At 47.1% G+C, this 109,885-nt stretch overlaps 5 protein-coding genes and 4 non-coding genes across 10 annotated transcripts; 4 read left to right on the top strand and 5 right to left on the bottom strand.

Moving 5' to 3' along the window:
• Window positions 1-10,688: 10,688 nt before the first annotated feature.
• nat16l (N-acetyltransferase 16, like) lies at window positions 10,689-16,286 on the bottom strand. The gene is made up of 4 exons (XM_006627502.3): window positions 15,572-16,286; window positions 14,605-14,806; window positions 13,261-13,485; window positions 10,689-11,922 (listed from the first exon to the last, which is right to left on the bottom strand). The coding sequence occupies exons 2-4, from the start codon at window positions 14,794-14,796 to the stop codon at window positions 11,362-11,364; spliced, it is 978 nt and encodes a 325-aa protein (XP_006627565.3). The 5' UTR covers window positions 14,797-14,806; window positions 15,572-16,286; the 3' UTR covers window positions 10,689-11,361.
• Window positions 16,287-18,472: 2,186 nt separating this feature from the next.
• On the bottom strand, window positions 18,473-38,310 carry LOC107076616 (uncharacterized). The gene is made up of 5 exons (XM_015340765.2): window positions 29,266-38,310; window positions 26,391-26,729; window positions 24,059-24,188; window positions 23,338-23,386; window positions 18,473-19,987 (listed from the first exon to the last, which is right to left on the bottom strand). The coding sequence occupies exons 1-5, from the start codon at window positions 29,402-29,404 to the stop codon at window positions 19,637-19,639; spliced, it is 1,008 nt and encodes a 335-aa protein (XP_015196251.2). The 5' UTR covers window positions 29,405-38,310; the 3' UTR covers window positions 18,473-19,636.
• Window positions 38,311-39,170: 860 nt separating this feature from the next.
• On the bottom strand, window positions 39,171-64,596 carry nat16 (N-acetyltransferase 16). 2 transcript variants are annotated; one of them, XM_015340763.2, is made up of 5 exons: window positions 64,435-64,525; window positions 54,135-54,227; window positions 53,296-53,518; window positions 51,653-51,877; window positions 39,171-51,094 (listed from the first exon to the last, which is right to left on the bottom strand). In XM_015340763.2, exons 3-5 carry the CDS (start codon window positions 53,509-53,511, stop codon window positions 50,522-50,524), a joined length of 1,014 nt encoding a protein of 337 aa, XP_015196249.2. In that variant the 5' UTR covers window positions 53,512-53,518; window positions 54,135-54,227; window positions 64,435-64,525; the 3' UTR covers window positions 39,171-50,521. The 2 variants fall into 2 exon arrangements, with proteins under 2 accessions (XP_015196249.2, XP_006627566.3); XM_006627503.3 differs by lacking the exon at window positions 54,135-54,227 and having other exon boundaries at window positions 64,435-64,596.
• Window positions 64,597-67,333: 2,737 nt separating this feature from the next.
• trnan-guu (transfer RNA asparagine (anticodon GUU)) lies at window positions 67,334-67,407 on the top strand. Its single transcript has one exon. It is a non-coding gene; the product is annotated as a tRNA-Asn (tRNA).
• Window positions 67,408-73,834: 6,427 nt separating this feature from the next.
• trnan-guu (transfer RNA asparagine (anticodon GUU)) lies at window positions 73,835-73,908 on the bottom strand. The gene has a single exon. It is a non-coding gene; the product is annotated as a tRNA-Asn (tRNA).
• A 375-nt stretch (window positions 73,909-74,283) lies between these two features.
• On the top strand, window positions 74,284-74,357 carry trnat-agu (transfer RNA threonine (anticodon AGU)). Its single transcript has one exon. It is a non-coding gene; the product is annotated as a tRNA-Thr (tRNA).
• A 608-nt stretch (window positions 74,358-74,965) lies between these two features.
• Window positions 74,966-75,047, top strand: trnal-aag (transfer RNA leucine (anticodon AAG)). The gene has a single exon. It is a non-coding gene; the product is annotated as a tRNA-Leu (tRNA).
• A 230-nt stretch (window positions 75,048-75,277) lies between these two features.
• Window positions 75,278-81,616, top strand: snapc2 (small nuclear RNA activating complex, polypeptide 2). The gene is made up of 5 exons (XM_015340620.2): window positions 75,278-75,347; window positions 77,365-77,578; window positions 78,621-78,794; window positions 79,512-80,112; window positions 80,554-81,616. Exons 2-5 carry the CDS (start codon window positions 77,372-77,374, stop codon window positions 81,312-81,314), a joined length of 1,743 nt encoding a protein of 580 aa, XP_015196106.2. The 5' UTR covers window positions 75,278-75,347; window positions 77,365-77,371; the 3' UTR covers window positions 81,315-81,616.
• Window positions 81,617-82,543: 927 nt separating this feature from the next.
• LOC107076613 (mucin-17-like) lies at window positions 82,544-91,468 on the bottom strand. The gene is made up of 10 exons (XM_015340716.2): window positions 91,262-91,468; window positions 89,495-89,610; window positions 89,060-89,118; window positions 88,283-88,422; window positions 87,800-87,874; window positions 86,894-87,056; window positions 85,712-85,873; window positions 85,199-85,290; window positions 84,533-84,747; window positions 82,544-83,851 (listed from the first exon to the last, which is right to left on the bottom strand). The coding sequence occupies exons 2-10, from the start codon at window positions 89,501-89,503 to the stop codon at window positions 83,804-83,806; spliced, it is 963 nt and encodes a 320-aa protein (XP_015196202.2). The 5' UTR covers window positions 89,504-89,610; window positions 91,262-91,468; the 3' UTR covers window positions 82,544-83,803.
• Between the last annotated feature and the right edge of the window lie 18,417 nt (window positions 91,469-109,885).

The raw sequence follows: 109,885 nt of genomic DNA, 5'->3' as shown, positions 1-109,885 counted from the left end.
TGCTGTAAACGATATTTATATTATTTAGCTCAAATGGTACTGTACGTTTAGTCAAATCTTACTGCTATTAACATCGCTCTTCTCTTTTATTGTTTTGTAGACTGCTTAACTACTAGGCCTGTTATTATAGTAATGTCATATTGTCAACAGTTGTAATGAGAGTGATGGTACTCGTCTGACAACGAACGGTATTATTGCGGGTAAGATTTACACCGGACTACGGCTCCATTCAACGTAGTTCTGTTTGCAGCAGACTGGGCATGTGAAGTTACAGTACGGCTCGCCGGCTAGGAAAGGCGTTTTGCCGTCTTTTCCCGGGTAGAAAGCGGTCCTTCCCGAGCCCGTCGGCGACGGGAGCCGGAGTTCGTCATTCACCTCGCTCTCGCGCACACAAAGGGAATGATGACGGAGCGCTAGTTTGGCTCTTTCCGCCGGCGCGCGCGCGGAGAGCGGTAATTCGCGAGCCGCGGGGTGTGTTCGAGAAGCGCGAGACTGAGGCCGGCAATCAGTCACTCCGGCAATTTGACATCAAGACCATTTAAAAAAAATCTAAGGTATCACGCAGAGACAAACGGATCATTTAAGTGAAGTGGCGAGGAGAGAGGAGCGTGTTCAGCTGCTTGTTTCTGTTGTACGAAATTATTCCCCAGAACGGTGTGTCGCAATACTCGCTGCACCTTGGACAGGACGTAAATTCAGTATTCTGTGTACTTCCCTAGCACTACTGTCTCTAAGATTTTACTTTTACAAGAAGTAAAACGACTTCTCTTTCTTCTCTTCCCATTTCCCCTGCTCCTGTCGTTGCTCTGCCGCTGCTGCTACAACAACGTCTACTATGTTTTCCTGCGAAATTAAATGCATGTTATTTCCACAGCAGGTGTATCAACAGATTCCCGCGTCACAGCACACGATCATTCCAGACAGCAGTAGCCGCCCGCTTTGATACTGCACGCAGAACGAATCGCTTTGGAGAAAAATAGGCTTGTCAAATTCCAAACTGTGGCGTGGCTTAAGTCTTAGCGCAGCTACAATCATTACCCTCCTGCACATTGAATTGTCGAGCCCAAATCTTACGCCATGCGATACCGGCAATATCGTACTAGATTTGTAGGTTAGCGTACTGGTTGGGTTTGGACTTGCAAATGGGTGAGCCAGCCGGTCTAAGGATAGACCAAAGACCAAAATGGAACGTGAGATTTCGGGATGAGACTGGCGTGGGAATGCAAGTCTTTCCTAGTGAAATTGGGAGAAGCGTAACTTTGGTGGATCCTGTACATTCTGGGAGGTGGGAGATGTTTCGTTGGGAAGAACAAAAGAAACCGGGAGACGAAATATGAATCTCCGCCTCGTTGTCATCAATATTAACAACAGCTTTATGATGTTGTCAAAATAGCGACTATACCAAGAGGGCGAGTAGGCCCACAGACACGCAGGACTAAACCCGTTCTAGCCCTACGGGATACAAGACGCGACAGCCCATGGCCTTCTAACTGATCAAAGCTCACAGCGCCGACACGGCGAGGAAGATAATAATGACGGTGACAGTGATTAATCCTTTATTCCAAGCGCAACTAGGCTATAATCACTCTCATGGATCTCTGACAGGCTGAACTGCAGCATCGCTGCCGTACGTGGGGACGCTGATGCGGTTTAAGTGAGTGTAACGCACTCTATTACAGAAGTGGTGTCTAATTAATCTCCATCTGTCCCTTCTCCTTTCCTCCGTCCGTTCTCCCTTCCTTGTGCAGTTTCTGTTTCCAGTCAAGCCCCTCGTCAGGTGAAATTGCTGAACGACTCCAGGAAACAATATTACTAAATTAATAATAGCTGAGTTGAGGTAAATGCAGGGGGGGTTGTGTTCCTGGAGGAATAAAAGCAAACAAAAGAGAAATAAACGTCCCTCAGTGATTTATCTTCGGGAAAACCAAAATAATGCAGCCCTCAGTCGGTTCTTTATTTTTTTTTCTTCTGGCAAGCGCGGCTTGGATTTTTTTTTCTTTTTTGATGAAGTCTAGGACCCGCAGTCCGGTTATTTGCTCGCTAGACCGTGAACTGATGGAGGGGGAGACGCGGGAGGGACGCGAGCTGTCAACTTCGCGCGCAGCTCTGCAGAGAAGTGACTCATCTGTTTACATCTGCCGGGCGCGGAAACCGCCACTGCGCCTGTGCGAACCGGCTCTGTGACACCTTTTCTCCCCCCAGCCCTCTCTCCCCCGTTATTTTGTTGTGTTCAGAATCCAATGCGCCGACCGGCCGGCCGGGCGACGAGTTGAAGAAAGAAATTATGAAAACGTTTTTTTTTTAAAGGGGGGGGGGGGGGGGGGAGAGTTGTCTCGTCTCGTGAGCGTGCGCGAGCAGCGCTGGCAAAAGTCCTGTAGTATCGCAAGAGAACCGCTGATATATCAGCACAACGCCTCTTCAGCGGCCTTGGCTTAGTATCACTTTAGAAGGCGGGTGACCGCGACATTTAGAGAAAGACGGGAAAAAAATATTACTCAGCTAGCAAATATTGACCAATTTCTCTGCCAACAGAGTATTGTTCCCAAGTGCGCTGATGTCCCCAGTCCCTACACGGCCCTGGGCGTCATGCAGTCGAGCTGTCTACCCAGATCACATCATCCCTGTAGACCACAGCGGTTTCTCGCTTCGGGTGGCGGCCTGACAGCCTTCCTGCTGTCCCGGACACACACGTCTCCCGGCCCTCTTATTTTCTCTGTTTCTAGCCTTCTGGGGTTGAGCGAACGGGGACACTAGCATCCTCAGGGGGCGGCTGCGATTTCGACACGGGGCTGTCTTTTCCACGCTCTTTCTCGTCGCCCAGGGCTCTCGGACTGCACCACAAATCGCAGTGGAATTAGGAACATTGACGGGACTCGTGCGCGTTCATGGGGAGCGCAGGTTGCACCAGGGCGGCTGCACTCCAGTCAGTGGTACCACCAGACTCCTCCAGGGGTCTGGGACAGCTGTTGTCCTCTGCTGGTAGGCATCTCTGTGGGTGCACTGACATCACCAGCTCTGCAATGTCAATGTTCATGTCCAAAGGCATCACAATCATCTTTAATGCAAGGTGTTCGAAATGAAAATGATTGGGAAGAAACCCTGTAATCGGTATATACTCAGGCCCCGGAGAGCTCAGTTTTGTTGGGATGAGTCAGAGGAGGTGACGGAGACAATCTTGAAATTTACTGGCTTCTTGCTCTCTCCCCCCTCTAGCCGGCTGGGCACCGTTTATGGGTTATTTTTCTAACGGGCGTCTATCGAAAGGAAAGAAATGAAAGGTTCATTTCTCCGCGGCAGGTCGCCAGTTCGCTCTTCCTAGTCCTCTGTGCTCAAAGCCAGCGAGATGATGCTATTGTCTGTTTCGGCACTGGAGTCTGAACAGGGAAGGAAAATAAACGCGCGTGTTCCACTGCAAAACAATAGTCCAGTAATTGGAAGGAGAAAAAAAAAACCCGACTGTGTGTTTGCAGCCCATTAAGATGTGATTATTCCCGGCAGTTCATGTAAAGGTTCTGTTTGTGGGTTTTGTGAAGACTGTTGAACGGAAGTTTTAATCCGTGAGCTGCCGGATTCCAGATCTCATTCTCATGAAATTCTACATTCTATTGCGTTTCGTACTTTCTATAGAATATCGTATGAAGGAAACGTGGAAAATACGAATGTGCTCTTACAGAGAAGCTGAAATATATGATACATATCTACTGTATATGGACCTTGTTTTTCGGTATTAAAAAGTGTGATAAAGCACAATGAAGCTAACCCGTGAAGAAATTTACCCAATATCACAGGAAAGCTAATGCACATGCATTGCACAAGCGTGCTTAAAATGTAGGAAAACGGCCACATCAGCGTACAGCCTTAGCACGGTGAACCCCCGGAGCAAGCTTTCTGCAGACAAAACGCTTCTTGTGGGTTAATAGGAACGCGTCTGGTCACGGCCTGTCACCTGCAGCTTCGGCCTCGGGAGCCTGTTTCTATTTCACAAAAGCTAATTAGACATTTTTAGACGCGTGTAGCATGTCTCAAAAGGAGTGCGCCCTTAAAATGCCCCCTGTTGTGTGTCGTTAACTTTAAATCAATACGGTGATTTAAACACAGTTCACTCCAGTTTAATACGTCGTGACTGTAACTCATGCGATCTTCTCCCTTTAACACGATACTTTCTTTTATCCCTCTTCGGAAATGTACAGTATAAAACGCGTTTCTTTTCCCCGATTTTCCGTAAAATTGTGCCTAAACCGTTTGCCTAGTCCGTTAGAGTTTGCTTAAACGGTGATGTCATTGGCTTCTGTCTTCATGAATTTCAGTCGTGGACAGAGATTTTGAGGTTGCATTTCCTAGAATATATATGTTATTCCTGGTGAAGTTAGCAACATATACATAACTGCATTTATGTTCTTCCGACAATGATTTCCACAGCTTACTGCCGTATGTTTAATATCTGGACGCTTGCTTGCATTTAAAGTCCTCAACACGTCCAGCGCCATAAAGAGTTTAAAAGCTGTCAGATGGCGTATTAAATCCATTACTGGTACAAACCTCTCGACAGCTGCTTCAGCTGTTATAACACAGCAGTGCAGTGGAACCACTTCCCTTCGAAGGTGCTGCTTACAGATATTTTATAAATATTTAACATATGGTTATAAAGTATTTATAAAGAACTGCTGATATGTTATTGCATGTGCTAATAAGACTTTCACACTGACTTCTTATTACTACACAGACCGGAAAAAGACCCCCTTTTGCAACATTTTAGCAACATTTGGGCAATGGTTTTTTAACACCTTATGAGCGGTTTTTAATCATCTCTTAAATACGTGTGAGACAGCTGAAAGTGAAGTACTTGTTCTACATATTTCATTCCTTTTCCCTTCAGCAGTTTGGCAAATCCTGGTCGCCGTGGACAAATGAAAAGACCCAGCAGTGTTTGGACTTTCGGTTGTATACCAGCACACTGTGTGGGTGTGTCTACTGTAGGAGCCTCTCCTTGTAGTCAGACCTACTATCGTGAATATATTATTGAATATTATTAATGTGTTTGACCAACACTGTAACCAATTTGAAATACATTTGTTCCCCGTCATGCAGCAGGGAGCAATCTGAGCGAGGTACCTTTCTCCGTGTCCGATATCTGAATGCGGTGAGTTGTAGGACCCCTGTGCGGAGCCGTGAGGAAGGTGTCACGTCCTCTGCAGCCAGAGGGCGCTCCTTCTCTGTCCTGTCCCTAATTTCCGGTCTGCTGTCCTTCCTGTCCCTCTCTTTCCCTTGGGCTATATATTTCCGGGTCTTGCACTCTGTCCTCGCTCAGCATTGACGTTCGGATGTCCTGAGACCCGCCTAGCACCAGGGCGCCCCACGTCCGCTCCCTGAGGGCATAGGTTTCTATTCGGCATTCCTGAACTCTTTGCACTAATGAGCCCGGGCCTTTTCCCGTCTCGCCGCTACGCATATGGGTCTTTTTCCGCTCTCCTGCTCCCCACGGTTAGTCCCTTTGGACGGCCGTGACAGAAGGGAGTTAGGGGAAAAGAGCAAATCCAATATTCCTGATCCAAGCCGTTAGGCAAGAGTGAAGTCGAAACCAGGAGAACCAGGTTGGGAAGAATATAGCGCGCACAAGGGAGAGCAGTGGAAGACTTCTCACTAGTGAGCGTAGGTGAGCCAGGGAAGAACGTTTACATATTGGAAGAGAGGGCCGTGGTTGGATAATTAGGTCCCGGGTGAGCGTGTGTGGAATCTAGTACGCGTGGGAATGCCAGGGCGTGCACGAGAGAAGATACGGGTCGTGACAGTACCCCCTCCCTCTGGGACGGCTCCTATGGGACGATGTTTAAAAGATTTATCAATGAGGTCTCGGTCCAGGATGTCCTTTTCCGGGAATCCAGGAGCGTTGTGACGCTTAACCTAAGTCCATTTGTCTGGCCCGGTGATGAACCTTTAGGGGTTCTAAGCACTTATATTGTTTCTCGCCTATCTCAGGCGCGAGAGAGTCAGGTGTTTTAACCTCTCTGCGTGGTTTGTAGGGCAGATTCAACTCTCCGGTCTGGGCTTTAGAAGAAATTGCATACGGCCTTCGGTTTGGCAGCTTCCAGTCAAAGTTTGCAAATAAATGGGAAAACCGCCTTCAAAAGGATGAAACTGTCCCAGTTATTAAACCCTGGATGAAACGGTCCTGTGATTATTAACACACATCTCCAGTCCAGAACAGGGCGGGCCTACGTTGTCTTACCCAGTGCCGGAGTGAGAGGAAGGAAGAGAACGAAGATATGGTAATATCTTAATATAATCCGTAATATGATAGGTAATCTTTACACGAGGCTAGTGGTGTTTCTGTTTCCCTCCTTAAAAGATCCAAGGGGTGATCAAGTTGCTTTTTGATTGTGCCTGTGTTGTCGGCAGCTTTAGCCAAACAATCTGGAATGCGCCCAGAGGCCCAGACTGCCCGGTTGTGACGCTACGAGCTCGGGGCAAAACTGAGTCACCGGGCGGGATACAAAATCCATTGAGCGCACCAGCTGGAAGAGAAGACCTTCTTGTCAGGCCTGGCTTTCGTTTTCCTTCACTGGTGTGCATTAGATTTGTTTAAAGCGACTCAACAACTGTTTGAAGAGAAAACAAACATTATGATGTTTTACCACAGGATATTTACCACAGACGTTTTCCTGATGCGAAGGAAAAAAAAACCCCAACACATTTTGTAGAAAAGCATTCGAGATTGCGTCAAGGCCAAGATTTTTACCAGAAATACAATTTTAATCTAATTGTTTGTTGCCGGTGTCGGGTGAATAAGAGACGGCCGAAGTTTGCGCGTGGGGGGTGGGGGGGGGGTAGTCACCTTTAAAAGCGCATGGTTGTCATGGCAACTCGTGTTTGGCAAAATAGCGGGGGAAGGAGAGAGAGAGATAAACACCTTCAAGAGGAGTTTGAAAGAAGTGATTAAAGTTGAGCATATTTCCGTAGCAACCCCACATTGACTCATTCCTCTCTCGAATGCGGTGCGCTCTTCCGCCCTCCACGTTGTCGGATGACAATTAGCGCTTAATTTAATGTTCCTTTAATTCCCCGTTAATGGCTAGTAGGCCTACGAAGGCTGTGTCTAATGGGGCGAACTTGATTCTCCGGGTTATTTCCTGCAATTAACGAAACCGCGTTCGATGGAGCACGGACGCACAAAACCCACATTTTAACAATTAAATCTTTCCTTTTATTGTTTCCTTGTTAATTACATGGAGTTACGCGGGGAGGAGAGCGACGAAGTCTGCGAGCGGAACTAAATTGTTCTGGTTAAAAAGAAAACTCCACTAACGACTCGCCGGTGACACCTAGTGGACAGCACCCACAGATCACCCTACACCAAGCCACAGCGGGGAAGAGGAGGGCGGGACCTTTTCCTAACGAAAGTTTAGTTTTTGCCAGGGTTAAAATGGAAAGACGTTGAGGAGGGCAACGTGAAAAATTGGTAAAGCATTAAGAGTTTCGAACCAGAGAAAAATAAAACTGTAGGCAGTATGCATGCGGCGAAATACAGCGTCCTATATAAACGTAGTTATGCACGCGCGACGAAACCCGTTTCCGTTTCCTGCTTTCTAACGTTGTCAACGACGTCACCGCATCTCCCCGCAACCCCACATCTCCACCCAATCGCCACGTCTTTGGCTTGGAGTATGATTTATGAAGGAACAAGTAATAGGTTTATTCCATGCTGGAAAAAATAAGAAAGAAAACAGCGTTTCGGCCGTGGAGCCTTCTTCAGGTGTGAGCAAGAAGGCTCCACGGCCGAAACGTTGTGTTTTCTTTCTTCTTTTTTTCAGCCTGGAATAAACCTATTACTTGTTCCTTTGCAGCCTACGCATGCTGACGCAGCTCCCCTCCTGACCTACATATGATTTATGAAGCCGAACAACAGATACAGTGGCCCGGCCTCATGGTCACATATGGTCAGAAAACCTTGAACATGTGAAAAATAATCCGAATCAGATGCTTTTGCTCGTCGGCACAAAGCACACGCTTTCTTCAGAGGTGCAGAACGAACGCTTGTTTGGAGCGAGAACTGACCGATACTGTACCGCTCTGCACACAACCCAGCTGAGGTCCTTCGTGGGCGTCGCTGCCCCCTCCGGCTGTTTCCTTAGCCCGAGTGGGGACAGAGAATAAAGCGCTTCTCCACTCACTCACTCTCGCTTAATATTGCAGCGGTCTTCCCGGAATTTCCCTCGGCGGAATGTACAAAAAGATGAGGGGGAGACGGGAGTGCAGCTCATTTATTGCCTTTGATAAAACAGGGGGGCGGAAAAGCTGAGAAGGCAGCGAAGCCGGCCACTCTATCAGGTTCTTGGCGGGAGAGAGATCACGGGGAGAAGCCAGCCCCGCCCCGCCCCGTCTATACGGAAGAGAAGAGGGGAAATGCGTCTGCTGGAAATGGCGGGCTAGGGGCTTAAATCCTCTGACTTAATCCGGCCCGCTTCCGGATTTTCTTAGGTTTGGGGGACTGAGCCAAATACTTTTCGTAGCGCCTGTAGTTCCCTACGCAGGAAACAATGTGTGTACCGCCGGCATCTTTATGTTCTCCGTTGAAGAGCTTCGCAGTATAGAACTGTCGTGCATTTGGGTTCCCTCGTCCTTTATGACGTCATTGTACAGGCCCTGCGGCTGCGGGGTTTCCATCAGTAACGGCTCTTAGCTGTACGCTAAGGAACGAGCCGGACAAGAGCTGTCGGGCAGCCCCTGGGTTCACGAACGGAAACCCCCCCCCCTCCCCGTCCTCCCCCGGGGTCTTGCGGTATTCTGTGCGCGTGTGCGTTGTCGCCAGACCCGCCGGGGGCACGAGGCCTGTCCCAGTTCGGAGAGCGAATCAGCCCCAGTGGGCGCCAACTGGCAAAAGGCAGCCAGTGCTGGAAAATGGAGGTGGCGTGAAAACTCTACCGCGCTGGTGCACTACCTGAAGGAGGTGATCACTGTAATAACCGTGACGAAGCCTAGTAATTACGGCGACCAGCTCCTTCATCACCGAAGCGGAGCGTTTCATGGCAATTTCTGTTTCTATAAGCACTGCGCAAATGGTGTTGACATATGGGGTGGGCTGGGGGCGGCTGTTATCACCCCAAGGCTGGTTGCATTCAGTCTCCGAGATGCGTCATCCTTTCGGGACGATCAACGATGTGTCAGGAAGCGCCAGGCCATGAATATAAAGCGCTGCTGAATCATCCCGGCAGCAGGACTTTATTATAAACCCGGCCGCTTGGACTATTAAACCCCATTATGTGGAAAACCTGCGGAGTCAGTCGCTTATCTCGCTTCATTGAGCCCCTCTGGCAGATGTGACTAAAACTAAAACATTTTTTTTTTTGGTGTCATTATGCCGGGTGCTATGACTCATGCGCCGCTGCGCCTTTCGCAACCCACACACGCGCCGGTTATTTGTTGCCACCTAGTGGTCAAGAGCGGGACTGTTTGACCAAGTTGTATCGTTCGCCTCTCTGCGTACTTTTAATTGCTTACGGTAATTTAAGTATTTCTTAAATGAATCCGTTTGCCGAGTTAAACCTTTTAAATCTGTTTCCGAGATTATAGCTCGGAATGGCTTGGCATATTTTCAAACCTGATACCATCTCTTCCCCTGGATGGATGGCATCCTCAATTCAATTAGCTGCTACAACCCAATCAGGCTAGATGTCTGAGAGGCTTCTTCTCTTCTGAAAACTTAATGTTCAACCATTTTGATCGACTGTTTCACATGAGCGGAGTATGAGGTTCATGACTGATTGGATACCTTCCTTTAGTTTCTGCCTTAAAAATGCTTTAGGAAGGTCAGGTACTGAGCCCAGCAGTTCCACATATAAGAGATAATGCCTCGTATTTAATACTGTCTTTAGTCCACGGCCCCCAGCTAAATTCCCTGGGGATGACTGTCGGCTGTGGTTTTGGCTCCAGACGATGTCCTAATCACAGGCTAATTCATTGATTTCGGATTTCTGTCTGAGGCGTGTTGTTACATTTTCTCTCGAACCGGATTCGTGGGTAATGTCAAGCCTGTACCGCTTGCTTGAGTTTCGAAGCAGCCCCCCTTGCAGGCGTGTCGCTAACTGCCAACCGCAGAGAAGGAGAGAGCCCTCAGCTCTTTGCACTCGTTCAGCATGCATTGCTTTTCCCACCCGCCTCAGTTCGTCCTAGAATCGGCCGCCTTCAGGAGCTGCATGGCTATGAATAAGGGAGAAAAGCTTTAGGAGGGGGGCTTAGGGCTCTGTGTGCGGAGGCTGCTGGAAACTGTACACTGACGTTGGGCCTGCGTATGCAGAAACAAGATAACCAAAAGCCTCAATGAGCAAGCAGGTGGATTAAAGGCTTCTCTCAGCATCACTGATTCAGAACACGACTGGGACAAAAGCCGGTGGAGACGGGTATCCCAAAGGCACGGGTTTTTGGGAACTACTGGCTGAATGCGTATCCATATAGGACAAGGCGACAACCTGAAACTCTGCCGATGGGCACGTCATCCTCATATCCCTGCTTGACGAAGCCGTTTACATGGGCTGCCTCAACAGCTGTGTGTTCACAACAGTGCCATTGGGAGCTCCTGTCCCCGATCAGCAAATGCCTGCCTGCTTCATCGGAAAAACACTGATGAATCATAAGATTTGTGGGTGCTCGAACTGCAACATACCCTAGTATTCAGACATCCAGTCTATCAAGAGTGAGTGTCATAAACTTTATTGTAAAATAATAAAAACGGCTGTAAAACGCGTTACAATTTACAGCTGTACTATGATGAACAGGATTTGGCTATTAGTTATGTTAATGATTTCAACCTTGCACAGCATTGTATACGTCCCATACTATCCATTTATTGATCAGTGAGAAATGCAATCTTTTTTTAAGGGTCAGCATCCCTACAGTGTGGGTGTGTATGTAATGGCGGGTATGTAGAAAGTGGTTAATGTCACATGTGATTTTTGGAAACACCACTTGGCGCAACATAACACCAACACACACTTGGTGTCGCGTTTCACCCAGTGAAAATCAAACTAAATTGGACAGCAGGAGACAGGCAACCTTCAGGCCTCAATTGCTATTTTGTTTTTGGTTTCCATTCCATCTCAGACATTAAGGCCTTAATTGAATTTAATTAGAGGATAAGCGGATGAATCAGCTGTGTTTTCCTGGTCTGGATCGTCTGCAAACCCGAAAGACATCTGGAGAACCTTCAGGAACTGGAGGACTGGAGTTGCCTACCCCTGCCTCACGTGTCTGAAGCAGGATCTTTTCTTTTAGAAGAAGCTCACTAAGGAGTTATGCAAGGAAATTGGTCAGAATGCCAGCATCTCTAAAACATCAGGCTGGCTCCGAGCACGCTGGGCCTGTCTCCTCTTACAGATCCCTCTCCAGGGCCACCTGCTTCCAAAGGGGCCGGAACCTCCCAACTCCTGCCGAGTTTTGGCAGAAGCGTTCCATCGGCTCCCACAGCGTCGGGTGCATGTAGATGTTCAGGATGACGAGCCCCCTAAGAGCCCCCCTCACCCTCTCCAGCTGGGACGTCAGCAGCCTCTGAGCCACCGGGAGGTCGGTCCCATACAGGTCAATATTGAGGCGCAGGGACCCACCCCCATAAGGGATGGGGTAAGGTGCTGTGCAGATGCTCAGTCCAGTGGGACACACCTTCCTGTCCACCAGGCAGGTCAGGCTCCTGCCCGCGAGGACATCCAGGTTACTTGGCAGGGGTTCGAGGGGCTGCCAGTCCTGGATGATGAGCCCCCCCTGCAGCAGGTTCTGGGAGGTGTGGGGGCTCAGCAGCACGGCCCCCAGCTCGTTCCTTCCCTCCAGGGCGACGGGCTGGGGGACGGGCCCCCCTTCCGCGGCGGTCAGCTTGTCCTGTAAGTCGGCAACGAGCCCCTCGAAACAGCCTGCCGCGCCCTTCAGAGACAGCACCGCCTGCCGGGGGGGAGAGGGGGAAAGTTCAACTCTGGGGGAGATGTGTGGGGAACAGCGAGAGGAGAAAGAACGATGAGGGGCCAGGGTATGCATTCAGGCCAAATCAAGGGCATTCACTGCCTGGCAGTTCCGCAGTTTCTGGTGGTGCTCTGCAGGGACACATACAATAATAATAATTCCTTACACTTAGATAGCGCTTTTCTGGACACTCCACTCAAAGTGCTTTACTGGTAATGGGGACTCCCCTCCACCACCACCAGTATGCAGCCCCACCTGGATGATGCACCAGTACACTCCCCACACACCAGCTCTCAGTGGGGAGGAGAGCAGAGTGATGAAGCCAGTTCAGAGAGGGGGATTATTAGGAGGCCATGATTGGTAAAGGCCAGGGGGAAATTTGGCCAGGACACTGGGTAAACAACCCAACTGTTTTGGAGAAAAGCCCTGGGATTTTTAATGACCACAGAGAGCCAGGACCTCAGTTTTCAGTCTCATCTGAAGGATGGTGCCTTTTATACAGTATAGTGTCCCCATTAGGGCCCACACAGAGTGCAGGGTGTGCACCCCCTGGTCCCACTAACACTTCTTACAGCAGCAAGCTTAGTTTCCCAGGAGGAGTTCCATCGAGGTACTGACCAGGCTCACACCTGCAGAGCTTCAGTGGGTTGGCAGTTGTGAATTGCAGGGTGATATACTTGTATGTTCTTAGATGACAGCATGCGTCACTGTATGGAAGTGCATTAAAAAGTGAGACACGTCTTTACAACAAGGGTTATGGGAATCAGGACAAAGCTGTGCAGCTATGTTGTTTTTCATTAAAGCTGGACGAGAGCCTCCGACCAATTAGTTAAATATAACCAAACAAGCTCAATGGCCTAAGAGCCTCCTCTTGTTTGTCACCTTTCTGATGAATTTCGGTTCAACAGGCTATTGGGAGACACAATAGTATTTGCAAAACTGATCCTTAAACTGAAAGAAATTAGCGTTTTAATTGTTGCACCTTTGCTGAGATGAATACTTTTGTCTAATGATCACGTGCATTTAAACTGATCATCTGTTCATTATTCCTGCCATAAACCAGACAGGGCAAACAGCTGCTCTTTGTCACTTGCTTGTTTGGGAAACGCACAGTAAAATCAGTTTTATATTATATGTGCCATCAAAAGCTAAATAGCGACTTGATCATATTACCAGCTTTAAAAATCCAAATTCAAACATGAATCGCGGGTCCATATAAACCACCAGCTCTAACCAAGCCCCGTCACATCAGAGCTCAAAGAACAACCACCTGTTTTACCCCTGACAGCCATCCCCGCCAATCCCAGCTTGTTACTCTACCTGCTGGGACAGCAGGCGGTATTTGGCCAGCTGCTCGGGTCCTGGGTCATCTCCTCGGGTCAGCCTTTTCACCCTGACCTGGGGGAAGTGCCGTCTGACGTACTGGTCAATGAACCTCTGCACGACCCCCGCCACCCCGCGCCCTCTCTCGCTCTGCGCCACCCGCAGCCCCTCCACAAGCACCGTCTTGCCGTCGTCAACCACAAAAGTGGATTCCAGGGCGATCTGTACAATAACCAAAGGTCAAGGGTCAATGGAATCTCCTAATGATCAGTACAACCAGGGGTTTGCATAAGCGGTACAAAGGTACTCCTGAGAGTCTGGACTTTCACAGCTCAAATGCCTCACAGTGCGTCTTATAAACCAGGCATTTACAGTGGAGTCATCCACTGTAACACTGGAACAAGCTTGTTAGCCGGCTGTTTGAGGGTCAAAATTTACTCTCATTTAAGAAAATGACTGGATAATATTTCAGATTCAGATAGATACTAAACTACTGAACAGTGAGGAAGAGCTGAAGGACTTTTTTGGGGAAGCCTGCAGTTCTTGGAGCCCCTTGAACCACACAGAGCACAGGAGAAAGTCACACAACTCGGGGGGCACCAACAGCGGCTCAGGTGGGAAAAGTGCTCACCTGGAGCACGGGCCGCACCTCATAGTTGTGGCAGCACCTGTCTGTTTCAGGGCAGAGGGCCACTGGCAGTGGATGAGTTTGAGTTGGGCACAGCACTGCTTGCATAGCGACAGCACCCCCTGGGCTCCTACAAGCTCACAGTGATGTTGCCTTCAGTCAGTCTAAAGCAGGAGCCCACTGCCGTCAACGAGGAGGGAGCATGCAGGGTGGTGCTCATGTCAAGTTTGATCTGTGTGGCAGTGTAGTTCGGTCCGAACCTAGCTTCCTTCATATTAAAGAAAGATCAAGGCCCTCTGTGTACAGAATCCTCACTTTGCGGACTGAAACAGCGTGTGGCCTTCTTCAGCCGCTGGGTATCTGAATTTACATGCTGTGTGGGTGTTTAAACCATTCTTCTACCAAGCGTGGCCCGTGGGTAAATAGATGTGTCCTTATCTGAAACGTGACATTTACAGTGATGACTCCACTGTAAATGCCTGGTTTATAAGACGCACTGTGAGGCATTTGAGCTGTGAAAGGAGACAGCGTGGTGTCTCTCTCTCTCCTCGCTCTCCAGGGGGGCTGCCTGTAATAATCTTATTTCAACGCTACACTGAGCCGTACTGGGGTGTCAGGCATCACGTCCCCTGGGATCTGTAGACCGCAGACTGGTGGCCTGCCTTCTGCTCTTCTTCCTCAGCCCCTGCCCTCGGTCCCCTGCTTCTCCTTACCAGCTTGCCCTGTCTCCTGGCGAGGAAGATGAGCCTGTTGGGCTCCTTCAGCCAGGCGTGGTAGCGGGCGGGGAGGTAGTCGCTGCCCTGGTAGATGCCCTCCGACATGGACATGACGTCATCGTAGTCCTCCGCGCCCGCCAGACTGAAGTCCAGCCCCTCGCTCGCCCCCAGTGTGGCTGCGGCCGCCATCGCCGTCCACCTGTGTGCCGACACGCGCGCAGGGGTCACAGACGGGCTGCGGGGAGAGTGTGCGCGCTGGGGGCCCTGCGACAGACTGACAGGCTGAGGGCCAGCAAGGAGAAACAAGCTCCTTTACGGAACCAGGTGGTGTTCAGCTACTTTCAGAGCTGGAATCAGAGCACCCACACCACACCACCTGCCATTCCACGAACATTATAAGATAAGATAAGATCACTTTATTGGCCATGTACAATTTCTTGCATTAGGAATTTGTCTTTTTGCATATCCCAGCGTGCTCTCCATGAGACACACAGACAGGGAGAGAAGCTAGGGGTCAGACCGCAGGGTCAGCTATTGTACAGCACTGCTGGAACAGTTGGGGTGAAGGGCCTTGCTCAGGGGCCCAACAGAGTAGGATTCCTCTGCCAGCCGCAGGATTTGAACTGGCAACCTTCCAGCCACAGGCGCAGATCCTGTGCCACAGTGTCACTGCCCAGCCCCTTTAACAGGTTAAAAAGTTCATTCTCTTTGTACACGAGAAGAATTCTGCTGCTTTGAATTACCATTGTTTTTTTACATTCAACAACTTTAACATCTCATTAATGTTGATCATAGCGCATTCAGGAATACAGGGCCAAAAGGTATACGTTTTTTTTTTCTTTTCGCGACGATCCAGAGAAAGTACGGTTATGACAGTACGGTTACGTCATCCCCAGACTATAGCTTTTCTTTTTTTATTATAAGCGGCAACTTTTTCAGATGGTTTCCCCCCCGTGACACTCACCGTTACCGTTCCAGCTCCGTATGAAGGACTCGATGAAATACCGACTTCGTAAACACAGCTGAATAGGAAGAGACGGTCTGATCTAGTTCGGTGACGCCGGGCTCTCCTGGACTCTAACCCCTCTCTCCCAAGTCCTTTCCCCGCCCGCTCCCTCTCCCTCTCCTAAGCTCCCTCACATGGCTCTGACCCTAACTGCGTGCACTTCCTGGCTCCGCAGCAGCACGGGACACTGATCTCAATACCGCAGCGGCCGTCCGCCATGTTTTAGGAGGGCGAGTGATCGTGTAGAGCTGAGACTGCCGCTTGACAGCTGAGCACACAAATAACAGAAGTTTGGGAGGGAATCGCTGGTGTTATGTACGCACTGGGAAAATACATGTATTTTCTGCGTTCCTCCGAGCGATTCTTCCTCGATGGCGTTGTGCGAACACAGTATTTAACACGAATGCTGTAACACAAATGCCATTTAAATGTTAAAAGGGTATTTAAACGATCCTTTAAAAAAAGACCGAGGATTCTAACAGTGGGATGTACGGAGCCCGGGAAGGGCCATCAGTAGGAAAAAAGTTATATCGAGGGAACGATTTACAATTCGTGCCCACGAGATAATCAATTCATTCCTACGATTTACAGTTCGTGCGCACGGAATATCTAAATCGTCCCTTCGCTTTCTTTCATTCGTGCGCACTATAATACCCTTTCCTTCGTTTTCTTTGTGTCACGATAGTCGCGCATAGAAAGTTTCTAAAATGCCCGCATTATCCCCGGCTCCTAGCAAACGCCGCTATCAAACGCTAGTTAACACGTGACCGCATCTTGATCTACATGTTAGTATGTTAGAAACTGTTACTTTTTTTCTATATTGAATTAATGGGTGTTGGGCCCCCTAATAAATAAAATAACACTCTCGACGGGGAGCCCTGGATGAAAAGGAACATTTTCTCATTTTAAAACGAAAACTGCGGATCTCCACCTTAAGCCCTGCCGGACAGCCGCTTATTTTATCTGTTCCTTCTTTCGTTCTTTGTGGGAACCCAGGGACACTCTGATGTGAACCGCCGCTGTAAAGGCAGAGAGCAACACAGGTGTGATTCTGGCGTCTTCCTGTCTGCCGCTTTGGCAGTGTTACAGCACCCTCTGCCGGTCAGACCTTAACACTTGAGACCTGGTAACCTCCTCGCCCAGGTTGAGAGATTCCTGATCGCAAGTACACTGAAGTCGTCTTCCATCCCTGTTCCCCGGGTCTTTGTGTATTTTACAAAAACTTTCAGCAACTGGCTCAAAATTAGATTAATATAGTTGTATTCAGTAGCTGCATAACTGAGTTGGAATGAAAATGCTGTAGTTCTGACTGCTGCCTGGTACCTAGAGGATCTGTGGGCAGTTAGACACAGCATGGAAAAGAGGGCAGTTATGGTTAGTGCTCTGCCTGCTCTGCAAAATCCAGAGCCCTCCCATGTCACACCAGCCCTCTGGCACTGAGAGTGCAGCCTCAGTAAGAACGGAGGGAGACAGCAGCGTCCGCGCTGGCTGAGGAGACGACAGGCTGCGCTGCGTGGAAAGTTCTCTTATCTATGTGGGGCGGAATTTGCATGTCGTCACCTGCGCGCGCTTTTACTAGAAACAAACGGCACCTTCGGTTCCTGAGAGAAAGGAAACCAGCTCGCTTCAAACTGCTTGTGGTGCAGCATGACCTGCTGCGACCGACACACAGCCGGTTCGCTGGAGAGATGCTCCGTTCCCAGGCTGACTGCAGTGCCTGGAGAACACATGCCCCTGCCTGTGCAAGTCTGCTGGTCAGAGTATGAATCAATACAGTGTTACAGCACAGGCACCTGCCACCGTTGTCGGTGCACTCAATGGCAGCACTGAAACCTCCTTCTTTGCTTTGAACTAAATCCCATTTGCTAGGCGTTAGTGCTTTCGCTGCTTCTGCTTTGCATCGGGTCGGGTTTGAACCCAATTCTGTTCTGTTTAAAGAAATGTCTTTCACCGCAAACATCCACGCATAATGCTCTTGGTGCCTGGTTCTGATGTTTGAGAGCCTTGAGCTTGAATTGAGCTGAGCACGTCTCTAATGGAAACCAAGAGAGTCATGTAATAATAATAATAATTGCTTACACTTATATAGCTCTTTTCCGGACACTTCACTCAAAGCGCCTTACAGGTAATGGTGACTCCCCTCCACCACCACCAGTGTGCAGCCCCACCTGGAAGATGCAACAGCAGCCAGAGTGCACCAGTACTCTCCCCATACACCAGCTCTCAGTGAGAGGAGAGCAGAGTGATGAAGCCAGTTCAGAGATGGGGATTATTAGGAGGCCATGATTGGTAAAGGCCAGGGGGAAATTTGGCCAGGACACCGGGGTTACACCCCTACTCTTTTAGAGAAACGCCCTGGGATTTTTAATGACCACAGAGAGTCAGGGCCTCGGTTTTACGTCTCATCCGAAGGACGGCTTCATAGCTAGACGACACTCTGTGAGAGGCCTCAGTAAAGTTTGACTGTCTCATCAGGCAGGGTTCCTAAAGGGGCCGGCACAGCTCTGATCCAGGTCGGGGGCCGTGAGCACTGACTGCCATCATCGGCAACCCCAGCACAAGCTTGTTTGTTCTCCTTTGTCTCACAGTTTGTCTGAAACTCTATAAACCCTGGCTCTCCAGGACCAGGCCTGCAGACTTCACTCAAGATCTACTGCTTGAGCTCATTCTCTTTCTAAAGCGTGGTCTTGGATTTAAACACACCTGTGACTGACCAGTGTGTTCTACAGAAATGTACAGCCTCTCACCTGATCACTACAACACGCACCTGAAGGGTTTGTCCCTGTGGAGCGGTGGTGAAGCCGTTCTGATTGCTTTTCCCCACTCCTCCCCGGTTCATATGGAAATCAGGAGGCTAAGTCATCATTCATTGCCAAATGTATTAATTCCTCATTCAAAGCATTACCGTACATTAGTAAACAGTTTCCATTTAGAGGCAGTGTTAACCTTTTTAGCTGCAGGGACAATCTGCACCTTTTAAAAACAAGTACGGTGAAGACAAATGACTGTGATGGTGATGCAGATATTTATCGGGTTGTGTGCATTACATTCATGTCAAGTTAGCAATTTCTTGTCCTTGATCTGAGACGTAACTGTACTTCCCCCTTCCTTTATGGTTATTTATATTGCATTGACATTTTAATTTTGCTGCATAGAATAATGCAAAATCTTCACACCTCAAACATTGCAACTGTTCCTATACAGATGGAAGAAGATGTATACTGTAGAGACACAAACAACAATATAAACTGTAGATAATAGAGTTATAGATGTAGAGGCAGGTAGAGATGGAGAGAGCAGTTTTAGAGTAGAATATTTTTACTACTGTACATAAACTATTATCTATTATATTAGTATATGAAAGATTCATAACTGCACTATGTTTACATGAAAAAATAATGCAATTCAGCTTTATACAATATCTGTGTTTGTCAATATAAAACTACCATACAAAGGCACACTATCTATCATAGGCTGTTTCTTAATGATCCATCCTCATACAAAGTGTGACTTGGGAAGAAGGCCTTTTTATACTCAAATCAGGGAGTACTGGGGAAAAAGCCACTGAGACCAGGTCCACTCCATTTAAAAACAGCCACAGAAATCCGATAGTTTGCTACAGTCCCAGAGCTGTGTACAGGGGCGTCTTGGTCAATGTAGCTTGGTCAATGGAGGGAGAATTGTTATTACCAAATTCTACATGCCCAATCACTAACCCTCTCAGTTTTTCCAAAAAACCTTTGGCTAGGGATTTTGCTTCCATCCTTTTGAGTTCCCAAATCCCTTGTAAAAACCTCTAAGTCCTGTTACGTGCACAAGGAAGCACAACTGTTTAAAGAACACCAGTCTGTACATGACACCACTCCCAATGGTCACCACAGTCTTGCCACTCTCGGAGAGCCAGGTGCTGGGAAGCCAGCTCTGCTGTGCTAAAAGGCAGGAGGCGGTGCTTCAAGAACTTAAGTGCCTTCTGGAGAAAGCAGCTTCACTTTGTCCCACTCCATCATCTAGCACCCTGACCCATCAACATGCTTTGCCCTGAAGCCCCAGCCCTTCCGTTTCTGGTATGACGCAACTCCCAGGAGCCCCAGGCAACTCCCGCTTGGGTGTGGGCATGGGCAGTGAGGTGGCACCATGCTTCTGGAGGTTGGCCTTGCCCTTTTCTGGCTGCACCTCCCCAAGAAGGTAGTAGGTCTTGTGAAAGGGGTGGGGGCTGCTGAACAGGTGGGACACCGCCGAGAGGTGCCCCTCCTGCTCCCCCTGCCCAGGCCTCCCGTTGTAGTAGTCGGCGTTGATCATGATGTAATAATTGGAGTTGTGGCTGTTGATCGAGGGCTGGCTCTGCAGTGGCAGGTGAAGAGGATCTTCTGAGTCCTGCACAGATACAATATTGAGAAACCATTCCCTGTACACTGTGATTGTAAGACCGTTACACCTCACCCTGACCTCCGCCTCTTTCCCTGCGTTTATCTCTTTACACCCCTCCCTTCTCTCCTGTGGGATGTGCTAGATGAGATGGGCCTGTTTTGCATGTTTTGCCTTTTCCCTGGCAGCTTGATCCACTTAACAGGGGGCTTTAACCTAGACCAGGGCTCATTCAAGCAGTAGTAATCTCTGTTTGCCAAGAATCCTCATCCACGTAACAGCTCCATGTGAGGGTTAAGGAATCATCTGCTGAAGTACTGTACACCATAGGGTAAAGGGCTTCTGCTGTTGAGCTTCTGTTTGTAACCCTGTAGTGTTGCTGCTGTGACATCACCTATTTATAACTCCACCATGCTTGGCCTTGGCCTAATCAAGACCATAGCACAGCCCACGTTCTAATGCTGGAGTCGTGAACACTCCCATCGTTAGCTTTGCAGAGATATCGGTTTTTAATAGAATGGGTTGAGGAAGCTAAAAATAATAATGCATAAATCTATGGCCAGTTCGTGTTGTTTTTAAAAGTGTGGTTAAGTCGATCTGTACTCTACGGTGTATGAGCAGGCATACGCAGACAGCACTGTGCAGGAAACTTCAACCTCAAAAAAACCTTCCTGGTTCTAGAGCAGGTCTGCTGTGCAGTTGAGCCACAAACAGTGTTTCATCAACTGCCTACCTGCAGTTAGCAATGCACAAGAAGCTGATTAACTCCCTTCAGCACGGCATCAAATACAATGTGAAAAATGCATTACCAGCTCTTTCCTATTAATTAACCATTTATGCGAGCATAGATATGCATAAATAGCAACAAAGATGAAGACAGTGATACAGGCCTGATGTGAAATAGCACCTCTGGGGCTTTCCAAAAATGTGCGTATCATGTAAGTGGTAACCAAGGCAATAGAGGGTCAATACAAAGCACCTTGACTCAATGAAAACCACAAGACATCAGCTCCTTTATCTGCTGGCTCCTGGGCTCTCTGGGTTGGGTGATTGAATGTTTATGCATTTGCTTTAGAATTATTACTCAATATTTATATACATCTAAAACAATTTTGGTATAATGTGGCAAAGAACTCAATTGTATGGATAGAAACCCCCTATGTTGGCATAAAGAAAGTCAGCCCCAACTGTAACACAGTGTGATTGGATGTGATTGACCAGGGTATCAGGGATTGTCTCTGTCCCTGTATGCGGACCCATCACCCGGAAGCAGAACTGGCTCAGTCTCACAGCTCTCTGGGTTAACAGGCACGGTTAGGGTGGTCACAGCTCTGAAACTGTGATTTCATTTTTCTTTACACGAGAAACAGGTTAAAAGGTTGTGCTGTGTATCAGAAGGAGGTCTAACCCTGGTCTTCACCAGGTTGTAGGTAAGATATCTGGTGAACTTAAATCATTTTGGACACAGTCTGTGAATACTGACTTCAGTTGTTGTGTAGTCTGCTGTAGAGATGCACAGTGCTGTGCAAGCAGCCGTGAGATATGTAAGTCAATTTCACTTACAATATAAATTTGTGCTGACTGCTGCTGGAGAGGGAGGTGAGAATACTTATGTCTGCGACTCCACAGTAGTTCATTTATGTTGTTTAAAGTACAATTCCGAAAAAGGGCAGCATGTCAACAGAGCCCACATCCATGCTGTCTCACAGCTGTGGGTGCCTGGGTTCGACTGTTTTGTGAAGAGTTTGCTTGTGCTTCCCATGTGCAGGTGGGTTTTCTAGTTTCCCCCACCTTCCAAAGACATGCTAGGTTGATTGCCCTTCATGTGCATGTGCATGTGTCCTGTGACAGACTGATGTCTTGTCCAGGGAATAATCCTGTCTCACAGCCCGTATTCCAGGATAGGCTCCAGATCGCTCCATCGATTACCTCCATGGATTAAGATGGTTTTGATAACGGATGGGCTAAACACTTTTTTCAATATTTAAGTGCTGTTACCCTAAGATGGTTAGGAATGAAACCTACGAAGAATCAATAGCTGTGAATTGGCAATGCTTAATCTGAAGTCACTAGGGAAAAACAAGCTTAGGAAGATTTGGGATCCCTCGGGAAAAAGGCTTGATGAGCTTTTGGGATCAGTAAGTATTAGACAGCCAAATAAGAAAGAGCAGAATGATCTGGAAGCTTCATGTTTACAACTTTAATTTTCTGATACAGAGGAGGTTGTCACTGCCAGTAACCTAACACCTTTTTTTTTTTAGATTTAAAGTGCAAACCAAAGCAGATTCGCAACACCACGCTGGTTTGATCTCTTGCTGCTTGTTTTCTTTATTAGAGTGACTGATCTCAGCGGAAACCAAAAATAACCTTAGAGCTCTGCTAGGGTGAGGCTGTCAGGTACAGCACTGACCCTGCCAGCCACACTCAGGGCCACAATAACAGGAAGTAATCTTTTGTTTTCGCACTCCACTGCTGCCAGATCTTAAGTTTGCGTTCTGGACAAGGTGCTTCAGCTGATACTGATGGAAGCCTTCAGCCAACTGCTGGGGGAGAGATCCTTGTGTCAGTGAGCCACTAGGCATTTCTCTCCTAATGAGTCTTCCTGTTCTTTTCTGTGAGCGGCCTCAGTAAGGCTCGACTGTCTCATCAGGCAGGGTTCCTAAAGGGGCCGGCGCAGCTCTGATCCAGGTCGAAGGGCCGTGAGCACTGACTGCCATCATCGGCAGCCCCAGCACAAGCTTGTTTGTTCTCCTTTGTCTCACAGTTTGTCTGAAACTCTATAAACCCTGGCTCTCCAGGACCAGGCCTGCAGACTTCACTCAAGATCTACTGCTTGAGCTCATTCTCTTTCTAAAGCGTGGTCTTGGCTTTAAACACACCTGTGACTGACCAGTGTGTTCTACAGAAATGTGCAGCCCCTCGCCTGATCACTACAACACACACCTGAAGGGTTTGTCCCTGTGGAGCGGTGGTGAAGCCGTTCTGATTGTGCATGGTTTATCATTATAGCCTTTTCTTAATAATTCAAACCTTTTCCATTAAACCCTTTAACGGCATCTTTTCAGACCTTTCAAAAAGAAGTCATGCAACCTCAGCTACAGAGACAAATCAGTGCAGTTAAATTTAATCTCTTTAACTGAAATCTCACATGCAGCGGATGTTCACACTCTCAGGAGCATGTCTTGTTGTGCTGTGATGAAATGCAGTGCAGAAAATTGCACTTTGCTCTTACTTTTTGAATTACCCCGCATCGCACGATGCAAGATGACAATGTCCTGCACTGTTCTGTGGTGTATTACTGTGCATTATTGCGTTCTGCCTGGATGAGCTGCGGTAGTCTATGCTATCAGATCACTTACCTCTAAGTCCTCTATGCTGATTGACTGCTGGACATTGAATACTCTTCTCCTGAAAGACAGCAACAACAGCAGAGTGTTTGTTTGGGCTAGAAGAAAGCCTGATTTGATCTAATGCTGCATTCTTCAACCATTTTCTCAGGAGATCGTTTAAGAGATATTACAAACTTTCAGCTGCATTTTACTCTCATTCGCCTTATTTTCCATCCAGCTCTGTTGTGGCTTAAACAACTGTGCTTAGCTATACTGCGGCAATAGTAGGTTTTATTACAGTAAGAGCCTGTCAAGTTTGTCCAATAACATTTTTAGAAATTGTAGACTAATTTTAAAATAACGGTCAATGATTATAATTTTGTGCTAGGGTGCCTAATAACACTTTGAATGGTTTATTAGCTGAAAAGTTAAAAAAACACACAAACCCTATCAGCTAGGGTAATCATTTAATTAACCCTGTGGATATTAAAGCCTATTGTGATGGAAATTAAAACAGAAGTCAGAAAAACAGCAACATACCAGGACTGTGTATTAGGTTATGATGGAGGTAAAAGTGGTTTTAAATTGAAAGGATGAGGGCTAAGATACAGTTTGAAAGTTTTGGATTAGCATTAGAATTCTTTACTGTGCTTAAATGAACCTCAGTACATAGCAGTGACACTGGCAGGGACACCACTGGATCACCAATAGGACCCCAAAAGTTTTCTCCTCTGTGTGCACAGGGACCAACCTGGAGTTACAGCTTCTCCTGTAGGCGATGACAGTGATCATCAGTAACGCCACGCAGGGGACCGCGGCAATGCCGGCCAGCACCAGCCACCCTCCCGTCACGTTCTCTTCATCCCCCAGGCGAGCCTCAACTGGGTAGGGAGAGACAGTGCATGTCATCATCAGATCTCAGTACCCATACAGACAGATAGAACATGTCAGATCTCACTACCCATACAGACAGATAGAGCATGCCATTGTCAGATCTCACTACCCATACAGATGGATAGAGCACGCCATCGTCAGATCTCACTACCCATACAGATGGATAGAGCACGCCATCGTCAGATCTCACTACCCATACAGATGGATAGAGCAGGACATCGTCAGATCTCACTACCCATACAGATGGATAGAGCACGCCATCGTCAGATCTCACTACCCATTAAGATGGATAGAGCACGCCATCGTCAGATCTCACTACCCATACAGATGGATAGAGCACGTCAGATCTCACTACCCATACAGACGGATAGAGCACGCCATCGTCAGATCTCACTACCCATACAGACAGATAGAGCACGCCATCGTCAGATCTCACTACCCATACAGACAGATAGAGCACGCCGTCGTCAGATCTCAGTACCCATAGAGACGGATAGAGCACGCCGTCGTCAGATCTCAGTACCCATACAGACAGATAGAGCACGCCATCGTCAGATCTCACTACCCATACAGATGGATAGAGCACGTCAGATCTCACTACCCATACAGACGGATAGAGCACGCCATCATCAGATCTCACTACCCATACAGACAGATAGAGCACGCCATCGTCAGATCTCAGTACCCATACAGACAGATAGAGCACGCCATCGTCAGATCTCACTACCCATACAGACAGATAGAGCACGCCATCGTCAGATCTCACTACCCATACAGACAGATAGAGCACGCCGTCGTCAGATCTCAGTACCCATACAGACAGATAGAGCACGCCGTCGTCAGATCTCACTACCCATACAGACAGATAGAGCACGCCATCGTCAGATCTCAGTACTCTCAGTGCTCTGAGAGACCCGCACTGAAGGATGTGTGCCTGTGAAGCATGTTCACAGGCACACACAGGGCTCGGTATACCACTGGGATCATCAAAGCTGTTATATTGTGTTTTTGTTGGTGCTTAACCCAAAATTAGGACAGGTCTATGATGAGAAATTAATGCCATCCTGCACAGGGCTCTCTCACCGCCTCTGATCGCGGCCCCTCTTTCCCACAATAACTATCTTGTGGCAGAGAAAACAGCTGAGCAAGAGATTTCTAGAGCCGATTGCCAGGAAACAGTCTTAACTGCTGGTTGGCGGGGACCAGGAATGTGGCATTGTGTGGTATTACACCACAGCGTGTGACAAGAGCAGCGGACTGCGGCATGTGCTTGCCAGTCACCTGTGAAACCTGTGGCCAGCCAATCGTGGTGCCATATCCCAGGACAAAAGACAACACTGGGGCAACAGACAGGGACACCTTTGTACAGGATGTCATTTTACCATCTAGGTTTTGACTCCAGAGTTGCTCCTTAGCAAATCTACTCTCACAAACAGTAGTGTCTCTCGCTGTCACTGTTTCAGAGACTCCGGTAAGCACAATTTTATTTCAGCTCTTCCAAAGCTTACAAGCCCGTAAGGTAAGGAAATGAGCCATTTTTTTAACAACATTGCCATACCACGCATAATATTCACAATTCACTTGTCAATGCTGGCAGCGTCAATGCTAAGTTCATTGCAATGCTTTGTGTTTGACACAGAAATTCCCCCACTGCAGAGAATTTACATGGTGCTCCCACATGTTTTCCAGAATTTATGTCATGTGTTCATGTTACAGTTTAGTTTGCTTTACTTTGCCATAGCTCCCTTTTAACCACAATTGTGCTGCAAAGCCTTGTACTTTCATAGAGCTTGAAAAATATGTCTTAAGCCGTGAAATGGACCAGCGAAGGTGATGGAAAGCTCTGGAAACAGAGGTCAAGCCTGTAAAAGAGCATTAGCGCTTTTAACATTTTTAGGATTAGAAAGAATTTGATAGGCAGAAGACAAAAACCGAATTGAAAGTCACCACATGAAACAAATCTGCCTCCCACTCCTGCCTCTCTTTCCCCCTTTGATCAAAATGGAAACTCAGTTTGACGTTGTTGGGGTAAGTCTCCGTGTGACCTTTGACCCCTGGCCTTTTCGTTACCGTGGTTTCATAACGGGAAGTTATGATGGGACAACAGACGTCCTGCTTCAGGGAACCCAGAGTCTACGGGTGAGGGAATCTGGAAGACAGAGGAGCTGAGGACCTGGCTGAAGTGGTACCTGTGGGCGTGGTGACGTCCAGGCACTGCTGCAGGCTGCCGGAGGGAAAGGTGATGAAGGTGCAGCAGTAGGTGTCGTTGGCATCCAGACGCCCCCCCTTCAGGACAAGCACGGAGCGTGTGGACGAGGGGCTGAAGAGCTCCAGGCTCGCCTGGTGCTCAGTGGGGATGTGAGTGCCAAGATCGATGTGGTACACCGCCAACTTGCTGTGATTGGCGCCTTGTACCCTCTCCCAGTTAACCTGGGACACCTTCTCATCCCCAGACAGGGTGCAGGTCACCGTCAGGTCAACCCCAGAACCCCTCTCCTGCCACATCGTGATTCGAGTGTTGGATGTTCCTGGCGAGATAGAAAACGAACGTGGTTATTTTTTCTACAGAAAGCAGCACTTCTGTTTTTTTTTTACTTTGTTACCTATTTAACAGATTTTACTTAGAACTTCTTCCAAACTAAAAGAAAAGTTCAGCGTGTCTTTCCAGCCGTGTCAGTTGACCATCGATTGCGTCAACCTTTTTCACAGCAGGTGACTGAAGCACCGCGGTATTGGCCACAATATCGCTGATAGCACCTGCAGAGTGAAAAAAGCCCCAAACAGAGGTTCCCATTGATGGTTCTGTGTTCCCTTTGGCTTAGCAGCTTCAATGTGTTTCATGTGTGACATGTTAATCGTCAATCCTATCGGTCCACATATCCAGTAAAACCATCCTGTGATCATCACCATCACCACCCCTGGTCTTGGACAGAGGTGATTGTGTTTTCTTGTTAATGAATTTGGTCACTTTAAGGCAGCAAAGTCTGGCCTCGAACGGCTCCAGGAGTCTCGGGGGCCTCAGGAGCCTGCGGTCGGATCTGCTTTGCCACCATGCTCCTCATACCTCCCTGCAGGGCTCAGGAGTTGCCTTTGTGTTGGCGCGTCGCTCGGAGAGCCTGTGTATCGGGAAGAGACACCCTGTCCCGTGCCTGGCCTGCAGGGCCTGGGCTGTGCACGTCCAGCTCAAAAGAACCAAGCTTAAATACAAACCGATGAATAGATGAGATGCTGAATTTTCTTTCTTGTCTCTGTCACAGAAGTGGAAATTCACTGCTGATACGACTTCCTTGCCTCTCCCTCCTTCTCCTCCTCCTCCTCATTTTTCATATTGTAAGTTGCTTAGTTTGTAATGGTTGATAAATGTGACGTGCTTTGGAAACAATTTTAGTTTCACTGATAGGCCTTGAGAAACAGAGATTTCCCGTGCCGATCATTTTGATTGAGGAAGCTGGTCTTTCTGTGTTTATTATGGTGAAGCCCTTATGCTGCTGCTGCGTTTTCACAGTGACTGCCGCGTGTTGTGACGAGCACCTGATTAGCACGACACACCACGCCAGCTGTTGTTTCTCAGTCAGGACCGCCGTGGTGTACGGATTACACTGGGAAAGGCTGTTAAAGCCAGAGGGAAGCAGAGCGGTGGTGAGCTGCTGTAGAAGTGCGAAGACACTTGGATAACCTGGCCCTGTCACCCGCCCGGAAGACGATGACGTCGCTTTCGAGAGGTGCACCCCTCACTGCCGAGACCGTTACACTAGGGCAACCGGCTGAGCCCTCCCCCATCTCCAGCAGACATTTCAGAACCACAAATCAAAGTCGGACGATTTCCGTTTCGTGTCCCGTGCCGTACTATCCATTCGTGGAGCTTGTACAATGTAGTTAGGAAAATCGGGAGCGTATTTCGCCAGGAGCCAAGAAGCTCTGGGATACCCCTTCTTTGTGCTCGGGATCATAACAAACCCGGGTTGGTGGCCAAGGGTTTCTGGGATCAAGGAGTGGGGTCTGGAGTTAGGGAAGGGTTGGGGATTCAATTTTCACATTGAACCGGGCTTCACCTCCTGGGGACCCACCTTTCTCTTGGTCTTTACTTCAACTTAGCCCTGCATCACCTTCATCGAAGCCTTAACTGAACTAACATTTAACTCAAGCAGATGTTTTCTGAAAAATCTTTACTCATTAAGAGGTGTCAAACGTCAAGGTGACACGGGAATTTGTGGCTGTAACTGGAAAATTGCAACTTTTTGTCCTCTGGGAAGCGGGGGGAATTGCCACTTTGTCGGTTTTTCAGGAAGGGGAGAGGTGAGGGTGGAGGGGAAAAGGATAACTGAAAAAAAATCTAATTAACCAATTAATGAGTTCAGTTAAGAGTTTGAGTTACCGGACTCTGTTGGAGCAAAAACCAGGACACAGTCAGCAGTAGCAAAACCTAGTGGTTCAAATCTCACGTGATATAAAGCATGAAGAAACAGCATCTGGAGTATAAGGAGGGTTAAAACATGGAAAATCTTCCAAATCACCCCGACACTTGACATGGTAAACCTTCATTAGAGACCAATGGATGTGTCACAGGCTCAGATTGGGGGGTGAGATGGAAATGATCCTCCGATCTCAATACGACAAGAAGCACTACTAGGCCCAGATACAGCAGGTCACCTTCTCTTTCCAATCTGGATGCTAAAAAGTAGCAGTAGATGTAGTAATGAAAAATGAGCATCGGGTTGCTACAGCATTTTGGACAAAAACTTAGACATATTTTTGCAAATGTCCTTCAGTCCAGTTTCCTTTTCTCTGGCTGAAGATGACAGTGCAATGCTTCATTCATTTGTTTAATTTCCCATAAGTTGTTTTATGTGCAGCCGATCTGTTTGTAAACAGACCAGTGATTGTGCCTTATCAGCCCAGCAGCTACCACCTGGTCCACTCCATGGTCTGATCACAGACAGATCGGGTGAACTGTCAGAAGCCGTATAGTGGTCAACCTATCCAGAGCCCCCCCGAGCGCCCTCTGTTCATATCGCTCGTCCCAGGGATATGTCTAGCCCAGCCTCGGCGTGTGTACGCTCTTACCTGTCTGCAGGCAGGCCAGGATGAGCAGGAGACAGGCCAACTGTGTCCGCATCTTTCCCCTGCCAGGATGGCTCTGCGCTAGACAGGTTGTTTCACAAGAATGTTTCAGTCTCGCTTTCTCTTTGCCCCTCCCACTCATGCTCTGCCTCCTTCCCTCTCACGGTCTCTCTTTCTCACTTTCTCTCACTCCCCACTCTCTCTCTAGCCTATCTTTGCACTATCAGCCCCCCTCAATGCCTCTTCACTCCCTCTGCCTCTGTGTCTCTTTCCCTCAGTCTCTGCTGCTGTCCTTCACTCTCTGCGGTCTGCGTTTGCATGTCTGTCTGCACATTTTCAACCTTGAGCTACTTTCAGTGACTTCCATTGGTCCAATTTACCATCCTGATTCCTCTGATCAAAGATTAATTTATAGTTCAGACTGGTGGTGCATCATGCTCTCTGTGTGTCTACATCAAAGCATTGCTGTTCGTCTGTCTCAGTGCAGTGTTTTCTGTCTTTATGTGTCTCTCCGATTGTATTACTCTCCTCCTTTGCTTTCTCACTCTCTCTTAGGCCCTCCCCCCCATATACAGTATCTTATTGTGAAATAAAGCAGCTGCAGGTTCTGCAGGAAGGAAATGAGAACAAAAGAGGTGCTGGCCTTTTGCTTGCGGTCCGCTCTCTGTGTGTCAGAGACGATTGTTTCCATTGCGATTCCGATCTTATCGGAAAACCGCGCAGTCACAGGCGAGCCACCGCACTCCCCCTTGACAGCAAGGGAGCGCAAATCACACATTTTCCCCAGCTTTCTGGTTCCCTTCAACCTCTTTCCAGGTTGAGAGTTTAGCTCTTCAGAAAACAAACAACAGTGTTCAGAAACCCTATGTTTATTCCCAACATAAGAAAGGTCACAAACAAGCTGAGATTGTTTGGCCCCGTCTAGTTTGTCTGGCTGACGATCACCAATGAATCTGAAGATTTCGCCCAGCCGTGTTTCACCCACCCTCCTGTCTTCAGTCGTTTTCAGCTCAGTTTCGCTGTGGATTCCGAAGACCATTAAGGTGACTCTGTCATTTTGGGTGCTCAGTACTTGAACAAGCTGCCTTTGTACAGTAGTTGTTTCAGGTTCAAAACTAAATTATTTTATCCCGTAGTCTTTAACCCCACTATGTATCTGGTTGCTCTTCTATATATTGATTCCTGAACAGCAATATCATTTTTGTAACATGCTGACCAAAATAGTATACTGTATTTAGCAAATAATGAGGTCTTAAATTAGGTCTTATTTGTGCATTTTTAACAAAGCATCCTTATATAAATCCTAACATTTTTGTTTGCCTTTTAAGTGATTCCCCACTGTGTCTAGAAAATATAAAGGATGTGTCAGCATACAGTATGTGCCTAATTCTTTTTCATAGGCAGGTTCTTCTTATTAAATCTATACATTATGTTCTTGCTACCTGAATGGAATACTCTGCAGGTGTCTACATTAAATGTCATTAGCCAGCTGCTTGCCCATTCTCTAATTGTGTCTAAATCTTTTTGAATTTCTTTTTCAGTTTCTGTAGCATTTTTCCTATTTTGTATTGTTAACGAGCCTGATTAAGTGTACTATAATTAGGAAGAGTGGCACTCCACTAAGGACATCACCCTAGTCTGAGTGCCTGACTTGACTTCTATTAGACCAAAGGATGTATGTTTGGACGTTGCATTACAATGACAGATGCCACTGCACTGTTTAGTGAATCTAGGTGAGGTAGGTGAGGACCACTAAGTAGGCTCCGCACTCCAGGTCAGCTACATGAAATTAATTTTGCCCCAGTTCATCATCTCACTCCCCATGTTCTCTCTCTCTGTCTTTGTGATTGGGATACGATACTGTAAAAAACATGCCGTCCTTCAGATGAGATGTAAAACCGAGGCCCTGCATGTCTGTGGTCATAAACATTCGAAGGGTGTCTCTCAAAAAGAGTTGGGGTGTTACCCCAGTGTTCTGCTTGTCTCCTGTCTCTCCAGCTCTCTTCCTCTTTGTGCATTTGATTTTTCCAATGTTTATTCGATGGGAGGTACTTGCTATGGTGATGCAGCAGCTGTGTAAATATGGACCAGAGTGGACCAGCTTTCAAGTACTGAAAGAGCTGGAGGTTAAACAAGGATGGACAGATGGTGTACATAATGACTCTGTGGTGGCTATACTGAATGAGGGTTTTCAGTGAAGGTTGTTTCAGTACTGTAGAGTTGATGTACTTTCTGCTGTTTGCTTAAAATGGTTGAAATTGCATCACTCTCACCCCATGTACACACCCCTATATAAATTCAGTGACCTGTTTACCTTTTCTTCTCTTCTCTTCTTATTTCTGTAATCAAAGGTCCCGTTCTACAATTTCAAACACTGCGATCATTGGCCCATTAGTTAGAAAAGGGCACAAATTGTTTATTTTCCCTTTCGTCTCTAACTGGAGACCTGCATGACCAGGGTCAATACTATATGTGTTATCCAGAGTTCCTGCTAGATGACACCTGTTCACAGCCATTCTTTTTTGGCAAAGAATGTTTGGGCAATTTGCTCAGAACACATTACGGTGGCCTAGTTATTGTCATGATACAAACCCACAAGCAGTATAGTATATTTAGCTACATTTGAACAACTTTAAACACTTTTAAGTCAAATCCACTTCCCAGCAACTATGATGCAGTAGTGTTTACTGCTGGACACTCAAATGGGGCACTAATAGCATTATATAAACTGGCTGGACTGTAAACTCTGTTCTCTTTGTGCATGTAAACTTAGCCTACATTTTGCAATTTCCCTGCCTATTGCTCTTTCCCAGAGGCAGGGATGGGTTATCTCTTACTGTTCCCTTTTCTCCTTCTCCCTGTGCTTCACACCCCCCATCCTCTGTATCCCCTCTCTTTCTCTGTCTCCCCAACTCCCTGAACCCTCTTACTTCTTCAGCTTGCCTTCCCCCTCCTCCAGTGTTCAATATTGTTGAGAGTATTTTCCATGTCTGTGACCTTTGGGATTGGGACCTGGGGGGAGGGGGGCTCATTTCAATCAGAATATTGACTCCTACACCAGTCGCCACAGGCAGGAAATCCATTTCAATTAACAGCCTCCCATCTTTAATAAACAAATGTCCCTAAGCTGGAGATGTACCGACCTCTGTCTGTGACGGCAGGCCCAGTCCTAGCTGCATAAGCCCCATAGCTGGCATCTGATGAGTGTTGAACTTTTCCAATCAATTTCTATTCTTAGATGGGAGCTATGGGGTTTTTCCAGCTTTCTCTTGGACTCTTGCTGTCTTAGTCTTATTTATTTAACTGGAAGAGTGTAACTCCACTGTCCACGTCTGGATAAGTTCTATAGCTACTGCACCTTGAATCAAATGAGAGCTCAAAATATTAGATCTGTTATGGTTAATTGGCACTGTAAGTCAATGACACTAACCATGGCTTTGCCAAGTATTAATTATACTTTTCCATGGTTTAACACTTTAGTTTATAGTGCATTAACCCTGATTACACTCTACTTGGCACTCCTGTTTCCACAATGATAGGCCATGACAGCTGATAGCCAGGAGCACACAATGCACCTGTGCCATTCTTTGGAGCAGCACACACAGCGCAGCGACACAGTGGCCAGGGTCCCACTCCACTGCGCTGACTCCCACTCACTCTTTCCACACTCACCCCCTTTCTTCCTACAAAACAAGAGAGAGCTATAGACCTCACCAATCTGAGTAAAGGTGGAGTAAAGGAAGGCACGCATTTATCAGTTCTTTTCAACACAAGATGCCCAGCCACTTTCTTCATGTTGAATCCCTAGGAAGACTCAGGGATCAGATCCCTGGGGAGAAAAAACGCTTAGTGAGGAAATGCAAAGACCCATGCTAGGTGGGCCAGATGGACCTCCCTCCATTGTGACCTTCCTCCTGTTCTCCTGCTCTAATTCAGGACATACTCTGGGCGTCTGCTGTGAGAGGGGGGGTAGAAACAGGTGTGTACCATCTTCCCCTTCACTTTCTGCCCGTCCTGTGCTAGTTCTGAAATAGCACACAGAGCTTTTACACCAGCGATGAGGGTACCATTGCCGTTGTGAACCATAGACGTGTGAAACCACCCTAAAGAAGCCCTTGTTGTGGTGGATCATGGAAAGACATTGTCTGATGTAGTTCAGCACAGAGAAGGCATGAAGAAGGAAATTCATATCCAGAGACTGAACAGGTGCATTGTCAGCAGCTTTTTGAAAGTGTTCTAAGAGATCACACCATTTTCTCCTGCTCTCTAGTGATACTTTGATAGCCTGTTATAAATTTCTTCTCCTCCATTCTTCCTTCTCCCTGACTCTCCCCTTCTCTCTCTCAGCTTTGGGGTCCTTCAGGTGTAACCTGTATATGGCTCTTTCTTTGTCTCGTCTCCCAAAGTGCCTCCTTTCTCTCCCTGTCTCCCGTGTCTATACATTCCAACTTGTCTTCCCACCCTCTTCCTCTCTCTGTCCTTCTTTCTTCATCTATAATGTAAGATTTCCCTCGTGGGTCACTCTCAGCCTTTTGTGTGCTTGTGCCTGTCTGCCTCCTGTCTGTGGTTCTTATTCCAGTGCTTGTGAGCCCTGAGCCTCCAGTGCAAAGAGGTGGGGCTGTCTGGGTAACACACCCAGGTGCGCCTTGGGTGATCAGAGAGCACACTGAGGGGAGGTGTGAGTGTGGGGTAAGGAAAGGTGGGGAAAGTTATGTAAGATGCCTGCTGTCAGGTGCCAGTTTCTTCTCTGACAATGGATCCTCCGACATCTCAAGGGCACAGATATTTAGGAAAAAGGACCCGACACGTGCTGCTCCGTATGTGTTAAGCCTTGTGGGCAATTCGCCTAGCAGTCAAGTCACCATGAATCTGATGAAGCCACAGAAAAATGCCTTTGTGCTTTAAGAACAAATAAGGTGGAACTTTAAATATCACAGCAAAAAAAATAATCTTTCCTTACTGGGTGCCAACAAGATATCATTAAAACATTAAATTGTTACTTTCAGTGTATATTTAAATATCTATCGTTCTGCAATAATAGGCCTAGATCTGACAGTCATGCATATCCCCTCTGACAAGGAGATGCCCTGGTTTTCATCAGTAAAAAAATGAGAGATGCACAAAAGAACTTACTGACTTTCACCCAGGCTGTGCTTTAAGGAAGTGCGAGGTGTGTGACTGTCAGTCATCTCTAACTAACTATAACTGTCATCTCTTTCAGCCATTGCCGATTGTCCTTCCTGCTTTGAGCATAAGCCGGCAGTGGCTAGTGTGGCACTACACGCGAGGGGCGTGTTCAGTGTGGAGGCGGAGCCCTGGAGGAAGGGCGACGCCCCGCCTTTTGAGTCACAGCTGCACACACTAATCAAAGATGAGCTGCAGCTGTGAGGGCTCTTTAAAAGCACACTGAGCACCCCCCCCCAAAAGAAGACAAGCAGGGCACACCCCCGGAAGGGGAGGATCGTACACTGGCAGTCCCGGAGGGGGTTGTATCCCAGTGTGAGGCCATTTTTCTTCTTTTTCTTTTCTTTTTCTTTTATCCTGTCCCGTCCTGTGTCTATACCGGGACAGGCTTACCTTTTCCCACAAGTTCAGTTTTTATTTTGGCCTCGTGCTCTCTATCTCGCGGGGTCCAGTCTGGTCCCTGCCACCAAGTGGGGTTCTTTTTCCCCGGGCTGGACCCTGTTAGATAGGGCAAGTCCAGCCTGGGTGCCACTCCACACGACGGCGCAGCGCCACTGTACTCAACAGCACATTTTTGTCTGTTTCGTTTTCTTTCGTTTTTACGTTTCGACTTATACGCTCGCCGCGGCTCCTCCCACTGTCGCGTTGTTACACTCCCTTTCCTCTTCTTGTTTGCTTTGTCGTGATTTGCCGTAGAAACACAACTAGAAAGGAAAGGCGCGTCTCTACGTGAGGAGGGGGATGGAATGGAGGTTAAAGAACAATCAGAATGAATCGGACTGATGGCATCAGGAGAGAGGGATGGGAAGATAGGCTGACCCGAAAACAAGCTGTACGTACGCTTAAAATCACATCAAGAAGATGATCCAGAATATGTAAGGACATCAGAGATGGACAAGCAGCTGGGTAGAGGGACAGATGAGGTTAATGTATTTGCGTCATTTTATTCTTAAAGAGCTAAGAGTGTCAAAAAAAGACCCCAAACACAATCAGGACCACTCCCAGTATGGAATATGAAAGAATACTTTTTTAGATTTTGTTGATGGCATTGTTTTTTTTTTTTGTTGTTGATTTTTTTTTTTTTTTTAGATTTTTTGCTTATTATTTATTTGGGAGGTGCAATACAGGGCACATTGGAAATAGTATCACTGCTATAACTAATTAATTCACAACACAAGATCAGCGCCTTGCTGAGACATTTTGAAGGCAGGATAGCGGCACAGACTACAACACAAAAACACACAATAACACACATGCACACAAGCACTACATACTAGCTAGGCCAGCTATGACAACACCATACAGTGCATATCCCAATGAGAGAGACGTCCATGATCCTGAAAGAACTAGGCATGGTTTAAGAATTAAATATGACACAATTTTTAGTGTCTAAGCTGATTAAGTACAAGGAATGCCAAACAGCTTTGAGCTTAGAGAATTTAAAACTGCTGAGTTTGCCAACATCCTCCGACAGCAATGCTCCGAGGATACAATCTCTTTACCATTATAGTTCATTAACTAATAAACTAATGACCATAGCTGTTTTGGGAGGGAAATGGGCATCACAAGCTGTTTGCATATAGGGGGATGATCTACACAAACCTTGAGCTTCAACTATATTTATTTTTTTACTCAGCACAAAAAAGGGGTGATTTTCAAATCCCACTCTTGTCAGCACAGGGGAATTAGGTTCTCTTTATCCTGATTAGGACCAGCATATCAGTGCCTAGTACTTAGCAGCCAGTCATCCCATTGAGCTTACTGACTATAAGCAGGACTGCAATGATGCTCTTCACTCTAGGGAGTCTGATCAGCCAATCAGTACTGTAAATTAATTCCAACGAGAGTGGTCAGCCTGTTCACTATAACTTTGACTGCCATTCAGCAGCACCAATATAAGCTGTAGATGTAATGGAGGGGATAGGCACTGAGGGCTGGTATAACCAAAAACAAACATCCATCTGAGATATCCTGGACTGAATGTCAAGCCCAGCAGCTACCCATGACATCCTGGGACTCTGCCTCATTCCAACTTCCTGGTTACTTTTTTTTTTCCACGTACGCTAAAGTTCTGCTGGTGTGGACAATAAAACACTTTTCCTCAATGAGCTGCTTCACAACCTCTATAATTTTACCTTCTAATAAGGTATTTGTATTTTGATAAAACAATTCCTATCCTGTTGATAGAATCTACTGGCAATGCTAGGTTAGTGTCACAGCTTTGAGACACTCATCTCCAGGTTTCCTGTGTGTCAAAAGCTCCCTGTGGACAGGCATGCTTCTGCATCTGGGCAACAGGAAGTTACCACAAAGTGTCAAATAGGTGATGTGGGAGAGGCAGCGAGTTCACAAGTGTATGGAGCTGACTTACTGATGGGACCACAGTTAGTGGTCAGACATGACGCTGTTATGGCATAGTTGTGAATTAGGTCCATTACTGAAGGAGCTATGATTTTGCTAGCAGGCGCAGACACCACTCCAGCAATGTTTGCAGGCCCGAATGGATTTTTACATCAATTCCATCACCGTAACTCTGAAAACGTCATTTGGACTGGTTTGGGTAATCTTTTTACATTTTCTCAAAAACCAACACGCAGCTCTCACAATGCTTTCCAGCTCTTTTAAATATGACACTATTTTATACTTAGGCAAAAGTAACTAGGCTCACGACCTATATCATTCTTGGGTGGTGATCAAGAGCGTTCTGGGAATTTCTGGGAATTGTGTGTTTCTGAGATTTCCATAAGAAGTGATTGCAATGCACTGGAATTATTGAAAAATGTCCTGTACCAACCTCTGCAGTCCTCACAAACTGTATCCATAACACAACCGTATGTCTATATACAGTATCTATACGTGTTAAGTATATGTTATGCTTCCAAAACCTTTCAACATTGAGAATTCAAATCTTTTCTGATCCTGTTGTTTTGGAGGAGTGAGAGTGAAGAGAGGATTTCAGGTTCACTTGTTTACAAGCCTCATGGTGTATCAAGGAAAATAAATATTTTTAGTACTTTGGAACAAGCCACATTTAGGATAGACAAGGTTGGAGAAGGGGCAGTAAAGGCTTCAGTGTACAGAGTTCAGTTATGGTAAGGAACATGGTGGGGTTTAGGGCAAGAGTGAAATCCTGGAATTAATTTTGGCTTGTTTGAGTTAGGGTTTGGTTAAAGAATGTAGGTTTTGGGCCAGATTCAGGTTTAGCACCAGATATAGATTTAGTATTAGTTTTAGAACTTAGGGTTTTGTTGTAGAGTTGGGCTGGACCTGACGTTTGGAATTGTGAATTTCAGGATGAGCCGGGCATAGAGTTTAGAAAAAACCTGGGGCAGCATCAGGGGAAAAAGTGAGATTAACAGCTGAGTAGGATTTCTAGTTCTCTTTACATTTCAGATGTTGTACGTCTACCCGAGACATTAACTCCTAAAGGTGTGAAGTGTGTCATTACTGGCCTGACCGACCACCTTAATAAAATATGATTTGGAGTTTGAGAGACTTGACCATAAATAATTCTTGAAAGATCAGCTGGAGAGAGAAGGGTGTCCAGTGGCACCATTGGAAAAACCCGACAATTTCAAGTATGCCTTCACTACTAGTCTAATTGAAAACACTCCAGAAGCAAGCAAGACCTGCCTTTTTTTCTCATTTTGTCAGTTCCACAATAAGAACACAGCTGTGTCGATTGTTCTTTCGTCTAAGGATAAAGACCAGTAAAATATGGTGTCAAACTGGGATCTGTTCATTTGGATGCTGGGAGGCGCTGTCGGAGGGGTTGCAGGATAAATAGGTCTAAGTGGATAAATCTGGAGAGCTTTTCCACAGTCACAATGGAAACATTTCTACGGCATTTATCCGTCGGAACATATGAGGTGACCCCTCCAATTCTGTTTAAGTTCTTGTAGTTTTCTCTTTTGCTTTTTACTGGCACCCAACCACAATGAACCTCTGCATGATGGCCTCAGCTCAAAAGGATCGCATGCATTTTATCGACAGATTTCTCTTTTAACGACACCAACAAAAAACACAAACAAGGGATACAACTCAAAAAGCAAAGCAAAAATAAAGGCCTGAAAAAGACAAGGCGACGCGAGTCCGCAGTGCTGTTTCGACTCTTTGACATTATTTTTTTCTTGTTCACTGCTTTCCTGTCTCAAGACTACTACAGCACACAATGAGCGGGGCTTGTCTTCGAAACACTGCAGCAGCACGATCACCGACTTCAACAAGCTCTACAGTTCACAAACATTGGCTTTTACAATGCAACAGCTTCAACCTTTGCTAACAATTAGGTTTATATTCTATTTATGAAAGAACTAAATATGTATATAGAGAGATTTACACTAAATTACTTATCATTTCTATAGAGTGGTTCTCCTGTTAAAGCACACAAGTACAGTATTGTTACTATTGTTATTACAATGTTATGAAAATGCAAGCAAACAACGAATACCGGTTACTAATAGCGCCAACCCAAAAATAACAAACTAAAAAGTTATTTTATACAAGCTTTAAAATATATATTCATTGAATGGCTAGGTTTACAACGAATTTTTTATATTACTATTATTATAATTAGTTATATTTTTCACTAGACTTTTCTCTAACGTTCTCGTCAGTATCCTGAAAATTAATGAACCAGTGCCCCCATCCCTGTCTCCCATTCTGATGCAGCGTCGAAAGACTGCCTCCCCACCAGAAAAAACGAGGAGAATTAGTACAAAATCAAACGTTAAACGGTTTTTACTCGTTATTGTTGTCACGAGGCTCGTTGTAAACCTATCCTCCTGACACCAACCCTAACATTCACACCCCATTACTGTCACACAGTGCAAAAACCAAGAAACTCCCATAGACCTCTCGCGGTTTGTCATTTAAAAATCTTGTATTTAAAATAGTAATGCATCTTTTTTTAAAACATTGAACATAAAATCGGCGAATTCAAAGGCCCGAAAGGCGCTCTCCATCATAAGCGTCGTCGGTTTGCCCAGAGATTGTAAACAAACATTGTAAGAACTGGAAAATACACACCAAGGAACATTTTGAACACCGAATCATCCTTTTTCTCCCCCCATTTTCAGAGAAAAGATCCTATCACCCGCCTCGGTCTCTGGTGTGTTGATACTTTTTAGACAAATCTTTATTTCCAAGCGTTTGAAACAATCTTTTTCAAAAACTCTAAATCCTAACTGTAGTTAATATAGACAGGAACCGGAAGTTTAAATGGTACCCTGCCCGCCAAATAGACAATGGACTGTTCCACTATTTCATTATCTTAAGGGGAGAACTACATGGAGACTAGTTGAACGCGAGTCATGATAGCATTTCTTGAAAATTTGTGATCGATTTATAATAAACTAAGTCAGTATATGGAATGTCTCGTACTTTTAACCACTGTTAATGTTATATACCACTCATTCTTAGAATATGAACAATTATACATATCCCCCTTTTTTTCAGAATGGGTTTTGTCCTTCCTTTTGTGCTGGCGGGGGTATGTTTTCTGTGCTCTCCGATTTTCCTCACAAAATTAGTTTAATGGAGGAGTAATGGTGTCTGCCTTCAAACATAGAACTTTTGGATTAAACAATTTTACCTCCTCTACATGTTTTGCTATGAGAGCAATAAATGTGACATGAAAGCCGCAGCCCTTCAAATGACTTTTGAAAGACCTCTACAATGACGGTATTTATATTATCCAATGTGCCATACTTTTTGGCCACTAGGTGGGGCAAATGAGAAAATTGAAGACTGGATATAGACGTATTGATTTCAGAAATAAAGAGGTGAAGGGTATTTTAACATCTGGCAACTGTCTTGATTTGAATGAACTATCGTGAGTGAGAGGGTGAGGACAGGTGAGCTCAGTAATTAAGAGCAGGATTTGCTTTAAAAAAACAGACAGCTGACAGACCGGCTAGCAAGAGGAATGTCCTTTCACGGCAAATCCACTCTGTTGTTACTAGATTTTGTTGTTTTAAAATGTTATTTTTTCAGATAATCTCGTCTGGAGTTCAAATCATCATGCAGGATTATAAACCTGCCGGATTAATGAAAGCATTGCCTTTGGCTTTCCCATTCTCAGACCTTGTGCGCAAGAACAAGTGAGGGGATTTACTGAGACCTGGATTTTTGCTTTTTTTGAGTTTGCAGAATTTTCTCAGAAACTTCCTGAAGTACACTTAGTGCAAGGCTGGTCATAATAAAGACAGTTCATTGCCAGCAACTACTGCTGCACGCTGTATTGTTGTGCATTTGATAAATAAACTTTGATTTGATTTGAGAAAATGCATGCATTCCACAGTGGGGTTAAATACCAACTGTGTGCAGTACATGTGGTCATTTGTATTTATAAGAGTACTGCACTATTTCAACTGCAGTGCAAAGGGGTGAATGTTTTAAAATAAAGATGATTCGGTGTGTCTTACATCCAAAAACCAGGAATGGCCACAGGCTCCCAAGACTGAAATAACAGTGCCCTCTGTTGGGTGTTCTCTATATAGTACCTCCGCACATGACTCCAGAACACCTTTCTCTGGGGTCATGCTCTAAAATGTCATAATGGCACACAGCCATACAGCGGAGAGCTATGTGGATGGATTTTCAACTATGGGTGTGACTTCAGCACGTGATGTAAAATGTCTTTACCTAACATTTTGTAAAGTGCAAGTCTGTGTGGCATCAAGCCTCTCTCTAAACGCATTGATTTATGTAACTGTATGAGAGGCCTACACAGACCAGCTGCACTATGTATTGTATGCCCCAAAGAAAACTACTGTTGGATCCCTACTTGCGACTCTAAGAAGAACACCCAACAAGTCTCTCTCAGTGTGCAAACAACACATACCCCCTCCCCCCCACCCCTCCATTAATATTCAAGTTCATTGCTTACAGTTCAAACAGTGTTTTGCATTATGCAATAAGACCAATGAAAAGAGGAAAGCAGAAGAAGAGGAAAAAAAGCAAATGTTCTGAGCTCAGATTGTTTCGCTGGATCAGTGCATTATTCAGTCCGCTGCCACACGGTCTCTTCACTGCGCCTGCTCTTAAATTTCGAGAACAAATTCCTAGGTTTTTCTCCTCACACGTTCAGAGATATGCCAGCTGCTACGTGGAAGCCAGAAAAAAAGATTTTGCAGTCTGGCTTTTGCGTTTTTGGGCCTACAGATTGAGATTACTTATAAATATGCTGTGCACGCGTGTGTGGTTCTGTGATTGGTCAGCATGTGGCTGGCGACAGTGACAGAGGGAAGAGAAGGCTAGCGTACCCTCTGCAATATTGAGATGGTTTAGGAATGTGTAGAACTTGGGTGCACACCTCTTGCATACTCCAGTTCAAAGTCTCGCCATCTATCCCTAATGAAATGAAAGATTTCCCTCTGCGTTGCAGACAGTATAGTGACAGCTCAGATCCTTGCCACCCTTCATACTGAAGAGGACAGTGGTCCACCTTGCTGTTTTTTGTACTCTTCTTTCTTTTCTTCTATTCATTTTCACAGATGTGAACCAGTTAGAAAAATATATATTATATAAAAACATTTGTATTGATCAGAGAACATGGCGGCAAAAATAATAGAATGACAGGGAAGGAGAACAAAAAAAAATATTTAAATCTAAAATGTGACATTGTGTTATTAAACAATTATTTTTCTTTTCTGCTGGGGAAAGAAAAATCCCCAGACACTGGGATTTCAATTTCTGTACTAGTTTTTAAACAATTAGAAGGTACGTATTTTGCTTTCCGAAATTCTAGAAAAATAAGACTCTTTTCATTTGTTGTTCAACAGTAAGTTGCAATTCATTAGCTAAATCACCCTTCGATATGAGACAATAATTTGAAGCAAGAAAGATCTATGTTCTGTTGCTGGAATTGTCACATCTGTCCTAGTCTGGGGTTTTTGTTGTAAATGCTGACTGTAAAGTGGTAAACCAGAATGAAAGGAATATACTCCTTTTTCCATTTTTGCTTCACATACTTTTGTGAGGTGCTTTCCTAAGCCAGCTGTTGGGGCTGATTATGTAGGAGGAACATTGGAAAATAAGGAGCCGTTACCAATAGATCCTCTTTCCTGTGTCCCCCAGGTGCTGTCCTCCTGAATGAATTGGTAATTGAATTGAGGCAGACTTACACTGCCTCTCAGGTAACAGGTCTCCCTGTGCTGACCCTTTGCCTTTGTTTCCATTACTAGGAGCGAAAGTGGAAAACTCACTCCCCTATTACCCCCGACAGAGAATCTCAGTTTACATGTACAACCTATTCAGAATCTCCCCAGTTAAATCCATACCATTGCTCCAATCATAAATTGCACTACAGCTGTTTGTCAGGATGACATTCCAGCCTTTTATATTTGCTCCCCTTTTATGTCTGCATAATATCCAGTTAAAAATCCTAAACCTAGGTCTGAGTAAAAATAAAGGAAATGTGTTCACACCCTATTTTTTCTTCTTTTTTAAGCATGGAATAAACCTTTACTTGTTACTTTGCAGTCTACTCATGCTTATGCAGCTACAAACTTGGACCATAAAGAAAATATGATTTATTTTTCTTTTGCTTCTCTAATGCTCTTGCCACATGATTCTTCCCAAATGTATTTAAAAACTGGCTGTCAGAAAAATGCACCTTGGACCAAATAATCATGGAAGAACCTTGCTTCCTTTTCTCTGGTTATGTAGCTGCCTATTTGGTCTTTTTTCAAGATTTGGATAAAAGTTACAGCTTCCTTTTCAATCATTTGTCTCTAGTTGCACAGTGACTATTTCACTTTATTGTTCTTGAAGAGTGGTCATATTGATAGGCTGTTCACACCAATTGGAGGAGCTTAACTGCTCTCAGTGATGTCACTGCAAGCCTGCAGGTGCATAGCAGGCCACAGGAGGTGCTGTTGAGCTGCCTTTTAAAATAACCTTGACTATGGCATGTCTAATAACCCAGCCTTTGTGGCACTGACCATGTGACTATGATCATTTTCCACTGTATTTCTTCCCTGCTGTTAGTTGGGTGATTGTCCTTGTAAAATGATGTGTAGATCTCAGCTTCGTCACTGACTTCAATTCACAATTGCACAGGTATGTAACAGCTGTGAGCAAAAGTAACAGAAATAGAGTATGTATCACTCAGGAGGCAACCGTGACATAATAAACCTATCTGGTTAGTTCTAGTCAGAACAGGGAAGGAAGTAAATATTTCCTTTCACCAACAGCTTTTACATTAACTTTTCCAATTGCTTGTATTCAAAATACAGCAGTTCCCAACAGGGAAAGCTACAATGCCACGGTTTAAATCCCAGGCTGTGACCAATGGCAAATGTCCAATTTAACATTTTCTGATCTCTCCCTGCTCACCACCTGCTCCTCCACCTCACATCTCTAATCAGAAGAAATGAAAAAAGATCCATCCTTCTTCTAAACTGTGGGTGGGTTGCAGATAGCCTGATTTCAGGGAAAGCAAGCCTGTGGAAACGGAAACAATTCAACTGGAAACAGACTCCCTTTATAGTAGTCAGTTTTCCATTTTTTTGTTTGAATAGATTGAATAGGTTGCTTGAAAGCAGCTCTATCAGAAATGGGCGATTGGACTGAGATTTGAAAGATGTTGTATGGAGAAAATATAGATGAGAGGGGGGGTTGAAATGATCAGGAATTATTTTGCCAGAGAAAATCAGAAACAAACCAAGTTACTAAAACAGAAAGAAATTCTATATATAATGTAGAACAGAACCCAACAAAAAAAAGGGGAATGAGAATTTTTAGGATTTCAGTGTTAACAGTTCTGACAATCCCAGCATGTGAATGCCATGGGGGAGTTAAATTCAGTAGGTGGGTCTACTGTACCTGCAAAGTCGCAGCCATGCGGCTCTGCAGAATAGGAGATACATAACTGTAATTGTGAAGGTCACCAAGTGAAGGTCACCAAGTAATTCATTTTGTTGTTCCTTGCCAAAATACCTTTACCTATACCAAAACAGTGCAGTATGACCTCTTTGCAGTTTCCTGTTTCTAGCTGTGACTCCCTACAGACTCTATCCCCAGCTGCACCTCTGGCAAAAGTGGGAAAAGGCTTCACTTGTCTAACAATCCTCCCACAGTTGTATAAAGTGCTGCAGAGATACTCAAATACTCTGGTGAATAAAAGGGCACGGTAAGTTCACACAGGGACCCATTATTTCATGTCAAACTAGTCTACCTAGCCTTTACTGCCCTTTAATATGATATTACCATGTTTCCATTGTACTTGACCGCACTAGACCAAGCAAATACCACACTTTTCCATGTTAAACATCCAATAATTAACTATACCAGCATTACAAGCTACTACTAGGAAACTAGGACTACATTATTACTACATCATAGTGCAGTCAAACATGGGAAGTAATGGTAAAACCTTTGAAGACCAGTGACAGCCAGGTAAATAGTGTACATCACAGAGGAAATGTATGGTAAATGCAGAAAATCACCTTTCAAGTCTTACAGCGGCACAACCAGAAGGCATGACGCCATTAGATTGCTTCAACATTCGGTCATATGGTTTCATAGTGCCCTCAAAATGCAATTAAATAGAAAAATAAAAACACAAAAGGAGATTATTGATAGCAGTCCCAGCACATGTATATGAAGGATATCCATGTACACACACTGCACAAATGAAAAATGTTTAAAAATATAGGTTTGTAGTTTCCTGGTGTGCTGAAGGGTTTCTGTTAGTGCCCTCAGTGCAGTGTGTGTTACTGGGGTCGTAGTCTAAAACGATCAGAGCGTCTCTAGCAAAGGTCAGCAAAGACAGAGGGAATGGGAGAGAAGGAGCTTTTTTGATGAAAACACTGCTTGTAAGCCCTGTCTTATTCTTTAGTTTTGAGATACACAAAATTCAAACTTTGAATAGAAAGAAGTTGCCTTGGAAAACCTAAAAGCTAAATAATGAATGAAGACCTTTCTGAACAGGGCTAATATATGCCTGTGCAGGACGTCACAGGCAGTGTGAGGACATCTCTCCCTTTCTCTCTGTCAGTTTGCCTGTCTTATCTAAATGCCCTTCAGTTTATTCCTATTTAGTAGGGCTGTGCAATCTGGGTATCAATTAATCTATTGTATGAATATCTCACAGCATTCACAGTGCTCATCCAGATTTTGATATATACTAAGAGGCATTAAAGTGCAACAAAGTATTGGTTCCAATACTCATTTGTTGAGTTGTGACATTTGGCACTGGGTTTGGTGTTGGTCAGGATGAGATGGTGGCTTTGATCATAATGCCCTTCCATTCTCCCAGAGCTTGTAGCAAGCCCAGAAGAGCAGATCAAAGATCAGAAATAGGACAGGGAAACTGCTGTGTAGTACCTCTTCCAAAATATTCAGGGTGAGGGTTACGGATTCCAGCACTGTTGATTTAAAAGTCTAAAATATGAACTTGTCCATTGGAGAGTAAAGATGCAGTTCCACTGCCCACCTTTGGGGGGCAGCAGCTGTTGGCCACATTTGCATGGGATCACAAAGGCCTAGGGTGGGAGAGGCCCAGCCCAGCATAGTATAATATCCCATAACAGAAAATACGGGGGGGGGGGGGGGGTGGGTGCTGGATATCTAGCAATTATAATTTAAACACAATGCAAATGACCTCTTTTGTTATGTTGTCACTTCCAATTTACCTTCTGAAATGCAAACCATGCAGCTCAGGATGCCAAACTCACTGTGACCAACTTGTGGCCTCAAATCCTATATCAGATTTCTGGGACACATCCACAAACACTGGGCTGTGATGTAGAAACCAGCTAAGGCTGTGCCAGGGGACTTGTGTCCGAATCCCAGGTTGCACTGCTGCAATACAGGAGCTGATCGGCAGGGCAGTGCAGCGGTGAAATGCAGGGCACAGTCTGGGATCCTTGAAGACCACCCACTGAAGAGCACAACCAACTAAACAATTCACCCATTGTATCTGGATCCTTGTCAGCAGTTTAGCAACCCAATGCAAGTGTTAACCCACAGTGCAGAGCCCCATGACCTGTTACTTTTATGCCCTAGAGGAAACTCATCTACAGCAGTTACTGCCACAGAGCAAAAGCCCAGGTAAGCTTCTGCATCAAAGCCCTTGTCTGTGTGTCATCTGATAAAACTTGTCTTCACTCACATTAATTGCTTGCTTTGGAGTGATGGATTTTGCGTTCCTCTCTGTTGGTAAAATGTCAGACAGCAGGGGGTTCAGATCTTGTTGTTCTTCAGAGATCCCTTTGTGGTTTCAGCAACTTGCTCAAGATGCCAGTAAGAGACTAGGCTGTAACTGGAGCGCACTTGCAACTTTGACAATAGGTTGACCGAAATGAAATGTCCCCTCTCCCTTGAGGTCCTGGATTGGAAGGGGGATGGGGTGGATTGGGTTTGGGATTTCAAATGGGTGGGGTTTTGCAGAAGGGTTAAAGTGCATTCTCAGAGTAGTAGTCTTCTTCCTAGCCATCAGCAGCAGCAGGACTAGGTCACTCTGTCCAGAATATGGAATGAAACCATGCTCTCCAAGCTCTTCTCTGGATCAAGCTCTTAGCTGATCTGAAATGGTTGTCCGTGTGTCTGGATCATTAGTGACGATAAACCAAGTGGACATATTTCCTCAGATGAGTGCATAACTTTAAGAACTTCTCTTGTGAGGTGGAGAAAAACACCAATTTAATATGTACAGTAAGGTTTTTTCAAAAGCGTTGGTTGCCAGTTTACTGTAGTAAGTCAGTCTTTGTGTTAAGTAATTCTTTGTGTTACTGGATATTATGAACAGATGGTGTAGAATCTGAAATCTTGTGATTCACTCTTTCAGTCATTGGAAATGTGCTGTGAATTGTCTTAAAGTCAAACATTGCCAAAGGAGATTATAGATTTGGACATTTTACAAGTTTCTTCTCTTCCAGTAATTTCCAAAATATATGCATAAATTTATATTGTTTTCCCAGTTTTTAGATGTCACCAGTCTTTGCAAATACAGAAAAGGGAGAAACTTTGAGATTGCAGTTCTCGATATCCTTCCTTTGACTTTCACTGGGGGAGAGGTGTAGGCAAAAACTTCGTTCATATCCATTCAATCTTGACAAAAACACATGTGTCAAATTAAAAAAAAAAGCTACATATTAGTCCTTTTGAAACAAAAAAATCCCAAAGTAAATGCTGAGTTTTCCTTTTCCTGTTCACACTGGCTGTGGTTGTCTCTCCCTTTCTTCCCGTTCACAGTGCGAACAGAGTTTTTTTCTGTAGGCGCATTGACTGAGGGAGTGGATGTGTTTTTATGTGTTAATATGGAGGCTGACGAATTTTTCAAATCGAGGGAGAGGAATTTGCTCGTTGCGGTATGGTTCACCATTAAGGAATCCCCCCTCCTGCTCCGTCACTTTCCTCCAGGTTCAACGTTTTAAATGTTCCCTTCCTGTCAGGAAACCAAGCTTCCCTAAAGTGCGGACCTCCACTGATACCTTTTTCAAAGTAACACCTGTCCAAAGCGTGAGACAATCTAGCTGTTTGGTTAAGTAATACTGGTAGGAGAGTGCTCACTGTTAGGAAATTAAAACATCGGATTCTTCCTTTGCTTTTTGAAGATTTAAAAAAAAACTAATCTGGCTTAGAAGTATGCCAATCACGAGTACTAAACTAAGGTTAGAAGAATATCATAGCATCTTGTCTTCCATCTCTATATGAGAATTGACCTCATGAGTATCAAAATTAAAAAAGTATTAATTTTTCCTCATTATTTGCATTACCATCACGCGGTGACGAAATTTAGCTTTGTACACACACACACGAAAAAAGGCAAATTTGCACAAAATCATGTACTGGGATGTACATTGACTTTTCTGTACAGTATTGCATGTCCGCAATGCCTTTCACTGCTCGTATGTTTGTCTTCTTCCTGTGTAACACGCATCCCTATGGGTGCTCTGACGTGATGTCTATTCGTTTCCCTGCCATGCATCAGAAACTCTGACCTCATCTGTGGTCCCTGTGTCCTGCTGCTGTTCCGCTGTCTCCTGATCATTTATTTATTCTTTCTGCTGGAAATGAGACTTGCCTATTTGCCTGTCAGAACTTGATATGTGCCGAGCAGGCTTGATAGGGGTGTTTGAAAAGTATCTCGCAAGGTGAGTTTTTTTTTAACAGCAGCAAAATGGTCTTCTGTGCATTGAAATTAACATATTTTCAATGTACAAGTCAGAACAGTAGTGTACCAATTTCTGATGCCATGCCAGTCTGCCAGATGGTCAACATGTGACAGCGTCCTGTTATTTCTGGCAGCGAGTCTCCCTGTCTAGTTTTATGGGCCTATACACCCCAGAAACAGTTTTTAAACAGGGACTATTTCAGGGTTTAGATTGTTGTCATCCTGACTGCAAATATCCGTTACTATGTCATCTTTTTAATACCTATTAACGAATGGTTTAGAATTTAGCTTGCGGCTGTTGGTTTAAAATGCTGTTTGCTGATCCCCCCCAGGAAAAGCAAACTGAATCTCTTCACATTGGAATGCCACATAAATAAGTTTTAAAAAATTGAAATATTGGGGACAATAGCAAGTACTATTTAATTCTAAATAATAAATAAATTACGAGAAGATAATATATCTACAATATTCCAGCGTAGGGCACCGCCATTTTCTTTCCACATCTAAAAAATGCCACTTATATATTCCATATATAAATATAATTCTTCTTTAGAGCATGGTTCACTCATATATAAATAAGACAAACTCTGTAGTGCTACATGAAAGGGGTTTTCATAAAAGTAAATGAATTTGTTTCAAATTTTGAGTCTCTAATTAGGAATTGAATGCAAAACTGTAAATCACAGTAAAATAAATGTCTGTGTGAGTGCCAGGATAAGATTTTAGCATCTAAATCAGGCTAAATTGCACTCACATGACATCATACATAAAACCTGAATACTTAAAAGTTTTTGTACTGAAGGGAACAAGCTACTGTTCCAGTATTTTACTCTAGTATTATCCTTCCTGGGTGAAATAGCAGCTAACCACAGCAAACAATTTCAAATAAAATTAAGAGACTAGGAATTAGTCAAATTTCTCATGCCAATATAACTGTCTTTGTGACCCTCTGTGAGACCGACACCACAAAGCCCCCGCGTAGTCGATTGCTTTGCTCGATGGAGAACGAGAGGAAATGGGGTTGATGCATTAATTATTACTGTTAATACTGTACTGTACAACCTCAGAACGATTCTTGGAATGAAGAGTTAACGTCATTTTTTATCTGGGCAGACACAAATACCTTATCATCTCCTGGCAAACCTTTCAGGGATTTTGGACATGTGCTCTGCAGAAAAACAGTTTCCGTTTGCTTGAAAACATTGCTGGGTTTTATGTGACACACAATGGGCTGTAACCATTGGTGCCTGTTCTCTTAAGTGTATTTTTTCTATGTTGGGCAAAACCTCCTTCACTCCAGGTCCAGATCACAGGCTAGTGCTACCACCACCACCACGATATGGCTTCCAGAATGACCATGCTGGGGCTCTGCAGATGATTACTTCTTCGGAAGAAACAGAAAAGTGTTTGCTGCCAGTCTGAAATACCATGGGTCTGGTGCCCAGGTCCCTTGTTTTTCAAGGGTTTAAACACTGAATCGGATAAATACGTAATAAATATGCGTACATGTGCAGATCCATCATAAGATATTAGCAATGCAATATACGTTCAGCATGGGTTTTGTGCTCAAATTTGTTAGTATCTCAGCACACTGGAAGTTTAGCTTGTGGGAACAATTTTCTTCTTTCATTTTTGATTACGTTTTTTCCTTTACCATTGTTATCCAGTGTTCCTTTGCTTGTTTTTTTTCCCTGACCCCCCTTTCATTTTTAATCTCCTGAGGTGGAGAACAGGGGCGGAAGGTGAGCTTGGAATATCTGTGATGATTGTTTCATCTTCGCTGCTGTTATTAATTGCTGTTGCTTTTTTTGTTTGTTTGCAGTGTTTCTTTTGCATTCTGCTTTTCGTTTCTTCACAGAGTGGGAATCGTGCTGTACTGTTTTTCCTCCTCTTTCTGTGTTTTCTGGGGTGGTGGGGGGAAGGTTGGGGGGTTAGGGGCACTGAACGGGCATCTCAGGCGAGGTCGGACTCCACCACACACTGCTCGGTGTACCCCTTCACCAGCTCCACTCTCAGCGTGTTGCGGCAGAAGTCGGCCAGGGGCTGCCACAGCGGCGGGTCGAGGAAGAGCTGGCACATGACGTGGCCCTGGAGGCTCTCCGTGTGGCGCCGCAGGTGGGCAAGGAACTGGCGCCGCACGGGCTCCAGGTCCTTCCCAAAAACGTCGATGTTGAGGTAGTACCAGTCCTCGCCGATGGGCACGCGGAAGGGGAAGGTACACAGGCTGGCAACGCTGGGCGACTCCGCGTCGTCCACCATCCAGTCGATGTCCTTCTTCAGCAGGATGGTCATGTTGCTGGCCAGGGGCTTGAAGGGCTGCCAGTCCTGGACGATGGTGGCATTGGGCAAGACATCCCGCGCCAGCCCAGCGCTCAGGAAGAGGTGCCGGGCCGCCAGGGGGTCCAGGCGCACGGGGGCCGCCAGCTGGGGGGTGTCGGGGGTGGCTTCGGGGGTCAGCGCCTCCAGCCCCAGCTCCTGCAGACACAGCTTGAGGTCCTCAGCTCGGAAGCGGACGAGGAGGATCCCCTAGTGAGAGGACAGAGAGAATAAAGGTATTGTCCAGGAAGAAGAAACTCATTGAGCCTGCATGGCTACATGGTTACCGTGACGTGCTCACAGTACCCTAGAGAAACACTGCAATTGCACCCATGACTTCCAGTTTTTCACGTCCTAAAAGTCTGATAAAATGCAATAAGGGTGTAGACCGTCAAAGGTATGATGAAGTTACCTTCCACACTTTGCTGTCTGAATTGTTTTACTCATGAAAGTGGGCCTCTTAAATTGCCCGGCCTTGGCATTCCTTGCCAAGGCTCACAATGAATCACCCTACAGCAACACTGATGTTTAATGGCAACGCTTGTAGAAAGAAGTAAATTGATCTTTCCATTGCCGGTGTTGGTCTTATTGTGTCAGCGCAAGCATTACTCTCATTGCGTCTCATTGTGTATCGATAGTGGCATTAGTGTTAGTATGTCAGTGTCAGTATTAGTCTTATTGTTGCAGTTCTAGTTTGTCAGTTTTAGTCTGGTTGTGTTAGTGGATTAGTCTGTTACAATGGACCAGTACGTGACTGTGCGTCTATACCTGCTTGGTGATGAGTCGGTACTTCTGAAAGTCTTTGGGTCCCAGCCTGTCGTCCCGGGTGAGGCGGGTGACCTTCACTTCAGGGTATTTGGCCTTCATCAGCTGTGAGCAGAACTTGAGCAGCACCCCGGCCACACCTTTGCCCCGCTCTGAGGGGGCAACACGCAGCCCCTCCACCAGCACGGTCTCCCCATCATCAATCACGCAGACTGACTCCAGGGCAATCTGGCAGGAGAGAGAGAGTGAGGAGGTGTGGTACAGACACACAGGGGGCGCCATGGTACCACTGGAACCGGCCAAGAAAAGAGGTCAAAAGTGGATTCTGCTCCATCGCTAGTCACACATATTGACTCCCTGGCACTTTGCAGAGAGCGGGAGGGGTCGATATTAAGTTTGAGAGGGAATCATTACTGTCCATCGATTATCTGACACGTGCCGTTTCTATGACATACTGTATATCTGGTGAGAGAGGAAAATGATGCCATAATCAATAGGGTTTAAAACAGTAGCATTGGACACGCCAGTGTACTGTAACTACACTTAACCTTGGCACTCTGGGCACAGCACTGTGTTAATACTGGATTGAGTTTCAAGCACGAGGAGGGAATGAAGTGACGCCAATACAGTCTGCATGCCAAGGAGGACAGACAATGGCGCACTGTTCTGGCCTCCTCCAGTTTATTCTAGGTCCCCAAGTACCACTGTGTCTGGGCAGCAAGCTGTGGTGCTGGGACCTGTCACTGAAGGCCCACGCCGTGTTGTCTTTGTGGGGGTGAATTTGCAGTGCTTGATGTGAGTGAATTCCAGCCTGTTCAGTGTGACAATGCCCTGGCATTTTGATACGTGCACAGTAGAAAGGCCTGCTTTCCGTATGAGTTTGTGGTCAACATCACCTTGTTCACCCCGGCCTGTCTCAGAGTCATATACAAAGGTAGTGCTTGCTTTGCAGCCCAAGATTTTGGAATAGTTTGGAACTGACTGACTAGTGCTGTAAAAGCCCACCTGCATGCCTGCTGGCTCAATATGTAGGCACATTTGTAACTGTATTCACTCTAAATTTGGCAGCAAAAATAATAATCAAGAGTCTTTGCTTCTTTATCCACCTACTTGAAAACAATTAGGGCAACTATTTGCAAATATTTATTTCTTACAGTGAAGGTAGTATGTCTATCATTTCCCTATGGACTGTTCCTAGTTGTTATCTACTTGTATAAAGGAGAGCTGAGTTCGTTTTTGTGTGTGTTACAGTAGTCATCTAACCCAGTTTAAGGGGCTGAGCTTAAGACATTCAAACGTGACCTATTTTTCATGCTCAACAGTAGCACGGTGTACAGATGTGTGATTCTCAACGGAGGCATTTTAAGGATAATTCAAGGGTGCTCCTGCAAATGTCCACTGTGGTCTCCCATGGCAAAAACACACTAAAGTGTGTAAGGAGTCTTTCGCACCAATCTTCGGGCAGGTTTGGCAAGGCAAAAACCTGGGAAAAGCACTCTGCAAGTCCACCATGCAGAAGTACCATGTGGATTTATTGAAGTAACCAGATCTGAGAGGGTGCCCGGGTACTGTCCTTTAATCTTGGGTGAGAAGTGCAGCAAGCAACGCCAATGTCCTAGCAAGAGGAGCCCGGTAGGCACTCATACCACTTTGCCTTGCTTCCGTGCCAAGATGACGGTGCGGTTGGACTCCTGCAACCAGGCCTTGTAGCGTGTTGGCAGGTAGTCCAGCCCTCCGTAGATGTCTTGGCTCATGGCCATGATCTCTTCAAAATCCTCCTCCGTTGCCACCGCGAACTCCAGCTCAGTCTGGGGGTCGACTTCTGGGGCAGGGGAACGTGACAGGCCAGTCTCAATCTTCATCCTGGAGCTGAGAGGTTCGAAGGGACAGCATGGTTAAACAGAGCTGTGCAAGTTGTCAAGCTCTACTCATCTATATAGCCTGAGCTGACGGGAGAGAAAGGGAGAGAGGAAGATGCAGACAAGATGGGTCACGTACTGCACACTCTAGGGAGCCAGAAGAGCTAGAGGGAGACAGGTAACAGAGATGGATCTGAGACGGGCAAACTAGCGCTTGCATGGTTACGTGGTGACATGGTTGCTGGCCATATGCTCAAAATTCTGGACATGCACAACTCATAGGCACTCTCAGACAGTTCCAGGCTGTCTGTACTGGGAAGGTGGGCATGGGACCAGAGCAGGGTTTGATCTCCTCTTGATTCCTGGCTGGTTCAGAGCCCTGCTTTGCAATGCGTGACTGGACAATGTGGATCAGCCTGGCACAACGGGGCGCCTGGCAAACCCCCAATTCCAATGGCTGGCCTCAGAAATTCTACCCAGGGGCAGCTCCCACAGACAAGCAGCCCTTTTCTGGGTGAGAAACTGAGAGTGGATGGTGAGGGAGGGGGGGGGGTCAGTTTGGATGCCCACAGTCAGGAGATGTTTCATCTCTTTTTCTGCAAAAACATTGTATCAACCAGACTCACAGGCAGAGGTGCTGGAAGAGGGAGAGGGCTGTACGTGGTGTCTTAAATACGTTCTTTCACTTGAAATCCCAACTCGCTCCTGGTAGGAGGACTCTATGTTGCAATAGAAGCAATATTATTATCAAAATTGAATAGTTTAAAATGCTTATTAGACGTCATCTCTGAAAACATCAATTACAGAAAGCATTATTTCATAAGACAGGAAAGAAAATGGTTGTTGATTCTTGCATCTCTATAAGTTTGTAAGTCGGCAAGAAATTCACAGTGGAACAAAAGTTACTACAGATAGAAAACCACAGATAATTATACACACATACTCTGGCACTGTCCATTTGGAAAGATCAATATCTATTAATCAGTGGGATTCTAGAATCGACAATCTGTCTTTTCGGATGTCTGAGCACCATCAGTCACACGTCCAGAGCCTGGATTATATACAGAAGTATTTACAGACAAGCATGGCAGAAACAGAGAATCAAAAACCTAACTCTGTGGTAGACATATTTAGCTCCTCAACTCCATTGCAAGGCTTTGTTCCAGATAGTCCTTAATAATCAAAGTAATCATTAGTACCTAGGCAAATTGAGAGATTGAGGCTCTGTTCAGATGTTAATATATTGTAAGAATCGAAGCCCTGTTTTGGCATGGAATGGAAGGTGCCAAAGTTATCTAGGCCCAGCCTAGAGCATCACTGTTTGCAGGCAATCTACACACCATAGATATGCTGGAACAACAGGTAATCCACCACAGTAGGGAGTGACTTTGGAAACGTTCAAAACTACAGTACCTTCTGGTTCTGGACAAGCTATCTGGTCAAAGAGGAAACAGGACCCAAGTGTGTATTTTAGTTGCTTGATGATGAAGTTGGACACATAATTATACTTTGTTTTGTGTCCTCAAATTCTGAAGTGGGGATATTCATTAATTGTCGGTAAAATGTAAAAAACGTTTAGTTTGCTGAAGCTCACATAGGCGTAAAACTTGAGAGATGATGGTTCTCTGCTTCACAGCTACTGTACAATATATGACCTTGTCTTATATCTGCTGCTGAAGTTTTCATGTGGCATATCTTATCTCCTGGCAGCTAGTGTAACACTCATCCCATCTCTTCTTTTCTTGATATGTTTCTCTGAAACTCCTTTAGGGCTCTTAAAACCCACGTGTTGCTTGCACTGATACAGAGACACACACACAAGTATGAGACAGCCACACTCCTATATTCAGTCAGACATGACTCTGACACAATCCTGGGTGTGCTGAAAGCCCCAACCTTGAATGCAATGTATTTTAAGGACAGATGGAGGGTTTAATCCAGGATGCACACAAACACAACCAAATTTAAGGTTAATCCTCCAGATGGAGTCATTGGTCGTGATGATGAAGATTGTTGTTGCTGTTGTTGTTAGTTTCATTGTGATTATTAGATCTATCCCTAGATGAGAAACTGTAGCTGTACTGCATGCATTTCGGAGAAAAAGAGGTGAGAGGCAAATATCATTATATAATCAAGGATTGCATTGTGACAGATGTGCAATTGCCTCTCGTCTCTGAAGAACAGACTTAAAAAGCTTTTGAATGGTTTACACTTAAAACAAACGAAAACCAGTGACTGTTGCAGAGCAAGAAAAACACAGCAGGTCTCATCTTCTGGTGTGGTGATGGTCAGTATCACTTGTTTTCCTGAAACTGCGCAGTCTATGTTCACCGTAGTGTGGTCATACTGGCAGGGTTGTGCATATGGCTCCGATAGTTTACCAAGGTACAATCTCATAGTCCAGATGGTGAAATTGAAAATATTACAGAAAAGGTATGCAACACCCACCATGGTTTATTTTAGTATACTAGGGGGAAAACTCTAGTACGGGTGTCTTGAGCTCCCAGAGAAGCTATTTTCTTCTGTTTTCTTTTGGTCCGACCTCCATACTAAATTAAATAACCCACTTACTTTGTTAGATATATATACATTTTTCTTGAGGTCTTTCACAGTTTTTTGTTAACCAAGTGTGATTGTACGAGCATGTGTGGTTACACAGGCACATCTCTTTGTTCCTTTCTCTCTTGGCTCACCAGGGGCTCTGGAATAAAACCCTAGCGTTTGCCTCTTGTGGTCTAAGTGACACCTTGACGGTCTGGAAGATGCTCAAAAGAAGGTTGGGATACCTGTATGTCCCCGTCAGTTTTACCCTACATCATTCTGCCTCACCTGCCTCCCTGCTCCTGGGTTCCTCAGTGCAGTGGAACAGGAGTGTCCTCCCATTTCCTAGCATTCATTGGCCCTAACCCTGTCACAGGTTACAAGAGGGTGTGTGTAGCGGTCAGCGGATGTGTTCCTGACACTAGACTACTGCAGTCTCTCTCTCTCCCTTATCAGCACCTTTCTCCCACCCTCCCTCACCCCGCTCTCTTTCCCTCTCCTTGCTGTCAGCACGCGGTGAAGGGTTTCCTCCAGCCAGGAGAAGGGGCTGTGTTTACTTTAGATGTGCTGCGGCACAGGCTCCATCTGCCACTTGTTTTTAGAGGTGAACAAGGATGATATTGTCCTGGTTAATAAATGTTCCCATCCTTTCACAGGAACTGTGTCTCACAGAGCCCCCCTCTTTCCCTCCCTCTCAGCCATGTGTTTATATAACTCCTTTGCTGGTGAAATCCCATGATGGCAGTCTGATCTTTTTAAGCTGAGCTTTTTTTATCCTAATTTATTCAGTTCATTTATGCCTTTCTTAGCCTTTCTTCAAAGCTTTAATGTGTCTTTTTCCCAGTTGAGCACACTCCTTTAACCACACTGTGGTTGGGTGGAAAGGAGGGTTTTTTTCCCTATAGTTTATGAAACGAAAGATGCATCTGAGCCCACGGAAAGGATCAGCTTCTGTTCACCCTCCCAGGCTGAATCTCAGCCTCCCGATTAAAGAACACGAGCACAAAACTGAAGCCAAAGGTAGCTTAGCTTGATGTTCAGGTTGCGTGCATTCGTTGTTCATCATCTGTTTCAAATCAGCTGCATGGACTGTACACTGCCAATGTGACAGATGAGCATCATCAACACTGCCTCCTCAGCCCCCTTTGGTGGATCTCAGGTGATGCGGGCTGCAAGTTGGGCGCAGCGCATAGAAATAACGTAGAATCCCCGTGGAAACATTTTCTAGGCATCGCTTCAACATGCTCCACCAGTGTTGAGCAAAATCATCACCCTATTAGAAAACGAGTTTAAAAGTTCCAAATGTCTTTGGGAATTCACCATAAAGTTTGTTGTGTAAATGCAGATTCCTCTAGAAGTAAAGATTGTGGCCGTAGGTCTGTGAATTTACAGATATGTATTTTAACATACAGTCATGCATAGTCATGCGCATCACAGTAAGAATGTGGAACCAGGGATCTTTTCAAATCATAAAATATTTAACCCCCAGTCTCTCATATTTACTTAAATATTTAAGTCCCTGGTTTCACGTTCTTACTGTGACATAACAAAAGCGCATTGGTGATATAATCACGTATTTACTAAATTCATAGTTTCCCATTTAAAGTGGATCCAAGCTTTGATCCCCGAGTCTGCATTGCCCACTAAAAAGTGAAGAACATGAAAGCTACATACCTTCAGTACTTCAGCACTGCACATATTTAATTGATTTAATTAGTTATTTAATTTGAAGTAAGTGCATTATCCATACAATGAAAAACGTATATCATTTACTAGTTTTTTCATTATGTAAAACTGCCACCCCCTGATCTAAGGGAAACCCATTCTCACTGCTGTAAATATTCCATTATTGCATTACTTCAGCCCATTATTGCTGTTACTTCTGTTACAGGCCACACCTCCATTCATACTGCATACAGGAACTTTCCTCTGCCCGACAATAGTAGCAGCCAACATAAACATGGTATTGAAGAACTTCACCAAACTGATAGAGCTGTATGACTGGAACTAGATTTGTTTTTATTTAAGGTTAGCCTAGCAACATAAGGAAGCTGAGAACAGAGCTGGTTGATTAAAGTGATTTTGCATCACTGTATTATACCCTATCGATTTCTTTCATTACGTAACATTTCAAAGATTCTCACTGAAGCTTCCCTCTTCCTGGTTTTCTAGTTTTCAGCTCTTTCTTTCTTATATGCTCTTTTCCTTCTCTCTATCTTTTGTCTTCCTTTCTTTGGGCCTCTCCAGCTGCTCCTTCCTCCTCTCCTTTGTCTTTCTCCATTTGTTGTCAGTCCTATCCCCTCCTCCTTCTGTTTCTTCTGCTATTAAAATGCCTGCCCTTCATCAGCAGCCTGTTTTCTCTTTCTCACAGAGTACCTGGGATGCCTGACCCAGTTTCATTGGAGACTTCTGCTGGTACACACACGCTCGTGCATAGGCACATGCCTGCAAACACACACACAGACACAAGGAAACACACAAGTTCACACTCATCATTATGTGTGAACATCGAGGCACTTTCTTGTTCTTAAAACTTCACGATCATACTCATCGTCTGTCAGATACATTTCTCCTCTCTTCTCTTTTCAATCCCTCACTGCTCCCTCCCTTTCCTCCCCTCCCTCTCTCTTGTTATGTTATGTAAGACAGTCATTAAAAAATGGATTACAGACATTAACCCTGACAGATTCATAGCTCAATGAAGAGTTTGTCTGTGGGGCTGGAGGGGAGAGCTCTCAATTCTGTTTGCCATACAAACACACATGCACACACACCCACCCAACGTAGGTGATTTCTTATCAACGTCTGCCCCTTCCCTAAGCAATACCAGAGCAGTGGTTGCTGGTCCCAGTTAAAGCCCATCCTTGGTGTGGCTGGTGCTGGCTGGCAGTGGGAGGTTTTGCCCCTCTCATGGTTTGGACACACAGGTTGAGCAGTAGTCATGTTGCTTTTGTGCTCTGCCTGGGTTTCTTCTTTACTCCCTTCCTTGTTAATTTTGAGATTTAGGTCTCAGTAGGAATGACAACACCCAAGATGAAAGCGTCATGAAAGGATTATGGAGCAAAATTCTGGCTTAACCCGCTCGCCTGAGGGCCCACCTCCCAGCCAGAGGACAAGGAGGCCAGGACCCCCTTGCGGGGTGACAAGGGGTAGCTGCAGAGGTGGAGATGGGGTGGAGGTGGGATGCAAGAGACATGCAAGAGAGAAAGATAGGGATTCATGGCGTTTTGGGAGAAGAATGGATGTCAGGAGAAATTGCTAATTACTGACGGCTGAGGCTGATCGAACTTGGTTGTTATCATCCCTCCTGAACCTTCATTATAAACTCTATTAAATAGCTTCACTAGACTGAGGGGCTCATACTCTAGATCCTTTGTCTCCAGCTGGTGTCCTGGAGAGCCTCCATCCCAGAGCTTTTGTGGAGAATCATTACTTCGTCACATTCCAAAGGCATGGAACCATTTAATTGTGATCAGTTTACAGTGACTGTTTTTTTACATCAAGTAATCTGGCAATCATTTGTAACAAATTGTCCGCGTTCAAAAACCACAGTTTCCTTTCAGATTGTTTGGAATCGGGTGACCCTACCTGGGCTATTGGACTGGGCAGATCCCTCCTCTGAAAGTTGACTGCGGGACAACTGACCACAGTACATTGCATGGCACATTGTCTCCCCATAAGTCATCTCCCTGCCACCTACTAATGCCCTATCCTTCTCCTGTGCCCATAATCCTTTCTCCTTCCTTTTCCCCATTTTTCTTTTTGTCCTCCATCTATCACTTCTCCTCCATCTTCTGACTCCACTTCCCCATATCCCTGTACCCTCATCTCTTCTTGCCCTTTCTGTCTCCCCCTGCACTCACATGCATGTAGGCAGTCTGTCATTATTTGCCCTGGTGCTTGCATGAATCGCCCCCTCAGTTGTGGCAGACGGTGAGCAGGCAAGCAGGTCACAGGGCTCATACCAGGTGCTTTTGCTGTGGTCAGAAGGGGGATGCTGTACAATGGCAGCACATGATGATAGCTATTAATTACAGCAGCTAGGAAGATAGACGCGTCTGTGATGGCGCAGTACATAAGGTTTGTTGATTAAGGGCAGCAGAGAATCCCAGAAGCACACATGTGCATAGACTTAGTTACAGGATGCACACACTCACACACAGACTGTCTCTCTTTCTCTTACACACATCCGTGTGTATGAGACAAAGCAGAGGCAGCTGTGTGCAGAAAAATACAAGTGCATCTCTCAAAGCAATCTGTCATTATTAATAATAATGAGGAACTGACTGATGTGCAAAATACATACGCATAACAACTTAAGGCAAATAGAACCCTCAGGTGAGACTCAAATTAAAAATCCCTCAGAGAGGGACAGATGATAGCACTCTGCAGTGATTTTTTTCATGGCACAGTAAAGCTGACTATATAGGTCATCACCACGTGCTTTTCTAGGACAGAGGTCTGTCACCCAGCAGCCAAACAGATCCCACTGCAACTCCGCACTGAACAGCTGATTCTTGTCTGGTTCTGGCTTCATCCAAACACAGTATGGATTGTGTTGTTTGCTGCTTTTTTCAAATAGACTCTTTCCCACCACAGGATACACAATTGTCTTTATTTTACTGAACTGATGTTCCTGCTTCTGTTTGAATTGTGAGTGCACCTGCCAGGTTACAAGATGTGTTTCATGTGGTGCTTTTTAAGCTGCGATCTTGCACCATCTGAATGTCACGATCATAATCCCTCCCCATAAGGGCGCTCCGGCTCTTTCTCATTTTAGTTGATTTTGTGCACCTGCCTCCTATCCAGCCTAAAAGCTGTTCTTCTGTTTCTACAGTACTATGGCGTATAATGCATTATATATATTCTTATGGCAATCTTCTGAAACATTAATAAGAAACTACGTATATTCTCATAGTCCAAGAGGATAAAGCTGACATAACCCAGAGAAGTGCTCTAGATTCATATAGTCCATGTGTACAGCGACACAGGCCAGTCATAGGACAGTAGACTCTTACAGTCCATGTAACAATAATAGTAATAATTTATCACACTAATATAGTGCTATTCTGGGGAGTACAGTAGAGTCCAGTACACTGACACAGCCCAGTCACAGGGCTCTAGGCTCTTACAGTCCCTGTGGAGTCCAGCACACTGACACAGCCCAGTCACAGGGCTCTAGACTCTTACAGTCCCTGTGGAGTCCAGCACACTGACACAGCCCAGTCACAGGGCTCTAGACTCTTACAGTCCCTGTGGAGTCCAGTACACTGACACAGCCCAGTCACAGGGCTCTAGACTCTTACAGTCCCTGTGGAGTCCAGCACACTGACACAGCCCAGTCACAGGGCTCTAGACTCTTACAGTCCCTGTGGAGTCCAGCACACTGACACAGCCCAGTCACAGGGCTCTAGACTCTTACAGTCCGTGTGGAGTTCAGTACACTCCCCCATATTCATTCAGCAATTGTTTTAGAGTGATTCATGTTGCCCTTGCCCAAACCTGCACCCACAGGACAGCCTTTATAACCACCCAGCTACAATATTGGAATGCATCTGCTGTAGCATTAACAGAACCACTCACACATGACCACCATAGCCAGTATTGTTGGGGCAGACTCTTGTGCAGACAGTCCACTACTGGGCTAGAGATTAGTGTCATGAGAAGTGGATTCATTCCTTTTCACACTATCTCCTCACTTTCTGTGTGAGGCCTCTCCTGTCTCCTCACCTGTAAGCTGCAGTCTTCTTCTATTATTTGTGTCAGATCTCTGCTGTCTCCTCTACCAACAGAGCGGTGTTTTCTGCTCTGTTGCTGTTAGAACCCTACTGCCCCCTAACCTTGACATCTCACCTGTCTCCCTCGGGTCTGGTGTCTCTTTGCACCCTGTGTCTTCATCTCTCTGTTAGCATTGCACAACGTGAGCTGGTCATGTACTCCATTTGTATTGTCTTCAATGCTTTAAAACATTTTTTTTCTGCTGTGACAGGGCTGAAACCATTTTGTAAATTCATCAAACTGTAGTTAAATGGGTAAGTAGATAAAGGGTGGATTTAGGCTAGAATTTGTCTTTGCTGCTGAAAAATAATGTATATTGAAAGAGGAAAAGATGGAACTGCAAGAATAGCTATCTGACTTTTATGTCTCTCTTTTCTTTTAAATTGGCATGTGTTCCTTTCTCCCTAACATCCTCCTCAATGCTTTCAGTCATGTGTAAATAAAACAGTTCTACTTGCTTCCAGTCTGAAATTCCAAACTGCCACTGGGAATCAGATCACAGCCATCCTCACACACACTCGCACTTGAACACACGGACATGTGCTCTTGCACACAAACTTAAAAAAAGAACTCGATAGCATATCACACAAACGACACCTGCATAGCTCCCGATAGAACAGTGTCCGAACTGTAGCAAAACCTATCGTTTTAAACACGTTGCCACAGTGGGAACACTTGTGAAATGATAGTTAGGGCTGGTTGTTAAGTCCGAGCGTTAAAGTGTTAATCTAGACTCCTATTACTGGTTCACCTGTTTCAGATTTTAGATTTAGAATAGACCTTGGATTGAGAAACTTGGATTAATTTTAAACAAGCATTAAATATAGACAGTGATTTAAACTTTGGTGATTAAAAAGAAACAATCTTTGATTTTAAACTGGTTTAATGGGTTGCCCGTATTGGAGGCTTGAGCGTCTATAGCGTATACGATTAGAGTATAACGAACCGAGTAATGTTTTGTAAGTGTGAGAAACAACTACGATAACCTGTCATTGTTTTTTTTATTAGAAAGTACAATATGTTGAGATTCTGAACACCAAACGGCATTTAAAACACTTTGTTATGCTTACAAAAAATTCGAATTGTAGGAATTTTTCCGATGTATTTAAGGGAAATATTCTTGAAATCCTGCAGTTTTTTTTATTTGATTTTAAGGGGGGGGAGGGGGATGATGCATCACTCCGTTTTGCCCGTTTTTTTCCGTTTTTTCTCTCTTCAAAAGGGAAGATAAATCTAACACGACGCGTTATCTTGCACCGTAGAAAGCTCCAGTGTGGATTAATCGTTGAACTTTGAAGATACAGTTGGGATTTTGATATACTCGATCTCGCAATTACCTACTGCTGATCTGCTGAGCGCTCCCGAGCACAAGGTGTGAGGAAGCTCGTGACTCCGGCGCGCGGGCTGGCGCTTTGAATTGAGATGATCAGACAGGTCCGCTCCGTACAGTAACAGAAGGCACCACTGCGCAGTGCTTTTTGACAAAGTCTCTTTCAAGGTCTTTGCTTGTACTTTTTTTTTTAAATGAACTTGAAGTCTAACAGCTTCTTAACGTTGAAACTGGCATTATTAGTCTTGCTTTTTCGACGGACGTTTCCAGATATTTGACGATCTTGCATGGTGTACGTACTGAACTGTAAACCATAAATGCACGACTAGTTTTTCGCAGTAGGTGCTGTTACGACATTGCCCCAATCCCCCACAGAGACAACCACACACACACATTCGTCCGCACACAACCACACACACACACATTCAGTCCTTGGAACCTACACACGCATCGATTTTTCATCAAGGGGACAGAATCAAAAGGATAAATATGACAAAACGCGTCAGGGAAAAATGAAACAAATAATAATAATTTGCCCTTTAGTCATAGAAGGTATTTTCTCTTCTGCCGTAACAATATTATCAAAAGCTTTCAGAAGCGCCACACATTTGTATTTATAAGCGTGTATGGTCTGTTCCTAATTCATTTCTCTTTGAAATACAATAGAATTCTCTATGATTTTCGTATTCTTTTCATTGTAATGTATGAAGCCTGTGTAATATTCATACACATAAAGACTGTGGTTCACAGTCATTGCAAACATACAGTAACACGCATATACAGAATCCCGAACCCGTCTCTGGACAGCAGGACGGGCTCCGACGGAGGCCAACTGTCCGGCATCCATCGCTCGACCTCCGCTAAGAAGATGTGAGCAATAATTCCCGAAAGCGACGGCTTACATTCACAAAGCAGCTGGAGCACTAAAAAAAAAAAAAAAAAAAGATAAACGTATCTGCACCTCCCTGTAATCAATTCTTTAATTCGGGCCAGACAAAATGGCCGATAGGCATAAAATAAAGGGGAACGGGGATAATGAGAAGAGGGAGAGCAGACGGATCCGGCGGGGGTAGCTGGACAGAGAAATATGCTAAATGCTCAGAAACCCTCGGCCGCCTGACACGTCTGAGCGGCAGCACAATGGCTTCAACCTGCACTTGCCCCCAGCATCACTCTGCCAAAATGGCTCAGCCGCAGTATAGCGGTATAACGCCGGATAAAATCATTTTTCCCCGTTACGAATTCGCTCGGCTAGTGAAGGAGGCAGGTGCGTTTACCGTTCGCGGCCGGTCGGCTCTGGCACTGCGTGGCGGAGGCGTGCGCGGGGCGTCTGGGATGCGGATGCGGGGATGCGGCGCTGTTTTTTCCCGAAGCCGGTGTATTCTGTCGCCGGGCGGACTCGCTTCTTCCCCATATAAAGGGCTACCGCGTGGCCCCTCCCCCAGCCTTGCAATGCGCCCCCCCTCCAACCCCCCTCGCCACTTCACAGGGCGAGCAGAGCCGCCGATCCGAGGGACAGTGCCGATACACCCTTTCAGCACGCCAGCCTGTTCCACCGCCGGTCTTCAGCGCCGAGCGCCTGACACCGGCGCGACGCGTTCTTCCATCAAAAGACATACATAAACGCGAACTGTCAAGTGTGAGAAGTGTTAAACCATTTGTGTTATGTAACAACGTAATTATACATGTACATTTTAGTGTTAGTTAAATGATGTACGGATATCAGGATTGGATATTAAACTGTACCACAAGGTCACCGTTCCCTGCTTAAAAATGGTTCAATAGGATGTGCCAAAATCACAATAACATTTCGCACAGCATGCGTACTGTGCTGGCGATTGTAGCTCTATTGATTCATCATGGAATTTCCCCAGTCCGATCAGATCGCCCTGTTACCCTCACTTGCCCTGCCTTCCAACCAAGAATGTGCGCTTAACCCGTCTCCTTCAGCACTGCGCTGCGTGCGCAGCTCCCGAGCCCGGAGCGCGGACCTGCGGGAGAAGGAACACGCACCAGTACCCCGCGTTGGACTCTGAAAGGGGAACCCATCGCGCGATGATTACAGGGTCCCCTCTGAGATGAGCAAGCCGGACGGGGGGGTCGGAGAGGAGAGAGAGGGAGGGGCGCCTACTAACCTCATACACTCGCATACTGCACTTTGCGTTACAGGACTGTCAATAATACCATGATTTACCACACCCACCGTTTATCAGAGTCCCACAAGGCCAAATCCCAGATTTACTGCGCAGCGATGACCGCCGAGAAGGCGTTGAATTAGTGGTAAGAAAGAGAGCCTTGCGGAGCTGAATCCTGAGACTCCGGACTGGCGATATACCTGCCGTGGTAAACGTGTCAGGGTGACGCCGGGTTCGGGCTGAATTCAACGCTCTAACATAAAACCAGCAGAGCTCTCGCTCGGCAGAAGGCATCTACCTGACCTGCTCAGATCATCACTTGAAAGTCATTATTCACGTTAATTGGTTATTCCTGCGTTTCCTTCATAGGAATAGCTTGTGAATTGGCTTTGGCTCAGTAATGTCATCTACAGTACAAACTTTACTCTGCTTTGCCCGTTTTTCAACATGATTCTCCACACTTTACTGCGTTTTTACTATGCTCTCGTGGTACTTTACCGTACTTTACTGGGCCTATCCTCTGCTGCACATTACTGGGCTTTAAGGGCGAACCTTTTTAAGCTTTAACCGAAGATGCTGTCCAGAATACTAACTAAAACAAGCAAGTGCCCTTTTTAGAACAGTAACCTGAAAAAACCCTCACAGGTGTAATGCTTTCTCCAAGTCACAAAGCTAGCCAAAGCGAAGGCTGAAAGTGAAGATAGTACAGGCACCCTGTCACACTCCTTGATAAAATGTTGTGAGAAAATGTCAGTCAGGACGCCGTGGAGAAAGGCAGTGCAGTTATACAGTAGTTCCTCGTCAGTTTCTTATGTGAAGCAATTTACGTCCGCTCTCTACAACAGGATTCTCACTAGGATAAAACTCAGGTTTTATGTATTGTGCAAATAACACAGTATTAACATCCCGTACACAGCCGTGGTCCATTTCAGAAACCCAAATGCATTTCTCTTTTGTAGTGTCCATGTGGTCAGGAGACGGTGGATTGCGCAATACAGAAGCTGCAAAGTTGTTGTCAATAAGACCGTGCGGGCGTAGTTAACACTGCTAGTGATAAACTCCAGCAGCATGACCAAGGGGAGTTCAGAAAGAAAGCAGAAGCTGTTACATGTCCGCAAAGGAAAAGCAGACGATGCTTGGTTGATTAGGATAAGAACCTTGCTAATACAATTCAGTGTTCAGCTCTAAAGTCTGCCTGGTTACTGCTACAGATAGATCATACACAGAGACAGATATAGCTGATAGCAGGGTGGGAGAGGTGTGGTAGCCATTGAGATTTTTGATGTCATTGCTGATTTTTACTTGCTCTGAATTCGCTAGGTCTCTAGTTTGCATTTGAACTGAAGTTGCATTGGAACCGAAGAGGGAGGGAAAGGTGGGAGTGACGCAGAGGGCACTAAGGGAATGCAGAGATTTAGAAAGAGGGGGACAAGCAGGTGGGGCTGTGATTGGAGATGACGTGGAGACAGAGTAAGAACATTACCTGCACGGTCATTGATCCATCAAAGAGTCAAACGATTGATTTAAATTACGAGAGCAGGATTGTTCCAGTCCTGTACATCAATACCGAATCTATCAGGGTGTGCTGTTTTTTTATTTTAGTTTAAGATTAAAACTCCTTTAGTTTTATTACAAATTAGTTATATGAATTACTTTCAGTTTCGGGATTTGTTCCGTCTTGATCCTATTCTGTCATACTGAAGCCTGGGGAATAGACAGATCTGCTCCCTATACTATGGACGTGTGAAGTCACTTGCCTTTAGATGAATTCTTCTCAAGCGCTGTGGCAGCGAATCCCCGGTTCAGATCCCAAGTCGGGCAATCGAGTTATTTACTGGCGTCAGTCTTAAGGCTCATACAAGGCACAGTGTACTCATTTAGGAAGGTACAGTATGGGATCAAGTACCAGACCAGGAGAAGTGGACTGAAAACAAACGCAAGGTTCATTGATAGATTTCCATTTCGAAGGTGATAATGTGACAATAATAACCGAGTTTCTTTTCTTTTCTTCTTATTCTGGATCTCAAGCGGATACGTCAACGTCTCTGTGGCGCAATCGGTTAGCGCGTTCGGCTGTTAACCGAAAGGTTGGTGGTTCGAGCCCACCCAGGGACGATGCATTCCTGTTTGCTCCTTTGTTTCTTTTCCATATTGGAAGAAAAAGAATCCCCCAATTTAAAAATAAGTGTCACAGACGCACGCAGCACTGAACTTAATGAAGATTAATAGAAATTAACGAGTACTATAATTAATACTTTTCCAAATATTCCACATAGGTGATTAATATTCGTCATTTCATAACGTTATTACTGTCCTTGAAGAAACCCACAGAAGGCAAAACGTTCGTTATTTTTTCCTACATATTTATGTGCTAGCCGAAATGAATGCATAGAAGGTAACATTCGGTACCTGCAGTGTAGAGGGGATGAAAGGCGCCAGATGTATAGTTAACGGAACGAGCTTTTTAAAAGCAACGTTTGTAATCGATGTATGATAATTAGTCGTGATATATTTCAAATTTTCCACTCCGATGTAAAAAAGTCACTTTTTGCAGACATGTATTTCAATAATGAGATACAGAAGCAGAGCACAGGGTAGACCTTCAGTAGACAAAGAACAGAAACAAAATACATAAAACATGATATCACATTTCCAACACTAATGGTGTACTCTTGCCACCCACTTCGAACTGCCAAACACAGAAAAGACCGTCTCCTACCCTCTCATTCCCTCCCCCCATATAAAAGACCTAAAGAATGTTACACATCAGGCAAAAAGGGGAAATTGCAAAAATGTCTTGAAGAATGACACATTAAAATAGACGACGCACTGAATTACTATCCGCGGGTAAAAAAACACTCAAGATGGCGCTAGTGGGCGGACAGGAACTCCGCTCGACTAAACCGGAGGGAGGCTGGCGTGAGGACGCCTACAGGAGGAGAGGCGTGTATCTCCGGTTGACGGTTGTTGTCATGAGATCGTAGAGAAGGTTTTGGGCGACATATGATTGTGGGTGTCGAGTTTACAAATTCGGCAAAGAGCTGCAGTTTGCGAGCTTTAAATAAAGTTATGAAATCTAGTGAGCAAGGGACTTGAGACATTACCTACTCGCTTAGAATATAACGCCTTACCACAAACACATCCAGTTTTTCTTATTTAGTGATGTTTTTCACCATCACTTAAACCAGGCACGGACGTCTGTACGTAATTTCACTCTCAGTAGCTCAAGATAAGGACGTAACACTGGTTGATTTGGCAGACATCTGTGGATAGACAATGTTGGGTCTGTGTTCCCAATGGGTCAATGGTCTGTTTGATTCGACACGGGAGCCTTTTTACTGACATTACTGGGAGGTGGAACTACCAACACAGCAGCGTGATTCTTTTCAGCATTTCTCAGGTCCAGACTCTTGCATACAAACCAGAAAAAAAAAGTACGTTAGAGTTTTCAGGCCTGGTAACTTAGGCGTGAGCACAGGCAGTCCTATACAGTCAATAAGATTGACCAACATGTTTCTGTGCTTTGAAATATTGAAAACGAGGACAGTTACACCATGAGAGGAATCACTTTGCTTTCTCTAGACCATTGGGTAGTCAGTAACTTGTCCAAGGACCTTGTTCTTGAAGGAAGCCTGGGGTATCAGCTTCAGCAAGACCACTGGGCCTGTAGTCCGTTGTTCACACAACCTTGAGGTTAAAGAAATGCCTCCCGTTCTCAGTTTTAAATGTGCTTCCATGCAGTTTCCACTTGTGACCTTGGGTTTGTGTTTCACTGTTCATTCGGAACAAGTCTGCTGGGTTGATTTTGTCAGCACTTTTGCCAGTGTTGCGTACTTGTATCAGGTCCCCCTGGAATCCCTGTAAGGCCTAAAAAAGTTTGGTTTCATCAGCCTACCAATGTAGGACATTGCCTTAAGCACTAATGTGTATTTGGTTGCTTCATTCTGGACTTATTCCAGAGCAGCAGTATGCTTTTTTTATGTAGAATATGTAAATTATGTTTTTCAAAGAACTCCATGAACCTAGTTAGGGAAGATGTACCTTTTCTGTGTTTCACATTTTTCATCTTACAGAGCTTGAAATGGATTTAACTTGTGGGCATTCAGGACTTTGCCAGATTCGCTGAAATAGCAAAAAGAAAGTGTGAGAATAAACATTTCTTATTTTAGACTGCAAGAGTATGTTTTTCTCTGCTGAAGCCTATCACTGGAGTATCTCACATAATACCTATTAGAATTCCAGAGAGACAGAAGAATCGTTTATCATGATCACTTGCATAACCAACCTGATTTCCTTTACTGAGCTAGCCTCATTGTTTGATCAACTGGGTAAATGTACTGATTTGCTGCTGGTCCACAGATCTTCAAATTTATTGTTATCTAATATTATTTGCACGTTTTAAGCAGTCATCTCAGGGGAGATGAACGAAAGGTAGACGTGTTTGTCAGAGTAATCATTTGAGAAAGTAGTTGAGATCTCGTGTTGCATGTTAAGCGACTTTTAAGGTAATGTGCCACACTGGCAGTGGAGTCTGAGAACGCTGATCTAGCCATACGGCACAGTGCTGGTCTGTACCCATGTGGTACTGCACAGTGAAGCCTAGGGTGTCTCTCAGAAGTACTGGTCCTGGCCCTGGCTAAATAATCAGCAGCTGTACTGAGGCCAAATTCACATTCTGTGTTGGACTGACTGGAGCATTTAGGCCCTGGCTAAATGATCAGCAGCTGTACTGAGGCCAAATTCACATTCTGTGTTGGACTGACTGGAGCGCTTTAGACAGAATAATAATAATAACAACATCACTTTATTAACCCTATACAATTACTTGCATTAGGAATTTGTCTTTTCACATACCCCAGCTTGCTCTCCATAAGACACACAGACAGAGAGAGAGAGCCTGGGGTCAGAGCACAGGGTCAGCCATTGTATAGCGCCCCTGGAGCAGTTGGGGTTAAAAGCCTTGCTCAGGGGCCCAACAGCATAGGATTCCTCTACCAGCTAGGGGATTTGAACCAGCAACCTTCCAGCTACAGGTGCAGATCCTTAGCCACAGAGCCACCACTCCACCCAATGACAGACATGCAGAATAAGTTTTGTCCACATCCACTCTGAGGGGTCCTGCGTCCTCTCCTGCCAGGGGAACGTGAGGGTGACCCTTTCTCTGGGCTTGCCACCTCTCTTGACTCTTTCAAATTCAAAGAGCTTTATTAGAATGGGTGATGCATCAAAGTGTCACCAAAGCAATACCTTACTCTTCCATTCTTTGGATCTCCTCCTCCCTCTGACACCGTCCCCTTGTCCCTCTCCACGTCTCTCTGCTTTTCTCTCCTCTTCTGTCCCTGCGTTTGATTTTCTCTCCAGAAGACCTCTATGCTGCAAGGTAGCTGGGCTCCCTCTTGGAGAGCGAGAGATGGAGACAGGTAGAGAAAGTCATGAAAGGTCAGTAATAGATCTGTGTCGCCCTGGTCAGGAGAGCTCTGTGCTGATTGAATTACTGAAGGAGGGCAGCTTTTTCCTGGCAGCTCAGATGTATTAGAGAAACACAGTGGCATTTCTTTCCATGTGCCCGGTTTTCATTGCTAATTCATTATGTGTGTGGCTGCATGAGTTCTGTGAGTTCATCCTGCTGCCTGTTGCATAGTGTGGTGCACAGAGAACCTAGCATGCTGAAGTGAGCAGGAGACAGGAGCCTGTTGTGAGTGGTCGATTTCCTTCCAGGTTGGTGATTTCTGGATGAGGATTCGGATGACCCTGGCAGAGGTGATTGCATTTGTAATGGAAGAGCAATTGAACTTAGCCTGTCATTTCAGGATTTACAATATGGGTTTGCTGTGCTAACACACAGTAATCTTTTTCTCAGTGAAAACTCTCACACGCTCATACCTCCCCCCCCCCACCCAATGTGTGGAAGCTGCGAGTCGTGGTGATTGGCGTTATGGCAGCAGGGTGTCTGCTGGCACACACCAGGACACCTTCACACTCCCCAGTGATGTATGACTTAAAGGAGCATGTTAGCGGCATCTGGATCTATGAGGATCATGCCAGCATCTAGAACAATGGGCTTGCCAGTGCACAGTAGCTTTTATAGACACTTTAACAGTGCAGTAACACTGGACTGACCAGAGAGAAAACTCATCTGTACACAGGTATACTGATAGGATGCAGACTTCACATGCTATCTGCATGCATCTGGGCATGGGTACAATAATAGAATTCATTCGCCTGTGCACAGGTGTTTTTGGTTGACTTACGGTATCTACACTTTGAGCCTCTATGCCACTGTACCACACATAAATGTACACTGAAAGAAAATGCCATGTATATCAAATAAAAGGAAAAAGACAGGTTAAAGCCCATCTGCAACAGCCTGACAATTATAGTCTGAGTGTCGTTTGTGTGTGTCCCTCTATGATCGCCCTCTCTCTGTCTGTAAGACCAACCTGCGAAGGAAGTGATGATGTTCTCTCACTTCCCCTTTGACCAACCTGCCCTTCGCTACATAGAGAGGTACATAGAGAGGTGCTGCAGTGTTAGAGAGTGAGCTACTGCAATACTCCACACATTGGGGTACACTGACCCTGCATGACCCTGATACTGTTACTCCAGCCAGCGCACAAGTGCTAACAAGATGGAAGAGCTTGTCTGTCACAGTTATGGAACAGGTTTTTTTATTCCAGGGTAAAGATTACAGAGTAAATTTGTCATACTTTGCACTGCTGAAGCAACAGACAGTTCTGTGTAACGAAACAGTTCTTTCCAGACCCTATGCGGACGACACAATCCAGGGTGGAGTGAGGAAACACTAGGGAAAAGTCAGGCAGGAATCGGGAATGAATACGGGGGGGGGGGGGCGTGTCCAAACTGCGCAGGTGTCCAGGAGGTCATCCAAACAGGGAATCCAAAAACAAGCATAAATCCATGGCCAGGCGATCCATCCAGGAGATTAAAATCGGGAACCGGGTCTGGACCGGTGGGGGGAACAGGAACAGAAAGTTAAAAACATAACGGAGCCAGGCGATTACAGGTCCCGGGCTCGCACGATATGGGAATCAGTGCAGAGCCCCGAACTGAGAGGGTGTCTGGCTTTTAAGGGGGACAGGAAGGAGGCTGGAACAAGGGGCAGGTGCACAAAATCAGGTCCGAAGTGAAAGAGCCCTTAAGGAGGAGGGACTACAATCATGACATTCTGGCTGGTGCAATGTATAAAGGACACTGGTTTTCTTGGTTTTCAACAATGAACTGTGCGCCAGCGAGGGTCAAGGGCTTGAATCTAAGACACATCTGAAACAACCTGGTCTCAGTTTCATTTTATGACAGGGGGTTCACGTGTACATTTTAAACCATATCATGTGGCCTTGCTTTGTTCTGAAACGTCTAAGCCTTTTTTTCACTCTTCCTCACAAAGACGTCTGGTTTAATTTTAGACCGACTGGGGAGGGCAGTGGGAGGGGGGGGGGCGTAGGTCTAAAAATAGCCGGTGGAGTGGTGTGCGGAATCTATTACATGTGCAGAAGCAGTGGAGTTTGATGGGCTTATCAGCACACAGACACCTTGCCCAGAGCTGACCTTGGGGAGGTCGGGGCGGTGATGGCCCACACTGCCCACTCTAAAATCTCCAGCCCTGCTAGGCCTTTCCAGGACTCCAACAGAGGCTGCTTGAGCATGATTTCCCCATCATTCCGGCTGAATTTAAGATTCTTTTTCACTGCTCACATTTCAACAGTTTTTGAAACTTAGGTCCCGGACTTCCACTGAACTCACTCTGCAGTCTTGGGACCAATCAGGCTCACAGGTGCGAGACAGGCAGGGTGCCTGACATCGGTCTAGAGAATCACCCTCAGACCTTGGTGCAACTGGAATGCCTTTTGTTTGCTGGACAGGCAGAGAATGACATGATTGCATATAATGGTATACACTGGTACACACTGAATGACACAGACTGACTGAACTAGAGTAGCACACTGAATGACACTGACTGACACACTCCCCGACACACTGACTGGCAGATCTACTGACTGACACACTCCCAGACACACTGACTGACAGAACTACTGACTGACACACTCACTGACACGCTGACTGGCAGAACTACTGACTGACACACTCCCTGACACAAATCCACAGCTCATTCACTCTGGTTCACACCCCTGCCTCTGAGATCTGCTGCCCCCTCCTGGTCCATCTGTGACACTGCCCCCGGCTCCGTCTCCGTCTCCTCTCATCTTCTGTCAAACCCCAGCTTTGCGATTTTGAGCCATTGTTTTAAGTTCATTTTTTAAAAGGCAAATTTAGGAATTATAAAGTCTGCCCTAAACCTTTTTCATTTAAAATCGACCTTTCCTATTCTCTATTAATAACTGAAGTTTGGCTTTTGCAGTTAAGAGCTAGCCTCACTGATCTGGCTACATTACCCTCTCATCTTGTACAATTTGGCCTGCGTCACAAACCTGGTGAAGAAATTGCTCACTTCCAGCCCCGATTTTTAAGCAGTTAACATATGTAATTATTACGATTTATCGAAAAAAAAATTAAAAAAATTTCGCGTCCCTGGGTGGGCTCGAACCACCAACCTTTCGGTTAACAGCCGAACGCGCTAACCGATTGCGCCACAGAGACCGCCGTGCCCGGAATGATAGAAATTACCCTTTTAAGGTGTTTAAATTAGATTTCAATTTACAGATTTAATTTAATTAGATTTCCATTTCGATCTTTACACATACGGGGATGTTATCACTGTAAGAAAGTTAAGAAATTTTAAAACAAGCATTCAAATGTTTGACCTCTGGCTCCACACCGAAGAGAACAATAAAATCGATACCGAAAACTACAAGTTAGAATTTAGCTGGTTTGATAGAGGCTGTCTCTCTCAAAAGCATAACTGTACAATCAGAGTCTTTCACCGATCTGTCGGCTCTCTCTGTCTCAATGCCAGAGTGAATCACGTCTCTCGCTGCTGTATGGGCACAGAGTTCAGCGCTGGTGCCATACGGCGGCGCCGTGGCTTAGTTGGTTAAAGCGCCTGTCTAGTAAACAGGAGATCCTGGGTTCGAATCCCAGCGGTGCCTTTTGTGTCGCGTGTTCTTGATTTTACTAGCTAGGTTGTTGAATTATATTTCTTATTATCCTCGCCATCGTGTCCTCAATGACGAGGGTGTTTAAATCGGCTGATATAACACGGCTGTTTGTCTGATATTATCTTGGAGCTAATTTGAATAAAGAGTGTTTTAAGCCTTACATTTTGCCTCGGTCAGGAGTTTTGGATGGGGTGGTAAGTGGCCTTTTTTGGGAAATGCATATGCTGTAGTTCGGACGAAACAACGAATGTAGACATTTCTCGAGGCTTATCGAACATGGAATTAGAGGAGTTTCGCGCACAATGTTCTTTGATTCGGACGCCGAGTAGCCGCACTAATCGGAACCAACACTACAATGTCCTCGCAAAACAACAGTTGTTCAGCGGTGTAATGAACAGTATTTCAAGTGAACGAACATGGCGCAAATGAGACCAACTCAAAGCACGAAAAACGAGGCGATGACAATGAGATAGTGATATTTAGCGTCACGGGGAGAGCGAAACCTATTTGCCTTACATTTGTAGTGCTATTTTGCTGTTCGTCTTTTGGATTATTTGGTAAACTACAATAGATAATAAGGAAGCCTGGGTATATCGTGTGGTAGCGTGGCCGAGCGGTCTAAGGCGCTGGATTAAGGCTCCAGTCTCTTCGGAGGCGTGGGTTCGAATCCCACCGCTGCCAGGATATTCTTTTTTAACCTTGTAATGATAAATCATATTTTCTAAATCTAAGAATGCCTCTTGGTTTCTAAAATTAATCCATTGTTTAACCTCTGTGATTCTGTATTGCTGCTACTCAGACTTCCAGGACGTCATGCGACGGCTGGATCTCATTAGCACACGAAAAGCGCGTTTGTTTCTGCGCCGTTCGTACGCAGTGTCTCCAAGTTTGGTCTCTATTACGACCCGTAGGGAGAGGGAAGTGTATCTTTCTAGTAGGTAGTTGGAGTTTTTCTGAGCAGTAGCGCTTGACGCTTTAAAGGTGAGTTGTTATTTTTGTCGTTTCAGCTCAGGAGTCGAGTTTGTTGTTGACTTTACACAAACACTGCAAAAAACAAACAAGAAAACAGCCGTGGTAAACCACCTAGCAAAGCAAAAGAGACTGCCAGTTGTCTTTACCGGCTGCAGTATTACCTAATTAGATGTGCTCGACTGCCGCATGAACGTTATATATCTTACCAGAAACGCATTTAATTAAAAAACTCAGAAAGGAGGAAAAAGGCGGGAATAAATAAGCGCATAGGCAGAAATACAGTCGGGAAAAAAAAGCTGTATTGAGGTTTGATATTCTTACACAAATGCGTAAGATACCCTTATACGTTATCATGTTATATACAGTATATTGCTCATGGAGACGAGAAGTCCATTTCTTCACGATTTATCTTTGATTTACGTCGTGTAATTGTGATCGTGAAAGGGATTCTGGGAGCCATTTTAGGATATTGTGTGGAAACCGAGCAATTTGTCTCTTAAATCGTCCCGCTTCTTTATTCCACTTTTTTTTCCAGGAATTCCTTGGTATTTGGTTTCGCAAGTCTGCAAAAAGGTTATTATATACACTAAATGCATGTATAAACTGAATTCGCTCACTTTGTCTGGATAATAAAAGCGTTGGCACTACTTTTGAATGTGAATGGTGCCAGTAAAGGATTATTATAAAAGAAAGGAGATTTGACAACAGAGCTGCAGGACTTTCTATCCCTTTCCCTTGCAGAGCCAGAACAGATATGACATCACCATCAGGTTTTGAAAAAGCTGGTCTCTGAACACGGGATTTTGAAGTCGCTCTGTGATTGAAATACCACAATAACCAGAAACTAAACATAATCACAGCCACAATCAATACCTGCTTTTAATGTTTGCACACCTCGTTTTTCTTTTCTGTCTGTTTATGTAAAAAAATTGCGGGAAAAGCAACCTAGCTTTGTTGTTGAAGTCGATAGACTGGATTCATTAAGGAAACAGCAGGCACGGATACTCAGATCAGTTACCTGCTAACTGCCAGTAGGCTGAATGTGTTGATAGTCCTCCTGTTGTTTTTGTCCTCGGTGTTGTTATTAATACAATTACATCCAGTGCTCATATGTCACTGTTCTGTGCCAGAAGACATCAGAGCAGGATGATCTGATGTCGCTGACTTGTTAGGGAGTATTTAATCTGGAGATTCAGTACAAAAGAGGGCTGTAAATTACTGTTTATCACATAACAGACAGCGTATAAACAGTTGCAGCTGAAGGCATATTATTTAACAATACTGTTTAGTTTTTGTTTAAATTTTGTAAAACGGAGAGTGTGATGACAATTGATTTACAATATTCTGTAAAACTGTTATGCTTAAGCAGGGAGCTGCGTCAGCATGCTTAGGCTGCAAAGGAACAAGTAAAGGTTTTTTCCAGGCCGAAAAGAGAGACACGTTTTGGCTGTGGAGCCTTCTTCGGGTCTCTTTTCTTTCAAGCGAAATAAACCTTTACGTGATCCTTTGCCACTATAAGGTTTCTTTCACTAGTTGATCGTATTCAGCCTCAGAGCGAAATAGCAGAAATTCTAGTACCTTTATTCGCATACCTGAACACATTCATTGGCTGTGGTAGGGTTTTCCTCTCTCTCCTGCACCGGCACGGTTTGCCAGATGGAGCTGTCAGTCAGAGGGTGGGATAATAATAATAATAATAATTGCTTACACTTATATAGCGCTTTTCTGGACACTCCACTCAAAGCGCTTTACAGGTAATGGGGACTCCCCTCCACCACCACCAATGTGCAGCCCCACCTGGAGGATGCGACGGCAGCCATAGTGCGCCAGAACGCTCACCACACACCAGCTCTCAGTGAGGAGGAGAGCAGAGTGATGTAGCCAATTCATAGAGGGGGATAATTAGGAGGCCATGATTGGTAAGGGCCAATGGGAAATGTGGCCAGGACGCCGGGGTTACACCCCTCCTCTTTTCGAGAGATCCTTGGCGCTTCTTGATGCTCTCTCTGTTCTCCGCCCTCCTCAGGGGAGCCATGAAGCCGCCATCCCGCCGCCGCGCTGCCCCCGTGCGCTACAGCACCAGCGAGGAACACAAGGCGCCGCCGCCGCGGGTGACCTGGGCGGCGTGGAGCATGCCAGAGCGGCGCCGCCTGCTGGCCGCGCTGAGGCAGCAGAGCCGCTGCCCGGAGATCGACCTCCCGGCTCTGCAGTCCAGGGTGCCCGGCCGCAGCGCGCAGGAGGTACGGCCAGGGCGGGTCAGGGCTGACAGAAACGCCCAAGACGAAGAAGAACGGATCTGTGTTTTGGGTGATCGCTTTGGAAGGGTGGGCGTGGGTTTTGGTGGAATCAGGCCTTCGGCTCAAACCGGATGCTTTCCCAGACGGGGGAGCTCGGTGGATTCAGACTGTGGAACTGTCTCCACCTACTCGGACCTCTGAGAAGAAGTCCTGTTTGTTTTATGTTTTTTGACTCTTTTGTTCAGTCAGTAGACAAAGGAACACTTTGGATGGTTCACTGATTTGCAGCTATATGACTTCATAATTATATTGATTGTTATTGTATCATAATAACAATAATAATAATTCCCTTATACTTATAGAGCGCTTTTCTGGACACTCCCCTCAAAGCACTTTACATGAAATGGGGGTCCCCTCCACCACCACCAGTCTGCAGCCCCACCAGGGTGATGCGACAGCAGCCATAGTGCACCAGTACGCTCACCACACACCAGCTCTCAGTGGGGAGGAGAGCAGAGTGAAGAAACCAGTTCAGAGATGGGGATTAGTAAGAGGCCATGATTGGTAAAGGCCAATGGGAAACTCTTTTCGAGAACCACCCTGGGATTTTTAATGACCACAGAGAGTCAGGACCTCGGATTTACCTTTCATTCGAAGGGCTGCGTCTGTTTTACAGTATAGTGTCCCCGTCACTATACAGGGGCATTAGGACCCACACAGACCGCAGGGTGAGCGCCCCTTGCCGGCCCCACTAACACCTCTTATAGCAGCAACCTTATCTTTCCCAGGAGGTCTCCCATCCAGGTACGGGCCAGGCTCAACCCTGCTGAGCTCCACTGGGCTGCCAGCTGCCAGCTGTGAGCTGTGAGCTGCAGGGTGATATGGCTGCTGTCTTTTAAACGATCTTGACTGCTTGTTAATACTGTAGAGGAAGCCAAAAAATCGTCTCATGCGCAAGGGTGTAAGGAAGGTGGCAAACGGGCAAAGTCATTTGGAATTACACAGCAGTGGATAAGAGTGTCTTGCACCCCTCCTCCCCACACAGATCCTGGACTTCCTGCAGTTCCTGAAGGGCCGTGTGAACACGCAGGTGACGCAGACGCTGACCCAGCAGCGGCAGGAGCAGCAGAAGAACAAGGTGCCCGTGGAGCTGTGGGCGGACCTGGCGCAGGACATGGCCGGGCAGCTGGAGGCGCCCATCACGGCCGCTTTCTCGCAGGTGCGCCGGCGCCGACCCTGACCCTCTGCGTCTCGCTAAGGGCTGTGTCCCACGCCCCCCCTGTGGTAGCTTGCAATAAGCACACGTTAATGAACTTCAACACGCTTTACTGTCATTTAACGAACAGCTCGCAGCAGCTCCTCAAGCGGCAGCACAGTCTGTTTGCTTACACTCACTTCACTAGCACAGAAAGCGGACAACCAACAGATCCGGTTCCGAGGTCAAAGAGCCTTTGACCTTTGGGTTACGATAACCTTCAACAACTATAATGTGTATGTATACTTCAGTCTGTATTCATTTCTGTCCATATAAATACAATTGTGACAGGTTTTGTTTCTCATTTTTGCAGGCAATTACACATATGTAGGGTGACCATATAGCTCTGTGGTCACTGAGACAGATACAATATAACCCAAAGCAGCATGAATGTGGGTGGCTCGGATTTGTATATTAAACTGTGAAGTGTACAGATTACTGAGTCAATTATTGTGAAAGTATTCTGGTATTGCTGTTCCTGCCTATACCAGTGTGCCTTAGTGCTGGCAAACTGTTGTGCACCATGTTGTGTAATGAGGTATACAATAGTAACATACAACAACAGAAGCACACGTGTGCAGTATGGTCAGTTCCTCCCTTGTCATGTGGACTTGAAGAAACTGTGTAATTTCCTCGGTAACGTGTCTCTAACAGTCCTGTCTGAAAATGTCTGTGTTGTAGATGTTGGTGATTGCTGCCACAGAGCCTAGTAGTCTCTTCCATTCTTATCCTCCTCGATCTGTGCAACAAGTGGACCGAATCATCCAGGTACCCAAACGCCTACGGCACCAAGGCCCGTTCAAAGAGTTCCAGAACGTTGGGTCCTCCACCAGTCGGAATCCCAGTGTGCCAATTCGTCTGTCCGTTTCTGCTAATCGGAGCCCAGGAACCCCATCCTGCAGCAGTCAGAAGCCGACGCCCCCATTGTCTTCTCCAGTGAGAGCCAATCAGACCCAAGGACATCAAACGTCAGCCAACAGCAGCCCAGCTGCAAGCACATCGACCCCTCCAAGTCTGCCAACACCTTCCCCTGGCCCACAGTCCTCTAGTCTAATCTCCGCCAGGCCTGGCTGCCTGCTGGCCTCCTCCACCTCTGTTTCCAGCCGGAAAGAGGCCCCTGCCCCCACGCCACTGATCCCGTCCAGTGCTGACCAGTCCACCGTGCGCCACCCCACACAGACTCAAGGGTCTGGACTGCCGCTGTACGTGAATTTTGAAAAGCTGTACCGCTACTTCAACCCTTTGTCCCATAAAAAGAAGGAGCCCAAGCTCACCGCTCTGGGTGAGTGCTGGCAGATGCTGTTTCTTCCATTCAGAACCTCCTTTGGGATACAACCTTTGCATCTCCACACCTATTTTGGGAACCTGTCTCCATTTTCTGATTAGTTTTTGGATAGTCTTTAACAACTAAATGCTCAGTTTGTATCTCATTTGGTGACTAGATCCTCTGATTAAATTGCTTTTCTGTTGAGTTTCCAGAGTTCTGTAAGTGAATGTGATATCAACCAAAATGGTGCTTTTTGCCAGAGCAGATTGAGGCCTGTTGGCCAGGCATTATTGGGTAGAATTGTAAAATTCTGTCACTTTTACTCTTAACCCTCGTTCTTTCTGTATTTTCCTCCACCTCTCCTTTCTCTGCAATTTTTCTCCTTTTCTACCCCATTGTCACCCACCCCCTGCCCCCACCTCTTGCACTCTGCTTTCTTTCCTCTCCCCGTCTCAGAGAGCGCAGTAATGCTGGACCTCCTGCTGTCTCTTCCGGAGGAGCTCCCCCTGCTGGATGGCCGCGAGCTGCAGCACCACCTGCGCCAGGTCCACAGCCGGCTCAGCTCTCCTGCCGAGCCCCGCCCCCTCGCAAGTCGCAAGCGCAATTCATCCCCCGGGGCCAGCGAGGCTGCGGGGGCCGACTGCAAGCTGCCGGACGAGGTGGGAGAACCCAGCTCCGCCGACAGTCGGGCTGGGGACATTCCCTGTCCTGGGAGTAATGATTCTGGAGCTGGGATGGGTGCCAGGTTGACCAGTGGCATAGAAAACAGACCCACGGCCTCCAGTGGCATGGCAAACACTGATGGCTCTTCCGGCATGCCAGCCAACATGCCTGACAAGGAAAAGCCCGATGAAAGAGAGGTTATCAGGCTGTCCCTTATGAATGACAATAACAATGCAGACGCAATGGAATCGGTCACCAGTCAAAGAGGGGTTTGCTCAGCAGCCATAGTGTCCGCCAATCAAGAGAGAAGAACTGCAAGCTCATCCGGTCCAGAGGGAGGTACTTCATTACCCCTCAGTGAGCAGCCAGAACCAACGGCAATACCATCTGATGAAGATCCCTCCCACTTGCGTAGCTCAGATGGAGCCAGACCCCAGCCAGGTGCCAACAGAGCCAAGCCGGACTTTGCAAAAGCAGGGTTGTGCCCGTTGAACCCTTTCATGATCCCGCTGAAGCTTCTTGTGAGGTCAGAATCAAGACAGAGAGTCGGGTGAAGTCTTACATTATGTCATGGTGCAAGTCCACTAGGAGTGACTTTACTGTGTGAATAAGTTATATTTTAAGTCCTGCATGTTACATGTACCGGGGCAGTGTTAATTTGCCAGAAATTAAAATGCTCTTGATTCCCAGTTTAAGGTCAATGGTGTAAAATCAGGATTACACTGTTAATAGTGCGCCAGAAAGTGTTATGGTATAACTAGTAGTCCTTCTGTTCTTAATTGACTTTTTTGTATATCACTCAGTTCAGTTGTTCATCTGCAGTTTTATTTTTTTAAATAATAAAATGTAAAGTTTATCTCTTTGTGCTGCTAGAATGGTGTTTCTGAGATTGGGGTTCTGGATCCCTGGTGGTCTTTGGAGAGGTCTGGTCATGGTTATGCAATCTGTATTCGAGGTTTAAAATCTAGATCCAGTCATTCAGATCCAAGGTTGATTAAAAACTACAGAGAAGGAGCTGTACACACACACAGTGTGTTTCACAAAGCAACGTGCTGTGAGTGAACTGCCCTTCCCAAGAAGGGCACTATTAATCTAAAGTTTCTTTTAATTGTTCTATAAGCCTGTTGAAATTTGCAGTGGAACAGGTGACCACACATCATGATGCTAATTCATTTGAAGCTGTTGCTTAATTGTTGCCCCCACAGTAAAATGTCCCTATTTTTATAAACTCCAAATGTTAAAAAGGAGGAAGCCATAGACAGTCCTGGTCAACAGAGGGATTTATTGTTTTGTTGTTGCATTTAGTTCATAGCTTAGCCTTTTTAGCATGTCATCCTATGCTCACCTGGTTAGAACATCTATGTTCTTACCTGCACTCACTAGCTAAATATTAGGAGCCCCCAGTGAATAATGTGTTCATTCCTCTGCAAGCAGCTAGAACAGCGTTTGGGTTTTGAGATCTCTGCAGTCTGATCCCAGTCTTCCAGCAGGATCACCTTCGTTTGCAGTTGTCATGAGGGGCGGTGGTTCATGAGAGAGTGACCTGCACGTTCCACTGATTTCCCAAAGGATTGGGAATGGTTCTGTTTGTAGAAGATGGGGAAAGTCCTGTGTCCTGCTATTGAAGCCAGCTCTCAGAGTTCTGCCACTGAGGGGGTTTGCCTGTTGGACTGGGAGAGGGGGTTCATTGCTCTGAACAGAAGCATACAGCACACCCTCTCCATACACGCACACACCTGTCACTGATCCAGCATCATTCAGCCTCCATCACAAATGACCAGCATTGTGTTTTCAAGATGCCTTTATTTCCTTTAAGAAAATAGAGCAAAATCGGGTTTGTACATTCAGTCCTAACCTGCTAATATTATAGCGAACCTCCAGTGTAGTCAAATGTTAACATTTTTACAAATTCCAGGTCAAGACATTGTCGGCTCTCTTAGAACAATAATAGAAAATACACAATATTAAAAATAGTATAGAAAACAGGACACAAGTATAAATTACTTGAAAATAAATTTAAATATTTCTTTACGCTTAGGAATGTGGGAGTATGGAGTATTAGCCCTTGGCTAATTTCAAGAAAGGAACGAATGAGTTCCTCCAATCAATTAGCTGCCAAGCAGGTTAGAGTGGCCAAATGACCTCCTCTCATTTGTATATTTCTTATGTTTTCTAATCAGATAATTGAATAATCTAGCTACCTAACTATACTGATTTAAATGTCAATTTCAAGTCAATTCAGGCTGTTGATCTAACTATAGTGATTTCAATGTCAATTTCAAGTCAGTTCAGGAAGTCAATGATTAAAACTCAATGCCTACCAGACGGCAGCACATGAGTGTAAGGTGCTATGATGTACTGTGCAAAGAGGCAGGAGGAGTTGAAGACCTAAGCTTTAAAACACCAGCGACTGGACTATGACATCTGGCTAATAGGGCTCAAACTTTACTTTGAATATGTGCCCAATCCATGATGTATGGACATTGGCCACGTCAGGCTACGTCACTGCCCAGTTGTGACCACATTCATCCAGGTGTCACTTGCTGCACAGCTTCCACTGGAATTGAGTGGGCTTCAGTCAGCTGCTGCATCCACCAGACATCTCTGTAACCTTCCAGATGACAGTGAGACAAGCTCTGGGGCAAAAGTTCTGTCAATTAATTCCAGTCCCTTAGCAAGATTAGTGCCGAGAGCTGCAGTATGAGTCATAATTTGGATGAGACCTTTTTGCCAAGGTTCTGAGGACGTGGTCATTAGTGTTGCCATGGCGATGTGTGCGGAAGTAATGCCTAGGCCATATTCCGCTCTGGGCTTTTAAACAATCTGATCAGCCTCCTCCTTCAAAAATGTGCAAAGAAAAAAGTTGGTCATTTCCAACCATGGTGGATGCGTGGAATCCCAGTGATGTCTTCATGTAGTTTTGTGCCCACACTTTATTCCTCCTTTTCATCCGTGTGGCACTTCTTGCTTTATCCCAGATTTGTGCAGAGCGTGTAGAACCATTAGGTCTCTCCTGGAGCCTCAGAGGCCACAAAGAGAAAGTCTAACAGCTATCACTGGATCTCCGGATCTGGGGCCGGCTGATTCTCACCTGCAGAGACAGACAGATTAACAAGTAGTCACTAACCTGCTCACTTTCAAAGTATCCTTCAGATAACTGAGCAGAGAGAGAAAACCCTCTGCTGTAGGCACTGGGAGTTCACTAGGGAAAAAAACACCACCCAGGGATTGAATGCTTGGTATACTTGGTGTGGAAAGTGTAATTTAACCTGCTTGTCTAATGGGTAGCCTGCTGGCCACAGGATGAGGTGGTTTGAACCCCAGTCCGACTGAGTGAACCAGGAACAGCTACAAGGTGGAGATGGGGGAATAAAGCAGAGGAGGGATGCTCAAGACGAATGAGAAGGGAGGTGTTTGAGTTCAGTTCATGTAGCTGGTTTGGTGGTGATCATGATTAGGTGCAGCTGTGTTAAATAACTTGTCGTTGTTACCCCTCCCAAACTTCAGTCAATAACTTCCATTAAGTAAAGTACGATAAGTGCCACACCAACTCAGTGTGACCACCATTTGTTTCTGCCATAGTTGTGATCAGCACTTATTGTCCTTATCCGTGTGTTCCCATTTGTATGTGGACAAAATTGAATGGCCTCGTGGTTTTCTTTTTCACCAGATTTCTTTGTCCAGGCCAGTTATTTTTTTCTAAGCACCACCTATATTCATATCATTTATCAGCCTGTGAAGCACAGAGTACTTGTTATCAGCGCTGGCTTACCGGGATCTGCTCGTTCTCCAGAGAGATGAAGTACTGGTTGAGCCAACCTGGGTGCCCGCTTTGGAGACCAGCTGGTGCCATCTGGTAAGGAGAGCTGCAGCCCGCACTGTTCGCAGAGCTCTGGTCACTGCCCAAGCTGGTACTTCTTTTTGCTCTGGTGTTACGGTGGGTGTTCTCCTCATACACGTCATCGTAGGGCACGCCGGCCACGTTGTCTTCAAAGCCAGAGAGAAAGAGTAGGTGAAATGTAAGCAAAGAAAAGAACATACGTACAGTAATATCCTCCAACCCCAACACTGCTTGAGTAAGGAGAAAAGCTTGTTTGGAAAAGGAGTTTTGAGTGGAGTGTCCAGAAAATGGCTTTATAAGTGTTAAGACATTTAAAGAGAAAGAAGGAGCTGCCACTTTCTGGAGATGGATTATTTCCTCATGAAAGAGAAAAGAAAAGACATAATACAGGGAAAAGGGAAAAAAATGGTGTCATTACTGCTGGAATGAACTGGTAGTTGTAGAGACAGAAGAGGGAGAGGAAGACACAAAAATTGAATTATAGAAGCCGAAAGTGAAAAGGAATGTACAGAACGGCAAGAGAAATAAGGTAGATAGAGGAGGGGCGCAGGGGAAGGCTACAGGAAGGAGGAGAGAAGGTTAGTGGGAGGCAGTTACCTGCACCAGCTCTTCTCTGACTGTCAGCTGACGGCCACTCAATCTCATCCTCCATCCACTGGTTCACCAGGTCATCCCTGATGTCTCTCTCCCTGGGAAAAGCAGCTCCGTCAGAGAGCAAGATCATGACAGGAGCCACGGCCCTTTCATTTTGTCATTCTTCACCGGATGACACAATTTGAAAACAGCAGCCTTTCACACACACAGACATGTGGCGAACCTCCAGGCTCAAAGTCCCAATCTCCCGCTGTGCCGGGCTTAAGTCCTTTCACCTCCCTCTCTTTCTCCCTTCTGTCTCCCCACCTCTCCCAGTTCCTTAACGTCAAAATACTACAGCATCCACCTTCCCTTTCTCTGTCTCCCCCACTTGTTCACTTTCTCACCCAACCTGTCCTCTTGCTCAGTTACTCCTCCTTTCTCTCCCAGTCTCCCCTGCTCCCCTGGGACGTCTTTCTCCCAGTCTGTCCTCTCTCCCAGTCCATCTCTTTTCATTCCAGATGCTGGAAAACTAACCTCTTCATCTGCTTTCTCTTCCACACCAGATAGGTGGCCAGACCCACAGTAATCCCCAGTAAGGCCACAGCTAGGACACCGATGGCACCAAACACACCGTCTTTGCTGATGGGCCCAGAGCAGTCGCTGCCCAGGTACCACAGAGAGTCTGTGTGATGGCAGCTGTGAACACGGGCATAGAAGAGAGGAGTCAAAGCAATATTTTGATACTGTGACAGTGCAGGAGGGGGCGGAGCCGTGGTGAACACTGGTAGAACACAGAGGAAAGTCGGCAAAGGAGGTAGAAGTCAGGCCCCGTCTGAGGGGGCGGTGGCACCGTTGTGAGGTTAGCAAAAACCCCCAAAAACACAAAAAGGGAAAAAGAAAAATGCTGGACTGTCCCTATTTAGCAGGGTCCAACCTGGGGAAAATGAACTGCTTGGGACTGCGGTATCCAGACTGGACCTTCACTCTTTAATGGGGTCCAGTCTGGGAGAAAGGGAGCATGACCAAAACAATAAAAAAAGAACTCATCCTGCCCGGTGGGAGATAAACAGCAGGACAGGAGAAAAGACAAAGAAAAAACAACAAAGGAAAAAAACGGCGGCCTTATGCTCGTTTGTCACAGTCAGGGAGTGTGATGTCACAGTCAGGGACTGCGGGACTGTCAGTGGAATGGTCTCCCCTTGCGGGGGTTTGCTCGTCCCTCTTGGGAAGTGCTCAGTGTGTTCCTAGGCTTGTCCTAATTAGCCAGGACAGCCGTGGTTGTGGCTTCCTCAAATCCCTTTAGGAAGTGTTACTCTTATTCCGGACTGGCAAGCTAAGGGCTATACAAGGTGTAGCACTCCAAATCCATTAGTGTCGTTAGTAATGGTGTTCGGAGTGGTCGCTAGGACAATGAATGAAAGCCCGGTATTTGCTTAGATACGAGAATATATTTTTAGCAACTGAGATTCTCAGCTGTCCGTTTTGTGATTAAGAACTAGTAATCAAAGAACTAGTTCCTGTTGTTCACCAACAGCCTATGGAGTGCTCACTCTCAAAGTGAAAGTGCTATAGAAAATACGGCGGATGACTCATCATCCTTTTGTGCCCTATTTCAAAAAGAACTGCCTGTTGGCTTTAGTATTGATCCGAGATCTCTGTCAGAAAAGACCATTTTACTGATTATACAGTAGCAGCAGTGATACAGGAGCATCTTACAAGCAGGTGGGTCCAGCTCTGGTGACCTGACAAATGCCCAGGTTGCAGGTTTTCCTTTCTTTGTGTCTAGCGTCACACTGGGAAATGCAGGATATTCCCGAGTTATTTGTGTAAGCAGTGAAGTACTGCCTGAAATCTTCTGGGATTAGTGTGTTGCACACAGCTGTGGAGGGAACACAAAGTTACACAGTGCACAATGAGAGAGATAGTCTTGTATCCCCAAGGAGCAATTTGTTTTACAGTAGCAGACAATATGAAGAAAACACATCCAAACATACAGCACACATATAACATGACATCATATGTTATATGTGCATGCAGAAGAGGATCATCTGCCGAGCAGGGTTATGACCATAAGTATAAATGAGACTTTAAACCTGTTTGATTTTAGATGGGGAAATCTATATCTGCATTCTGAGAGGAGTAATTGGAATTCATGAAACAAAGAGTGTGAAGGGGTGAAATATCCTTTACGCAAGACTTACAACTGATAGATGTGGGTTAGGGCTGAAAGATCAGCACCAATGACTTTTTGACATGCTGTAGTTTGACAATACTTCCCAGTACGTTCTTACTCTCCAGATTCAGATTCCCCTTGCAAATCATTGCAAAAGATAAGGCAGATTCAACAAAAGACATGATATAAAACATGATCTGCAACAAACTACCAACCTTAAAATTTTTAATCTTCCTTACTGTAGGAAAAACAGGCTCTGTTGCCCTTTTTTGAAAATATGCTTGACATTGGCCTCAAACTTTTACTTGCAGTCGAGAACAGTGTGCAGATATATTTAGCTACTGTACCATTTCGACTGATTACATGAAACTATATGGTAACCCAACTCTATCTCTAAGTCCGACCTCTCCCACTCTCTTCTCCAGGCCCTCACTCCTAGCAGTACTCACCACTATCGTTAAATGTGTTAGTGTCGTTGCTGACTGTGACATTCGTGATTGCAAAATTTGGGCAATTTTCTTGATCTGAAAGAAGGAAACAGAATCGCTGTTACAGTCAGGGTCTTTGATTTTTTTATTTCATTGCCAGGTTAATAATAAAGGCTTATTATCTAAGAAGAAAACAGTAATAAATAAGTCATTAAAAATTAAATTAGCAGAGTGCCATTAAAATGCTCTGTGAGGAACAGTAACCAGAGTGTCTGTAGTGTTGTGACATCACATAGTACACTCGTAGTAACCACAGTGTTAGCATAGTGCTGCAGTGTTACCTAGTGCTGGTACCATGACCACATTATCAGGGAACCGGTGTAATCCCACCATGTACAGGTGTAGTAACCCCAGTACAAAACTGGTGAATTTATTTATACACCAGACACAAGCTATGTCTTAGTTCAGGGTTCAATATTTCCCAGTACTGGTGACATATATTACCTGTTGTCTCAGTGTCACACTTAATTGCATTGTCCAGAGCCTTTTCCACTTGGTTGAGCGCTTCCTCATACTCCACTGCTGGCGTCTTCTCATTCTTTATGTTCAGAATTACCTCATGGTCTACAATGATGCTGCCCTTTCTGTGGGAGCAAACAGGGAGAACTGAGCTAGTGGGTTAGTCCCTTCTCATGTCTTCCTTGAAACCTCCTGGGGGTACTCTTTCATGTGTTCTTGAGCAATTTCCTGTTTCCTTCTAAAAACAAGTAGAGGGGCTGGTTTTCCTAAGTTAAATCACACAAAAACAAGTGAACTTCAGTTTTGACTCTCCTGTCAAGTCACAGCTCTGACAGCATGCCCACGCAAACCTTATGAAAGCCTTAAGAAATAATGCATGAACTTTAAGGTCCCAACATACAGAATCCTGGATCTCGTCTCCTGTATATTGAAGAAGTGCAATGAGAGATGTGCAAAAAACGTATCCCATTATTGGTTTCTCAATCTTTAAAATACAAATTCATTTTAATTCAATTTTTGAATAAATCATAAAACATCATCACTGAGACCATAAATGTGGCTGACAGGGTACTCTGAAAGAGAACTCATCACAGGCTGCCATCAGAGCACAACTGATTGTGCCTTGAGCAAAAACCCATTCCGTTGTCTTAAGCTACTCTAACGTAAGTAGATTCATTTCCTCTGGAGCCTCTTGCTACCTTTCTTGTGTTCTGGAGGGTGTGGGACTTTTTTACCAGTTAGCAGTGTATGGGAACACAGTACCTGATTTTCAGTATCTTCACTCCTTTGTAACTGGGAATATTCCTATACACTTTCGCCATCTGCAGGAGAAACAATAATGTTGACAAGCATGAAACAGAAGTACAAAAAACATCGCCAATCCTGGGGTTGGTTTTGGAATCAAGGTATAGTGGTGGGTTAGGCTCACTGACTCACCTGGTTTTTGCTAACCAAACAACTTGGGCTTCATTCACATTTATTGTTCACAAGCAGAACAAAATTAAAGAAATTAGTTGATGAATATAAAGAGATAGTGAATTTAATACTTTGGCGTTAACTCGCCTGGCTGAGTAATTGACAGCGCTGCCCCCACCCCTCTCTAATGAGGAATGAACCAGGGAGGCAGCTGTAAGTGGATGTGTAAGATTAGAATTTGACTGACTCCTGAACTTGTTGCATAACATCATTTTGTTTCACCTGATCCATGAAGTTCTTTGCAAATTCTTTGTATGCTGGTGACGATGTGTTGCTCAGGTCCTCTGTGTAACTTTTTTCGATCTTCACTGTGACGTTTGCTGTCCTTTCATAGGTATCTGTAACAAATGTGTGAAAAGAAGCCTTCTTACTCAGTCTTCACAATACGCAGCTACACGGGACTAATATTCCACAGTCAGGAATAGCTCTACATACAAGTACAGGACTCCCACTTCTAATTTAAGTCAAATCCTGCAAAATTGATCAGCTTTTTTCTAGATATGAAAGGTAATCTTTAATAGCGTTTATCTTCGAGAAAGGATGTTATTTAAGGACATCTTAATGTAAAAAGCTGAAACAATGGGAAGATTAACTCAGAATGGTTTTTTACTCATAGGGAAACATTCTTACAAACTTCAAAATATCAGGCCTGTCGTGTTCTTGCGTAAGCATTTTCAATTTCATATGCAAAATATCCCTAACTCACACTTATGATGCAGGAATTTTTTACCTGGGGACCATTTTTACAGTCCACACTGCTTTACACCAGCCAAAAGAGTTGTGCCATTCCTGTACAATGCTGTACTGTACAGTATATGCCAAAACACTACAGTGCTTTTCTAGTGCCTTAGTTCTGAGTCCATATTGAAATATGGCTCAATTTAAGTAATTTTAGTACAAAACACCAGGAATAAGTGATAGTGTTATGCATCATATAATAGTTGTCCCAGGTGTTTGAGTATAATTGCTATAGTCAGTGTATAGTAAAAACGTGTAGTTCTTGCCAGTCACAATGAGCAGTATTGCCAGCTTTCCAAATGTAACAGTCTCTAGATCAACCTCAGTCTGTTGCTTCTCTAATGCAAAGGACACCAGAGTAAATAAATAGTTCTGAATTATGGCACTGGTTATCTTTTGCATATGCAGCAATGCAAGGCCTGCAAGCCTAATCAATACTGAATGATGGCAATGCAGTGTCATATCACCCATCATAATTATTACTATTTTTAATTTATTTGACTTGCAGTTTTATTCAGAATTTACTGATTCAAATAACTGAGCATTTCTCTGACACAGGCAAACTACTTGCTCAAAGTAAGGCTGAATAATTCAGTGAAGCTGAATTTCATAGTGGCCAAATTCAGGATTAAAACCCACCACCTTCCAGGTCTGAGCCTAAATCTCTAACCCCTACTCCTTAATTAAATTGAGCTACTGCTTTTTCCTCCTTCATGTCCCTTCCAGGTTTGTGGAGCCCAACCATCACATCTGTTGTCACATGTATTACATGTGAATTAATTCTTGTTCCATTAAATATTGAAAATTGGTAATAACAGTTTCAGGATGAAAAGGTGTGATGGTGGAAATAATGACAATAATATTATCTGTAATTGCATTACATTAAATATGATTGTATCCAGTGTATCTACATCTCTCCTGACTATCATTCAAATCGTTAGATTTGTAGCTGGTTGTTTTTTCATGAAGTTGTTGCTAAATGTCTCTTCAACTCTTTGGATTGAGCAACAAATTGGATAAGCCGGCAACACTGACAAAAGGGAAACATACCACAATAGGGTGTGCAATCGTGTGATGGCCTTGCACATGAAACACTATTTCACTTTAAGCGAAAATATCCAACTTGTGCTCACTCTCGGAGCATGTTGAAGTATGCAGAGCCGTAATACTGACATCCTTTTAAATGAGGATTGAAGAAATCTACCACAAGGGAGCTAATCAATGTGGAAGTAAAGAGCATCATTAACTCACCAACTGGAATAGATCCCAACAAAATGTCACAGAAAGTGCCGTCGAAATTGGGAGGACAGCTGCATACACCATTCTCATATGTGCCTCCATTTTTACAGATGTTGGCAGTTGTGCTTTCTTCAGGCTTTCCAGTGGTGGGTGATTTCTCTGTCGTAGGTGTGACAGTAATGGATATGACAGGAGTAGTGGTGTCACCAGGGGAAGAGACACTAGGGGATATGACAGGAGTTGTTGTGTCACCAGGGGAAGAGACACTAGGGGATATGACAGGAGTAGTGGTGTTACCAGGGGAAGAGACACTAGTGGATATGACAGGAGTAGTTTTGTCACCAGGGGAAGAGACACTAGGGGATATGACAGGAGTAGTGGTGTTACCAGGGGAAGAGACACTAGGGGATATGACAGGAGTAGTGGTGTTACCAGGGGAAGAGACACTAGGGGATATAACAGGAGTTGTTGTGTCACCAGGGGAAGAGACACTAGGGGATATGACAGGAGTTGTTGTGTCACCAGGGGAAGAGACACTAGGGGATATGACAGGAGCAGTGGTGTTACCAGGGGAAGAGACACTAGGGGATATGACTGGAGTTGTGGTGTTACCAGGGGAAGAGACACTAGTGGATATAACAGGAGTTGTTGTGTCACCAGGGGAAGAGACACTAGGGGATATGACAGGAGTAGTGGTGTTACCAGGGGAAGAGACACTAGGGGATATGACAGGAGTAGTGGTGTCACCAGGGGAAGAGACACTAGTGAATATAACAGGAGTAGTTTTGTCACCAGGGGAAGAGACACTAGGGGATATGACAGGAGTAGTGGTGTCACCAGGGGAAGAGACACTAGTGGATATAACAGGAGTAGTTTTGTCACCAGGGGAAGAGACACTAGGGGATTTGACAGGAGTAGTGGTGTCACCAGGGGAAGAGACACTAGGGGATATGACAGGAGTAGTGGTGTTACCAGGGGAAGAGACACTAGTGGATATAACAGGAGTTGTTGTGTCACCAGGGGAAGAGACACTAGGGGATATGACAAGAGAAGTGGTGTCACCAGGGGAAGAGACACTAGTGAATATAACAGGAGTAGTTTTGTCACCAGGGGAAGAGACACTAGGGGATATGACAGGAGTAGTGGTGTCACCAGGGGAAGAGACACTAGTGGATATAACAGGAGTAGTTTTGTCACCAGGGGAAGAGACACTAGGGGATATGACAGGAGTAGTGGTGTTACCAGGGGAAGAGACACTAGGGGATATGACAGGAGTAGTGGTGTTACCAGGGGAAGAGACACTAGGGGATATGACAGGGGTAGTGGTGTTACCAGGGGAAGAGACACTAGTGGATATAACAGGAGTTGTTGTGTCACCAGGGGAAGAGACACTAGGGGATATGACAGGAGTTGTTGTGTCACCAGGGGAAGAGACACTAGGGGATATGACAGGAGTAGTGGTGTTACCAGGGGAAGAGACACTAGTGGATATAACAGGAGTTGTTGTGTCACCAGGGGAAGAGACATTAGAGGATATGACAGGAGTAGTGGTGTCACCAGGGGAAGAGACACTAGTGGATATAACAGGAGTAGTTTTGTCACCAGGGGAAGAGACACTAGGGGATATGACAGGAGTAGTGGTGTTACCAGGGGAAGAGACACTAGGGGATATGACAGGGGTAGTGGTGTTACCAGGGGAAGATACACTAGTGGATATAACAGGAGTTGTTGTGTCACCAGGGGAAGAGACACTAGGGGATATGACAGGAGTTGTTGTGTCACCAGGGGAAGAGACACTAGGGGATATGACAGGAGTAGTGGTGTTACCAGGGGAAGAGACACTAGTGGATATAACAGGAGTTGTTGTGTCACCAGGGGAAGAGACACTAGAGGATATGACAGGAGTACTGGTGTCACCAGGGGCAGAGACACTAGTGGATATAACAGGAGTAGTGGTGTCACCAGGGGAAGAGACACTAGTGGATATAACAGGAGTAGTTTTGTTACCAGGGGAAGAGACACTAGGGGATATGACAGGAGTAGTGGTGTTACCAGGGGAAGATACACTAGTGGATATAACAGGAGCTGTTGTGTCACCAGGGGAAGAGACACTAGGGGATATGACAGGAGTAGTGGTATTACCAGGGGAAGAGACACTAGGGGATATGACAGGAGTAGTGGTCTTACCAGGGGAAGAGACACTAGGGGATATGACAGGAGTAGTGGTGTTACCAGGGGAAGAGACACTAGTGGATATAACAGGAGTTGTTGTGTCACCAGGGGAAGAGACACTAGGGGATATGACAGGAGTAGTGGTGTTACCAGGGGAAGAGACACTAGGGGATATGACAGGAGTAGTGGTCTTACCAGGGGAAGAGACACTAGGGGATATAACAGGAGTTGTTGTGTCACCAGGGGAAGAGACACTAGGGGATATGACAGGAGTAGTGGTCTTACCAGGGGAAGAGACACTAGGGGATACGACAGGAGTAGTGGTGTTACCAGGGGAAGAGACACTAGTGGATATAACAGGAGTTGTTGTGTCACCAGGGGACGAGACACTAGGGGATATGACAGGAGTAGTGGTGTTACCAGGGGAAGAGACACTAGGGGATATGACAGGAGTAGTGGTGTTACCAGGGGAAGAGACACTAGTGGATATAACAGGAGTTGTTGTGTCACCAGGGGAAGAGACACTAGGGGATATGACAGGAGTTGTTGTGTCACCAGGGGAAGAGACACTAGGGGATATGACAGGAGTAGTGGTGTTACCAGGGGAAGAGACACTAGTGGATATGACAGGAGTAGTGGTGTTACCAGGGGAAGAGACACTAGTGGATATAACAGGAGTTGTTGTGTCACCAGGGGAAGAGACACTAGGGGATATGACAGGAGTTGTTGTGTCACCAGGGGAAGAGACACTAGGGGATATGACAGGAGTAGTGGTGTTACCAGGGGAAGAGACACTAGTGGATATAACAGGAGTTGTTGTGTCACCAGGGGAAGAGACACTAGGGGATATGACAGGAGTAGTGGTGTCACCAGGGGAAGAGACACTAGTGGATATAACAGGAGTAGTTTTGTCACCAGGGGAAGAGACACTAGGGGATATGACAGGAGTAGTGGTGTTACCAGGGGAAGAGACACTAGGGGATATGACAGGAGTAGTGGTGTTACCAGGGGAAGAGACACTAGTGGATATAACAGGAGTTGTTGTGTCACCAGGGGAAGAGACACTAGGGGATATGACAGGAGTAGTGGTGTTACCAGGGGAAGAGACACTAGTGGATATAACAGGAGTTGTTGTGTCACCAGGGGAAGAGACACTAGGGGATATGACAGGAGTTGTTGTGTCACCAGGGGAAGAGACACTAGGGGATATGACAGGAGTAGTGGTGTTACCAGGGGAAGAGACACTAGGGGATATGACAGGAGTAGTGGTGTTACCAGGGGAAGAGACACTAGTGGATATAACAGGAATTGTTGTGTCACCAGGGGAAGAGACACTAGGGGATATGACAGGAGTTGTTGTGTCACCAGGGGAAGAGACACTAGGGGATATGACAGGAGTAGTGGTGTTACCAGGGGAAGAGACACTAGTGGATATAACAGGAGTTGTTGTGTCACCAGGGGAAGAGACACTAGGGGATATGACAGGAGTAGTGGTGTCACCAGGGGAAGAGACACTAGTGGATATAACAGGAGTAGTTTTGTCACCAGGGGAAGAGACACTAGGGGATATGACAGGAGTAGTGGTGTTACCAGGGGAAGAGACACTAGGGGATATGACAGGAGTAGTGGTGTTACCAGGGGAAGAGACACTAGTGGATATAACAGGAGTTGTTGTGTCACCAGGGGAAGAGACACTAGGGGATATGACAGGAGTAGTGGTGTCACCAGGGGAAGAGACACTAGTGGATATAACAGGAGTAGTTTTGTCACCAGGGGAAGAGACACTAGGGGATATAACAGGAGTAGTTTTGTCACCAGGGGAAGAGACACTAGTGGATATAACAGGAGTTGTTGTGTCACCAGGGGAAGAGACACTAGGGGATATGACAGGAGAAGTGGTGTCACCAGGGGAAGAGACACTAGTGGATATAAAAGGAGTAGTTTTGTCACCAGGGGAAGAGACACTAGGGGATATGACAGGAGTAGTGGTGTCACCAGGGGAAGAGACACTAGTGAATATAACAGGAGTAGTTTTGTCACCAGGGGAAGAGACACTAGGGGATATGACAGGAGTAGTGGTGTTACCAGGGGAAGAGACACTAGTGGATATAACAGGAGTTGTTGTGTCACCAGGGGAAGAGACACTAGGGGATATGACAGGAGTAGTGGTGTTACCAGGGGAAGAGACACTAGTGGATATAACAGGAGTTGTTGTGTCACCAGGGGATGAAATACTGGTGGATTTAAATGGAGTATATGTGCTTGAAATTGTAGTGACAGTAACATTACTGGGAGTATTAGAAAAGGAAGTGAAAGTGACTGTAGTGCTTGAGAGATCAGCTGATGTTACAATTTCTGAAGTTCTTGGTAGCTGAGATGTAGTTGTTATTTGAGGGACTGTAGTTCTTGACATTTCACCTGAACTTGATGGAATATCAGATGTAGCTGTTGCATTTTCAGTGACTGAAGTTATTTCAGTCAATGCACTAATTGTCATCATGTCACCCAATGTGGTTGTGGATGGCTCAGCTGAAGTTCTCGTCATGTCAGCTGCTGTAGTAGTCGGTGGAACAACTGTACTGGTCGTCATGTTAACCACAGTAGTTGAGGGTAGCTCAACTGGAATTGTCGTTATGTCACCCATTGGAGATGTTGAAGACTCAGATGTAGTTGTTTTCATTTCACCTGAAGTAGATGTTGTTGGCTCAGAATGAGATGTCATTATGACACCCTTGGAAGTTGACGGTGACTCAGCTGCAGTTGTTGTAATGTCACCCACAGGAGCTGACTCTGGCCAAGCAGCAGTTGTGGTCGTGTCAGACACTGTGCTGGTTGTCAGTACAGCCACAGATATGGTTGTGTCAGCCGCTGTGCTGGATGTCAGTGCTGACGCAGGTGTGGTCGTGTCAGCTGCCGTGCTGGTTGTCGGTCCGTTTGCAGTTGTCGTCGTGTAAGCTGCCGTGCTGGGTGTGAGACCTGGCGGAGTTCTGGTCGTGTCAGCCACCATACTGGTTGTCACTGCGGCCGCAGTTGTGATCATGTCTACTGTCAAACTGGTTGTCCGTCCATCTGCAGTTGTCGTCGTGACAGCCGGCGTACTGGTTGTCAGTGTACCTGCAGTTTTGGCCGTGTCAGTGGCCGTGCTGGTTATCGGTCCGTTCATAGTTGTGGTCGTGTCAGCCGCCGTAATGGATGTCAGTGCAGCTGCAGTTGTGGTCGTGTCAGACGCCGTGCTGGTTCTTGGTCCGTTCGTAGTTGTGGTTGTGTCAGCCACCGTGCTGGTTGTCAGTGTAGCCGCAGGTGTGGTCGTGTCAGCCGCCGTGCTGGATGTCAGTGCGGCCGAAGTTGTGTTCGTGTCAGCCACCGTGCTGGTTGACGGTCCGTTCGTAGTTGTGGTCGTGTCAGCCACCGTGCTGGTTGTCAGTGTAGCTGCAGGTGTAGTCGTGTCAGCCGCCGTGCTGGTTGTCAGTGTAGCCGATGTTGTGATTGTGTCAGCAACCGTGCTGGTTGTCGGTCCGTTCGTAGTTGTGATCGTGTCAGCCACCCTGCTAGTTGTCAGTGTACCCGATGTTGTGGTCGTGTCAGCCACCGTGGTGGATGTCAGTGCGGCTGCAGTTGTGGTTGTGTCAGGTGCCGTGCTGGTTGTCAGTGTAGCCGATGTTGTGATTGTGTCAGCAACCGTGCTGGTTGACGGTCCGTTCAAAGTTGTGGTCGTGTCAGCCACAGTGCTGGTTGTCAGTGTAGCTGCAGGTGTGGTCGTGTCAGCCGCCGTGCTGGTTGTCAGTGTAGCCGATGTTGTGATTGTGTCAGCAACCGTGCTGGTTGTTGGTCCGTTCGTAGTTCTGGTCGTGTCAGCCACCGTGCTGGTTGTCGGTCCGTTCGTAGTTGTGGTCGTGTCAGCCACCGTGCTGGTTGTCGGTCCGTTCATAGCTGTGGTCGTGTCAGCCACCGTGCTGGTTGTCAGTGTAGCTGCAGGTGTGGTCGTGTCAGCCGCCGTGCTGGTTGTCAGTGTAGCCGATGTTGTGATTGTGTCAGCAACCGTGCTGGTTGTCGGTCCGTTCGTAGTTGTGGTCGTGTCAGCCTCCGTACTGGATGTCAGTAGGGCTGCTGTTGTGGTCGTGTCAGCCGCCGTGCTGGTTGTCGGTCCGTTCGTAGTTGTGGTTGTGTCAGCCGCCGTGTTGGTTGTTGGTCCGTTCGTGGTTGTGGTCCTGTCAGCCACCGTGCTGGTTGTCAGTGTTGCTGCAGTTGTGGTCGTATCAGCCGCCGTACTGGTTGTCGGGCCGTTCGTAGTTGTGGTCGTGTCAGCCACCGTGCTGGATGTCAGTACGGCCGAAGTTGTGGTTGTGTCAGCAACCGTGCTGGTTGTCAGTGTAGCTGCAGGTGTAGTCGTGTCAGCCGCCGTGCTGGTTGTCAGTGTAGCCGATGTTGTGATTGTGTCAGCAACCGTGCTAGTTGTCGGTCCGTTCGTAGTTGTGGTCGTGTCAGCCACCGTGCTGGTTGTCAGTGTAGCCGCAGGTGTGGTCGTGTCAGCCGCCGTGCTGGATGTCAGTGCAGCTGCAGTTGTGGTCGTGTCAGCCGCCGTGCTGGTTGTCAGTGTAGCTGCAGTTGTGGTCGTGTCAGCCGCCGTGCTGGATGTCAGTGCGGCCGAAGTTGTGTTCGTGTCAGCCACCGTGCTGGTTGTCGGTCCGTTCGTAGTTGTGGTCGTGTCAGCCACCGTGCTGGTTGTCAGTGTAGCCGCAGGTCTGGTCGTGTCAGCCGCCGTGCTGGATGTCAGTGCAGCTGCAGTTGTGGTCGTGTCAGCCACCGTGCTGGTTGTCGGTCCGTTCGTAGTTGTGGTCGTGTCAGCCACCGTGCTGGTTGTCAGTGTAGCTGCAGGAGTAGTCGTGTCAGCCGCCGTGCTGGTTGTCAGTGTAGCCGATGTTGTGATTGTGTCAGCAACCGTGCTGGTTGTCGGTCCGTTCGTAGTTGTGATCGTGTCAGCCACCCTGCTAGTTGTCAGTGTAGCCGATGTTGTGGTCGTGTCAGCCACCGTGGTGGATGTCAGTGCGGCTGCAGTTGTGGTTGTGTGAGGTGCCGTGCTGGTTGTCAGTGTAGCCGATGTTGTGATTGTGTCAGCAACCGTGCTGGTTGACGGTCCGTTCGTTGTTGTGGTCTTGTCAGCCACCGTGCTGGTTGTCAGTGTAGCTGCAGGTGTGGTTGTGTCAGCCGCCGTGCTGGTTGACGGTCCGTTCGAAGTTGTGGTCGTGTCAGCCACAGTGCTGGTTGTCAGTGTAGCCGATGTTGTGATTGTGTCAGCAACCGTGCTGGTTGTCGGTCCGTTCGTAGTTGTGGTCGTGTCACCTGCCGTGTTGGTTGTTGGTCCGTTCGTGGTTGTGGTCGTGTCAGCCACCGTGCTGGTTGTCGGTCCGTTCATAGTTGTGGTCATGTCAGCCACCGTGCTGGTTGTCAGTGTAGCTGCAGTTGTGGTCGTGTCAGCCGCCGTGCTGGTTGTCAGTGCAGCTGCAGTTGTGGTTGTTTCAGCCGCCGTGTTGGTTGTTGGTCCGTTCGTAGTTGTAGTCGTGTCAACCGCCGTGCTGGTTGTCGGTCCGTTCGTAGTTGTGGTCGTGTCAGCCACCGTGCTGGTTGTCAGTGTAGCCGCAGGTGTGGTTGTGTCAGCCGCCGTACTGGATGTCAGTAGGGCTGCAGTTGTGGTCGTGTCAGCCGCCGTGCTGGTTATCGGTCCGTTCGTAGTTGTGGTCGTGTCAGCCGCCGTGCTGGATGTCAGTGCAGCTGCAGTTGTGGTCGTGTCAGACGCCGTGCTGGATGTCAGTGCTGACGCAGGTGTGGTTGTGTCAGCCGCCGTGTTGGTTGTTGGTCCGTTCGTGGTTGTGGTCGTGTCAGCCACCGTGCTGGTAGTCAGTGTTGCTGCAGTTGTGGTCGTGTCAGCCACCGTACTGGTTGTCGGTCCGTTCTTAGTTGTGGTCGTGTCAGCCACCGTGCTGGAAGTCAGTGCGGCCGAAGTTGTGGTCGTGTCAGCCACCGTGCTGATTGTCAGTGTAGCTGCAGGTGTAGTCGTGTCAGCCGCCGTGCTGGTTGTCAGTGTAGCCGATGTTGTGATTGTGTCAGCAACCGTGCTGGTTGTCGGTCCGTTCGTAGTTGTCGTCGTGTCAGCCGCCGTGCTGGTTGTCGGTTCGTTCGTAGTTGTGGTCGTGTCAGCCACCGTGCTGGTTGTCAGTGTAGCTGCAGTTGTGGTCGTGTCAGCCGCCGTGCTGGATGTCAGTGTAGCAGCAGGTGTGGTCGTGTCAGCCGCCGTACTGGATATCAGTGCAGCCGAAGTTGTGGTCGTGTCAGCCACCGTGGTGGATGTCAGTGCGGCTGCAGTTGTGGTTGTGTGAGGTGCCGTGCTGTTTGTCAGTGTAGCCGATGTTGTGATTGTGTCAGCAACCGTGCTGGTTGACGGTCCGTTCGTAGTTGTGGTCGTGTCAGCCACCGTGCTGGTTGTCGGTCCGTTCGTAGTTGTGGTCGTGTCAGCCACCGTGCTGGTTGTCAGTGTAGCTGCAGTTGTGGTCGTGTCAGCCGCCGTGCTGGATGTCAGTGCGGCCGAAGTTGTGGTCGTGTCAGCCACCGTGCTGGTTGTCAGTGTAGCTGCAGGTGTAGTCGTGTCAGGCGCCGTGCTGGTTGTCAGTGTAGCCGATGTTGTGATTGTGTCAGCAACCGTGCTGGTTGTCGGTCCGTTCGTAGTTGTCGTCGTGTCAGCCGCCGTGCTGGTTGTCGGTCCATTCGTAGTTGTGGTCGTGTCAGCCACCGTGCTGGTTGTCAGTGTAGCTGCAGTTGTGGTCGTGTCAGCCGCCGTGCTGGATGTCAGTGTAGCTGCAGGTGTAGTCGTGTCAGCCGCCGTGCTGGTTGTCAGTGTAGCCGATGTTGTGATTGTGTCAGGAACCGTGCTGGTTGTCGGCCCGTTCGTAGTTGTGGTCGTGTCAGCCACCATGCTGGTTGTCGGTCCGTTCGTAGCTGTGGTCGTGTCAGCCACCGTGCTGGTTGTCGGTCCGTTCGTAGTTGTGGTCGTGTCAGCCACCGTGCTGGTTCTCAATGTAGCTTCAGGTGTGGTCGTGTCAGCCACCGTGCTGGTTGTCGGTCCGTTCGTAGTTGTGGTCGTGTCAGCCACCGTGCTGGATGTCAGTGCAGCTGCAATTGTGGTCGTGTCAGCCACCGTGCTGGTTGTCGGTCCGTTCGTAGTTATGGTCGTGTCAGCCACCGTGCTGGTTGTCGGTCCGTTCGTAGTTGTGGTCGTGTCAGCCACCGTGCTGGTTCTCAATGTAGCTTCAGGTGTGGTCGTGTCAGCCACCGTGCTGGTTGTCGGTCCGTTCGTAGTTGTGGTCGTGTCAGCCACCGTGCTGGTTGTCGGTCCGTTCGTAGTTGTGGTCGTGTCAACCGCCGTGCTGGATGTCAGTGCAGCTGCAATTGTGGTCGTGTCAGCCACTGTGCTGGTTGTCGGTCCGTTCGTAGTTATGGTCGTGTCAGCCACCGTGCTGGTTGTCGGTCCGTTCGTAGTTGTGGTCGTGTCAGCCACCGTGCTGGTTCTCAATGTAGCTTCAGGTGTGGTCGTGTCAGCCACCGTGCTGGTTGTCGGTCCGTTCGTAGTTGTGGTCGTGTCAGCCACCGTGCTGGTTGTCGGTCCGTTCGTAGTTGTGGTCGTGTCAGCCGCCGTACTGGTTGTCGGTCCGTTCGTAGTTGTGGTCGTGTCAGCCGCCGTGCTGGTTGTCGGTCCGTTCGTAGTTGTGGTCGTGTCAGCCACCGAGCTGGATGTCAGTGCGGCCGAAGTTGTGGTCGTGTCAGCCGCCGTGCTGGATGTCAGTGCGGCCGAAGTTATGGTTGTGTCAGCCACCGTGCTGGTTGTCGGTCCGTTTGTAGTTGTGGTCTTGTCAGCCGCCGTGCTGGTTGTCAGTACTGACGCATGTGTGGTTGTGTCAGCCGCCGTGTTGGTTGTTGGTCCGTTCGTAGTTGTGGTCGTCTCAGCCACCATGCTGGTTGTTAGTGTAGCTGCAGTTGTGGTTGTGTCAGCCGCCGTGTTGGTTGTTGGTCCGTTCGAAGTTGTGGTCGTGTCAGCCGTCGTGCTGGTTGTCGGTCCGTTCATAGTTGTGGTCGTGTCAGCCACCGTGCTGGTTGTCAATGTAGCCGCAGGTGTGGTTGTGTCAGCCGCCGTACTGGATGTCAGCAGGGCTGCAGTTGTGGTCGTGTCAGCCGCCGTGCTGGTTGTCGGTCCGTTCGTAGTTGTGGTCGTGTCAGCCGCCGTGCTGGATGTCAATGCTGACGCAGGTGTGGTCGTGTCAGCCGCCGTACTGGATGTCAGTGCAGCTGCAGTTGTGGTCGTGTCAGACGCCGTGTTGGTTGTTGGTCCGTTCGTGGTTATGGTCGTGTCAGCCACCGTGCTGGTTGTCGGTCCGTTCGTAGTTGTGGTCGTGTCAGCCACCGTGCTGGTTGTCGGTCCGTTCGTAGTTGTGGTCGTGTCAGCCACCGTGCTGGTTGTCAGTGTAGCTGCAGTTGTGGTCATGTCAGCCACCGTGCTGGTTGTCAGTGTAGCTGCAGGTGTGGTTGTGTCAGCCGCCGTGCTGGTTGTCGGTCCGTTCGAAGTTGTGGTCGTGTCAGCCACAGTGCTGGTTGTCAGTGTAGCTGCAGGTGTGGTCGTGTCAGCCGCCGCGCTGGTTGTCAGTGTAGCCGATGTTGTGATTGTGTCAGCCGCCGTGCTGGTTGTCGGTCCGTTCGTAGTTGTGGTCGTGTCAGCCGCCGTGCTGGATGTCAGTGCAGCTGCAGTTGTGGTCGTGTCAGCCGCCGTGCTGGTTGTCGGTCCGTTCGTAGTTGTAGTCGTGTCAGCCGCCGTGCTGGATGTCAATGCTGACGAAGGTGTAGTTGTGTCAGCCGCCGTGTTGGTTGTTGGTCCATTCGTGGTTATGGTCGTGTCAGCCACCGTGCTGGTTGTCGGTCCGTTCATAGTTGTGGTCGTGTCAGCCACCGTGCTGGTTGTCAGTGTAGCTACAGGTGTAGTCGTGTCAGGCGCCGTGCTGGTTGTCAGTGTAGCTGCAGGTGTAGTCGTGTCAGGCGCCGTGCTGGTTGTCAGTGTAGCCGATGTTGTGATTGTGTCAGCAACCGTGCTGGTTGTCGGTCCGTTCGTAGTTGTCGTCGTGTCAGCCGCCGTGCTGGTTGTCGGTCCGTTCGTAGTTGTGGTCGTGTCAGCCACCGTGCTGGTTGTCAGTGTAGCTGCAGTTGTGGTCGTGTCAGCCGCCGTGCTGGATGTCAGTGTAGCAGCAGGTGTGGTCGTGTCAGCCGCCGTACTGGATATCAGTGCAGCCGAAGTTGTGGTCGTGTCAGCCACCGTGGTGGATGTCAGTGTAGCTGCAGTTGTGGTCGTGTCAGCCGCCGTGCTGGATATCAGTGCGGCCGAAGTTGTGGTCGTGTCAGCCACCGTGCTGGATGTCAGTGTAGCTGCAGGTGTAGTCGTGTCAGCCGCCGTGCTGGTTGTCAGTGTAGCCGATGTTGTGATTGTGTCAGCAACCGTGCTGGTTGTCGGTCCGTTCGTAGTTGTGGTCGTGTCAGCCACCGTGCTGGATGTCAGTGCAGCTGCAGCTGTGGTCGTGTCAGCCAACGTGCTGGTTGTCGGTCCGTTCGTAGTTGTGATCGTGTCAGCCACCGTGCTGGTTGTCAGTGTAGCTGCAGGTGTGGTCGTGTCAGCCGCCGTGCTGGATGTCAGTGCAGCTGCAGTTGTGGTCGTGTCAGCCACCGTGCTGGTTGTCGGTCCGTTAGTAGTTGTGGTCGTGTCAGCCACCGTGCTGGTTGTCGGTCCGTTCGTAGTTGTGGTCGTGTCAGCCGCCGTACTGGTTGTCGGTCCATTCGTAGTTGTGGTCGTGTCAGCCGCCGTGCTGGTTGTCGGTCCGTTCGTAGTTGTGGTCGTGTCAGCCACCGTGCTGGATGTCAGTGTAGCTGCAGGTGTGGTTGTGTCAGCCGCCGTGCTGGTTGTCGGTCCGTTCGAAGTTGTGGTCGTGTCAGCCACAGTGCTGGTTGTCAGTGTAGCTGCAGGTGTGGTCGTGTCAGCCGCCGTGCTGGTTGTCAGTGTAGCCGATGTTGTGATTGTGTCAGCCGCCGTGCTGGTTGTCGGTCCGTTCGTAGTTGTGGTCGTGTCAGCCGCCGTGCTGGATGTCAGTGCAGCTGCAGTTGTGGTCGTGTCAGCCGCCGTGCTGGTTGTCGGTCCGTTCGTAGTTGTAGTCGTGTCAGCCGCCGTGCTGGATGTCAATGCTGACGAAGGTGTAGTTGTGTCAGCCGCCGTGTTGGTTGTTGGTCCATTCGTGGTTATGGTCGTGTCAGCCACCGTGCTGGTTGTCAGTCCGTTCATAGTTGTGGTCGTGTCAGCCACCGTGCTGGTTGTCAGTGTAGCTACAGGTGTAGTCGTGTCAGGCGCCGTGCTGGTTGTCAGTGTAGCTGCAGGTGTAGTCGTGTCAGGCGCCGTGCTGGTTGTCAGTGTAGCCGATGTTGTGATTGTGTCAGCAACCGTGCTGGTTGTCGGTCCGTTCGTAGTTGTCGTCGTGTCAGCCGCCGTGCTGGTTGTCGGTCCGTTCGTAGTTGTGGTCGTGTCAGCCACCGTGCTGGTTGTCAGTGTAGCTGCAGTTGTGGTCGTGTCAGCCACCGTGCTGGTTGTCGGTCCGTTCGTAGTTGTGGTCGTGTCAGCCGCCATGCTGGATGTCAGTGCAGCTGCAGTTGTGGTCGTGTCAGCCACCGTGCTGGTTGTCGGTCCGTTAGTAGTTGTGGTCGTGTCAGCCACCGTGCTGGTTGTCGGTCCGTTCGTAGTTGTGGTCGTGTCAGCCGCCGTACTGGTTGTCGGTCCATTCGTAGTTGTGGTCGTGTCAGCCGCCGTGCTGGTTGTCGGTACGTTCGTAGTTGTGGTCGTGTCAGCCACCGTGCTGGATGTCAGTGCGGCCGAAGTTGTGGTCGTGTCAGCCGCCGTGCTGGATGTCAGTGCGGCCGAAGTTATGGTTGTGTCAGCCACCGTGCTGGTTGTCGGTCCGTTTGTAGTTGTGGTCTTGTCAGCCGCCGTGCTGGTTGTCAGTACTGACGCATGTGTGGTTGTGTCAGCCGCCGTGTTGGTTGTTGGTCCGTTCGTAGTTGTGGTCGTCTCAGCCACCATGCTGGTTGTCAGTGTAGCTGCAGTTGTGGTTGTGTCAGCCGCCGTGTTGGTTGTTGGTCCGTTCGAAGTTGTGGTCGTGTCAGCCGTCGTGCTGGTTGTCGGTCCGTTCGTAGTTGTGGTCGTGTCAGCCGCTGTGCTGGTTTTCGGTCCGTTCATAGTTGTGGTCGTGTCAGCCACCGTGCTGGTTGTCAATGTAGCCGCAGGTGTGGTTGTGTCAGCCGCCGTACTGGATGTCAGCAGGGCTGCAGTTGTGGTCGTGTCAGCCGCCGTGCTGGTTGTCGGTCCGTTCGTAGTTGTGGTCGTGTCAGCCGCCGTGCTGGATGTCAATGCTGACGCAGGTGTGGTCGTGTCAGCCGCCGTACTGGATGTCAGTGCAGCTGCAGTTGTGGTCGTGTCAGACGCCGTGTTGGTTGTTGGTCCGTTCGTGGTTATGGTCGTGTCAGCCACCGTGCTGGTTGTCGGTCCGTTCATAGTTGTGGTCGTGTCAGCCACCGTGCTGGTTGTCAGTGTAGCTGCAGGTGTAGTCGTGTCAGCCGCCGTGCTGGTTGTCAGTGTAGCCGATGTTGTGATTGTGTCAGCAACCGTGCTGGTTGTCGGTCCGTTCGTAGTTGTGGTCGTGTCAGCCACCGTGCTGGTTGTCGGTCCGTTCGTAGTTGTGGTCGTGTCAGCCACCGTGCTGGTTGTCAGTGTAGCTGCAGTTGTGGTCATGTCAGCCACCGTGCTGGTTGTCAGTGTAGCTGCAGGTGTGGTTGTGTCAGCCGCCGTGCTGGTTGTCGGTCCGTTCGAAGTTGTGGTCGTGTCAGCCACAGTGCTGGTTGTCAGTGTAGCTGCAGGTGTGGTCGTGTCAGCCGCCGTGCTGGTTGTCAGTGTAGCCGATGTTGTGATTGTGTCAGCCGCCGTGCTGGTTGTCGGTCCGTTCGTAGTTGTGGTCGTGTCAGCCGCCGTGCTGGATGTCAGTGCAGCTGCAGTTGTGGTCGTGTCAGCCGCCGTGCTGGTTGTCGGTCCGTTCGTAGTTGTAGTCGTGTCAGCCGCCGTGCTGGATGTCAATGCTATCGAAGGTGTAGTTGTGTCAGCCGCCGTGTTGGTTGTTGGTCCATTCGTGGTTATGGTCGTGTCAGCCACCGTGCTGGTTGTCGGTCCGTTCATAGTTGTGGTCGTGTCAGCCACCGTGCTGGTTGTCAGTGTAGCTACAGGTGTAGTCGTGTCAGGCGCCGTGCTGGTTGTCAGTGTAGCTGCAGGTGTAGTCGTGTCAGGCGCCGTGCTGGTTGTCAGTGTAGCCGATGTTGTGATTGTGTCAGCAACCGTGCTGGTTGTCGGTCCGTTCGTAGTTGTCGTCGTGTCAGCCGCCGTGCTGGTTGTCGGTCCGTTCGTAGTTGTGGTCGTGTCAGCCACCGTGCTGGTTGTCAGTGTAGCTGCAGTTGTGGTCGTGTCAGCCGCCGTGCTGGATGTCAGTGTAGCAGCAGGTGTGGTCGTGTCAGCCGCCGTACTGGATATCAGTGCAGCCGACGTTGTGGTCGTGTCAGCCACCGTGGTGGATGTCAGTGTAGCTGCAGTTGTGGTCGTGTCAGCCGCCGTGCTGGATGTCAGTGCGGCCGAAGTTGTGGTCGTGTCAGCCACCGTGCTGGATGTCAGTGTAGCTGCAGGTGTAGTCGTGTCAGCCGCCGTGCTGGTTGTCAGTGTAGCCGATGTTGTGATTGTGTCAGCAACCGTGCTGGTTGTCGGTCCGTTCGTAGTTGTGGTCGTGTCAGCCACCGTGCTGGATGTCAGTGCAGCTGCAGTTGTGGTCGTGTCAGCCACCGTGCTGGTTGTCGGTCCGTTCGTAGTTGTGGTCGTGTCAGCCGCCGTGCTGGATGTCAGTGCAGCTGCAGTTGTGGTCGTGTCAGCCACCGTGCTGGTTGTCGGTCCGTTAGTAGTTGTGGTCGTGTCAGCCACCGTGCTGGTTGTCGGTCCGTTCGTAGTTGTGGTCGTGTCAGCCGCCGTACTGGTTGTCGGTCCATTCGTAGTTGTGGTCGTGTCAGCCGCCGTGCTGGTTGTCGGTCCGTTCGTAGTTGTGGTCGTGTCAGCCACCGTGCTGGATGTCAGTGCGGCCGAAGTTGTGGTCGTGTCAGCCGCCGTGCTGGATGTCAGTGCGGCCGAAGTTATGGTTGTGTCAGCCACCGTGCTGGTTGTCGGTCCGTTTGTAGTTGTGGTCTTGTCAGCCGCCGTGCTGGTTGTCAGTACTGACGCATGTGTGGTTGTGTCAGCCGCCGTGTTGGTTGTTGGTCCGTTCGTAGTTGTGGTCGTCTCAGCCACCATGCTGGTTGTCAGTGTAGCTGCAGGTGTGGTTGTGTCAGCCGCCGTGCTGGTTCTCGGTCCGTTCGAAGTTGTGGTCGTGTCAGCCACAGTGCTGGTTGTCAGTGCAGCTGCAGGTGTGGTCGTGTCAGCCGCCGTGCTGGTTGTCAGTGTAGCCGATGTGATTGGGTCAGCAACCGTGCTGGTTGTCGGTCCATTCGTAGTTGTGGTCGTGTCAGCCGCCGTGCTGGATGTCAGTGCAGCTGCAGGTGTGGTCGTGTCAGCCGCCGTGCTGGATGTCAATGCTGACGCAGGTGTAGTTGTGTCAGCCGCCGTGTTGGTTGTTGGTCCGTTCGTGGTTATGGTCGTGTCAGCCACCGTGCTGGTTGTCGGTCCGTTCATAGTTGTGGTCGTGTCAGCCACCGTGCTGGTTGTCAGTGTTGCTGCAGTTGTGGTCGTGTCAGCCACCGTACTGGTTGTCGGTCCGTTCGTAGTTGTGGTCGTGTCAGCCACCGTGCTGGATGTCAGTGCGGCCGAAGTTGTGGTCGTGTCAGCCACCGTGCTGGTTGTCAGTATTGCTGCAGGTGTAGTCGTGTCGGCCGCCGTGCTGGTTGTCAGTGTAGCCGATGTTGTGATTGTGTCAGCAACCATGCTGGTTGTCGGTCCGTTCGTAGTTGTCGTCGTGTCAGCCACCGTGCTGGTTGTCAGTGTAGCTGCAGTTGTGGTCATGTCAGCCACCGTGCTGGTTGTCAGTGTAGCTGCAGGTGTGGTTGTGTCAGCCGCCGTGCTGGTTGTTGGTCCGTTCGTAGTTGTGGTCGTGTCAGCCAACGTGCTGGATGTCAGTGCGGCCGAAGTTGTGGTCGTGTCAGCCCCTGTGCTGGTTGTCAGTGTAGCTGCAGTTGTGGTTGTGTCAGCCGCCGTGTTGGTTGTCGGTCCGTTCGTAGTTGTGGTCGTGTCAGCCGCTGTGCTGGTTGTCGGTCCGTTCGTAGTTGTGGTCGTGTCAGCCACCGTGCTGGTTGTCAGTGTAGCCGCAGGTGTGGTTGTGTCAGCCGCCGTACTGGATGTCAGTAGGGCTGCAGTTGTGGTCGTGTCAGCCGCCGTGCTGGATGTCAATGCTGACGCAGGTGTGGTCGTGTCAGACGCCGTGCTGGATGTCAGTGCTGACGCAGGTGTGGTTGTGTCAGCCGCTGTGTTGGTTGTTGATCCGTTCGTGGTTGTGGTCGTGTCAGCCACCTTGCTGGTTGTCGGTCCGTTCATAGTTGTGGTCGTGTCAGCCACCGTGCTGGTTGTCAGTGTTGCTGCAATTGTGGTCGTGTCAGCCACCGTACTGGTTGTCGGTCCGTTCGTAGTTGTGGTCGTGTCAGCCACCGTGCTGGTTGTCGGTCCGTTCATAGTTGTGGTCGTGTCAGCCACCGTGCTGGTTGTCAGTGTTGCTGCAGTTGTGGTCGTGTCAGCCACCGTACTGGTTGTCGGTCCGTTCGTAGTTGTGGTCGTGTCAGCCACCGTGCTGGATGTCAGTGCGGCCGAAGTTGTGGTCGTGTCAGCCACCGTGCTGGTTGTCAGTATTGCTGCAGGTGTAGTCGTGTCGGCCGCCGTGCTGGTTGTCAGTGTAGCCGATGTTGTGATTGTGTCAGCAACCATGCTGGTTGTCGGTCCGTTCGTAGTTGTCGTCGTGTCAGCCACCGTGCTGGTTGTCAGTGTAGCTGCAGTTGTGGTCATGTCAGCCACCGTGCTGGTTGTCAGTGTAGCTGCAGGTGTGGTTGTGTCAGCCGCCGTGCTGGTTGTTGGTCCGTTCGTAGTTGTGGTCGTGTCAGCCAACGTGCTGGATGTCAGTGCGGCCGAAGTTGTGGTCGTGTCAGCCCCTGTGCTGGTTGTCAGTGTAGCTGCAGTTGTGGTTGTGTCAGCCGCCGTGTTGGTTGTCGGTCCGTTCGTAGTTGTGGTCGTGTCAGCCGCTGTGCTGGTTGTCGGTCCGTTCGTAGTTGTGGTCGTGTCAGCCACCGTGCTGGTTGTCAGTGTAGCCGCAGGTGTGGTTGTGTCAGCCGCCGTACTGGATGTCAGTAGGGCTGCAGTTGTGGTCGTGTCAGCCGCCGTGCTGGATGTCAATGCTGACGCAGGTGTGGTCGTGTCAGACGCCGTGCTGGATGTCAGTGCTGACGCAGGTGTGGTTGTGTCAGCCGCTGTGTTGGTTGTTGATCCGTTCGTGGTTGTGGTCGTGTCAGCCACCTTGCTGGTTGTCGGTCCGTTCATAGTTGTGGTCGTGTCAGCCACCGTGCTGGTTGTCAGTGTTGCTGCAATTGTGGTCGTGTCAGCCACCGTACTGGTTGTCGGTCCGTTCGTAGTTGTGGTCGTGTCAGCCACCGTGCTGGATGTCAGTGCGGCCGAAGTTGTGGTCGTGTCAGCCACCGTGCTGGTTGTCAGTGTTTCTGCAGGTGTAGTCGTGTCAGCCGCCGTGCTGGTTGTCAGTGTAGCCGATGTTGTGATTGTGTCAGCAACCGTGCTGGTTGTCGGTCCGTTCGTAGTTGTCGTCGTGTCAGCCACCGTGCTGGTTGTCAGTGTAGCCGCAGGTGTGGTCGTGTCAGCCGCCGTGCTGGTTGTCAGTGTAGCCGATGTTGTGATTGTGTCAGCAACCGTGCTGGTTGTCGGTCCGTTCGTAGTTGTGGTCATGTCAGCCGCCGTGCTGGATGTCAGTGCGGCCGAAGTTATGGTTGTGTCAGCCACCGTGCTGGTTTTCGGTCCGTTTGTAGTTGTGGTCTTGTCAGCCACCGTGCTGGTTGTCAGTGTAGCCGCAGGTGTGGTCATGTCAGCCGCCGTGCTGGTTGTCAGTACTGACGCATGTGTGGTTGTGTCAGCCGCAGTGCTGGTTGTTGGTCCGTTCGTAGTTGTGGTCTTCTCAGCCACCATGCTGGTTGTCAGTGTAGCTGCAGTTGTGGTTGTGTCAGCCGCCGTGTTGGTTGTTGGTCCGTTCATAGTTGTGGTCGTGTCAGCCGTCGTGCTGGTTGTCGGTCCGTTCGTAGTTGTGGTCGTGTCAGCCACCGTGCTGG

The sequence above is a fragment of the Lepisosteus oculatus genome, chromosome 3 (genome assembly GCF_040954835.1).
Source record: "Lepisosteus oculatus isolate fLepOcu1 chromosome 3, fLepOcu1.hap2, whole genome shotgun sequence".
Lineage (NCBI taxonomy): Eukaryota > Metazoa > Chordata > Actinopteri > Semionotiformes > Lepisosteidae > Lepisosteus > Lepisosteus oculatus.
This window is presented reverse-complemented; position numbering and strand designations above follow the sequence as displayed.

Excerpts from the sequence above, each read along its gene's own strand:
- nat16l (XM_006627502.3), bottom strand. The coding sequence starts at position 14,796 with ATGGCGGCCGCAGCCACACTGGGGGCGAGCGAGGGGCTGGACTTCAGT. Across the intron at positions 13,486-14,604 it reads CCAGGAGACAGGGCAAGCTG|ATCGCCCTGGAATCCACTTT; the intron begins GTAAGGAGAAGC and ends GTTATTGTACAG. Across the intron at positions 11,923-13,260 it reads ACCGCCTGCTGTCCCAGCAG|GCGGTGCTGTCTCTGAAGGG; the intron begins GTAGAGTAACAA and ends CCCCCCCGGCAG.
- LOC107076616 (XM_015340765.2), bottom strand. The coding sequence starts at position 29,404 with ATGAGTGGGAGGGGCAAAGAGAAAGCGAGACTGAAACATTCTTGTGAA. Across the intron at positions 26,730-29,265 it reads CCTGGCCTGCCTGCAGACAG|GAACATCCAACACTCGAATC; the intron begins GTAAGAGCGTAC and ends CTATCTCGCCAG. Across the intron at positions 19,988-23,337 it reads TCAGCATAGAGGACTTAGAG|GACTCAGAAGATCCTCTTCA; the intron begins GTAAGTGATCTG and ends GTATCTGTGCAG.
- nat16 (XM_006627503.3), bottom strand. The coding sequence starts at position 64,571 with ATGGGGAAGAAGCGAGTCCGCCCGGCGACAGAATACACCGGCTTCGGG. Across the intron at positions 53,519-64,434 it reads GAGCCGACCGGCCGCGAACG|CTCCAGGATGAAGATTGAGA; the intron begins GTAAACGCACCT and ends CGAACCTCTCAG. Across the intron at positions 51,878-53,295 it reads CACGGAAGCAAGGCAAAGTG|ATTGCCCTGGAGTCAGTCTG; the intron begins GTATGAGTGCCT and ends CTCTCCTGCCAG.
- snapc2 (XM_015340620.2), top strand. The coding sequence starts at position 77,372 with ATGAAGCCGCCATCCCGCCGCCGCGCTGCCCCCGTGCGCTACAGCACC. Across the intron at positions 77,579-78,620 it reads CCGGCCGCAGCGCGCAGGAG|ATCCTGGACTTCCTGCAGTT; the intron begins GTACGGCCAGGG and ends CTCCCCACACAG. Across the intron at positions 80,113-80,553 it reads GCCCAAGCTCACCGCTCTGG|AGAGCGCAGTAATGCTGGAC; the intron begins GTGAGTGCTGGC and ends TCCCCGTCTCAG.
- LOC107076613 (XM_015340716.2), bottom strand. Across the intron at positions 87,875-88,282 it reads GTGTGACACTGAGACAACAG|ATCAAGAAAATTGCCCAAAT; the intron begins GTAATATATGTC and ends TCCTTCTTTCAG. Across the intron at positions 87,057-87,799 it reads TAACACATTTAACGATAGTG|CTGTGTGCAACACACTAATC; the intron begins GTGAGTACTGCT and ends TTCCCTCCACAG.